At 41.9% G+C, this 121,400-nt stretch overlaps 2 protein-coding genes and 1 long non-coding RNA gene across 7 annotated transcripts; 1 reads left to right on the forward strand and 2 right to left on the reverse strand.

Annotated features, from left to right (window-relative positions):
- Positions 1 to 4,355: 4,355 nt before the first annotated feature.
- On the reverse strand, positions 4,356 to 45,489 carry ELMOD1 (ELMO domain containing 1). Of its 4 annotated transcripts, none has more exons than XM_062615363.1 (13): positions 45,034 to 45,489; positions 41,282 to 41,368; positions 29,017 to 29,111; positions 21,116 to 21,261; positions 20,936 to 20,964; positions 19,676 to 19,773; positions 17,417 to 17,546; positions 14,270 to 14,403; positions 13,031 to 13,099; positions 12,694 to 12,717; positions 10,516 to 10,566; positions 8,905 to 9,038; positions 4,356 to 5,775 (listed from the first exon to the last, which is right to left on the reverse strand). In XM_062615363.1, the coding sequence occupies exons 3-13, from the start codon at positions 29,031 to 29,033 to the stop codon at positions 5,603 to 5,605; spliced, it is 1,005 nt and encodes a 334-aa protein (XP_062471347.1). In that variant the 5' UTR covers positions 29,034 to 29,111; positions 41,282 to 41,368; positions 45,034 to 45,489; the 3' UTR covers positions 4,356 to 5,602. The 4 variants fall into 4 exon arrangements, with proteins under 4 accessions (XP_062471347.1, XP_062471346.1, XP_062471345.1 ...); XM_062615362.1 differs by having other exon boundaries at positions 41,241 to 41,368; XM_062615361.1 differs by lacking the exon at positions 41,282 to 41,368 and having other exon boundaries at positions 45,034 to 45,487.
- Positions 45,490 to 58,326: 12,837 nt separating this feature from the next.
- Positions 58,327 to 111,490, forward strand: ALKBH8 (alkB homolog 8, tRNA methyltransferase). 2 transcript variants are annotated; one of them, XM_062615354.1, is made up of 12 exons: positions 58,327 to 58,424; positions 64,593 to 64,733; positions 67,455 to 67,695; positions 69,826 to 69,957; positions 70,788 to 70,883; positions 72,261 to 72,365; positions 75,219 to 75,289; positions 96,929 to 97,035; positions 100,474 to 100,628; positions 101,431 to 101,696; positions 109,960 to 110,109; positions 110,789 to 111,490. In XM_062615354.1, exons 1-12 carry the CDS (start codon positions 58,347 to 58,349, stop codon positions 111,356 to 111,358), a joined length of 2,112 nt encoding a protein of 703 aa, XP_062471338.1. In that variant the 5' UTR covers positions 58,327 to 58,346; the 3' UTR covers positions 111,359 to 111,490. The 2 variants fall into 2 exon arrangements, with proteins under 2 accessions (XP_062471338.1, XP_062471339.1); XM_062615355.1 differs by lacking the exon at positions 58,327 to 58,424 and adding an exon at positions 58,605 to 58,676.
- Positions 111,491 to 111,533: 43 nt separating this feature from the next.
- LOC134161971 (uncharacterized) lies at positions 111,534 to 120,695 on the reverse strand. The gene is made up of 2 exons (XR_009964154.1): positions 115,950 to 120,695; positions 111,534 to 112,081 (listed from the first exon to the last, which is right to left on the reverse strand). It is a non-coding gene; the product is annotated as an uncharacterized LOC134161971 (long non-coding RNA).
- Between the last annotated feature and the right edge of the window lie 705 nt (positions 120,696 to 121,400).

A 121,400-nucleotide genomic window follows, 5' to 3' on the forward strand; every position in this document is an offset into this window, starting at 1 on the left:
AGCAGACTAACTGAGGCCTGTCTCAGGCATGGACAAAAAGTAAAATAAATTCTATTCTGCAAGACAGAGTCAGATGATTCTCTCTGGAGAGAGCCTGGTAGGAGTTTGAGAAGGCTTTAGGGGCAGAAGAACCCTATGCACTAAATTAGCAGCTGAGAAGAGCTAGAGAAGCTTTTTATTTCACATGCAGCCACATGCTCATGTCCCTTTCCACTGCCCTCGTGAAAGGTGCAAAGCAGCTGGAGGCAGCAGCCTTGAGATGGCCAAGCTTAGAGAAACCTTCCTAAAGCTGGTGCCACCATGGCCACCCACAGGCTGGGCCAGGGCAGGATCAGAGGAGAGGGCTCATCAGGTCAGCTGGTGCCTGCTCAGATCCCTGCTCCCACCATTGTTTCTTGGCTCTTTTTTGGACCACAGAGCTATGGAGAGGTGACACCCACATCCTCTGCAAAATGGCTCTGTCAAATGCATGTGACAAAGGGTGAAAGGGAGAGAAGGTGAAGGTGCAGTGAGCACAGAGACATGAGAACGAGGCAGAGCGTATGTCTGTTGGCTTAAATTCAAATCAACCAACCAATGTGATTGGAAAACTGGGAGAAAGTGAAGAGGCAGATGGAGGAGTGAGGAGGAGATGATGGCTTAGTCACAACAGCTTAAAGCAACACGTGAGAAGATCCAGAGCCAAGTCTTGCTCCCTTCCCTCGTTTCAGACTGTAAGCTCTTTGGGGAATACACCACCTTCAAATACATGTTTTTACAGCCACAGTACAGTGGAGCCCAGGTCATGGAACACAGCGACACAAGTAACAAACCCTCTGCCCTTCAGCATAGTTCATTTTGATCTAAGCTGCTGTACCCAATACCTGCTTGGAGGTTTTAGAGAGAAATCTCTTTTTTCTAATTATATTTTTATAGAGAGAACAGTTTCCTTTAGTAGAATAAGTAATGACCTGATTTTTATGTGTGCTGCTCAGAGGGGAAAGCACAAAGCCAGTCCTGATATATTCCTATGTGATCTTGTGGGAAGGCTCCTGCCTAATATTTGGCAAGCCTTACAGAAAACCTGCACTGCCACAAACTAAGGAAAACAATGAATAATTAATTTTCTGATCTGTTTCAGGATTGTTTTCTCCAAAATATCTATTTTAATAATTCATGTGATTTTTAGCTGCAACATGCTGCAGATGCAAGGGTACAGACGAGAGCCGTACTGCTTTTCTGAGTGCAGCCTGGAGGATTCATCAGTACAAAATTCCAGCTCACATTGGACCAATTCAAAGTGAGGAATGAGAGGTAAAGATGGGTGGTTAGCAAGATTCAAAGTAGAACAGTTCTCAAAAAAATCAGAGGTTATGAGAGCCATTCACAAAGGAGTCTTCCTATGATGCCAAAATGGTCATGTTGAAGGTGTCAAGCTTGTCAAGAGACAACTGGGGACAGTGGAAAGTACATACAGAGTTCCCCTACTTCCCAACAGGACCTGTGGAGTGCCTGAATTTAGCATTTATAGAACTGCCCAGGTTTACTATTTCAGGCTGTAACTGATTCCTACTTCAGTCAGATACATCCATGCGGCATAGCTGTGGATTGAGGTTTCCTCTAGAGCTTGCGCAGGAATGACTCCAATCTACAAGACCGCACTAGTGGGCAACCCTGCAGTGCTGGCTGCCCCTGTGTAAGGGTCAAAAACCTCAGGGCACATTATGACAAAAACGGGCAAGTCAGCAAATGAAATATTAAAAGCTAACCACAGCCCATGAAGGGCAGGATAAGGGAAATTATGATTCCAACTGCAAAAGGAAACCAATATGTGCATGATGAAACCAGTGATTCTCTAGGTCAGTAGCAGCAGATCTGGGTACATTAACCTGAGCATCGGCGCTCTGTTCACATGCATCCTGCTCCAACTAACACCACTTACTCAACTAGCCACATGCTGAAAATCCTGCTTGCAGCAAAGTGCTCCAGCCAGCACCGCTAAGCCACTGGCACCCAGCTGTGCCCCACAGGGCACACAGTACAGATGCAGCTGCTGTTAAAGATTGGTCTTCCATTAGCAAGGACAATGGATTAATCCTCTTTACCTTCTACACGACAGGAAATTTTCCAGTCCAGCTTAAGTGCAGCTGCAAGAAACAGCAGGAGTTACAATTCTCCAAGACAAACTGCATAAATAAGATGGACTTTGATTGCCTTTAAAAATAGTACCTAGAAATGCCACCAGCATTTCAAAAAATACCTTCCTAAAGAGCCAGTAAGAACCTCAGAAAAAATAATTCCCCCTTCTCCAAAGGCAAAAAAAGCTACAAGCCAAGAAATGACAGAAAGCTGGAGCAGCACTCACTCTCCTCCCTGCTATAATCAAAACCCGGGGCACAGATCCTGACGGTGCTCACCACCCCAGCTTCACAGATGCTGGTGCAGCAGTGAGGTTACTGAAGACAAACCAGGGCCCACCTACGTTGCTGAAGGAGCCCTAGCAACAATTTAAATTCACATTAGCTGGCATAAATAGTGCTGTGGTATGGAAAGCGACACACAGAATCTGTAATGTAGGGAAATACAGGCCACCCTTGTATAATTTTGCATATAGAACTAAAGAACCACAACACTATGTGGTCCTTTTTTCTGGCTTTAAGCAGACAAAGGTAAACATTTCCACAGTTTAAATCACATGCAACCTGCCAATATTAGGTTTTTATCAACTATATTTTTACCTGTCTGCCCAAAGCAAGACATACTCTGTATAGCATCAGTACACTATCTTGTATTTTATAAACCAAAGAGCATCTTAGACTAACAACTTGGCTGGGCTTTTGTAAAAACACCTGTGTCGAATGCCACTGTCAGCATAAATTATTTGCCTAAGAAAAGTACCTGTTAAAAAACAAAGGGCCTGAAGAGCTCCACAGACTGGGCAGGCAGCACTGGTGGCCATGCAGGGCCAGGGATGATGCTTTCCCAGCAGCAAGCATCTGGGTGGCTTCATAGGAGCCTCCAGGAGAGATCAGGTGAAGTGCAGCAATCATCACTTTGTGGAAAGCTTTTCAGAAGATCCAACCTAAGTCTCCTCTACTCTTAGACAAACCAATACCTGGACCCTGCAGTGAGTATAAATCTTGATTCTACTTTCTTGAAACACATTTTTCACTTTTTTCTTCCTTCTGTTTCTTTCATTTTCTCCTCCCTAAGGAAACCAGCATCCAGCTCCTCACAGGTCAGCTTGGAGGTTATCTTTTTTTAATGAAAGTTCAGGTTTGCACTGTGGTAAGGGGCCATTATTGAGGACGAGGGGAGTCAGTGCCAGGCAGACATTCTCCCTCGGTAGAGCACAGCCAGTTTGGCAGGTACCAGGGACACTCTGCCCCAGGTTTGACAGGGGTTTTGAAATCAAGGATGTCACAGGCCACACAGCAGAAGCATGAGTGGGCAGGAGGATAAGATCTGTAGGCACAGGCATGCAGAGGCTCCACAGGAGAGGGAATTTCACACTTAGCTTCATCAAAACCATCTCCCTGCAAGACAGGAAAAACAATCACCCAAAGCAGTGACACTACAGTGACACGATCTGACACTGAGACAGATGACATGTTCTGATTTTATTTCAAGTTGACACCTTGAGATACGGTGTAACAATTGAGAGGATCACAGCAGTAAGGAGGTAGCAGGGACCTTAATGCCTCCCTCCCTGCCAACTACATGAGCTCCAGTGCAGAGAATCAAAAATAAACCAGCATAGCCTAACAAACTGCAGAAGGTATTGAGTGGGGCAGGCAAAGAAAGTGAGAGCCTAAGACTTGAAACAATGAAAAACTGTTGCTAGAAACTGATTTTAGAAGTTTCAAGAGTGGTGCAAAGTCATACTTGATTCTGCTGATTATCAATAACCAGTTTCCAAAATCAATGGTAGTTAAGTTCAACATGCAGTTTTTATTTCTTGTGTTTAATGCAAAATATGCAGTAGTTAAAACTTCCATATTTCCAAATTAGTCAGAAGAGACTAATTATCACAACACCCCGAGAGTTTTGCTCATTAACTCCACGAGTGCAAGTTTCCAGCCCTGCAGAGAAGCCCTTATGCCCATCTTACATTTTAGCAAACAAATGAGAGGGCTTGAATGCAAGGAGCTTCCCAAGAACTTTAACTGTCCCCCATTGATCTACTTTTCACTCATAAAGTGATGGCCCAAGCCACAACTAGAAACTGTATAAAGGACATGATCTGAGGAAGTTCAGATCACTCTTCGGATCAGGGAAATATCACAAAGCTATTATAAACCCTTTTATCTCATCCGTTAAAGTAAGCCACCTTTCACCTGTATTAGTGCGTATCTCAAAAACAAAACCCACAATGCTTCAGTTTAGAATGACATATAATTTATTAATATAATTCACAAGTAGTTGGGCACTACCCAATCTCCATATGCAAGTGATTTACACAAACATATAATACTAAAATTGATTGCTTAGAAGGTAAAAAATACCATGGGTATGAAATGCCATGGTAGATGCTGTTCAATATACTACACAATCTTCATGTCAGACACTTTTACTCATTTTTTAGAAAAAAAGGCAGTTTGCCATTTTTAATTCTTTTCATAAGTAGTCTGGGAAACTCAAGTGGTTTTTCTCTAAACCTTCTAATCAATTATTTCTCCCAGTTCTTAGGAACTGAATGGACAACCAAAGCAACATTCTCAATTATCCAAAACCCCCACCCAAAAAAACCAAAAAAAATCCACACCAAAAATAAAACAGATTTTTGTTGAATTCACCAAGCATAAGGTGACCAAATCATGTTGCCTTCCAACATGCAACACAAAATACTAACCCCTGTATGTTCAAAGGAATGTGCAGGAATTTAGACCATGCTTCACCATGGTGGTGTTGGTGACAACAGCCTGATGACAGAATTTTTGGCCCCTGCCAGTATCCAGTGGTTGTGAGTGTGTTTGCAGTTCACTGTGGATGCATTAGCATTGCCAGATCATTTGGTATTCATGCAGCTGTGGAGTTTGATTACAATTCTGCATAAACTCTTCTCACTGAAACTTGTGTCTCATAAGCCTCATTAATTCTGCATTAAGCATATAATGGCTGCACGGAGAAAACTGGACTTTAATGTGTTTGCCTGCATCAATTAAGTTACGCACACTATCTTCTAGATGAGGTCCAAATAAATATTTTGCTTGAAATGCCAGTAGTTACCTTAAAACATACCAAGAAGTTAAAAAGCTTTCACAATACAAGATCCAGCTACTTAATCCACATACAAAAACACAGCTAGAGAAATACAATTCAATTGTCAATGCTGAATTATGAAGAAAGTCTAAAAAAATAGAAAACCTCTGATATCCAGACATCAATTCAGAATGTGACACTGCATAATGTGGTAATACGAGCACCCATTTAAAATGAGAAATCCCCAACGAGAGAAGCAGAAGGGGATCTAGTACGTGTGACAAAAAAAAAAAAAAAAGAGATGAATATTGCACCAAAAACATGCATACAATTGCCATGTCATTCAGTATGCTAGTGATGGTCTAAGTCATGAGCTAACACAGGAGTGAGACAGTATTTCCAAATGAAATTGAATGAGTAACTACATATTGATTAAACTTTCTGATGCAGCAAAGTGAGGGCACAGAGCCATTTCTGGGTTCTGGAGCTGTTTCAAGATTTGCTTGTGAAATTTCTCTCTGACACGATTGAACTCCATTATATCCAGCGGATCCTCTTCAATCCAGAATTTGTGGAATTCATGCATTAAGTAGCCTACAAAATAATAAAAAAGCAGAGTATGTAAAGATCACACACAAAATTATGAAGATCAAATCCTGGTCACTGAGGTCTGACACATCACAACAGTATGCAGGGACAAGACTAAACCCGTTCTGGACAAACCCCAAATGTGATGAGTATCATACATTGGCAGAACTTCTCACTACAAACACAAGAAGTCACTAGCTGTCTTGACACACAGATACATGAACTAAAATATTAAACTAATGAGTATAAAAGCAGGGAAAGATGCTGCTGATGCTGCTCCACCAGCCTTTTGTTTATATGTAAGTTCTGCCTCACAGACATTTCCTCACAGGTACATTGCTTACCCTTCACTAAAATAGAGAACATACTCATAGGTAATATAACTGTTATCATCATGTCTTTCTGTATTAACACTTCCTCCTCATGCATAATTTTACCTTGTGTGTGCATGACCTTGCTGGAAATGTTGTTTAACATTTATGCCTATGATCCTGGAAAGATGAGTGATAAGGTGATATACAGAACCACTTTGGTAAGACATTCCTGTTACAGGAAATGTGACACTCCATGGCAGCCTTGGATGCAGCGACCGTAAGATGGTCGAATTTGAGATCCTCAGGACAGTGAGAAGAGTGTGCAGCAAGCTCACTGCCCTGGACTTCAAGAGAGCAGACTTTGGCCTCTTCAGGAACCTGCTTAGTAAGGTTCCATGAGATATAGCTCTAGAGGGCAGGGGGGCCCAAGACTCTTGGTTGATATTCAAGGATCACCTGCTACAAGCTCAGGAGTGTTGCATCCCAACTAGAAGGAAGTGCAGCAGGAGGGCCAGGGGACCTCCTCGGATGGATAAGGAGCTGCTGAGGAAAATTCAAATGAAAAAAGAGGCTTATAAAAGGTGGAAGCAAGGACAGGCAGCCTGGGAAGAGTACAGGGATGTTGTCTGGGAAGCTAGGGACCAGGTTAGGACAGCCAAGGCCCAGTTAGAATTAAACTTGGCTAGGGATGTTAAGGATAACACGAAGGGATTCTACAGGTACATAGCAAATAAAAAACAGACTAGGGACAATGTAGGCCCCCTCAGGAAGCTCTTGGGAGAACTGGCTACACAGGATTTGGAGAAGGCTGAGGTTCTGAATGACTTCTTTGCCTCAGTCTTCACTGGCAAAGGCTCTGACCTCACCACCCAAGTCTTGGAAGGCAGATGCAGGGACTGTGAGAATGAAGACCTTGGGCCCACTGTAGGAGAGGATCTGGTTTGAGACCATCTTAAAAATCTGAACGTGCACAAGTCCATGGGTCCTGATGAAATCCATCTGTGGGTCCTGAAGGAGCTGGCGAATGAAGTTGCTAAGCCACTGGCCATCATATTTGAGAAATCGTGGCAGTCAGGTGAAGTTCCCGATGACTGGAAAAAGGGAAATATAACCCCCATTTTCAAGAAGGGGAAAATGGATGACCCGGGGAATTACAGACCAGTCAGTCTCACCTCTGTGCCTGGCAAAATGTTGGAGCAGATCCTCCTGGAAGGCATGCTAAGGCACATGAAAATGAACAAGGTGCTTGGTGACAGCCAGCACGGCTTCACTAAGGGGAAATCCTGCCTGACCAATTTGGTGGCCTTCTATGATGGGGCTACAGAACTTATGGACAGGGGTAGAGCAGTTGATGTCATCTACCTGGACTTGTGCAAAGCGTTTGACACTGTCCCACGCAACATCCTTGTCTCTAAATTGGAGAGACATCAATTTGATGGATGGACCACTCAGCAGATAAAGAACTGGCTGGATGGCTGCACGCAAAGAGTTGTGGTCAATGGCTCAATGTCCGGCTGGAGACCAGTAACGAGTGGTGTCCCTCAGGGATCGGTGTTGGGACTGGTCTTGTTCAACATCTTTGTCGCTGACATGGACAGTGGGATTGAGTGCGCCCTCAGCAAGTTTGCTGATGACACCAAGCTGTGTGGTTCGGTTGATACACTGGAGGGAAGGAATGCCATCCAGAGGGACCTTGACACACTTGTGAGGTGGGCTGATGCCAACCTCATGAAGTTTAACCATGCCAAGTGCAAGGTCCTACACCTGGGTCAGAGCAATCCCAGGCACAGCTACAGGTTGGGCAGAGAAGAGATTCAGAGCAGCCCTGCAGAGAAGGACTTGGGGGTGTTGGTCGATGAGAAAATGAACATGAGCCAGCTTCGATGTGCACTCAGAGCCCAGAAAGCCAACCGTATCCTGGGCTGCATCAAAAGGAGCATGACCAGCAGGTCGAAGGAGGTGATCCTGCCCCTTTACTCTGCTCTTGTGAGACCTCACCTGGAGTACTGTGTGCAGTTCTGGTGTCCTCAACATAAAAAGGACATGGAACTGTTGGAACAAGTCCAGAGGAGGGCCACGAGGATGATCAGGGGACTGGAGCAGCTCCCGTATGAAGACAGGCTGAGAAAGTTGGGGCTGTTCAGCCTGGAGAAGAGAAGGCTGTGTGGAGACCTCATAGCAGCCTTCCAGTATCTGAAGGGGGCCTATAGGGATGCTGGGGAGGGACTCTTCATTCGGGACTGTAGTGATAGGACAAGGGGTAATGAGTTAAAACTTAAACAGGGGAAGTTTAGATTGGATATAAGGAGGAAATTCTTTCCTGTTAAGGTGGTGAGGCACTGGAATGGGTTGCCCAGGGAGGCTGTGAATGCTCCATCCCTGGCAGTGTTCAAGACCCGGTTGGACGAAGCCTTGAGTGATATGGTTTAGTGTGAGGTGTCTGTGCCCATGGCAGGCGGGTTGGAACTTGATGATCTTCAGGTCCTTTCCAACCCTAACCGTTCTATGATTCTATGATTCTACCCTTAGTTTCTTGCTATTTAAAAGCACTCTAAGATGACATGAAGATCACTTGTTCAGGTACTTGGCAGGGGTTTTTTGAGTTATTTGTTGGGATTGTTTTGTTTTTTTTTTTTTTACCCCTTAGTTTGGTAGTGGAATCAATCACAACCCAGAACTTAATTCAGTCATCCTAAAGACAGAACAAGACCAGAATGACAGTCCCTGTGCTGTGTCAGGAGATTTTGATAGTATGGGTAGTACAAAAGTGTTACCAGTAGTACAGTTTATGTATTTCCCACACCCCTCCCCAGACACTTACAGAACGTCTGCTGAAAGTGCGTTAGTGTTGGTGCTTCTGGAGCAACATTGTAGAAGTGGGTCTTCAGAGCTCCACTCACAAGCAGGTTGTACGCGAGGTCTGTTATGTTAATGCCCACGATAGCGAAAGAATAGCTGTGAGATAAAGAAGCAGCAACATTTGTTGAACGTTTGTCTTATTTCATTACTCTGTAAGAAACACTGATGACTGAAACTGCAGATTTTGTGTGCTACTGAGGTGTATTAATTTTCTCCTTTGTGAGCTTTCAATGTGAGGGGGTTGGAAAACACCACATATTTATCCTGTCTGCTTTGTACACTCTAATGGCAGTGTTTCCGTTGTGAAACCTATGGTCACAGCGAAAAACAGGAGTTTCTTCACTGTGCCAGCATTTTCAGTAGAGCAGCACTGATTCATTCCTATGGAATAAGAACAAGCCCAGGCATCCCTCTGCTCACCTCTGACACAGGACAAGCACTCCACACAGTGTCTATTCTGCAGGGTGACCCATCATTTGCTATTTTAACCCATCTGCCCCGCTGGAATTCATTGCCCACAGTTAGAAACATCTGGTTTCAACAATCAGTCCTACAAAGACATGGCTAGAGAGCCTGTAAAAGAGATCCAGCTGAGTCACCTCCAATGTCTTCCTAAGAGAGAACTAGAAACACAGGCCAGAAAACAGGCAGAAACCTAAATCAGAGCATGCTGGAAACAGAAATAACAAAATCAAACTCATGAAGCAAACTCCTGTCCTGCTAAAAGATATCAACAAGGAAAGTATATTTTAGCAAAACACAACTCAGAAACTAGATGTTATTTATTTGTAAGCCTGCTGCATAAAGAACTTGACGTTCCTGGCAGTGACTATTTCCCAAGAAAACGTACAATGTCCCACACCGACATTTAGTGATAAAAGCAAACTTGTTTAGTTATTAAATGATTCCTCCCCTCCTCTAAACACAGCTGTCTTCTGCAGACTGTCCTGGGTATTTTTTCAGTTATCTCTGTCAAGCAAACCAAATATGTTCCTTTTCTTTAACCTTTGATACATTTCAGAAGGAAAAAATAATAGAAGTCCAGAAGTTAACCGCAACATGGGGCCTAATGGCAAGTTTCACAGAGAAAGTAAATATGGGCATTAAAATGTTGTATTACAGATTTTCAGATACACTCAGAAAGAACAACCAGTTCCATACTCATGAATACTGCAGCTGCACCAAACCTACTGCTTAAGAAGAAAGAAACCTAACTAATATTTCTTCCCTATTATGCCTTCCTGAAAGCAGATCAGAACCTGGCTCTGACAGTAAGAAGTGAGACTTGATCACATTACACGTTAAGAAGAGTTAAACAGGTATTCACCACTGCACTATTCATAGCATAGAGAGAAAGCTGCTCCTTTTTGGTTATTTTTCCTAATTCTTACTTTAAACTGCTTTTCCTGTAATCTTTGATGAAGGTCAAGGTGCGGTTAAGACAATACATGTCAGTATGTACACCAAAATTTCCTTTAAAATGTAACCAGGAAACACCTTTTTCCCCTCAAATATACAGCAGCATTGTTAACTGCTGGCCTTGCAGCAACTTGAAAAGGATTTTTAAACTTACCCAATTGCTTTATCAAACTTTTTCTTCTCCCATTCAGCTTTGCTCAGTTGGCTAAGGTGGGGGGGGGGGGGGGGAGAGAAAAACGATTAAAATCTGGCACTTGCCATGCAACACTGAGTGATAAATATTTTCTTTCAATTTCTTTGATATCATAACATAGACTGAACGTGGTATTCTACCTCCATTGAGATAATCACATTTAACTCTGCTTTTGACGGAATGGACTAGTACGAAAAGACTCAAAATGAGTAACTGTCTTTATGGCATTGCTGATAAACTTGTTTAATCTTTATCAAGTATGCATCTATGGCAATGCTCTCAGCAAAAGCCAGTTATTTTCTATAGTGCCCACAAAGATAATCCATTTAGATTAAGTCTGAGCTATACAGAAGTTGAAAAAATTACATTTCTTTTAACTCAAAAGATTGTTTCAGCCTTTGGTGTTTTCAAAGATATACATGGCACTCATCATTGGAGGCATGATCCACCTGAAGCAGCAAACATGAAAAATGCTCCTCTGACAGAAAGTATTTGTGTCCACTCAAATCAGAAGCCACTCAAGAGTCAAAAATAAGGATTAGTATTTCTTATTATTTGGCACAATAATGCAGAGCTTTTCAAGGACACAGAAGGTACCTCCCATAAAATTGGTTAGAAAACAGACTGATTTTAGACTAAATTTCTGCTGTTCAACAACATTTTCATTTATAGAGTTGTGTGAAGAAACCAGTCAGCTGATATCCCACTAACCAGGTTTTAATCTACTCTCATGGAGCAAGTTTAGCAGAAATCATTGCCTACATTTATCACCAGCTAAAAGCAGGCATGGAACCAACCTTAGACATGCCTGGGGGAGTTTTGCCTTGGTAAAGCAGATCAGATTTTGCAAGCTTTAGATCCGAAATTACAGACACCAATGTGTTCTTGGACTATACTTGAGCTACAATTAGTATATATTACACTAAAAACAATACCCTGACCTTCATGTAAATACACTATTTTAGAATTCTTGCTATTAAGTACCGAGGTTCATACCCATTCTGACCTGAGTGTCACCAGGTGGCATGAGTGAAGACAAAACATCACCTCCTAAATGGCTTAGCATACAAGAATACATCAGTCTTCACTCATTTCTCTAAAATCTTAACTGCCTTTGTAGGCTGTGCCATAACATCAGTTAAAAAACCCAAGCAAGCCCTGAATAATAAAGGTGTAATGTAGGATGTGGACAAGCAATACAATTCAACAGACATAGAAATTACATGGATCATGATCTCATCAGAAACTAGCATGGCTGCTAAGCAACCATACCAGGAAGAACACCACAGGCACCACCAGCAGTATCTATCTTCTACTGAATTCCCTTTCAAGGGCTAGAAATCGCACATGCTCACACAGTGCTCTAAGACAGTCCTTGGTAATCAAACATGTAAATGAAGAGCACTTGTGTGTTCCAAATGCTTTTTGTCACAGAATCAGCATTAAGAACACAACCACAAAATACTGAGGAGACTAAAGGCTTCACAGGATTCAGATGTGGACCTTCTATAGGGAAATCTAACATTACTAGCAGAAGAAAGATGCCTTTTAAGGCAAATGATTACTATGCAACTGGCTAAGAGGCATCTCCACCCCCAGTAATTAGAGAATAAGTCTCCTATTCACAAATCATTCTCAACACAAAATTTATGCCACTTGAAGGTACCGGATTTCTCAACAGTCAGGACAACAGGCTGGCCAGATTAGACCCACCACTTGTCAGGGTAGACAGAGTATGTGACTATAAATAAAGGGGCTCTTCAGCTGTCCTAATAAATCCTTGGCCTAGACTACTTTTGATTACCAAGTGAGTCACAGTGGCATGGCTTAGACTTTTTTTCCTACATGTAGAAGTCCCCCACATTTGTTCCTTAAGCCTGGTACTAAGTAAGTCTAAACCACAATGCTTTAGCTGCATCAAGCAAGGTTGATTTCATTCTTTATATATAAGTATTTCCTAAATATAAGCTCAGATGTTGCACCATCAGCTATGTTTGAGTTAACTTTAGAGAAACGAATACGGATCTCTCCATGTTGCAACAAAGACTTTCAGTTTATAACACGCCAAATTTGCTGTATGGTTTCATCTTTATTTGCATGTTGGGTCTCGTAAAAATAAGAGAAAAGAAAAAAAAATACCTTAGTTCCTTCTTAGTGACTTCCCTTCATTATGAAAAGATAAAAGAATTAAAAGAAAGGTAAATAAAAATACAAAATCACTTGAAATTAGAAGTATAAATGAAAACATTTAATACTAAGTTTAACTATTTCTAAAGGTTCAGTATATAAGTTTGCCTCTTGGACTTGATCAGTTATCATGGATAGATCATGATCATGATCAATCCAGTACTTGAAAACAGATAGCGTGTGGCAAGACCCAAGCATATGCCCAACAAAAAACACCTCCCCCCCCGCTCCAAATTCCAGCCAGGACAGTGCTCTTTCAAGTTATTTTTTTACTGGTTTCAGACATTACCTGTATTTAGGATGAAGAGAATCAGAGAGAACTTGCTGAGCTATCTCAGTGTCCCATTCAGCAAAATACCTGCAGATATACATGTTTAGGGTGAATCGCATAAGAAACACAATGAAAAAAGCGTCTTAACTTATACTGAGCTGTCCATGGTAGGACACTACATGTGTTGTGCAGTATGAGTAGCATTTAATGTGTTAAATTTATTAAGCTACTACTTAGACCCCAAAATGAAAGTGCAACCCCATGAGCGCTCAGTGAATGTGCATTACCAGAGTCCCCTTTCTATCCATCCTACAAAAAAAAAGGAAATCAGTTGCTTATTACTAGAGCATGCTGGCTTTTGAGCTCAAGAGAAAGCAGTTCAGGCTTCTGGATGTGGCAGATTCATTACGCAAGATAAGAGTCATCACAGGAGACTAAGAACTGAAATACATAGTAGTGATTCATCTCAGTTGGAAGTTCAAAGCCAGAGTCAAGAGTCCAGCTCCTCCACTGAGCTTCCCTAAACAGTGACGTACAGACAGTGGATGATTTATGCCCTTCAATCTGTAAAAGCAGAAGATATTTCTTTTTCCCCTTACAGGGGGAGGTTATTTTCCTAAATGTTTCAAAGTTATGTACAACCTGCAGTAGATAAAAGGGCTGGAGGAAATAACAGTCATTGATTGATTCCCAAATTACCAACCACACATGGTACCAACACCTGGTGTGCATGAGGCAGAAGGGAAAAGTCATGTAAACTGACTGCTTAATTTTGAGTATAGACAGAAACAGAAGCAGCAGCCTAACTACAGAAGTCTGCCATCAAGATCACATTTCCAGTGTTTTGGCCAAGAATTCAGCATGAAATTCACAAACAAGAAAGCTGAGCAGTAACACAACCCTCCCGCCTATTCACTTGCAGGGCATTTTGTTTAATGAGATCTAGACATTTGGTGAAAATATACTTTACAGTTTCTTTCTTGTGGGAATAGAATGTTAAATTACTGTGTCACAGAGAAACTAAGATTAAAAAAGGGTTTAGCAAGTGGTGCTACTGAGTTGAATTAGGAATACCAAACCAAAGGAGACCCCTTCAGGAACAGAAACCCTCCAAAAACTGGGCTAGCAAATAAATTCTGTCAGTTTTTTATCAAGTCCCTAACACTTTTATATGTTATTCCCACAGACTTGCTAAAAACCTGCAAGTAATGCTGCTTTCATGACTTCAGACACACATCGACAGAGGAACATACTTACACCAAGTTATATAAGCCCAGGAGACCCATCCCTCTAAAGTCTGTTTTAGGATCATCGCCTTGGAAACCAATTTCACACCACTGCTTTGAAATCCGAGCTTTCAATGGCGAATTGGGCTTCAAGCATTTCCACAACTAGGAAAATTACAGGTAAAACGTAATGAAACTTCCGCACATTAGTAAGGTTTCTTCATTTTAAACCAAGCTATGTTCTTATGCAACATTACTACCCCAGCAACCCAGGCATCAGCTCAAATTAAATTCCTGGAGGTGAGGAAAGTGGGGAGAAATCCCAAACCGCTATTAAGCACTGCAGACATTTCAGCCCTACAAGGCCCTTCTGACCTTACTGGCAGCTGTTGTAATGTCTCTCAGAAGAGCTTGTTTTGTTCACACCTTATGCATCAAACTAGTGTCTGCCTCCATAAGCACAAAGACAGGAATGGGCTGCAATTTGGTTGTAAATCACTGTCAGAGCTGCAGGCAATCAGCCCTCAAGTCCCTGAGGCCCTGCAGTAATCTTTTCTCCAGCATCTTTTGCAAGTCTCCAGAAGGGTTATAAATCAAGAGTGCTGATTTGGCTACCACAGTGCTGAAAAGCAAATCAGAGAACATAAAACAAAAATCCATACAAGAATAGCATGTGCCACCTCCATACTTAACTAAGGGGTGAATCATTCATTGATCTTGCATAAAGAAGAAAAAAGACAAAGTGATTTAACAAGACAGATCCTCATCTGGAATAAATCCACTTAGCTGCACTGGTCCAACAACTTTAGTGCCTAAATATCATGTTGCTAGGCACCTACAAGCAGCCTAAATTCACATATCTGATAAATACATAACTTTCTGCACATCTCATGTGCCATATCACAAACTCTCCCTTTCCAAAGTGTATTAAGAAATCAGGTTTTCTCCATAAGCTATGAGCAGGTAAGTAGGGCCTCAAGAACTACAAGCCAAGGCTTTCCCAAGGGAAGGAACTATATGCATGTTTCCCAGGTAACAAAACCCCAGAAACTGTGTTAATTTTAGCAATTCTAACTGCACTAAAAATGAAGGACCTTAGGAAGGTCAATAATTTCACTTTGTAATGACTGCATAAAGCATCATTGTTTAAACCATATTTGCTATCTTTCTCACTCATCCATTGACAATAAATGCAGTATTATTCATTAGTTCAATCACATTAACTTAATCTTTCTCTCATTCAAGTGCCCTCCTGGTAAACATGAATAAGTGATAGACATTAGGAACTTGAATTACCCATTGCAGAGATCACTTAGCAGAACACCTAGAAGGAATGAAAAGCAACTGTCCTATTCTTCCCCAGCATGGGACAGAATTAAGCCCTTGGATATATTTCCATTTGACATGAGAATTTGCAAAAGCAAAATTCCTGCTGTAAAAAAGTCCTAACACACAGGTTACACTGAAGGGAGACAGCAAAACTGATACTTTCTTCAAAATGATGAATTTTACAGCATAAACTGTACTGCTTAATCTCCCCTCAGATAAATACTCGGTTTCTATTCTGCTTTCATTCACATGCAGTTATGTTGTTAAAGCACTTGAGTGACTACACATTATCAACTGACATGAATCTCAGAAGCATCCAAGAACCAGGACCTTGCCCTCACAGGACAAGGGTGGCCAGGGAGGAGACCACAGCCAGCTCCCCTGTGCTTCTCACCTGTGATTCTGCCCTCAGACCCAAACTCTTGTTCTCTGGGCAGTGTAGATGACCAGTTTATTTAGAGATGCTTTCCTGGAGTCAAAGGCCCTCATTAAACCTGCAGACAGGTACCTGGTATTTTCAGGTACCAACGCTACAGGCTGGCGCCCGGATCTCTCACCCCCAGGACACAGGCTTCCTCACTAGGTAAATCTGTGTGTCCTTTTAGTTAAAAGCCCACTCTACCCCCAGAATTTTGTATGTTTGGCTGTACAAGGGCAGGACTTTAACAGGAGGATTCCATCTGACCCATCGTACCTGGTAGCTAGGAGCATTCCTTCAGGGGCAGCTCTGGATTTTCACTCCTAGTCGGTGAGACTCCCACCTCCCAGCAAGGAGCCAACTTTAAAGACAGCTTTCCAGACACCTACAAGAACTCTCTGACCATTTGAGGCATTTGATAGAAATAGTTACTTACATCTGTATGTGTTTATATACAAGATGCCTACTGGGATTTCTGGAAGTTACTGGAAGCCCAAGTAATAAGGTAACATTTCTAGAAGCTCCCACTGTAATTTGTGCGAAGCATTATGCTGCAAACCAGAGTGTGGGAAACAGCTTCATCATAATGCCACCAAATAGGTGATATGTTTTATAAGCCCTCTGAAAATTCTGTAAAAAGCCATTTTCCTGCAGATTACTATTCTATGTTTCTTGCCATTTTTCTTTCACTAGCTATGATGAGAAAGAGGATCAGAAGAAATAATGGAACTTACTACTAGACTTCTACCCCTTTTATTCCTTTCTCAATTCTTTTCTAATACAAGAGCTCTCTAGCTCTCCCTCTGCTTATGGCTTCAAGACTGTCTTCCTGAAAAAATACTTTCATCATCTGTTCCAGTGCAAGGCTTTCCTGAAACCATGAAGTAAAACCTAACTGGCATGGTTGTCATCACTCTGCATACATTATCTAAAGAATGGTTTCATTTTGTTTTCATTTGAAAATAGACATGGTAAATGTAAGTGCACAAGTCATCATCTCTCGCCCTTCCACCCTACGCAATGAAAGCTAGAGGGTTGCCATTGTGATACACAATATCTTCAAAAATGCAAGAAATTGAAGAAAAAAAAAAATCCAGTTAAGAGAGAAAAATACCCTTCTCACATTGAAGAAAAGAGTACTGAAGTAGGACATCAGCCTACTTTTACAGGGTTCATAGCACAGAGCTGTTATCTGCAGTAAGAGCTGGGTATCCAGTGCCTTGATATAGTCCAGCCAAAGGACCGGCATTCATCAAGCTGCCTGCTTGGCAGGGTTTACACTTACACCCAAACCAGATTAATATGCTATATAACCTTGAAACAGGTACATGATGGAGAAGGCAACAATGCCTCTTGATGTTTCACAGAGAGGCTGTTTGCAGCTGACACACACAAAAAGGGATGCCCTTTAAGTACCTCTCAAGCACCTACCTTCAGAAGCATTTCCTCATGTTGCGGATTCTCTGAGTCATATGGCTCTCTGCGAAGCTTTTCAACCTCTGCAATCAGATTTCTGTACCCCACAATCTGCAGCAGGCATGCTTGAAGAGATACTCCCAACCTCAGCAGAGGGGGAAAAAAGTAACATAATCCAGCTCAATCATACGAACAGCACTACTAGGTACCTACCAGTTTAATTCATTAATGTACATGAGTAATATTACATCTATTAATTGATAGCCCAACACTTTAATTACAACGGGAGTATTTCAGAGATCAATATTATATTAAACAAGGTTGTGAAATGCTTAGTGCCTTCCTTAGATGATAAAATTGGGGATTTTTTTTCTAAACATGCTTCCCTTTTTATACCCTACAGGTGTACAAAAAGGCTGCATTTTAAAGAAAGCTGAAAAGCCTGACAAGACTGCATGTGAAATGTTGTAGTGCCTCACTAGACCACAGATGTAATGTTTTTAACTACTCTATAAACTTGGAGTAGTTTAGAACAGAACGTGACAGGTGGTGGCAGAGCAGTTTTATCTTAAAAGAAAAAAAGTTGTATTTTTAAGTTCCAAGTTGCACAACACATACAAAGTAAGCCACATTTGCACTTTATCTAAAGCCAGTCAAATGTTCTATGCAACGTTATTCATGGCAGGGGAAAGTGGGTGGAATTAGTTTCCCCACTCTCCTTTTCGTTAAGGAATGCTCTCCTCCTTGCCAAACAGAGGAGGCAGGTGAGCTGCCGATGCCCCACACCTCCTCCCTGCCATCCCTGCGCTGGCAGTGGCAGCTCTCAGAGAACAGGAGCAGCCTGCCTGGTCTTGCGTTCAGCTCCAGGTGCTCCACCAGACAGAGGAGAGTCCAAAAACTGGGAGTATTTCAAGGACTGCCTGCACAGTTTGTGTAGGCTGCACATGTCACCTGGTTATTCTACCTACTTCATTCCACCACTAAATATACACACACATCTGCGAGACATTGATAAAGGGAAATTACTGGGGGTCTCCTCTTAAGGTCACAGCAGCCCACAGCCTTCAAGAACAGCTCAGTGCAAACACCCCTAGGATGCTAGTTCAGCTCTGCAAATATGCTACATTAACAAAAAAAAAAAATCAAAAAAAAAAATCCCTGCATTTAGATTTGCAGAAACACAAACAGCATGACACACCTCCCCGTCTTTACCACAAGAGATTTCAAGTCGCTGCTATGCAAGAGAAGGCCAGAGCTTCTGAACAGGACAGTCTGGATGCAGGTTTTCTTATGTTCAAGAGTGGGCAAGTCGATGAATTTTCCTTAATCCTGACTGAAGAAATACTGACCTGCTTTTGCTGAAATTTCTCCAGAGAACTTTAGTGTAAAATAAATGGCTCACAAGCAAAACTGCAAGGCAGATGCTTCAAGTTTAGCAGAATCACGATTAATTTAATATAAAGAACAATTTAGTGGCAAGGTGCGTTTCTGTGTATGTGGCACCACCTTGCATACCCCAGGCCCCCATTCCCCACTGCAGATGCTGCTGACCACTTAAAGAAAAGCAGCAGTCAATGTATGGGTACTCATTTTGGATTTTGTATATCAATTTCAAGTTTAGAAAGAAGAGTGAACCTCAGACTTATCACCTGAATAATGTAACACTCTACCACAAATTCCTGACCTACACCATCTTGTGCCGTATGCTAAGGGCTGAGAAATAATGCATCACAAAAGCGGTTACTCTTGCAATACACACTTGTAAATTTAATGGTTTGCTGTCAATCTCTTTAATCTCATATCAGCTACGTTGTATCATTAAAACTTGAGCTTGGATAATTAAAGGCAGTTTTAAAATTTAAAAGAGTATACTATTTATATCAGTTACAACAGAATGATTTCTTCCCTTCTCAAAAGGCCATGTACAGCCTTGCTAAGAAGCATCACAGGCACTGCCAGCACTACCTGCCTTGGTGGTATTTTATCCCTGTGGAAGTGGTCCCCATAAATCAATGCATCAACAATACACTAAGACAGCATGATTCAGGAAATCAGATAGAGACTCAGGACTTGCCTGTTACAGTCACCATAAAAGATCATTCATTTTTTTCCATCAGCTTTTTGACAAAGCTTAAGATGGAGTTTCATGCTGAGAGATGAAATTCATCTTCAAATTGTGTGCCACAACAGCTACAGAGAACTAGTTCTCCATGGACCTAGGCACCGAAGAAATCAGTAATTGCCATTTGTTTTGTAAGGAAACCATAAACTTACTGTGGATTTATATCTGGATTAATCCTTTTCAGCTCCATGATGTCATCTATCGTTTTTTCAATAGCATCAGGGTGAACACTTACTGAAGTTTGCAGCCGCTAAAAAGATTTTAAACACATGTTAATTCTTATGGAAGCTATTATCCAATAGAAGTTAACAATGGTAAATTTGATACCCAAAAGCTTCTAGATTAAGAGCCCAGAAGACTCAACTCATACACAAACCTTTCCACTCTATTCAACCTTATTAACTAGTTTCAGGCATTAGCCCTATAAGAACTCAAGTTACTTCCCATGCCCTTGTAGTCAATCGCATTTCTGTGGTGGCTGCTAGTGAAGGTGATCTGCACAGAGGCCTTTGATCAAGAAGCAAAGATCATCTCCCTGACTACACTGGAACTGCTAGCCTTCCTTTGACAGCTCTCCCAACACACTACAGTAGGACAGCAAAACATTCTTCCTTTTTCTTGCATGTCACTGCGCTTTGTAGAGATGTCCCTGGAAGTTCAGTATTCAAAAACCAACATTAAAAAATTAAAAGGTTGAACCTCCCGGTGCTTTGTCTCAAAACTACACAATTGCCTAAATGGAAGCTTTTAAATAAGATTCTGCCTTTCTGTTTGTGCTACAAATATATTTGGAAGCATTATGCTGAACTATGAGCTATGCGACACTGGTTTTGCTAATGCTGAGGTAAGCTTTTCAGCATCACTGATTCTCATGCCAATGAGAAATGAACAGCTGAATGATGCTTTGTGAGAATTTAGGATAGCATACCCAATGCTACACTAAAAGGATGAAGCAAAAGAGGCTCCTCTCCATTAACATATTTAAAATGAAAGCAAAGACAGTTGTCTCAGTTATCTAAGAGCTCCTGCCCTCAGACTCTTTTATCCCTGCTTTCCACACAAAAACCCTGAGGTGTAAAGTGTGTAAGTGGGTGACTGCAGATTACAAAAATTCTAAGACAGGATAAGGAATCAAGCTAAGAAGCCCCAAAGTATAATCACATCATCTCCACCACGGCTTGCTGCCCCCTTGAGTCATCAGTGCCATGGTGTGCCTATCCCTGGAGCACAGGACACTCTCCCTGAGTTTGCAAGATCACCTGCTGTTGTGGACACAAGACCCTCTTCAGTAGAAGACGGTTTTAATAGAAAATCTTATCAAGCCTTAAAGTGGTTTTTTTGGGCAGCAGACTGAACAAACCAAATGCACAGGACACAACAGAGAAAGGTCAATGACGAGATATTCCACTCACCTTACTTTTTGAACCTTTCAGTGATGCCTCTGTAGGAGAACAATATTTGAAAGCATCATGTCAGACAAGCTAAGTTTATATTTGATTCATTGAACAATTATTTATTTATAAGAACAAAGTCATATTTTTTTTAGAAGAGGCAGAAATGTACAAAGGCATGCAGAAGTATTTTGCAGTTACCTATTTTCATAGTTCTGGCAGCTCCAGGTTTAGTATTGTAGCAAATCCTTTGCAATTCACATTGACCAGTTAGTTTCCTGACCACAAATTTCAGGCAGCGCCACAAGCACTTGCAGTAGAAGTACAGGCATACCTGGACAAACATCCTGGCGAAAGAAGAAGCCTTGATAAGAGTTTTGAGCAGAGTTTGCTTCAACAAGGTCACCACTCAAGCAGAAGGTACTTACTTAGGCCAAATTCCCATTGCCTAAGAACATTTTTAAAGCAAAAGCAGCTTTCACACTGCAAACAGTTATTCTGGCAAGTGTTAAAAATGGTTTTTACTCTTGGCATGCACGAAGTGCCAGAACTGGAAGCACAGAATAAGTCAGCACCAGAGTTCTCAAAAAGGTGTTTCTGGAAACTCTCTGTTCCCTTAGAATAAAAGGCCAGTTCCAACTAGTTCCTAGGTCCTACTAACACTTTAGAGAAACAGGACTACATGAGAAGGAAGCATAGCTCACCCTGTTACGGCTGCTGAGGATCCAAGCAGCCACTACATCCTGGCTTAGCTTTGGCTCTTCATGCAGCTGCTCCAAGCTGAGCGGTTATCCTGATGAACAGGAATCAACGCTCAGGTGCGCAAAAGTCAAGAGTGATGATTAAGGAGACCAAAGCCCCCCTCACCTCCAGGAGAGAAGGTGTTTAAGAGCCTGTCCTGAGGACTGCCAGTTCTCCCCAAGCCAACCGTATCCTGGGCTGCATCAAAAGCAGCGTGACCAGCAGGCCGAAGGAGGTGATCCTGTCCCTTTACTCTGCTTTTGTGAGACCTCACCTGGAGTATTGTGCGCAGTTCTGGTGTCCTCAACATAAAAAGGACACGGAACTGTTGGAACAAGTCCAGAGAAGGGCCACGAGCACCTCCCATGTGAATGAAGATAGGCTGAGAAAGTTGGGGCTGTTCAGCCTGGAGAAGAGAAGGCTGCGTGGAGACCTCATAGCAGCCTTCCAGTATCTGAAGGGGGCCTATAGGGATGCTGGGGAGGGACTCTTCATTAGGGACTGTAGTGATAGGACAAGGGGTAACGGGTTAAAACTTAAACAGGGGAAGTTTAGGTTGGATATAAGGAAGAAGTTCTTTACTGTTAGGGTGGTGAGGCACTGGAATGGGTTGCCCAGGGAAGCTGTGAATGCTCCATCGCTGGCAGTGTTCAAGGCCAGGTTGGACAGAGCCTTGGGTGAGATGGTTTAGTGTGAGGTGTCCCTGCCCATGGCAGGCGGGTTGGAACTAGATGATCTTAAGGTCCTTTCCAACCCTAACTATTCTATGATTCTATAAGTTCCAAGCATCCCAGTCTGACCTCAGAACTGATCTGCTGTGAGCAGAAGGTTGGACCACAGACCTGCTGATGTTCCTCCTAGACTGAACTGTCCTGTGACCCTACAAAAGCCTCAAAGAGGCTGTGTACATGAGAAATGCTCTATTTTAAAGTTTGTTAGCATTGCAGCTGCTACCAAAGCCCACATACAGCTACCACAATTACATAACACACCCCAAAAGCAGATTTCATGGGCTACAACTTATTTAGACACAGTTTTGCTTCCTCATTTCTACAGCTATGAAGGCACAGATCGTGCTATGTTATCCAACACGTCAACCCCTATGGGGTGTACCAGGACTTGAGGTGTGTGTGGGATCTACCCAGGGTCATTGGATTCAGCACATTTCAGGAAGGCAAGTTGTGAAGACCTGACAACTTGAACATCACCATCTGGACATGGTACTGGGCAACTAGCTCTAGGTGGCCCTGTCATAGCAAGGGGAGTGGACTAAATGGCCCCCAGAGCTCCTTTCCAACTTCAAACTCTCTGTGATTATAGTCTATGATTATATTATGGGAAAACATCAATACAGCTTTGATATGTTAGCTTGCCAGTAAACAGTCAAAAATAATTGGGTCTCTAAGCCCGTGTGTATGCATATTCATCATTAGCTCATTATTTTTTCCACATACTGTTGATGTTTTCAAAGGACAGTTATTTGTTAGGAGACTCTGTATTATTCTTTTCAATGGAGTGCAGTGGTTATTCTGAAATACCGAATTCCAGATAGCTTTAATAAAGTTTGAAGACTCCATCCCTTCCTAAAAACATCTTGAAGGGCATGGTGTAGAAGCACGTTCAGGGAAGGGAAGATAAGTTAACTCTTGTTTATGTCCACATAGGAGTTTAATCTGCTTTATGTTCACTTTAGCTTAATTGTCTTTGAAGGGAGATTAAGCTAAGAGAACTAAAGTCATTTTATGTTTAAATAGAGTATCCACACAACTATTCAACATGCTTTAAAAGCATCCACTTTATCTTCACACTTTAAGTTACTTCACTTAACACTCCCAAACGCCTGCATGCAGGCAACCCCCTTGTCTTTATGCATCAGGAAGCTCTACTTAATATACAAAGTGAAACATAAAGAATGTAGAATCACTCCTACACTGGAATCAAGTTTTAGACAAGCAAAAAAGTTTCAGCTCCTGACACTGAAATATTTGGTCTGTCCCTGCAATATGTGCCAGAACACACTACTGAGAGGAGTTTGCATGTGCTTCACAGCAGCTTACGACCTTCAGTATTAAGAACAAGACCAGTTACCAGGAGGCAAGTCTGTCATCAGCTGAGCAGCCATTCTTAGTTAAGTTTCCAACAGTCAGAAGTGTAAGTCAGTCTCATATAAGGTCAACTAATGCCTTCAAACTGAAACCTTTAACAGTGGCTTGAAAAAAACCACAGGCTAACATTTGGCATTTTGGTTTTCCAACACACATTTGCTATTGACCTTCACAGATTTGACTAGTCCACCATCCCTGAATAATCCAAACACAACCTACAGCCATTCCCCAGCCTCCTCAGAGCAACCCAGGTCTGTAGTCAAGCTGAAGGTCCAGAGAAATGAATACAAGAGATTAATGCCAAACTCCACACAAAAGGTAGAGTGTGGCAAAACAAAGTTATGGGTTTTCACCATACATCTGTAATAGAAATTACAGTTGCTTTCTTTTGGCCTGCTTTATTTTCAAAGGTTAGGCCTCTATTAGTGTAACTGGGTAGAGAGCTCTTTTATGCAAAAGATGGGAGGAAAGACTCATGTCATGTTAACAGCCCATGTAAGAAGATTTCCTTTTAATGAAGAAGACTGTTCCCATAAAAACCACACAAAGTTCATGACTACAGGACTAAAACATCACAACCCATTTGATTACTCAAAGCTTTGTTTCTTACTGTATTATGTGATGTGTTTAAGTTTTGGAGTGTGTGGGGAGGTATTAGGTGCATTTAAATGATATGTTGCTGCCTTCAGACTCAATGACAGATTTGCAAATCAAAGGAGAAAAACTCTAAATGGGACAGAGCTGTGACCACATGGTTGCAACCACCTTCCCACTAAAGTTTTGCTTCAGCTGTGGTTTGCACAAAGATTAACTAATAAAAATGCATCTACTAAAAACATGTCACTAAAGCACCCAAACACTACATCTGTGATTCACTAAAATATGCTAATAAAGCAACAAACGCTAGTTTTCTACTAGGTAGCTTATAGAAGAAAGTTAGCCTTTGTCGATACCTCAATTTTCTACTACTCATCCATCTCAAGCTTACAACAGTGGAAATCTTCCATTTGCAACATGAACAGCAGGAAAAATAACACAAGCTGGTTTTCAAAGGGTTGTTCTTTATAAAATGGAATTCTTGCTTGCAGAAGTCCTGTAATAAAAGCACACTAGTGATTATAAAACTTGGCTTACATGCTAGCAGCTATGCACTTCAGTTCATGTAAGCAAAGTGGAGACACTAGCAGCTATAAAACAAAACATAGTGTACCACGCACATGAACCCACGTGGAAGTGAAGCATGAGCCACATGTCTGACTACTGTACAGTGGCAGGAACTTCTGGTTTGTTTCAGAGTCCAGTTCCAAGCCTCCTCTCCACTTAATCTCTTCTATGTCTTTATTTGTTCTGCTTGACTTTGCTATTTTCCTTAGCATAGGAGAATGTGCTTCATCAGCAGTTTGCATGGTCATATACAGCAATACTTCAGATCCTGAGGTGAGCTTTAAGAACAGAAGTATTATAGAAATGGAAGTGTTCCTGAAACTTGCACTCTATTCTTCCCCATCCCAATACAAGTTCTTCCTCCTGAATTTCTTGCAGCTGCACAACCCTACAGATTTGTGTTTGTACATGCAAAGTGCATTAAACAAGTTCATACAAACCTTTATTCAGGTACAACAAAGAAAAAAAACTCATAATAAGCTGCTGATGTGCACATCATTGTTTGCCAATCAACAGGCAGTTCCCTTGACAAGGATGCTGTATGAGTGGACACACATGCAGTCATCCTCCCGCAAGAAGTCAGGATTACTCATTCCCAGTTGTTGATGCCAAACAGTTGGGCATCAGTGCTACCCATTTGCTCCTTAGCAATATCAATACAACTCAGTGTACTTCTCCCAGTCTGGCCCACAGAAAGGGTCACTGAGCTCTGAGATCAATACTACAGAAAATTGTACTTCTTACCTGGGTTCCAAGAAAAAAAAATTAATATCAAACAAACACAGTGTTCTGAAATGAGTAAGTATTGCCTTATGGACTTGTGGAACACTACCCAGTGCTTAGAGCTACCATCACAGCTACGGAAAGGTAAAGTTTTCTTCCGTGTAACTAGCAAACATCAGTTAGGGGCTGGTATATGCATTTATTTCACCTCTCCTTCCCTGCTCCTCTCTGTTTAATCCTTTTATATCTTCTCTGCTGTATGTCACTATTTCTGGGCTCTGATTTTCTACTAAGAACAGCTTTAACAGAAAAAAAAATAGAAACAACAATATTAGGCAGTCACTACCCTGCAAGGACTATCAGGAATGCTGCAAAACCAAACAAAAACCCCATCTCTATCAGCAATAATGGGGCTCAGCAGAGGTTCTGGTGAGCTTTCTTCCACAAGGAAGGGGGTGAAGAAAAGGGGTTCTACCATTGGTAGGATCGTTTCAAAACACAGAGAAATGTAAAGCCAAAAAGAGCACAGAGTAACATTTCTGCTCCTTATGCCAGGCAGAGGAAGCACACAGCAGCAGTAAAGGTTTCCAATGTGGTCTAACATTTCTGTGAAGCTCTTTCCTGTGTAAGGTGTATTTGCCTAAACAGCAAGATGTATGCACAATGCAACATGCAGTGTTTCACTGACATGAAAGGGAGATTAACTCCTGTGCAACGTTTTGAAACTAATAAATTAGAAGGTGCTTATTCCCTCCCCCAGTAATTTCAGAACCATAGTATTTTCAGAGCTAGCAGCAAAAGGAAGAAGTACTTTGGGTAAAATGAAAACTTCAACTAGATACCCAATGCTAGTGACTGCATTTAAAACTGAGGGGAAGGGAAGAAGCAAGTAAAACTAAAAAAAAACCAAACTGTAAACCCTCCAAAATCACTAGTTTAAAAATGAAATGAAAGTCCCTGAGTCTCCTTATACATCATTTACTCTGTGTCATCATTTACTCTCCTATGTGTCCTGTTTTAGGTCCTATGGATAGGAAAGATTCTTACACAACTATTTTTCCTGAAGGACATACTGAGCTCAGAGAAGAAAGCATTACACTTCAGTATTTCCTTCCTGAAAATTCTAATTATGGCTTGAGAAGTCAAGGACACAGAAGATATAGATAACAAGCTGTGTAAATAGGTGAGTAAGCAAGTGACACTACGCTGTTAGGGGCTAATTAATTTGACTACCTCTGTTTATTTGTGCAATTTACAGCATGAACAGAAGGTCAACCAAGAAGCAATGTACTGATGAGTTTTTCTGCTAGACAAACCTGTTATCAGCTCCTTTAAAACACAAGAGATTCTTCTTCATTCTGTGCCTTTGCATGCTTGACAACTGAAATCCACCTTATTTCTCCATTTAGACATGAAAGCAAGTCAGTGTGGCAACTAAGGAAGACATAAGAGTAGTTTTTAACAGCAGCTTTCCACACTTCTCCACTTTTGGTTTTTTGCTAATTGATCTTCATTTTATCTGACGATTTTATCTGACTCCAGTAAGACAGAAATTACACTTCAAATATGATAGTGCTCATGCACTGATTTGCAGTAGATTAAAAGGTGTCAAGTTTTTAGGATTTATTGAAAAAAAAACCTAAGTATCTGCTACAGTTGGTTCTCCAAGTTGTTCTTATTTCAGATAAGTTACAGTAAAAGTGGAAGTATCACTGACAGAGTGTTTTGATTGTCTATGGCTTAATGATGGTAACGATAGGATTCAGCATTTATGGATAACAGTCAGGAAGAAGGCCAATAAGGCAGATACGGTGGGAGTCTGTTAAAAGATAAAGAGGCAGACGAAATACTTCATAAGCATGTGGAAGAAGTCTCCCAGTCACTAGCCCTTGTTCTTATGGAGGACTTCAATTTTCCAGATGTCTTCTGGAAATTCAATACAGCATATATGATGGGGGCAAGCTGTGACACCCTCTGTGACCCCAGCTGGGGGCTCCCATCCAACTCCCAGGATAGGAGAGTCCTATTTATGCAGGATTCATGGCCCAGACCCCATATGGTACCAATCTGTGACCATGGGCCAGGCTGCTGAGCAAGTCTACAGGGAGAAAGAAAGGTAAAAATTATAGTGGCAGGGCTGCTGAGATGAAAGTCATTAGCAGGATCTAAGAAGGAAGGCTCCAACATGGAATGTTACAAAACTCTAAAGGGGAAAAGCACCACAGCGATGTTACCCAGGCTAGTGGTAAACCATTCAGTCACTGGACCAGTACCAGTGGAGTTTATGGAAGACTTGTGAGTATCCAGTCCCAAGATCTGGGCCTCAGAGCCCAGTCAATCCTTTCCCTCCTGATTGGTGCCTATCAGGGTGGTGAGCACACTAACACTTAGCCTAATGGCTCATTAAATCTTAGCTGTCTTTTGTGGGTGTGGGCAAATAAATATTTGTTGTATACATTTAACCTGTGTATTTACAGAGTCCTTTTTGCAGCTTGCTCAAGATACCTGAGAAAACTGACCCAAACACCCCACAGAAATGCTTAAGCCACAGCTGGCTCGGCAGTAAAGTCATTAGAGATGATCAACCTAGAGGTGATAATGCTGATATACAATTATTTACTATAAACAGCCTAAAGAGAGAGAAAAAATATAGTGACAGATGCTCTATATAGAAGCCTATGTTTCAACTCTCTTGAAAAGGTTTTTCCCATTCAGACAGAAAATTATTTCTTAGGTTTATACACAAATTATGTTCGTTATCTCTGTTAGTTTCTAGGAGTGCTCAACTCTTTGCTGACTGTACAACAAAGAAACCATGGGCTTTCTGCACCTACAGCTGGTGCCTGCAAGTCTCTCATAGTACCTTGGTTTATAGAGAAAAAACTGCAAGTCATATAGGAGTAAGTAATAGACATTCCCCTTCAAACTGAGCAGAATTGGCTTCAAAAACATTTGCACATTTTTGTCAGCCATCTCCCCTTCTCTGCTTTCACAAATAACACTCCAAAAATACAGACAGCAGACTGCATTTTTGAATGGGAAGAATGGGAAAGAAAACCCAACCTTTTTCAAGAACTGTTGCAGGTTACGGTTTCTTCTGTTTTCCCCTGACATATCAGGCATTACTGAATTGATACATCACTGCTCCAATCCCACAAGACACCTCCCACATTATTTTCTTCTATAAAAACTGGAAATTTTAAATTAAAATAGCTTTAATTAAATAGCGAAATCTAGGTCAACAGAAAGCAATCTAGTATAAACTAGTTTACACCTTCTGTATTACTGCTAACAGTTAAAACTGTTAACTCACTGCAGCATAGAAGTAATTAGAATAATTTAACACTTGAAAAAATGCAGAACAGTTACCTCAGGAAGTGTTTCATGGTGACAGTTTGGTTTGTGTTGTTGGAGCCGTAATCTATTGATCGCTGATGACCTCTGCTTTGCAGGCGATATTAATGCTGTAAAAATAGAATTGAGATGTATTTACTAAAAGAAGAACAAAGTGGTGTTTTAGTTTGCTAAACTGCTCTTGAAACAAACATCTATGGAAATACATGGGACGGATGCTAAGAAATCTCATGTCAATAAGAACAAAGTGAAAAATCCTGGTTTGTTCACACTGCTCAGCCTGAGCACATACTTCGACCAGACTATACTACCCATGTCTTTTTTTTTCAGACAAGAAAAAAGTTTGAGTAGGCATACAAAAATAAGCAAGAATGCTTGAAGAAAAATCTACAGTTTCAAACACTTCTTGTGTTCTTCAAAAACCTGCCTGGTTCACAGCAGCTTCCAGGTGGCAGTTTCAAGAGATGTTCATTTCACTCTGCTGTTAAAAGCCCTCTGTTCTCAGAATTTACACCACCATTTGGTCTAAAAGTAGCATGGAAGCAAAGAGCTACTGAGTCCTGATCTAGCTCACTATAGGAGATGTCAGGTAATCAATTTTTCTGGTGACCTGCTTTATTAAGTGAGGTCTCACAATAGACACGGTTGATCAGGTTGTCCATCTGTTCCAAAATCTGGGGTCCTACAGTTAATTTTCACTGTGATTAACATTTAGTTCCAGTAGAGGAGGAGAAACAGGCATAATTCAGGAAAAAACATCATAAATATAGCCTTGCTCATGTACTACAGACACCAGTCACCACCTCTTTACTTTGGATTTCTAAAAGGGGGTATTCACATCCAAGTGGCATTTGAATAAGGGGCGCAGACTTCTCAGATTGCTGTACTTCATATCCTGTAAAAGGCCATAAAACATCTTTATTTGCTGCCAGAAAATAGGCTACTGCTACACAACTTCTACTGGGACAGCTTAATCCAAGACTTGAAGAGAACAGACCACACTTTCAAAGTGAACAGAAGGCCTGAAAAGCCTGAAAGCTGCATAGTTAAGAAATCATTTAAGAGACCAGTTTTTATTAGCAGTACATGCAGCATGCTCAACAGTACTTAAGGGCCTTAAAAATAAATAAAAATCTGGCCTCTTTTGTCACAAGTTTGTAAGAACCTCAAATCTATTTTTCTTTTGCGGGACTTATCAGCACTGATGGGATAAAAATCATCTTACCCTACCTTCTTCTTATAGTCTTTCCCTTTTGTAACTTGCAAGTTTTATGTTATGCTGTTGCCTGCTGTCAGCAACAGAACAAGCATTTAAGTTCAGAAAAATGCAGCTATCTTGTTGGATTACATCACATATAGCTTGCTAAAAATACATAATCCCTGAACTGTGAAAGCTTCATTCATTCATATTGTTTTTGACTGGCTGAATCATGTTGCTGTCCCCTGAATACAGCTGTAATTGCTGCTGGCTGCAGTTACACCTGCTTGCAAGGGCATAGAGATGCTAACATCAAACTCTTGTTCATTAATTAACACAGTAGGCAGGCTCCTAGCACTTCCTGCTACAGCTTTTGATAGGTCTTTGATGACAGCAAGCACAGGAAGCACAGGAGATGATAGGCAAAAACTGGAGGGGATGTAACTTGCTCCCCTTCTCCAGTCTAATAATTTGCTGTTTAAAACATACAGGTTGTGAAAGATTCTTGCAGCTGAGTCTCAGCTTTTTAACATCAATTCAAACAAAGCTTCACCACAGTATTTGACCTGTAAGGGCAGCAGTGTAAGGAACACACCAGAAGTGCCAGGAGCTGTCAAATCAACCCCTCTAAAAATGTGTGCTGGCCTCAACCTCAGGTCAGCTCCTTCTCAATGCTGATCAAGGTCCTTGCTGAAAGTGATGCTGCTTCTTTACTACTGCTATAAAGGGAAGCGAAGTTCCACTTGCCTGAACTCCAGAATTGGCTCATTCAAATGTGGCATGGTAAGAGCTTTGAATGCTCCCCCTTCAAGAACAGGTACCAGCTAGAGCCAATTATAAATTTGTTTTGAATGCTTATTAAAAGTTAGGCTGTTTCAAAAACTGTATTTTTAAGAAGTCAACATTGCTGTTCATAAACTCCTGCTTTCTTACCAGAAAGCTAAACTCAAAGGTAGGTTGTTGGCTTTGGTTGCAAAGAAAAAGCATAACTGACAAAACAAGCATGACAAATGGTTAAAAGTGCCAATTTTGGATCTCTTTAAAACCCACCCTTGAAATTACAGGAATAATTCTCCTTGCTGTCTTTATTTTAATTAAAAGAGGGCAGGAGTGAAAGTCACCATAAAAACTTTACAGCAGAAGTCCTGAAGAGACAAAAGTCAACATCAAAGCTGCCCAGCTTAGAGAGGAATAGTTCCTCCTGCAGGCTTCAACAGCTAGTGCCCTACAGCACAAGCGCAGCCAATAACGAGATCCATAGAAAGGCTGCGGTCTCAAAAGCAGTTTCCTCCACTCAAGCACAAAGCAATCAAATTCCACCTGACTTTACCAAGAAGGTTTCAAGACCTAGGGGCAAGACTTCCAGCACAAATGAAAGCACAGACTACACTGCTGTCTTGGTTCATAAAATAAATAAACTTTGCTTTAATGTCTGGCAGACAGGCTTTGTAAATGCTGCCATCTGCTATGTACAGGGATAGAAATGAATGCCATGCTCTGCAATTCTTGCAAGAATCCACTTCTGTGGATTCACACACACACACAGCAGTAAGCTATTGACATCCAAGTTAGACTGGGAAGCCAAATCAGAAGGTGAGAATCTACAGTCATCTTCAAGCAAATAGGATTGGAGGTCAGCATTCCCCATTTCCATACATCTCCATAAGTGATCGTCTGGGGGAGCTTGGTAAAGATTCTCTGTGATGAAAAGTGTTAAAAGTCTTTAAAAAGACTGTTACCACAATTCACAGCTAAGTTCAACTATTCATAAACCTGTAGAGCCACAAGACCCAATTTCTCCTGACCTTTTTTCCTCTCAAAGTATAATAGATTTCTTCTGAGGGGAGAAAAAACAACAAAAAAGAACAAAAAGAAAAAGAAAAAAGAAAAGAGAAAATTCCATACAAAATAAAGCACCACTCTATCTTACTCTTAGAAAAGCTGTTACAGCATCTCAGTGAACAAGAGCAGCTGTAGCTTTGGACAACACTTCAGTTTGTTAAAAACTTTCAGTCAGTTGTCATTAAGTGTGCTCAGAAAAAACAAACTAACAAACAAACCCAAAAACCAAACCAACCAACAAAAAACAACCAAACCAACCAACCAACCAAAAAAACCCACAATAAAAAAATCCCAAGCTTTTTGGCCAGAGAGAGGGACTTGGTTTCCAGACTCCTGTTTTCTTAAGGAAAGAGTTTCCTCATTAAGTTGATGTCTGCAGATCAGGAAGGCCTCCCAAGTCCACTTGTGGGAAAGGAAGACACGTGAGAAAATGGTTTCTACAAGTGACAGATAATCAGGGTCCTGCATGTTTGTGGGCTTGCTGACAGAAAAAGTACAACAGTTACACGATCTAGTTGAGAATCTGGCAGCAGTTTCGGATTTGGGGAGACTCAAATACAAGTTTCTGAAGACTCCCTGCACTTAGGAAATACCACTTTGCCAGAAAGTGCCAGACTTGCAGCAGGACGGCCAGAGCCAGTGGGTACCTGGTGGGGAGCAGCCCATTGGCCACAGCACTCACCCACCACCCTGAGGGGCTGAGTCTGCACTCCTACATGCTTTCATTCATGTGAACTTGCAGCTGGTTTCCTGCAGCCTAAAAAGAGTGTTCCAGCTTAAAGCTATACACACTCACATTGTCTCACTGAGGAACCTGCAAGGTACTCTCCCTGTTCTCCTTTTGTAGGTAACTTTTCAGCCTTTTTTTGATTAAGCCATGAAGCTGGGATAAGCCTAAAGACAAACGGGTTTGCCTTCATTCACCAGCTTTCATTAATCCCCTAGAAGAACACAGATCCACCACTGAAAACCTCTCAGCCCAATGTTTAAGGTTAGCTCTTTGGCATGAAAATACTCGTATTTTAAGGCTTCACATTGAGAATGATTGAGCAAGAATGCAGCTTGGATCTCCCATACACTCAAGTTTTTCAGCTTGCAGGATTTTATCCCATACCACACCACTCAGACAAGTCAACCTCCTCCTCCCTCCAACAACACACCCACGTACCCATTCACTGCCAATTGTTTCATCCAGTTTACCTTAAACCAGACAGGAACTTCCCCTCCTAAAACTAGCTGCAGCTTTTCTTGAAAGAGCAGCTGTACTACTACAGTCACATAGAACAGCAAAACCATTGCAAGATCTGTTTCAAAATACAAATTAAGCTTTCCTTAAACATTAACTGTTTTAATCCTTGTGACTATGCTCTTTTAAGTTGTATAGCAAAACATGCACCAATCTGAAAGGTTAACAGTTGCTGAAGGCTGAAAATAGTCGAGTAGGCCTTAAAAGTCACCTCTACTGAAGCAGAGGGTTTGCTTTATTGTCTTCAAGAAAGCTGCAGATACAGCTGAGTGAAAAAATTATATTATCAAATATAAATCACCATATTTGCAGAGTAAAATATAAAACCAAGGTATTTGACACCCCCCCCCCCCAATGTTTGTCTTGCAAACTAATGACTCACCTGGCATACTGCAAACATTTTTAGAAGGTTTATATTCTAATTATGGTGAAAGAATAGCCCTGCTGAAGAGACAAACCATCAACCATTAAGATGAGCAGGCAGAATATAGGACTTTGTTTATGTGGATCATTAGATTACAGTTCATCCAAACTTTCCTCCTCGCAAAAAAACGACATACGTTTGAAATAGAAAGCAGTAATTACATCAATCATCTTGAGTGTAGAGGAGGGAAAAAATCATTTATTTTTTAGGTTTTGTTGTTAAGAGTTCCAAAGTAGGCTCTTCTAAACTACCTTGATGCTGACTTCAGGTTGCAACCTTTCTTAGTAGCATCCTGGCTTGTAATCTATCCCTTATTCACCTCAAAAGTCTATGTGCATGTATTTGTGAGGGTTAACAATATTTAGCCTTACATCACCAAAAGTGCTTTGCTACACATTCCTTTTTTTTGTTGTTGTTGATGTGACAGTTAATGCTTCTCTAGCCTGAATACCAACCTGCAGTAACTAGAATTAGAAAGGGAAAGAACAGCTATACACATTGCGAAGTGTCCCCTGAGGTCCTGGTGGATAGCATGCTGGCCACAGGCCAGCAGTATGCACAGACAGCAGCATGCTAGGCTGCATAAATACAAGCAAAGCCAGTAAGCAGATTGAAGGAAAGCATTATCTTCCCCTGCTCAGCACTTTGGATCACATTTATACACAGCCTACTTTTGGGCCCAGGAATACCCAAAGGATACCAATAAACTGGACAGTGGTAAGCAGAGGCTACTGAGATGGTGGGGGAGAGGCTGGGGGAGATAGGCTTGTTCAGCCCAGGGCAGAGACAGCTTTGGGGGGACCTAACAGCACCTCCAGTGCCTTTGAGAAGGCCATCAAGAAGTCTTAGATGGACTCTTCACAGCAGTGCAGGAAGGTGAAAACCAGCAAACATAAACTTAAATATGAAAGGTTCAGCCTGGATACAAGGTGAAAATGTTTCCTTAAGAGGACAGCCAGGCAGTGGCACAGGCTGCCCAGACAGGCTGTGCAGTCTCTATGCTTTGAGGTTTCAAGCCCCAGCTTGAAAAGTCCCAAGAAGCCTGAACTCAGAGCTGATGCTGCTGTGAGCAGGAGGTTGGGCTTGAGACCCTCTGAGGTCCCTTCCCACCTTTGCTTCCCTGCTTCCCCCCAGTCACTCTTATGAGATCTCAGATACCTTGAGTTATACCCAAGTACTCTATGCAACACACAGGGTGCTATTTTACTAGTATAAGAGCTACCAGTATAGTCCTTGCTATTTTACTAGTATAAGAGCTACCAACATCTCACTAAAATCCCATATAATTTGCAGTGTTTGCCATGAAAAAAAGCTTAGCTTGAAGATGGACTAAGATTACTCTCTTAACCTCATCTCTCCCCACCTCTCCCACCTGAAAGCCTCCTCAATTTGACCATACAATTTAAGAACAGGAGTTTCTAAGAGTCCTGCCAGTATCAGTGTAACACACAAAACCCCCAAATACAAATAACTCCCCAACAGCTCTAGGACCCCAATTTGGTCAGGCGTATTCTCAACAAGTACTGTTTATCATAGAGTCATAGAATAGTTCAGGTTGGACCTTAAGATCATCAAGTTCCAACCTCCCTGCCATGGACAGGGACACCTCCCACTAAACCACGTCACCCAAGGCTCTGCCCAACCTGGCCTTGAACACTGCCAGGGATGGAACATTTACAGTTTTCTTGGGCAACCCATTCCAGTGCCTCACCACTTTTACAGTAAAGAACTTCCTCCTTATATCTAAACTTACCCTGCTTAAGTTTGAACCCGTCACCCCTTGTCCTACAAGGATTACAGCCCTAAGCAGGCTGTTCCATGGAACAGACACATACCTACTTGCATCTTCCAACTTGTATTCAAGTCCAAAGGTGGCATAAAAGTCACTAAAGGATATATTTAGAACCCAGCATAGTAATTTAAAGGTCTTCAAATCTTATTGCAAGAACAGTACTTAGACCTCTCCAACTCAGAAAACATTGTGGGAGACACCTCACTCTATTGACAGAAGGCTATCAGGAACAGGTTGCCTCAAAATGGTTTATGTGCACTTAGAAGTGGCTTCACCTAACACCAAAAGCTGCAGCCACTGGCAGGACCTACTTCAAGGAAAGATCATCAGCGGATGCCTGTTTTGTGTGAGCTCGGCTCCTCATCTCACTACAGAAGGGTATTTTCATTTCCATGTGCTTAAGACGAAGCTATATTCAACTTCAAGCATTCTATAGAAGAAAGTCTTGGAACAAAATGTCACACTTGATTGATGCAGCTAATAAGCAAGACTTGACTTCAGTCATGCTGTCACAGGTAATAAGATTTTTTCCTTTCCTAATCTCCATCACACATTGACATTTTATGTTTCTGTATTTCACTAGGAGAGTGATGAAAAGACTAGGCATGAAAGCAAACTCTCTGAATTTTAGTTCTGTGTAAAAGAGCCTGTGAGCATGAGCATACACAGCACAATTAAGTAACACAAAGACAGAGCTCTGAATAAAAGCTTAAAATCACAGCAGAGTTGGAGGGTGAGAAAGCATAAATCCCCACTTCTCCCAAGCCACAGAACAGTGTTCTAGGAGCCCCTAATTCTACAGTCCTAATTTAGCACTTCAGTCCATTACTGCCTCTTTAAAGTGGCAAATACTTCACAGATACAAGACAAACACGGAAGCATCAAGAGGGTCATAGACAGGCACACAGGACTGCATGTGGGTTCAAGAAAACTTACTTGTCAAACCTCACATGGCAGGTTACTCCTAATACCATCCAGTTAAGACTATGCACTGCAATTTCTCAGTAGACTTTTGTTCAGTGACAACCCAAAGACTGATGAAGATAACATCAGCCCAAAACTCAGCATTTGTAGAAGCATATCCACAGTTCCTTGTTGATCTCTGCCCTTTAAAAGAAAATGGCTATGGTTCTGTGTCTGATTGTTTAAAGCAAACTAAATCCTAGATATGCAATAAAGGAGATGTCCATGCATACAGATATATTTTGACTTCAGAACTGGGCAATAATCTACTTTTACCAATTTCTATTAGGTCTGCTCCATTATAATGTTGAAAGATATTGAGAATAAAATTATATGAAGTCAATTCAGGTTACCAGTGAAGACTTCACTGGGTACATTCTATTTCTAATACTAAATGTGAAATTAAAAAGCAGAGGAAGCTTTCCACACCCCAAAGTACTGTAAGCCTCTAGAAATGTAATCAGATGCTTAACTTCAAAAGGAATTAAAGCATACAAGTGTTGTCTCAGTCTATAATGTTTCCATCCTTAACAAGTTTACTCTGCTTATTGAAGAAAGTGTATTTTATCCAGAAGAGGCCCAAATAGATGATATATCAGCTAAAACCAAAGACTTGTGCTTGCAAAGAGCCTTCAACCCATAGCAACTTCTCCCCCCACCCCTGCATGCACTATAAAGAGGCATAATTTTTAGCCACTTCTCAAGAGCCACTTCTCACTTGACCACTGAATAGTTCACCCAGGAGAACAGCAGCATCATCTGGGTGGTTCATGTGTGCCTACATGGTTTTCAATGCAATGTTTCTGGCCTACTTGCTCTGTTTTCAGACACACCATACAATAGCTTGCACTGCAAGAAAATCTGTTCTAAATAAAACATCACACTTGTAGCAACATTCCTTCAAGCTTAGAATAAATCCTACAAAACTGGATGCATAAAATCCAAAGAGGCTGCCTGATTAGCTCCCAGAATAATTACTGCAGAAGCTTCCTGGAGAAAAACCAAAGTGACTAGTTCTAAAAGTGAATGACTCATGCTCTTTTCCATTCTCTTCGTAGTTTCCACCTCATTGCCTAGGTGAGAGGAGTTTAGAAGGTAAAAGGCAAAGATGAAGTAGTCGCCACCAAAATTAACCTAAGTCTAGATTTGCTTTAGAGCCCTACCAATTCCTAACACGTAGTAATTTGTGGGGAAGGAACATCATTCTATGAGTGGGTCACATGCAGATTTGCAGTGTCAAAAAAATGACACCAGAGATGCTTGCTCTGTCCTTTGCTTTACCTTTCTAACAGCCGTTATGTTTGCTTGGACCATGCAGTTAATTCAGCCATCAAACCAATACAACCACACACCAGGCATCAGCCAGAAAGCATGTAGAAATAAGGACTTTCATATTTATTTTGTTAACTGTCAAACAAAAAGACAAGGACAGTAGACATGTCAGGAGAAAGGCCAGACAAAGCTTGCAGGCTAGAGAAGCATAAAGCAATTTATTTACCCAGAAACTTGGTGAAGATCAGACACAATTCATACTCATCTAACAGAAAACTGCTGTGGTGCCCAGTTTCCCCCTCACTGCATCCAGATTACTTTGGCATGCAAGCATCAACTTTATCTCCACGACAGGCATGCAAGAGTAGGGTACATGAGAGTTTCTTCATGTCCTACTGTAATTTTACAGACACACTGTTCCCTAAGCCAGGAGTCAATAATAATGATCTCTGATGATGTTGGATGATGTTAGATGAAGCATCACATCTGTGAAACTGTGAGCATCCTATAACAAGTGTTATGCACCAGCTCTCTGCTGCCTGCAGTCCTGCAACCTACAGAGGGACCACAATAAATGAAACTTTTTATTTAATCTGCAGACAAGAGGACTAAAAATCCCATGGCAGGTTTTTCACAAGCTTTGTGGCCTAGTATTTAATCTTCAATTTGCTGCTCAGTGAGATGTTCTGCAACCCAAGAGGCAGCAAATCAGGACAGCTCCAAGTACATGACCTTGATGGAAGTTCTGGTTATGCGTTTGCTGCCCAGAACAACATGCTCAGAGTAGATTGCTCGAATTTTACCAATGTCTGGGGTGAGAAGAAGTGGAAGAAACAGTCTGTTTTCCTGTGGAAACCAAAAAGTTTTCTTAAGTTTCTGCAGTAAATACTGGAAACTCCATGCTTTGGTTAAAAGTTTTATGACTTTCTTCAGTGTAAAATTTTGAATGGTAACACAGTCAAAAATAAAAATCACTTTAGGGGTATCTTCCCAAATCTGTTGCTCAGACAGGCCTACGTACCAGCAGCTTTCAGTCTTCAACTTGGAAGAGTCACAAGTATCTTACCAAATTTTAGTTTCCATTAACATGGGTTCTGAACAACTGTAAAACTGTATCAAGACTCACTTCACCGTTCTTAGCTTAAATTAGCTTAAGCTAACTACAGGCAACACTGTGTACAGAGCACTGCTCCATAAATAGTGGAGAAAGCAAGCTAGGATGGAGTTTAAGCCAGGGACATTCCTAGCAAGGAGCAACACAAACACCCCTCTAACATGACAAAGCAAAAGGAAAACATGATGAAAAGCTGAAAAACAAAGATTAAAAGAATGGTTTGAAGGTCAATAAAGTTACACCAGGTGGCGAGCAAGACTTATGAAACACGCTTTCAGACATTGCCCAGGAACCATCCTTATGTGGTTATTGCACAAACTGGCTTTTTTTGACCAAATAGGTAAAAAGCCAGTGGCAAGGGAAACGTGAAGTGCCATGGTGCTCTCCTCCCCTCTGCCACTTCTTGCTCAATCCTACTGGGCATTTGCTTTCTTTTCATTACCTAGTCTCAGACAGAAAAGGATGCTGGCAAAGAATTGATAGCAGAAAAGTGGAGAGAGAGGAGAAGACAATGTGGGAAGAGAAGAGAAAGAGACATGAAGACCATGGGAAGCTGTTCCTATAACACCATTTCCAAGAGGGAAGAAGAGCAAAGCAGAGCAAGAATAATAAACTAGGACAGAATGATTGACAGCATTGTTGTAACACACTTATTCTTAACACAATGCAACAGTGAAAGTCTCCTTCCTTCAGCATCTCTTTCTACTTAGAATAGTGGGGCATTCATTTTTTAATGAGATAAAGGATAGGACTATAAGTGTAAGATTTAGAAAAACTTTTAAAAGAAACTAAATAAGACAAGTTGGCAGAATGCTTGCAGCAGATACAACCATAATTCATTAGCATGACCTGATCTCATCCTTGAGATAGTGCCATATCATACAGGTTACCATGTGCACACTGAGATTTTCTCCAGATTCAGTGGGTTTGTTGTTTTCAGTAGGGTTTTTCTGTTGCTGTTTGTAGTTGGTTTTTATACTGAATGGTGACCATAAGCATATCTTTCAAGCTTTAGATCTAGTCCTGAATTGTTTGATTTGCTTATGATGTTAACTAGATGTTCAAGATGCACAGAAGCAAGAGGACTCCCTTGCTCATGCTGCATCACTCAACTTCCCCTCTGGAAGAATATGTCCCCAAGTTTCAAATAATCCCTACAACATGATAAATAAGGATGATGTGGGGGTAGCAAGAAAAGCCACTCTAGCTAAAACAGCCTATGGTATAAAAAAAAACCACCAAAACACTTTTCCTTTTCACAGTGAAACCTCAATCTTGTTTGCACATAGGTGCCTAAAGACAGCAAAGATGCTGTATGAAAACAAGCCCTGAGCCAAAACATTTGTACTGTAGGTGGTCAGGACAAACAATGTTCAAAGAACATGATTATCTTAGATTCTTGGAGATGTTGTCCCCCACCAAATGGCTGGAGCAGACTGCACGGCCTTTTCTTAATCTGTGCCCAGGGTATGCCCCTTCTTCAGTATCTTCTGGGAGCATCATCACTCCTCTCCATCACTCCTCTCCCTTCCTCAAATGGTTCAGCCAGAACTCCTCTTTTCCTCCTTCAATCCATCTGTTCTCCACAGGCTGCCTTAACACTGACAGTGTGAAGGCCTAGCAAGCCCAAATTTAACAAACCCCACATTGATCTTACTGTTTCAGAGGCACAACCTGTTTGATGGCACACATCCAAGCCAATGTTGATATGGATGTGGCTTTGTGAAAGCAGAGTGGGAGAGAGAATAAGAGATTTGCTCTTATAACTGCCTCCCAGAGCGATGGAAGAAGACTACAGTTTCAATGACCACAGGACTGCTTTGTACCAAGGTGCCCAAATCTTACCATCTGAATGCCCACTGATTGTGCAAGTATTATCACTGCAGTAACAAATGGTTGCCACACCATGGGAAAAGTCTCAATACCCAAAGTATCTTGGAGGACAATGAAAGGTAGGGATGTTTGGTTTTAAATATATAAGGGGGGGGGAGGGGAAATACCACATAGATAGTGGAAAAGAAAGTCTGTTTGTTTTTAAACAAAATACCCAATATAGATGCTGCAGTAACTGCAGCATTAGCAATATCAGGTTGCAGTTAATGTGCCCCCAGAACAGTTCCTCCCATTTATTCTCAGGTGCTCCAAGGCAAAGTGAGGTGAAGAACAAAAAGGCAGGGACAACTCTGACATTTGCTTCAAAAACACAGTCTGCCTCAGCTAAAACTTAGTGTAGACATCTGTACTAAGACTAAAAATGCTGTGAAGTAATTCTAGGTACAGTAGCACCGGAGAGGGGAGCTCACAAGTACACACGGTTTCCTATTGACAGTCATGAAGACTACAGTATCCTGTACCTCCTAAATCTGCTCTAACAAGTTGTAATTTCACCTGCTCAGTCTGCTGAATGTTTTCAAATCCAGTCGTTGCACCTCCTGTATTTCTCCTATTCTCCAGGCTCCCTTGTCCATCTGTGACTGTAGCTGGCTGAACCAAAATGGAGTGCTCAGCCTGAGGATCTGCAAACAGATTAGGACATGTTAAAAACGCCATGCCCAACCACTTGGTTCCACTCAGGTACTAATCCTCCTATAAGTGCTAGAAAATATCTTCTTGAAGGATCTCTCAGCTGTAACAGATAGATTGAGAAAGCTGGGGCTGTTCAGCCTGAAGAAGAGAAGGCTGTGTGGAGACCTCATAGCAGCCTTCCAGTATTGGAAGAGGGCCTACAAGGATGCTGGAGAGGGACTCATCATTAGGGACTGTAGTGATAGGACAAGGGATAATGGGTTAAACAGGGGAAATTTAGGTTGGATATAAGGAAGAAGCTCTTTACTGTAAGGGTGGTGAGGCACTGGAATGGGTTGCTCAAAGAAGTTGTAAATGCTCCATCGTTGGCAGTGTTCAAGGCCAGGCAGGACAGTCTTGGGTGACATGGTTTAGTGTGAGGTATTCCTCCCCATGGCAGGGGGGTTGGGACTAGATGATCTTAAGGTCCTTTCCAACCCTAACTATTCTATGATTTTTCAGGGGAGTGGGATGTAGCACTCCAGAATGAACTGCCAGAAGTGTTTGAAGATAACAAACTTGATGTGGGACTCTTCATTGGTTTCATGCTTAAGTGGATGAGAACTGCTCACTCGATTACAGCTGAGAGGTACTTTTAAGAAATCAGTCTCTTTCATGCAAGACTCAGTAATTGACTGGGAGTGCTCCCACAGCAGGACTCCTAGCTTAGTTTCATTGGGAGAGTTCAGGTGTCTTGCAGCGATGCTGCTCTGAGACCTGAACCAGCACAAGGCACTGGAGAAGGTCTCCAGAACATGTGGCTGATACTCAGACTGGACACTAGCCAAATTGCAAGTGTGAACATACCCATAATTTGTTTCAAGGCAGTCAGACAAGTCAGCTCACCACTAATATGCTTGCTCTGCTCTGAAAAGGAGTGCTCAGCAGTGCCACGTACTACTGAAAAGAGACTTGAGAAGCTGCTCTGCAGCCTCTGCTGTCAGATTACCCTCTCCACCACCTGGTATGAACAAGCACAAGCAGCGTTTCCACCCCAGACTCAGGCTTGGCAAGTCCTGTGGTGCAGCACAGCTCAGCAGGCAAGCTCAGTTACTGGCTGAGTTTAGATTATGTTATGTTGATGCTGAGGATGCTAAGCCTGAACCTCTGCCCTGCACTACCACAATCATTCTCCATGTCCCTCTATATCAGTCTCATTTTTTCATTTTATTTTGTCTTACTTTATCCTTGCTTCCTGACTGGAATCTCACCACTCGGCTTCCTTCCTTATATTCCAGCAAACCCTACCCTGGGGTTTACTCTTTTTGCTTCCTTCCCAAAGCTTTCATTCAAGGAGGCTAACATTTGGACTACATCACCAAGCAAAAGAGTTCAGAAGAATGTCAAATAAAACAAGCTTTTCAACCAAGAAGGCTGAGCAGATGTTCATAAAAAAATAAATTAAAAAATAGAGTCTCATGAGCCAGAGGGCATTTAATCCAACAAGATTTGATCTCCAGGCAGCCCAGGCTTGTTCTTATTGCAATTTTCTGCTAACACTTCAAATGACCCCTTGGGAAAAAGAAAGCTTGCCTGGCTCTGAATAGCACTTGTGCCCTGTCTGTATAGCTAACCAGAATTTTTGTTAACATTGGTTACAGCTGATCACAGCTTAGCTGTAAGTACAAGCTCTCCAGACAGCTTTAAAATACAGGAACACTTAAATACTAGCAGCAGTCTTGACAAACTAGCGTTTATACAACAGTGTTTTCTCTGCTTCCATCACTGCAAGCAGCATCAAAACTCTGTTGGTGCAGGGGAGATGACAGATGACAAAATAACCCCCTAATACAACATAGTCCTGAAGTTTCCCTGCTTAAGTATAGCTTAGCTCAAGGGGCTGCAATTCCTCAGCAAGAACGACAGATCTGTTTGATCAGAGGAAATTCTTGGATCCACAAGCGTCAGAGCAGCTAATGTGATGCTGTCCCATGGCTAATAAAGCCCTGTCTCAAGAGCTGAGCAGGCAAGATTTGTAGACACCTTGTTTACATGCTTATCCCCAGTAGGTTTTTACACTAACAGAACATGTTCAGTGAAGCAGCAGGAACAGTGAACAGACACATTCTGTTAGATAATTTTCTATTGCTTAGTCCTTTCCTGGAAGTATTTTCTGCCGAGTTTCTTTGATTGATACATTCAGCATCTGATGCTGTCACATGATTTCACTCCTGAAAATCATAGGCTTCCTGCCTCTGAGCATCTACTCAGCTTGGTGATAAGTCAATTGCTACAGCAGTGTGGCTTTGCTTTGTTTCAGTGGAAATACTGCATAAAATGATATCAGAATTAAACAAGTCAAAAGATATTTCTAGATGTAACTCCACCTGTTTGGTTTGGAAATGCAGCAGTCCATATCTTCTAAGATAGTCAGAGAAAAGCAGGCTCTCCTATCAGCAAGTCTGCTCTGACCTGCACTTTGCTAAATAAACATCAGTATGCAACACCTACCAAATTACTTCACATGACAGGTCTTTTGTTATTCTCATCTTAGGGAGATGAGATGTTCTTTCTTATGCAAGCACATTCAACTGCTTCAACTATTCACATATCTACCAGTACAAAATAAGGTTCTTTTAAAATGCACAATGAAACATTTGAAACTGAAGGCAACCAATACATTTGCTGTAGTGCATGCGAATGATGCAGGATTTATGAGATGCCATTTCTTCTATTTACTTCATTTTAGGATTCATTAGGATGGGGGGAGTGGAGGGTGTCGACACGCACAACAGAGAAGAGTAAAAGCCTGAATTTACTAAAGCATGCAAGCTAAAAATTAATATTTTTCAGTTTCTAAAATGGCTCCTTTGTTTCAAACGCCTTTGTCACAAAAAAAAAAAAAAAACAAAAAAACCAGCTTGTTGTGATTTGACTGTTGACTGAATTGGGACAAAGGTGTTGTCATCCCCATCGCCAATCCGTCCAGTCTCCTCCTCTCCCCTCTCCCCCCCGCCTCCAACAATTTAGTTACTCTCTTTTTAGCCATCTTCATAGAAATGGTAAGAAAAGCAGAAACGGTGAGGACAAAGAGAAATATAAAGACCACAGACATCAATCCCAGAGTTAACTCAGGAGCAAGTGCAACTTCAACACACAATGACCGTGCAGGGGGATGAAGGGGAGGCAGAGAAGAGGAGACTGCCATGGAAAAAAAAAACAACCAAACCCAAACTCAAAACATCGCTATCATGCCCACACGCCGGTGTAACCGAGGTGCTCAGCCCTCAGGACAGCTCCCAGAGGCGGCGGGGAGAGACCAGCAGAGCCGGCGGCCCCCGGGGTAGAGCGGGCTGCCGGCGCAGGGCGTAGAGCCCGCTGCGGAGCCGCAGAGCCCAGCGCCCGCTAGCCGGCCCTGCCCGGTTACAGAGGATGGGGCGTTAAGCCCACAAACCAGCAAACTCCCTAACGGCACAAACCACCCAGCGCCCCCCAGTCTGCTCATGCCGCAAGGTCCAACCAGGCACAGCCCCGCGTTCAGAGGGGCAAAACTTCGCTCCCACCGCCGGGAGGAGGGGCGGAGGGGCTGCGCCGCGGTGCCCGCAGCCGCCTTCCGTCGCTCGGCGACCTGCGGGGCCGCGGGCAGGGCCCAACGCTGCCGCCGCCGCGCACTCACCGCTCCCCGCCGTTACATCCTCGCGGTGCGGTGCGGTACGGCACAGCGCAGCCCCGCCGCCGTCCCGGGCCACCCCTTCTAGCCGGGCGGGTGCGGCGCTGCCGCCGCGATCTGGGTCACCCAGCGCCCGGCGAAGGTGAGGAGGAGGAGAGGAGGAGGAAGGCGGTGGCGGAGCCGCCTACCGGCGAGCGCGGGGGGAGGCTGCAGCGGGGCCCAAACCCGCCCCGCGGGGAGGGGAGGGGAAGGGGACGCGGCCGGCTCCCGCGGGCGCGTTGGCTCCTTGTCTCCGTGAGGGTCCCCTGCGCAGGATGCACCTTTCTGACCTTCCCCTGCCCCAAATGAAGCCGGACTTCCGAGGCCTTCCCTCAGGTCCTCCCCACGCCTGCAGGGGAAAGGCGATACCTGTGCGCTGGAGGGCAGTCCAGCCACAGTTCAGGTCCTGCGGGAGAGCAGGGAACGTCTCTTAGGGGTTAAGGTCCCGGCTAGCCAGGGTGATGTCCAGGCAGGGAGTCAGCATCCTGCCTTCTTGTCCCATCCCACCCTCCTGTCAAAGAGATCTGCATCCTTTCTTTCCCAGCAGTATACGCCAAAGGCTTTTGATCTTCAGAGTTTAAAATCTGCTAATCAGGATCACAGGCAATGCCAATTTATCTATATGGTGCTGCTCTCCAAGATAATAACCAATGTTGTCTGAAGCATACACAGAATAATTTAAAGTTGTTCGGTGCTGTAACTTCCACCAGTAGGCAAACAGTCTGTGTTGCTGTTCATCAGTACCATCTGTCCAGAGGTGCCTTTGAAGCTGTAAGCAGGCTGTCAGGCCACACTGGCAGCCCCGCTTTGCCCAATAGTCTTGGGTTTTCAGATGTCCTTTGAAAATGCTAATTAACCTCGATTTCAAAGTGTTTTCTCTGCCTAACCTAAAAATAGTTTTCTGCGTGCTTGTTAAAGGGACATGGTTTCATTTCTTCTGAATCTCCTTTTTCAGTTATTCTGATCCTATAATCAGCGGTCACATTAAAGAAGTACAGCGAAAACACCAGGGTCACAAAGTTAAACATTTAATGACTAGACTGTCCATGTCTTACTCAAGGGAAAGCAGACTGGTACTTAATCCTCCTCCCAGCTAGAGCTATGTAGTCCTTCTTCCACTTCCTGACAGCAGCATGCCTGATGCACCTAGCTGGCAGATGCTGTCACCTGCGGAGCTGGTTGAATAGCAGGCATGGATGGGTGGACAAGTCTCAGCAGCCTCCAGCATGGCCACACCATCTATCAGCAAACACGGTCCAATGCTCAAAGAAACCCACCAAATGATGGGTATCGGACCACTGCTTTGCTACCCCATCTCTTATTTGTGTTATGCTTTGTACATTGAAGTAAGCTTTCAAGCTTAATTCCATGTACCGATGCAACTAGAAAAGCAGTTCTTCCTCCTGTCTCCAGCATTAGAGCAGTGTTTCCTATTACTATATCCCAATGATAGCCACTCCCAAGACATAGATTCTTGCTTTCAGTTCCTGTTCCTGTCAGGAACTGCTCTAGCACAAGGAGCAGTCACCACAGGTTGCTACACTTCTGAACAGCCTAAATCCAGCATTTGGGAACTTCTCAGGTGTTTCAGGAGCATAATTCAGTTGTGCTTCCCAAAATAAATTTGGGAACAGCGTTTTGTGAGACAATACATTCTTAATGATGCAAGATGCAACCTCAGCATGAAAAGCCAGATCCATGTCATGGAGGTAGCCTTACCTTCCCAGATGTCATACTCCTCATAGAATCGTGGAATGGTTTGAGTTGGGACTTTAAAGTTCATCTAGTTCCAACCTCCCTGCTATGGGCAGGAATGCCTCTTACTGTACCAGGTTGCTCAAACCTCCATCCAACCTGGCCTTGAACACTTACAGGACTGAGGCCATCCACATCTTCTCTGGTAAACCTGTTCCACAGCCTCACTACCCTCACAGTAAAGATTTTTTCCTAATAAATAATTTCTCTTGCCCACAGACATGGAGGAATTTAAACTGTAAATTAGAAAGGCTCACTGACTCTAGGTATGGCAAATTTAGGGGATCAGATCAAGGAGTCTGGAGTTTCCAAATGACCTCCTGCCCATTCTCCAGAATCATGCAGTTGTACATAGCTATCCTGGAGTCATGCAGTGCCATTTCAGACTTGACTGGATTTTTACAGTATTCTTATTATCAAATTGCAGTTTGATGTACGCATTCACTCAATGTCTGTGATGGCAGTTACCCGGATTACTATGCCTCTTATGCTCAGCATCATAGTTCTCATGGAAAGTTGAGGCAAACCAGCATTTGAAAGCTAACAGAGGCATGGATGAAAAAGCCCCCAGCTCTTTTGATTATAAGCAGTTACAGAACACTTTACTATGCTGTACTTTCCTTCTAACAGCATAATTATTTTTAATTTATAGTCAGCAGAAGAAACTGTGCATGACAGCAGATATATAGCCTGTACTTAGAAGTGGCAGTAAAAAAAGCATTAGAAGAAATAGATACAGGACCCCACTAGTTGAGCAATGTCACACTTTTCCAGCAATAGCTCATACATCCTGCTATGCCTAATAAAAAACAGCAAGGTCACCTGCATGATTAATCTAGCACTGCAGAGAAGGTGACAGAAGCAGCAAAAAATCCCAGATAGCAGCCAACATACCTAGCTCAGATATTGGTTAAAACCCAACAGTTCAAGTCCCTTGTTATTTTGGATAGAAGCTCTTGTTGCACAATTTACTGATAGAGGCAAGACTGATAAAAAGTACATGTGCATTCTTTCCCTTGGGAAGAACCTGATGTGTTTTGACACCATTCAGCACATCTCTGAGAAGACATGCCATCCAAGCATTATTAAATACACCATAAGGGCTTACACTTTAGTTAAAGGTTTTATAGTATGTTATTTCTTTGTTTTAACAAATAGCATTTTTCTTATGACAATACAGATGGTGGCAGAAGCACTTCAGATATACTTGTATTTTTTTTTACTTAAAACAGACAAGAGAAAGAATATATTTCACTTAACAATCCTAGTACTGCCAAAATAGTCTTAAAATTTGCAATAAGCATAAAGAACTTCCTTACTTTTGTTCTGCAAAATCTCTTGTACATCCAGATTACCAACCTGTTTAGGTTTTACTCAAGATGAGATCAACTATGCTCAACATAGAAGAAAACCTTCTACTTTCAACTTTCCTCACTCTCCTTGGGCATCAGGGCACCTTTTTGTCACCTGGGTGTTAGCAGGGTGTGATAAACCACTCCCTTGCCTTTAGTCTGCTAGCAATTTTCCTGATACCTGTGGATGAGCTAAAAATTTTTATGTTTTATTTCTTAATGTTTGATCTTCCAGCTCTGTTAGCCCGAGTGTGATTTAGGAGACCATAATACATTAGGCAACTGGTGACAGTGCTGTGCATTTTAAAGAAAATTGCTGTAATGGCATCATACTGCTAAGTATAACGATACTTGTGATATCAAAGGAACAATAGTGGATTAAGTACTGCTAGACCAGCTGCTGTGTTTCTTTATTACTTTGAGCTGATCGAATGTTTTTGCTTGTGGGGAAAAGCTTTGCATTAAAGAGGCTATGCCTTTCTCTTAGTTATCTATTGGAGCACATGAAGTCTGATTTCGGTTTAAATAGCTATTTGCCCTAACTCCATAGGAAAAAGCATCTCACCTCTTGTCATTCGGAAACCCATATGTTTATATGAAACTGTATAGGATCTTGGTGTTAGACCTCTGTAAGACACTGGTCATGTGGTGAAATGTATGTGGTGAAATGGAGACTTTCCAAAGCCAGTAGCAAGCAGATGACCAAAACAACGCTGCAATTAGTGAGTGTGATGGTAACTACAGCTTTTGTTCACAGAAGGATAAAGCTCAGATTACCTTAGGTGTAGAATGTCATCAAGCAAACCTCCAGCTATGTTTTCTGGAATGTGTTATATCAACCAGGTGAATGGGATGCTCATGTAAAGTTGCAGATGGGAAGACAACATTTATCTGAGCAAAGCTTGCGACTGTTCTGCACGTATGGAGTACCTTCTATATGAGAACAAGCTGAGAGAGTTGGAACCCTGGAGAAGTCTCAGGGGAGATCCTATAATAGTTTTCCAATACCTAAAAATGGTCTACAAGGAATCAGGAGATGGACGTTTTACAAGGGCATGTGGTGACAGGACAAGAGGGGATGGCTTTAAAATGAAAGAAGGAAGATTTAGATGAGATATAAGGAAGAAGTTCTTCCCTGTGAGGCCTTGGCACAGGTGCCCAGAGGAACTGTGGCTGCCCTATACCTGGCAGTGTTCCAGGCCAGGTTGCATGTGGCTTTGAGAAACCTACTCTAGTGGAAGGTGTCCCTGCCCATGGCAGGGGATTTGAAACTACATGATTTTAAGGTCCCTTACAACCCAAACAATTCTGTGATTCTATGCATTTGTGGTGTAAGTTAGTTGCTGGAAAAAAACCCAACCCTTCATTGCCAGGGGAGGAATCTGGAGTCTTGGAGGCTGCCAGTGGGAGCAGGAATCATGAGAGGTATACTAACTATAGCAAGCTTTCTAGTGAAAGGTGTCTAAAGTAAATAAATTTCCAGCTGCTGGACTTGTCCAGCAGGTCCAGCAGAACCCAACACAGTTCTTACTCCTACATCGGCATGGCCAGAAACTTACATATATCTGCCTGGAGCTTTATAGTTTACTTCTAATAAATAATTAAAAGAGTTAGAAGATTTGGAAACAGGCTGTCTGGGGGATCCATCAGAATCTAGACACGGGGTACTAAACATCTGATTTGCTTATATGTAAGAACTATCACACTTTTGAAGCCTTTCGTCTGAGGATACTCAAGTGCTAGCATGAATTAGCATCTCTGTTTGATATAGCACAACGTATGTAGGAGCCATATGTTTTTATCCTATATAATCATATCTATCCATAGTGAGAATGATCCTGAATGATGTGATTCAGTCATGGATTCCTCTCTTTAGTCTCCACACATGTTCAAGTGAGTCCTGTGCAATTGAGAGGTGAATAGGGACTTTCCTGCAGATATCCCCTCATAAAATGCATTTCTACAGTTGAGCTTCAGAATGCTGTAGAAGTGTGTCATTAAGAACCATCTTGCTGTGATAAAGAGAAGGATAGGGTGACAAAATATATTTCCAATCTCTAACTCTGTAATTTTGTTTGTTTAAGCAAACTTGTCCCCCAAAATTGATACTGTTTGCCTGCTGTGTCTGAGTATCTGAAGTACCACAATGATTTCACAATCATTGTGATATTTGAAATGGTTTCATAATCATTGTGATGCTTCAAATCTGTGTCCACACTCTACTTCAAAATATCAAACCACTGGTAATTCTTTGTTCCTAGATTAGGACAAGTATTAAATACAGAATTGTCCTAAGATAGCGTATTACATGCTCTCCTGCACTGATATTATAGCAACTAAAGCAGTCTACACACAAGCTTTATGGTAATTTCTTAAACCTTTCTCCTAGTTATTTTGTTAATTTACAATGCCACATTTTGTTTCACTTATATTCCTTTGACTGAAGATGCTGTAAAGTTTAGCAAGGGAGACAATAACAAAAGTATTTAGATGATGAGAACATGAGAGATGAAGTGTGTCAGGCTTACTCATATAGCCTTTAGAGAGTTGACAGCTAAGTGAAGCAGCCAGTATGCTCATTTAGCTTACCCATCTCTTGAAGCAAATAATTTTGCCAGAAAGGACTTTGTCTATGTATGAATTAAGAGTATTTAATGTTATAATGGTTTTCTTTAAATCCTTCTGTTTGGTATTTCTATATAGAAAGAGTAAAATAAAGTGATGTAGACATGAATTTCAAGTACTATATCCTAACACTGCCTTTTTTATCTTAATAAAAATGAAGAATATGAATATGCTGATTAACATCAGACTGTGTCCTAATCTTCTTCACTAAGATGTGTACCAACCATATTATGCCCATGTGAAAAGAGAAGATTTGCATTTGTAATAGAGTTTTGTTTTTTTTTTTCCAAACCAGTTTTGAACAAGGGGGCGGGGGGGAAAGCAATGTTGTTAAGTTTTTAATCCATTTTTATTTTCATTTATCCTCTGCCATTAATCAGATCCATACTCTGAATGCATATGCTACGTTTCATTGAAAGATTACAAACTGTTACACAAACGATGCATAAAGATTCACAACCCTTGTGAGATGGATAAATATTTATGTAAATGTCATACAGATTGGCAAACTGAGTTACGGAGAAGTGCTTACAAAAAAAATCCACTAAGTTTTGATGCTTTACATTTTTTGCCTATTCAGTTGAAAAATGTGCAACTCCTATTTTTCAGATGTGTTGAGTGTGCACGCAGAGCCAGGGAAGTCAATGAAAACTGGGTCTCAAGAGAGCAAGTGGGGTGACCCAGGTAAATGATCGTGGTTTTTTGTAGAAAATTTTAACTTATGGTTTCACAGCTCTTCCTCCAAAGAAGGTGAATCTATTGCGTGGGCAACAGGTAATGAGGCCTCCTGAGATAATGCCTGAAAGGGAGGGAAAGGGTAAGGTCCCAGTCTAAGGAGTACTTTATAATATTCTCTTCAGTCTTACTGGAGGAATTGAGGATCTCATGATGGAAATGTAACAAAAGTTTTCTGTAAACAATACCATGCTCTTAAAAATTAACTTTGCAGATTGTGTCTGAACTGCAAGCACTTTATCCTTAAAAACGTATTGATTGATAGAGCAGACAAATTCACTGCCTGATATTCCATGATTGTCCTTATGACACACTTATACCTGAAGTTATAACTGTGAGAAATGATGGTTTCCGAGGATATGCAGGAAAGCAGACTGCCTGCCTAGTGTTGAGACCAGGGAGAATCCTTGGGTAGGGTTGCATTGCTTTCTGAATGCCTACCAAATCCTAACTGTCTGTGACAGAACTAAAGTTTTGCCAGGTTAGTGGAAGATTTTGGCTGTAAGGCCAGAAAAGTGTAATATAGTTCAATCAGTAACGAAAAGAAAAATAAAATTCCTATCTTGGTGTGGAAAACAGGCATAAAGAGCAAGAAGAGAATGTAAAGTATGTGCAGGCTTTGAAGAGAATATGATAATTTTCAGCTTTTGTGCAGGGAAAACAGAAATATTTTCTTTGAATCTTTCTAACAAGATTGCCTTCAAGGCTAAACTAAACCTTGTGTTGATGGGTTCACTCTTTGGGAGGGAAATCAATATTTTGTACAGTTCTTTCAGTACTTGGTATTACTTTTCTGACACCCTGAGAAGTGTACTTGACTGGCACAAGAAGATTTCCCTAGACTTTGCCTGAATTGCAGAGAAAGAGTCAACTGGGTAGTGAAAGCAGAAGTTCCTGTTCAGGACAGAATTACCATCTGCTCTTCAAAGCGTGCATAGCTTTGGAAAGATTTAAAGGCCCAAGTCTTCAACATTGCTTATGGCCAGAGAAAATTTATAAAATTAAAACTGAGGGCAAAATAATTTTCTGCAATGTATGATTTGCTTAGTATTGGTGCATGTGGGACTTTGAAGGCTGGGGACCATTCACTGAGATATATGTGAGCAGAAAAAGCTGACAGGAGCTGCCTGGGGAGCTTTTAGTTGATCTTCATGGATATTACACTTTCCAGTAATTGTGCCCTGGGAATTTACACCTCTTAGATTCTTCCTTCATCAAATGAGGAAATTCTCTGTTGACATCTATGTGCATGTGTTGCAGGAACCTCACAAGAGTTGGTGGTACTAAAAGGTCTAAGTAATGAAAGGTCTTCAGACTTGCATCATAATTACAGTAATTTCTGTCTTGTGCCTGAGAGTTTACAGGAATATTCTAAGGAATCTCCAGGAAGGGATCAAAGATTTTGTGTTTATTGAAGCCTACAGAATTGTGCTCCTAGTTCTAGGCCAATATGGTGACCCAGCACTGCACACCCTTGCAGTGTGTCTGACGACAGACATTAAAGCTGTTCCTCCCTGCCTTTGATAACACAGGTTTGTGTTTTCATTAATAAAATCTCATGTCATAGCAGGAGTGCTCAATTTAACTAAGCTCTGCCTGATACTAAACATTCACTGACTGGATAACAAGACCTGTAGCTGTTCCAAACCCAGAACTGAAATCTGCCCTTTTTCCTTTCAGAAAGTTGTGTCATGCTAAAGAAACTTGTTTCACAAAAGAGTCTTACCTTGTAATGATGGACAGGAACCTGGCAATAATTCTGCATTTGTGCCACAGAAACAGTGTTGCCAGATCTTAGAATTTTATCATGATATCTATGCTATTTCATGTATTCCTTAAAGTTCCAGTACCCTGAGTCTAGAGATTTCAGGAAAACTTCTGCTTTTATTAAATGAAAGGGGGGGGGAATGTATTCTGAAGTCTTATGTTCATGAAAAGAAAGAAGCACGGCAGTATGAACAGAGCCTAAAGTTTAGAAATCAGAAAACATACTGATACTACTTGATGCTATAAGACTCTTGAGAATAAGATTTTTGTTTGTTAGTATTTGAAAATCCCATTGATTTTACCAGGGTCTAGATTTCTCACATCTTTTTTTTTTTTTTTTCTCTTAAGCAATGGCTAAAAAAATCTTAAAGTTGCTTTTTGGCTGTTTTTCTTTTTTTTTTAGAAAGAAATATGAAATCTAACATTGAACAGCACAAATGCAGAATCAAAGTCACATGTAGCACAGAGCCAGTTCTGCTATCCTTCTGAAGAATATAAGCCTTTGGCATTGCAGAGGTTTGTTCGGGAGAATTTTACTATCACAAGCAACAGCAGCAGCACATTTTGAATTTAGGTCAACAGATATTTGAAAAGGTCCTTAACTATTACATGTATGCTATCCTAAAGCAGTCCATCTTGTGTCTCATCAGCTAAGAGGTTTCTTCTTATTTCTGTAACAAATTGCTATCCTGAAACATACCCTATTTGTCATGATTCTTAAACTGCAGTTTCTTAAATCAAGAGATTTGATACAGAAAATCCTACTATCTTCTTGTGATTTTCTTTTAACTGGGTTTGAAAGTGATGGAAATCCAGTGTGATTGCAGTAGGCTAAAGCATGGCTTGGCTTGCTTTGGTATAAATGGGAGTAAGATTGTTTTTCCATGTATGGACCAGTAACCTCTAGTTTGTTGAAGAAAACATGAAGTTGATTCCCAGGGACTGATAAATACCTTGACTCTCCCTGGGAATAAAATAGCTATCAGGATAGTGGGTATTGTAATTTGCTCCTGGGAAAAGTCAGCAATCAGCAATATTTTATTTCTCACCCTTGAGTAAATGGGAGCATGAGACTCTGCTTTAGATGACATTTTCTGGTTATCTATTTGAAAAAAACTCCTGAAACAATAGAAACAGAGCAAAAATTTTCTGATATAAACATATTTTCCAGAGGAAAACTATAAAACCTTAATTTCATAGAATCATAGAATAGTTAGGGTTGGAAAGGACCTTAAGATCATCTAGTTCCAACCCCCCTGTCATGGGCAAGGACACCTCACACTAAACCATCTAGGACAAGGCTTCATCCAATCTGGTCTTGAACACTGGCAGGGATGGAGCATTCACAGCTTCCTTGGGCAACCCATTCCAGTGCCTCACCACCCTTACAGTAAAGAACTTCTTCCTCATATCCAATCTAAACTTCCCCTGTTTAAGTTTTAACCCATTACCCCTTGTCCTATCACTACAGTCCCTAATGAAGAGTCCCTCCCCAGCATCCCTATAGGCCCCCTTCAGATACTGGAAGGTTGCTAGGAGGTCTCCACGCAGCCTTCTCTTCTCCAGGCTGAACAGCCCCAACTTCCTCAGCCCGTCTTCATACAGGAGGTGCTCCAGTCCCCTGATCATCCTCGTGGCCCTCCTCTGGACTTGTTCCAACAGTTCCATGTCCTTTTTATGTTGAGGACACCAGAACTGCACACAATACTCCAGGTGAGGTCTCACAAGAGCAGAGTAGAGGGGCAGGATCACCTCCTTTGACCTGCTGGTCACGCTCCTTTTGATGCAGCCCAGGATACGGTTGGCTTTCTGGGCTGTGAGTGCACATTGAAGCTGGCTCATGTTCATTTTCCATCAACCAACTCCCTCAAGTCCTTCTCGGCAGGGCTGCTCTGAATCTCTTCTCTGCCCAACCTGTAGCTGTACCTGGGATTGCTCCCACCCAGGTGTAGGACCTTGCACTTGTCATGGTTAAACTTCATGAGGTTGGCATCAGCCCACCTCAACAAGCGTGTCAAGGTCCCTCTGGATGGCATTCCTTCCCTCCAGCGTATCAACCGAACCAGACAGCTTGGTGTCATCAGCAAACTTGCTGAGGGCGCACTCAATCCCACTGTCCATGTCAGCAACAAAGATGTTAAACAAGACCGGTCCCAACACCGATCCCTGAGGGACCCACTCGTTACCAGTCTCCAGCTGCACATTGAGCCACTGACCACAACTCTTTGCATGCGGCCATCCAGCCAGTTCTTTATCCACTGAGTGGTCCATCCATCAAATTGATGTCTCTCCAATTTAGAGACAAGGATGCCGTGTGGGACAGTGTCGAACGCTTTACACAAGTCCAGGTAGATGACATCAGCTGCTCTACCCCTGTCCATAAGTTCTGTAGCCCCATCATAGAAGGCCACCAAACTGGTCAGGCAGTATTTCCCCTTAGTGAAGCCATGCTGGCTGTCACCAAGCACCTTGTTGATTTTCATGTGCCTTAGCATGCCTTCCAGGAGAATCTGCTCCAAGATTTTACCAGGCACAGAGGTGAGACTGACTGGTCTGTAATTCCCTGGGTCATCCATTTTCCCCTTCTTGAAAATGGGGGTTATATTTCCCTTTTTCCAGTCGTTGGGAACTTCACCTGACTGCCATGATTTTTCAAATATGATGGCCAGTGGCTTCGCAACTTCATTTGCCAGCTCCTTCAGGACCTGTGGATGGATTTCATCAGGACCCATGGACTTGTGCACGTTCAGATTTTTAAGATGGTCTCGAACCAGATCCTCTCCTACAGTGGGCGCAAGGTCTTCATTCTCACAGTCCCTGCGTCTGCCTTCCAAGACTTGGGAATTTTAAAAACAAAATATTATCATTTTAAAAATTGCATTTTTTTTTCAGAAATATTGAGATTTCTGCCAAAGCACATATAAGGAGAGATTATATTAGTATAAAATGTATATGAATCTCCACTTCTGTGAACTATTTAGTGTGTTAGTCAGTGACAATTATCTTAACCATATGGTGATGTATTTTTACTTGTGGTCAATAAGCACTGTGGTGTCTCTGGAAGGAGTCTGTACCCATGCTATCTAGTATGAGAAGGGACTGCACAGTGCTTCAGGGCTTAAGTTATAAAGAGAATAACAGTTCTGGTTTGACCAAATAAGCTTGTGTTTAAAACCAATAACCAGCCTTTAACTGTTTTCTTTTTAATTGGTGGAATTTTCCTATATGAGAATGTTGTTTATAGAAGTAAAATCTTGCTTCATTTACAGAGGAAATGTTATTGCAATATGTATCACACATTCTTGACCATTGCTAATCATACCAAGATATTTCAAGAAACAAATCCACATCTGTTCTCCCCCCCCCAAAAGCAGTTTTCAAAAAAAAAACCCCACAGAATAAACCCAAAAGTTGACTGGTGAGCACAGGGTCAGGCAGCTGCCAGAACATCGTGGTTTGTCCTCTGAGGTGTAATGTTCCACTAAGCCTATGTTCTACTTCTCACCTACCAACAATGCATCCCAGTGGAATAAACCATACATGGACAGCCAAGAAGAAGAAGAATGGAGAGCCCACACAATCAGGGCTTTGAACCAGAACATGGGCGCTTAACAGGAACAACCTTTGGGCAGGTATTCTCCCCTTGTCAGAACAAACTGGTAATGAATCACAAACTTATTTCATTAGGATCATCCTTTCAGTAGTTTTCAGGTTTGCTGGTTTCCAAGGCTGAGGGCCTCAGAGAATCTTTCAATAAAGAGAGCAACTGTGTATGTTGCATGGCTATTCCTTACATCCATTCTATTCTAACAAAAAGATGATGCTTAGTGTTTGCAAGGTTAACAAGATCCATGCTATACTCTGACTAGGTAGGCAGCTAACAGTCACACTTTACATATGAAAAAACTTAAGCAAAATATCTGTGTTATCATAATACCTTGTCACCCCCCACATGGGTTAAACATGGAGAGTGATACAATGCCACAGGCTGTGGTAGAATGACAGAAGCATGACCACCTTTCTGACCAAACACTACCTTCACAGACTGGTGGATGTGCCCCATCAGCCTCATATCCTTAGTGTGCTTGTACCTCCCACACCTGGGATATCTGTGACCCTGGCATAGGACATAGTATGTGCTCCAAGGGAAAGAGAGAGATACTTTTTCTTCTTGGTAAGCACAGCCTTACCTAACAGCACAGATAGACTTCTCCAGAATGTGGATTTGGGATGAATTTGAGGAGCTGGCTTCTGACTACAGGTTTAAAAGCTCATCAGTCACCTCACATACCACCCACCTGAGAATCCCACATCTAATTGATCTGTAGGAAAGTTAAACACCCACAGGATGTTGGGGGATGGGGGTGTCATTTAAATAGAGGAGAAAAAAAAAAAATTAAGCTACAGTGAGAAACAGGATACTTGTCAGGTAAAGACAGAAGAAGTAGGTAAACCTGAACTTCAGTGTTTTGGATAAAGGAGAAAAGGGGCATCATATATAGCTCAATTAGTCTATGATGGCAGAGAAAAATGAAGACTTATGTGCTCTGTCTCTGATTTAAGGGATCCCTTTCTCATGCAGGGAGCCAGTGAGTTGTGGAGATGCTGCCTTTCAGTAAGGAAGGTTGCTCAGTAGCATGGGTTTACTAAGCAGAATTAGCAGGGTTGCTAGCAAGTTGAAGAGTGGCATGGGGAAATATATATGCACAACCAGAGACCTGGTCTTTGTGTGGTCTTGGCCGAGTTGACATTGTTTTGTCTTCCTCTGTCCCTAGTGTGGGGCGTACCAAAGGTTATATATGGTCAGTGCTGGCTGTGAAGGTGGCATGTCTCAGTGATGGTGCTTGGGGTGAGCACCTCAGTCTGAAGCTGTCCTTAAACCACTGCATGGATGTGATTCCCTCTGATTGTTTTTGGATCTCCTGTGCTGGAGGAGGCTCTGCCCAAATTGCTCTCAGTGAACAAATAGAGCCTGTCGGGTGGGGTTGAAACATCGCTTTTCTTCTGTTGCAGACTCAGAGGAAGGCTTTATTGGTGATAAGGAGGATGACAGGAGCTGGCTCTGCCTGGAGAGAAAAGGTGGCCGCGGAGGGAGAGCAGCTGGGCAGCACAGAGCGAGCAGAGGTAAGGAGCTGGAACACTTGCGCTAAGTGTGTCCGAGGCAGAAAAGGCCGCTTTCACGCCTGGTCACCAGGAAACCGTGGCGCCGAACATCGGTCGGTATCGGAGGCGTTTGTCTCCCTCCACCGTGAGACAGCTGAGCAGACACATACAGCCCCACCGAACCCACTGCTCGCCGGGGGGGCGGTGCCGCCGCCATGACGGAGGGGCGGAGGCGAGCGGTGTGCCCGCCCCAACATGGCTACCGCCAGTCAGGTAACGTGCAGTGGTGGCCGGAACTGGGGCTGCAGCGCCCGCCTAGACCGGCGCTCGGCTGGGGAGGGAGAACAGGAGCAGGCGAGGGCGGAGGGAGCCAAGGGTTTCTGTCCTCCCTGCCGTGCCGCCTCTGGGGGGAAGCTGAGTCCGCTGCGGCCTGGCCGCGGCCTTGTCTCTTGCCCTGACGGGCGACGTGGTGTGAAGGGGGAGAGGGCCAAGTCAGCCCCTGCGTCTTCCTCGCAGCTTTTGCAGCCTTCCCCCCCCCCCCCCCCCCCCCCCCTTACTCAGGGCAGAGCGTCACGCGCACATTCCTGCTGTGATTCCTATTACCGTGCGAACGCCCAGAGCCGTGAGTTTGAGCGGTGTCGCTGGGAGGTTTCAGTGCTGGCTGAGCGGGGGTAGGGAGGGCCGGAAGGGAGTGCTGGAGCCTTGACCAGTGTTGGAACTCCTACATCTCCATCAGGGCTTCTGGATTTCGTTTTCTCCTCTGAGTTTTGATGTCCGTGTGTATGCAGCGGCTGTGTACACTACTACTTACGGGCCTGCGGCACAGCAGCAAGCCCAAACTGAGTTTTAAGCTGCGAAGCTTCATAGCTGAGCGCGGCGCTCCCTCTGCTGACAGCTGCCGGTTAGCTCCGATGCACTTTTCGTAAGTGGCTTTTGCTGCAAATAAGGTTCTTACTGCATTAAAACTTTACATTAACAGTAGTTGTTTCAGGCCAGTTGTGTGACCTGCTGTACCCTGAGCTGCCATTGCAAGGGGAAATTCTTTCAGTGCGTTTTGAGGAGCTGTTTTGTTTGCAGTACTTGTGAAAGGGGACGATCCAGTAGTGACTAATCTGCTCCTGCGTGCTCTTTCTTCTACGGGCATGTTGGCCTTTGTAATGGGGATGTGAGATGCTGCCACACAGTTTTGCACTCTTTTCATCTGATTGTGATTCCTTGTCCTGGGTTCAGCAGTAGCAGTCATTTTGCCCCTTCTTGGTAGCTGGTGCAGTGCAATGTTTTGACTTTCAGCTCGGGAACAGAGCTGATAACAAGCGATGTTTTGGTTTGGCCAAGGACTTTGTGGGCCTCATGCTCTGCCAGGGAGGAGGGGAAGCCAGGAGGAAGCAGAGACAGGACACCTGACCCAAACTGACCAAAGAGGTATTCCATACCACAGCACGTCATGCCCAGGATGTAACTGGGAGTTAGCCGGAAGGGCTGGGGGACTGCAGGGTTGGAGGAGGTATCGGTCAGAGCTTGGTCAGGCTGGGGGGGGCGAGTTATTGGTCGGCTGGTGGTGAGATGATGTATTCTCTTCCCTTGTTAATTTCCTTTATCATTATTATCATTGGTGGTAGCAGTAGTGATTTGTGTTGTACCTTAGTTACTAAACTGTTCTTATCTCAACCCGTGGGAGTTGCATTCTTTTCGATTCTCCTCTCCGTCCCTCCGGGAGCAGGGGGAGGGCAAGAAAAGGGGGGGAAGTGAGCGAACGAATTACCTGACTGGGTTTAAACCACGACAGTTCTTTTTGGCGCCCAACGTGGGGCTCGAAGGGTTGAGATAACGACAGATCTGACCAGATTAATAGTCACTCATCACAATGACGATTTATTGGCTCTCAGAGTTCTTTCTCTTGATCTCACAGCTTCAGAATGTTGTAACTTACGTAGAGCCGGTATTTGCTGTGATAGTGTTTATCAAGTATGGGGCCTGGGCTAAGGTTCTTGTCTCACTGTGCTTTATGGCAATGGCTTGTAATACGGGCGGGCTCCAGCAGGAGGGCGGGACGGACGTGGCCGTGGACTTGTACCTGGCCGTCCGGCTGCTCTTCACCGTCCTGGCCCTCACCCTACTCTCCATCCTCGTGAGGCTGCGGGGAGCCGAGGGGCAGCGGCCCCGGGAGCCGGCGGCAGCCGAAGCGGCCCGGGAGAGCGGCCCCGGGGACCAAGCGGCGGCGGGAGCGGGGCCGGAGGCCGCGGGGGGACGGCTGCCGGTGGGGGAGGTCGGGGCGGTCGAGGAGCAGAAGGAAGGGGCTGCCGAGCAGCGGGAGAAGGCGGCGGAGGAGCCGAGCCCCGCGGAGGAGCCGAGCCCCGCGGAGGAGCCCAGCCCCGCGACGGCAGAGAGCGTTTCCCGGAAGCCGCCCGCCGAGCCCCAGGAGGATGCAGGAGACCAGGCAGCATTTCCCAGCAAGGCAGAGGAGGAAGAGCTGGACTCGGGAAAAGAGAAGCTGGCGGTGGGAGAGCCGGCAAGCACAGCAGCTACACCAGCCCCAGTGACAAGTACAGCAACTACACCAGCCCCAGTGACAATCACAGCCACATCAACTGAGAGTTCTGAAGGTTTTGAATGGCCTTTGGGTACCCTTGGGACCTGCCTGCTGATTGTGATGGGGATCAGCATGTTGGCACATATACAGAGTGTGTTCTACCCACAACCATTTTGTCTGATCTCAAAAGTTAAGCAGAGTCAGGTTTGGGTCTTATCTGGGGTTAGACGACGATGTAGGGGGACCCAGAGGTTTTCCCCAAGGCTGGACAGTCATGAGTGGCAGGGTGTGTGGGACAGTATGGGCAAGTATCTAGTCCACTGGGCCCCTCCAGTGCTTTGGAAGCATCGGAGATGGAAGGCAGCTGTATGGAGTCCCCAGCAACAAGCTGCAGAAACTGCTTATGGGGACAGTGAATTATTTTAAGCCTGGTGGGCCCATGGCACTTCAGGCCATCAGAGCAGAGATGCAACACAGAGATGGACTCGTGATCGAGGGGTGGACCTAGCAATGGACACTATTGCCCAGGTTATTCACAAGTGTGAACACTGCACACAGTCTCTCCTGCTCTGGAAGACTGTTACAAGAAATGGAGCCTGACATCATGGACCAGATGGACGCAGCAGCTTTATAGGGACTGGTCCATGCACTAAGATAAGAGTGCACCGAGATAAGAGTGATGGTATATTGAAAATGTGGGATCTGAGCATGACGTGAATGGTATGGAATAAGGGGTGGATAATGTCCTGGGTTCAGCAGTAGCAGTCATTTTGCCCCTTCTTGGTAGCTGGTGCAGTGCAATGTTTTGACTTTCAGCTCGGGAACAGAGCTGATAACAAGCGATGTTTTGGTTTGGCCAAGGACTTTGTGGGCCTCATGCTCTGCCAGGGAGGAGGGGAAGCCAGGAGGAAGCAGAGACAGGACACCTGACCCAAACTGACCAAAGAGGTATTCCATACCACAGCACGTCATGCCCAGGATGTAACTGGGAGTTAGCCGGAAGGGCTGGGGGACTGCAGGGTTGGAGGAGGTATCGGTCAGAGCTTGGTCAGGCTGGGGGGGCGAGTTATTGGTCGGCTGGTGGTGAGATGATGTATTCTCTTCCCTTGTTAATTTCCTTTATCATTATTATCATTGGTGGTAGCAGTAGTGATTTGTGTTGTACCTTAGTTACTAAACTGTTCTTATCTCAACCCGTGGGAGTTGCATTCTTTTCGATTCTCCTCTCCGTCCCTCCGGGAGCAGGGGGAGGGCAAGAAAAGGGGGGGAAGTGAGCGAACGAATTACCTGACTGGGTTTAAACCACGACATTCCTTTACTTGGAAATCAAGGTTTCTGTGCCTGCAGAATTGAGCCTCGTGTAATGGTGCAACTAACAAGGCAGAGAGTTTTGGCCTTGTTTAGATGGAAACTAAGGGAAGGTTCTGGTGTCTCAGCAATGCAAATAATGCTGTTTGAAATCCATTCAAGGGCTGAAGGCATCTGGGTGATGCTGGTAAGCATGACAGAGCATGTAGGGAAGATCTTGAGCTTCTTGAGCAGCAACTGAAAGGCCAGGCGCTGTGGGACAGGGCATCTCTGCCAGGTTTAAAGGCTGTTTAGGCAGCTGTTACACCTCATCTGTTGCTTGTTCTGTTTAGTTCAGAGGTTATGAAAAGATGGAAAGAAGTCTTTTCAGCTTCAGTTTCTGTGCTAATTTGCCAAATGCTGGGACATGACTTGTGTTTTTTTTGATTTTGGTTTGTTTTTTTTTGGCTGCAGAATGTGAGATTTTGCAAGGATGTGACTAAAGGGCTGACTAAACTCAGAGCTCCTTTCCCCTGAGGTCAGATGTTATGGGAGTGGTCTGAGACTCAGTTCAATATCCTTTTTTCTGGCTGGGTCTGTTCTGTGGAGGCTGCCTGACAGTGGTCTGACCAGTATGGGTGGTGTACATATACATAGCCTTCATGCTTTTCTGTATGAGCCAGATTTGTATGAGTCGTCTTTGGCAGCATTTATTCTGCTTCTTTTGGGAGGATTAGAATCTGTTATTTCCACAGGTGCTTTTCATACTCTGATTCCCTTTAAAGATTTTTCTCTTTTGGTGCAATTAATAGTTGTGCGTGTTGGTGATGGTAATGCTGCAGCAGTCACAGGGAATATGTACTTACAGCTCCTGTGCAGCTCTTCAATATTTTTATAACGGTTTTACTAGCTTAATTACATTTGGCTAAAAGGAAACATTTGCTAAGTTGTTCAATACAAAGTTGCATCTTTTTTTATACCTTTGCAATTTTCCAGTGGTACATTGTTATATTATGATGGTGTCTATAGGGTGGGTATTGGGAAGCAGCTGCATGGTCTTTCAAGCCAGAAGGTATGCAAGTGGGCAGTCAGAGTAGTTGACACCTTTAAATAAATACACACAGTGGTGACTGGTGTAGAGTTTGTGTAGTGTTTGTTTTTTTTTGTTCTTTGAAAAAAAAAAAAAATATTTGGGAGAAGAGAAGATAAGGTGGAAGGATTGTTGTCAGATCAATGATTATAAAAGAATTGAAAAGGACAGACAACCACAGTTGGATTGTCTAGCTGAATTACTAGGAGGATTTTTGGGGGAAAGACAAGAAGAACCCCCTAAAATATGGGTAAGGGATTATGTTATAGTGAGACAAAAAGGGAAAGTCAGAACTTAATCACATTAGTGTCTGGGAGCTTTGTCAGTGTTACGTGAGGTCTGGACTCTTCCCTTGCATCTGAAGGAAGTTGGAAGGGAGGAAAAGAAAGGCTCAAAGGGGTGTAGGAAGGTGTTATATGATCTTAGTATAGTGGTAGACCAGAAGTGACAAAAGATGCAACAAAACCTGGAGAAGGCCAGTGACTTTTGAGTAACTCACTGGCAGGTAAATGCTGTGTTGCTACTAAATTTAGTAGTTAATATATGTGCAAAGTTTTCTGTTCCTCCTAATGACAGGAAGGTGATTTGCATTTGGCCTTTGGAGGTATGCTAAATGAGGTGGGGAGCATTCCTGCTTGCTAGTTCTTGAACATCTAATTATTGAACACATTTTTCTACTATCAAAAAAAGTAGTTTTTGCCAAATGTCATATTCACTTGAAAGTGGCAATTAGGAAAAAGGAGGCAAATGAGAACAATTAATTTTCAATTCAAGCATTCGGTGAGGCATGAATAACTTGGAAGATAAGATAGTACAAAGCTCATGGCAGTTCCATGTGTATTTTTTTCTCTCATTCTGCTCTGGAGAGACTGTAGAAAGAAGGAAATGAACTGCAACTACAATGTGAAAGCAGGAGGGGCAGACAGGTTAAAACCTGCAAATGGATATAGTGATATTGTGAAGAAGAGAAAAACTAGAAAATGAAATCTAGCATCCTGCCAGTCTTTATAAAGCTTTATTTTTGGGAGGGATACTCTTAATAAGACAGTTTAATAACGCAGCCTCAGAGATGGGGAAAACTGCTGTTGACTGAGGAAGAACGTATTTTGCAGACTTGGTTTTGTCAGCCCCAAGTAAGTCATAAAGTCTATAATTTATCCAAAGTACTATTACTGTTCTAGAGGTGACATACAGGATGGGAAGACTGTTTTTCTAGAGCAGACTGAAATATTTGATTTTTCAAGCAGGACACTTACTATATGTTGTTACTTCTGCTTCCTAGATCACCAGCATGGAACTTATAACAAGCAAAGAGCATTTGAAAGTCCAGAAAATGAAGAAGAAGGTATTGAGGAAGCAGCTCAGAGCTCAGCACACATTGCTGAGACATGAGGGCATTGAGTGCTCCTCCCATGCCACACAGGTGACTGGTACTTCTGATTTTGATGGTAGTATGAAAATGCTGCTGATCTGTGTTATATTCTCATGTATGCTTTGTCTAAAATGCAAGTTCCCATCTAACATATGTTTCCTGATACTGAGGGTTTTCTGTGCCTCTGATTTCAAAGCAGAGCTGTACTTCAGCAGTTTAACATCCATGGAGAGACTTTGTTGAAATTTTGGATAAGTTTTTTGATCTGAACCAGTAATTCCTTGAGTTGGGGAGTAGGAGGAAATGTGACAAATATTACCTTGTTGACGTAGATAAACTTCTATTCTCTTTCCCTGATTTCTTTGGCTTTTAGCTTTTGTATTTTTCTTTCCTCTGTATTCTCTATCAAGTGTAATTTGTCTCATCTAAACTCCCTGTTAAAAAACATGTCTATCTTAGAAATCTTCTGTCCACATTGTTTTCTTCACCTAAATTGATTTAGGCTGTGGTTCTGTGGGAGTTGAACTGATTGACTGACTTGCAGGTGTTGAAAAGGGGCCAACATTCTCTTCCCTTGCACAAAAAGGGACAAGATGGAAAGAATTCTGCTTTCTTATGATGCTCAGTGAACTTTGACATAAGCCATTTTATTTGTTAATTAGCAGAAAAGTACTCAGCTTTTTGATTTGTTGTATTTTGCTACAGTAAAGAGTTGCAGCAGATCAGAGGGTGACCTTGAGATACTGGTGTAGCAAACAATGACAGAAACTTGCAGGCAGGAAGGGAAGAAGTCAGAGTATCATTTCCCTCCATCACGTGTGGGGAGATGTTAATGGCTTGAAACACTGTAGAGCAGTATCACTTCCTCTAGCCTTATTCACCTTCATCCTGTAAATTATCCTGCAAATTCTTCCCATTCAGATACAGAAACATCCATTAGATCTTTATACTTTTTTTGTAACAAAATTAGGCATAGTGTTCACTCAGATTTCACACCACATAGACATACGCTAAAATAACACAGTAGTCTTGCTCCTCTTTGGAGCAGGGACCGTAATCCAGGACTTGTTCCCCTTGACAACGCCATAGATACCAAATTATCCATTTAATCTATCCAAAGAGTAATTTTGAGATATAGCAAGTTCCTCATCAATGATGGAACATTTGAATAAGTGATAAATGAAACAAAAATCGTAGTTCTAGTGATAAGCATGTGTCAAGAATACAGAAAATGCTTTTGGGCTTTGTGTAAGAGTCTGATTATGTTGAAATTATTCAGCTGGGAGAAGATGATCAGTTGTTGTGGATGCTGCTGCTGTGTACTTACAGTATTTGTAGGTGAAGTACCTACAGCCAGTGAAAGCACTGGTTTGGCTCTCTGCATTTCCTCTGCACACATGGCCTCTCCATTAATAACAGTTTGGAAAATAACTAATTAATAATGTGGTCACCTTTGAAAAATGTGATCAGTAACAGCCAGCCTGATGCAGTACAAAAACCAAGTGTTAAAGGAACCATTGCAATAGGTGTAGTCATAGCAGTATTTTATTTTTTAAAATAATCCTTATCTTCAGTTTTAAACCTAATTTGCTGTATTTTAGAGAAGTGAAATTCTGTTATTTGAAACAATTGAACACTTTCCTAGCTGCCTTCAGAAAAGGTCATAGAATGTTTTGAGGCTTTAAGGAAAAGATTACCTGAAAGCTTTATGGAAAGGTGTTACATGGGATCAGAGTAAATTGTTGCTGGTTGTTTGCAGTCCCCAGAGCTCATTCCAAGCTTTGACTGCATCCTTATTTGGCCTTAAACAGGGACTTAAACTTTTTTCAACCACCGTGATTAGACTGAACAGCCAATATAGCTTGAGTAGCCAATGTTGAATAGCCAATAGCATATAGCTATTTATATGTCAAAAGAACTCGCACATTTATTTTGAAAAGGTCTGTGTATTAATCTAATGATATTTCTTGAATAATAGCCCTTAGAAACAATAAAACAGAACTTTTCAAATGTGACAAACCAGCAACAGTCCTCACAAACTGCATACTCCTTGATAATTTTGGACATAAATCACTATGATAGCATAGAATTAAGCATTTGGGCCTTGTTCATGAAGTAATCTCTGTTAACCAAGGATGGGACATAAATTCATTTTTTTTTTTTTTATAAAAACGAGGGAGCATTTTTGGTTGAGAGTCCTGGAGCAGAACTAGGTGCACTTTTTCTAGAGGCTTCTGCTTTTTTGTGGTGAGCCTGATATATGGGGGACATGAGGTTGAACTGGGAATATCAGTCCCTGTGCTTGAAAAAGGTCAGAAAGTCTTTCTTAAAAAAAAAAAAATTAATCAGTCTTCAAAGGTTTTTTTGTTTGGTTTTGTTAGTGGTAACGGGTCTCCAGAAAAAATTCCATTGTAGAAACCTCAAAAATTGTGTGTGCCAGTGTCACTGTTTGTCTGCAGTACACTTGAAGCACGTGTTCTGATTCGAAGCTGAAGTGCTTTTGTAGTAATAACCACATGCATTAATTGAGGAGGTATCTCTAACAGAGGTTGCAAGCCTTTCTGCTAGAATATGTGCTGGGCTAACAAAGGTTGCCTTAGCCTCATATACCAAGCTCATAGAACTGTAAGTATGTTGTGTGGAATAAGAGTACTCATGAGCTTAAAGTTTCTTTATAATGCTGCTCTCTTGGTGTAAAGTGTTAGTTTTAAATAAACTGATATTCATCACTAATTCGCCATGTATTTTCTTTTTAAATTCCTCTTCAATTAGAGCCTGGTTATTGCCAATGCTGGTCTTGGTAATGGGATGAGTAGACACCAACTGCTTAGGATAGTAGAAGAATATGGATTGGTGGAAACAGTCTTAATGCCACCGAGTAAGCCATATTCATTTGTGAAATATGGGACAACAGAAGAAGCAAAGAAAGCCTTTGATGCCCTTAATGGAAAAGAAGTAACACTGGAAGGCTGTGGCCAAAATATTGTTCTATATATTAATTTTGTGGAAAAAGGTATACTTTTTTTTGCTGTCCTATATATCCAACTTCCTGTGTACTGTTTCCCTTTGATTTTATTTCTTAGGCTAGTAAATGTAGCTAAAAGCACACTTTGTAAGTAGACACAGAATGAAAAACAGAATTTAAGATTCAGGACATAAAATAATCTTTGCTCTTTGTATTTCTTGATAGGATACTCTAATTTAAACTGCTTTGCTTGGAGGCAAAAGGAAAAAGGACTTAGATAGTTTCCAGACCATTTGAAACTGCACATGAGGGTTTTGTTATTAAGGAGCTAAAATGGGGCCTGGGAAATGTCTGGGCAGTTCATTGGATTTCTTGTGTGACCTTAATTTTGCAATATCTATCTTGAATCCAAGAAGGAAAGTGGGTACAATAAGATTTCTGTCCTGGTTTATTTAGGCTTTCTTTAAGGCTGACTGTAAGCAATTTAGTATAAGAATCTTTGCCCTTTCTATGAGCTCTTATAATGTCTACTGAACAGGGTTTCCGATGTTGTCTGTACATTCTGCCAGTGAATAGCTTTTTTAAGCTATTATGATAGTAAACTGTCCCTAAGTCACCAGCATTCTGTGTTCACCTAGGCATTGCAATATACTCCTCTGGATATGATTACAGATTACACTTCAGAGAAACAATCTGGTGATTTGGTAAATCAGTAAAGTTATAGAAAACTAAAATGCAGGTAGAATCCTGAAGTGACTGGGAAATTCTTATTACGGTTATTTTGATAGGAAAATCACAAGTGGTTTTGTGTTTGAATGGCATGGACTCTTACTGGTCTCATGCAGTAAAATTTTTGAAGTCCCACATGACATACTTGTCACTAAATTGGAGAGACATCAATTTGACGGATGGACCACTTGGCGGATAAAGAACTGGCTATATGGCTGCACGCAAAGAGTTGTGGTCAATGGCTCAATGTCTGGCTGGAGACCAGTAACGAGTGGTGTCCCTCAGGGATCGGTGTTGGGACCAGTCTTGTTTAACATCTTTGTTGCTGATATGGGCAGTGGGATTGAGTGCGCCCTCAGCAAGTTTGCCGATGACACCAAGCTGTGTGGTTCGGTTGATACGCTGGAGGGAAGGAATGCCATCCAGAGGGACCTCGACACGCTTGTGAGGTGGGCTGATGCCAACCTCATGAAGTTTAACCATGACAAGTGCAAGGTCCTACACCTGGGTGGGAGCAATCCCAGGTACAGCTACAGGTTGGGCAGAGAAGAGATTCAGAGCAGCCCTGCCGAGAAGGACTTGGGGGTGTTGGTTGATGAGAAAATGAACTGAGCAGGCAGTGCCCGCTTGCAGCCCAGAAAGCCAACCGTATCCTGGGCTGCATCAAAAGGAGCGTGACCAGCAGGTCGAAGGAGGTGATCCTGCCCCTCTACTCTGCTCTTGTGAGACCTCACCTGGAGTATTGTGTGCAGTTCTGGTGTCCTCAACATAAAAAGGACATGGAACTGTTGGAACAAGTCCAGAGGAGGGCCACAAGGATGATCAGGGGACTGGAGGCACCTCCCATATGAAGACAGGCTGAGAAAGTTGGGGCTGTTCAGCCTGGAGAAGAGAAGGCTGCGTGGAGACCTCATAGCAGCCTTCCAGTATCTGAAGGGGGCCTATAGGGATGCTGGGGAGGGACTCTTCATTAGGGATTGTAGTGACAGGACAAGGGGTAATGGGTTAAAACTTAAACAGGGGAAGTTTAGATTGGATATAAGGAGGAAATTCTTTCCTGTTAAGGCGGTGAGGCCCTGGAATAGGTTGCCCAGGGAGGTTGTGAATGCTCTATCTCTGGCAGTGTTCGAGACCAGATTGGCTGAAGCCTTGCGCTAGATGGTTTAGTGTGAGGTATCCCTGCCCGTGACAGGGGGGTTGGAACTAGATGATCTTAAGGTCCTTTCCAACCCTAACTATTCTATGATTCTATGAAGTGGTTTGCATGGTGCAAAACTTGGGCCTTATCCTGTTTTGTCATGCCCAAAAGGATCATTTATTTACCAAGTAAGACCCCCATGAGGGTTCCATTGCATCATTAAAGTAAATACTTTTACAGCTATACTGCAGGAAACACATGGTTTTACTTTCTCAAACAGTAACAATATTCTGTTTTTCTATACATCCTAGTTTTCTGGAATAATGCTGTTCCTACAAGCTTGCCTCCAGGCCTAATGGTCATTGAAAAGATTATTTCTCCTGAGGAAGAAAGGAGAATATTGGAATGTATTGACTGGACAGGAGGTGAAGATACTCAAAATGGTGGGTAAAACCATAGGAATCCAGGATTTCCATACTTTCATGCTGTTTTTTCTTACAGTTCGATTTATAAGAAATCAATGTATTGGCAAATGTATTGCTTCAAATCATTGTGTATTTGTTCTTAGTATTTTAGAAATTAGGTCTTTATATTGGAATTGATTAAACTCCTGGGGCAAGTGGTCCAGACTGATACTCTGGTATGGATTTACTTGAATAATGTTCCTGCATCTAAAATCAACTAAAATATTGTTTTGGTGTCTTATGCCAAGTACAATGATGTTCTGTGAAGGTTATCCGTGTAATTTATGTTCAACTGAGCAGCTGTGTCTTCTCTTAAATCAAAAAATGTCAGGCACACGCACATTCTGGATGCTTCTGTCCTTTCACTTGAGGTCTGTGGAGTTAAATCTCTCAAGTAATTTAAAAGAACAATTAATCAATAAAAAGTTTCTGTGTATGAAATGTTTTGTTCCTTGGAACACCACAAAGAGTTATATTGGCCTTAGCTAACATGTAACTTGGTGATTGGTGAAAGTGAAGGATCCTGTTGTATCCGTAGTGTGATAATCAAGTGAAAGTTCAGAGATCAGGGCAAGAATAAAGACGGATTAAACATGGCTCAAGAAAATTGATTCCTCTACTTCTTGCATATAGAAAAACACCATCAGTTTGACTTCAAACAGCAGTGAATGTGATGCCTGATGAAATATAAAAGGTAATAAGGCTTAAGAAGCATGTGCTGTGAAGGACAGTGGTCAGATAGAATAGGGAAACATAGCAAATTGCCTATACTGTTTTATGTATTTTAAATTAAGCTTGTGTTTTTACAGCCCAGAAGACTTTAAAGCATAGAAGAGTAAAACATTTTGGCTATGAGTTTCACTACGATAACAACAATGTCGATAAAGACAAACCTTTACCTGGAGGTGAGAATTTTCCTATTAAACTCATTTTGCACTGATGTTTGAACCATTATATAAAGCCTTTAAGCCTTGCTGAGATGTCAGCTTCTCATTAAAGAAGAGGTGAAATTCTAATAAAAGGAGATCCTTCACTGTATTTTAAGCACACCTTGAACAGTGCTTTTGAATGAGACGCGTTTCAAATTACCTGAAGTGCTTGAAGCTTGTTTTCCAGTCAGTTGCAGCCAGGGGTTGCTGACCTTTGTTGGGGTCCAGTGTAATGAGGCTTTTGGGATTGTGTCATTCATTTTTAGCTTTTGTTCCATAAAACAATTGTGTTACAAATTACATACTCATTTGTTTGGGAGTTATGACGTATATTGCTCTGTATATTTATCTTGACTAACTTGAAGCTTGCTGGATGCACACCAAAAAAAAAATTTCCTTTTGGACTAAAAGCAATTTGAAGAAGTTTGAATAGCTCTTGCTTAGAGTTGAGAGCTGTGAGTCAAAGAAAAGCAACTGAGTCATTTTATAGTCTTAGATTTAAAATTAGTGAAATAGGGGAGTTAAATGCCTGTAAAACTTGAAGGTGGTTAAGGTGTTGCATGTGTAATGGGATGGATGTAGCTTCTGAGAGGAGGATTCTGGTTACATTGTGGTTTTAACAGTAAAGCTATATAATCATAAAACATTGATACTTGAGCTGTTTTCTAGTCTTACAGCTGGACTATTTTATATGTGAGAAGTATAAACACTTCCTTGGGGACAAAAACCTGAAAATCAATAGCTTTATCTAAGGGCTTTGACTAACATGCTTGTGGGTGCTATCTCCAACAGAATTTTATAATGAAGTCCTCAGGTAAAATAGCAAACCAAAGATTCAGTGAAGGACTGCAGCTTTCATTCCTGTTTCAAGACCAGTTTAACCTCAGCAGATTTTCTTTTGTTGTGATATATGATCTAATTCAGTAACAGATTTTTAGGGGTAAGTTTTTAGAAAGCTCTCTGCACAGCTTCTTATTTCTGCATAATGATTTTGCTTCTTGCCTGCAACTTTTTAACTATAGTTTATGGAAACTTTGATTTAGTATGGCTTTATTTGCATAGGGATAGTGCAGTTTGCATTTGTAAGGAGTAATCTGCTTCTGAATGTGGAGGCCTTGGGGGAATAGCCTTTCTAATTGTGAGGTGTTTCTAATATATGGGACTTGCAGATCAGGCCCCCAGTTCTGATGTGTGTGCATTACAGCAAATGCAAAATGATCATTATCAAAGATGGATTTATGTATCTATAGAGCTGTTTGTACGTATCTTGTCCAGTTAGTATTTATTGTAAAAAGAAAGGATAAATGGAAAAAAGCTATCCTGTCTTGCTTATAATTTTGTTTCTGTAATTAGGTCTTCCTGAAATTTGTGACCCATTCTTGGAGAACTGCTTGAAGCAGGGATATATCAAACATAAACCTGATCAACTGACTGTAAATCAGTATGAACCTGGACAAGGTAAGTTAATTTGCCCTTCTAAAGTTTTGAGATCTTGACCTTACATTGTAATTTAACCCTGGTAGGCTGCTAAGCACCACACAGCCACTTGCTTGCTCCCCCTCATTGAGATAGGGGAGAAAATTGGAATGATAAAAGTGAGAAAACTCCTGAATTTTGATAAGCCCCCGGTTTTATTGCTGAGCATGCGATTACATGGTATGGAATACCCCTTTGGTTAGGTATCCAACCTGTGTCACCTCCTAACTTGTGCACTCCAGCTGACTGCTGGCAAGGATGCATGAGAACCAGAAAGGACCTTGATGGTCTGTAAGCACTGCTCAGCAACAACTAAAATATATCTGTATTATCAACACTGTTTTCATAATAAATCCAAAACATAGGCCATAAGCTATGTGAAGAAAATGAACTATCCCAGCCAAACCAGTACAACTTAGCTGAAGATGAGAAGAGAGTTACTAAATGTGACATGGCACAGGGACAGGATTTAAGCATGTGGTTAGTGTATTTCCTCTGTAATGAGAAATGCATTGAATAAAAACTGAAGTCTTCATACCGTTTTCTGAACCTGGGAACTTGTTTAGAAATTTTTGATACCACTGTTACAGAAATCGATGGTGTTTCAGACTCCAAGGCCATAACATGGAAATTAACCATAAAAAGATATGGGAATAAATAGTCATATTTAGTTTTCTACTCAAGTGCATTTTTTCACTCTGAACTGTTCTTGTTCCTTGTACTGTGCATACAATCTCCAGAAAACATCTCTTGCTGTTAGTACATGTGACGTAATGTTAGTATATATGACATATGGGCTCTTAAAGCATGATGCAAGCAGTGTTCCGTATCTGAGGAATAAGGAATTAGTCTATTTCTGTAGACATCTGAAGAGAAACATGCTTCTAATCACACCTCTGGGGAATGAATGATGTGCTGTTCTTTTCGTTTAGGTCAATCATCAAGGGTAAGTATCTGGCTGGCTTTTTAGAGTGGCTATCTCATTTGTCCTTAGGAAGAAGAGACAAGAGCTTTTCTTTCAGAATTAATGCCTGACAGCTAATACAGTGTCTGCCAAAGAAGGATCTGAAAAGCTGATCCTATTTGTTTATCTATGACAGTCTCTTGATACAGTCATGTACTTCTGGCTGGGACACTAGAGATTTGTTAGAATTGTAGTTTTTCATCAAGAATAGAAGCAGGGTTGGTTTCCTTTTTTTTAAAACAAAAGCCCTGTAAAACCAAAGCAAAATGTTCTTCATTAAGTGCAAATTGTTACAATATGAACGAGCACAAAGTGCAGTGAGATTAATTCCTTTAGTATCGGTGTTCTGAGCCAGATTGTCATTGGAAATTATACTTGAGATTTTAAAGATGTGACTGGGTAGTTAAGCTGTAGGGACCACAATTAAGACATATTAAATTAATTCCTATTTGAGGGCACTTGTTTTCTTTCAGGGTCAGCAATGTTTAAAGTTGTAGATTATACTTGAAAGTTACCTTCTGAATGCATAGGTGGTGTGTCTATCTGCTTCATATATGGAATATAAACTGCAGATAGGTAGGTCAGTGGGATCTTGATTGAATTCTCTTGGTAATGCTGAAGAGAGTGATCAGTATTGCACAGTGAATTGCACTGACATGCGTGTGCATCTGAAGGCAGAGTTTGCTTTATTCTGAGGCAGAGATACGAGCAAACACAAACAGATAATGGCTTTGGTTTACAAGTCTCACTGATTTTCTGTCAAATTAAATATTGACCTCATAAAATGCTTGTATTGCTTTCACTGAAACTAATGGAATAGTGAATATTTATATAGAGAGGTAAAATCTGGTGTATAATAAAGATGCTTTATAGGGCTGATACTGTTAGGAAAAATGTTTTCAGCTCAGAAATTCGATAGTGTCCAAAATGAATGTGGCTAGGATTTTAATGAGCAAGTATGACTGTTCTGGTTTGGATCGCATAGAAGTTACTCGATCTGTCTGGGCCTGCTCTGGTGTCAAAGGAAGGTGTAGCTGCAGTTCTCCCAAGGCTCACGGCTGACTCCAGTTCTCCACCATGCGGTGAGATCTCGCTGCAGCATGCTCCCTCTTCAGCACCTAGTGTTAAGATGTGTGGCACGAGCTGCAGGGGAATGGCATTTTCTTTCCAATGAGCAAATCTGAAAGAAAAATGAAAATAAAAAATTGCTGTCATTCGGGCAGTTCTCAGTTATGTGTTCACTCACACACACAAACTGATCGGGTACCCAGGGGTTAGCTGAGCAGTGGGGTGTAAAGTTCTGGGAGCTCCAAAGCGGAGACAGGGTTTCACCCTGGCAGTACCTGTGTTTGCAGTGGTGGTCCTGATTTTGAAGTCGAGAACCTTATGTCAATTATTTGCTTAGTAATAGAAGGAATATTTAGGATGACTTCTCTGTGGAGAGAATGAGGAGGAATAAATGATCATGAATAAACTAGGGCTCAAAATTACCTAACATAGCATAACATAGTGCTAAGTGCTATATTGCCTGCGAGGAGAGCATCATGATTTGTAGCTGCTCTCTGCAGCAAGAAGAGCATTTTGAGTCTTTAGAGGGTGAGGCAGGCCTTTGGGTGCCCCAAACTATCATCTAGATATTTCCACTGATGATACAGGACATTTGTATTAACTGTGTACATCTGATCTGTAGCATGTACTTCAATTAGTTGGCCTGATTTCTTTTGGAAGGCAACTCCCTTGTTCATGGTAGTTTTGTTTGTTCAGCCATTTGTTCATCCCAGTCTCCTATATGGACATCCATGAAAGCTGAGCTTGCCAGCACAGATTGCACTCTATGTCTATTATACTGACTTATTTTTTTCCTTATGCAGGAATTCCTCCTCATATTGATACACATTCTGCTTTTGAGGATGAAATAATCTCTCTCAGTTTAGGAGCTGAGGTAAGCTTAGTGTCTGTATGTGTTTTGGTGATGCTTTGCTGAGAATTTTAATTTTTACATTGTTTAATCATTGTGGTTTAAGCCCAGCTGCCACGCAGTCTCGCTTGCTCCACTCCCCCCCTTCCTCCCCCCCTCCCCAGCTCCAGAGGAATGGGGAGGAGAATCGAAAGAATGTAACTCCCATGGGTTGAGATAAGAGCAGTCCAGTAACTAAGGTATAACACAAACCACTGCTGCTGCCACCAATAATAATGGAAATAACAAGGGAAGAGAATACAACCGGTCATCACCCACCAACCGATACCCAGCCCGACCAAGCAGTGATCTAGCCCTTCCAGGTAACTGCCCCCAGTTTTACATCCTGGGCATGACATGCTGTGGTATGGAATACTTCTTTGGTTAGTTTGGGTCAGGTGTCCTGTCTCTGCTTCCTCCCAGCTTCCCCTCCTCCCTGGCAGAGCATGAGTTTCAGAAAGTCCTTGGTCAGAGTAAACATGACTTAGTAACAACTGAAAACATTGGTGTTATCAGTGCTGTTCCCAGGCTGAAAGTCAAAAGCTCAGCACTGCACCAGCTACTAAGGGGAAAAATGACTGCTACTGCTGAACCCAGGACATTAATACAAGTCAGTTTAATTTTTCCATGGTGTCTGTTCACACTTATCCAAATTTAATATAAAGCATGTATGGTAATGTGATATGCTGATTAAATAAGTAACTGCAATGAGGTGTTGTCACTGGAAGATTTGCCAGTGGTATCGGTGATACCCTCTTTTTAACCAGTTCTCCACTGACCTTCTTTAATTTTGTATTTCTCTTGAAGTGCATCACTCCTGTTTATGTTTCTACTTAGATTTTACCTTGTGTCATCCCTTGTTCCCTCTGGTCTGCATAAGTTTCCTATTGTATATCCAATATACATATTACCTGTAGAAAGTCCAGTCAAAGTCTGAGCCTGCTGAGCTAGTTGTGGTGCAGGCAAAGATAGGCTTCTATCTCATGAGCTTCTAACAAGCACAGATGATGTAGACAAAGTGTGAGAAGGGAAATGGAAGAACAGTGGACTAGCACAAAGTTTTGTACATACTAACAGCAGGGCTGAGAACAGTCTGTATATTGGTTCTTAGTGCGCTAAGTAGCGTCTAATTAGGTGCGACCCATGGTGAGGCTCCCTGTGCCCCTGCAGCACATGGAGGTCCATGGTGGAACAAATATCCACCTGCAGGCGGGGGGATGCCCAAAGGAGGCTGTGACCATGAGGGAAGCCTGTGCTGGAGCAGGCTCCTGGCAGGACCTGTGACCCTGTGGGGGACCCACGCTGGAGCTGTCTGTTCCTGAAGGACTGCACCCCATGGGAGGGACCCACAGTGCAACAAGTTTGTGAAGAACAAACTGGGAAGGGAAGGATTCACTTTCTTCTGTGGAAGGGACCGCATGCTGGAGCTGGGGAGCAGTGTGAGGAGTCCTCCCCTCAGGAAGGAGTGGCAGAAACAATGTGTAATGAACTGGCCACAACTCCCATTCTGTATCCCCTGTGTTGCTGGTAGGGAGGAGGTGGAGAATTTGGGAGTGAAGTTTTTTCTTCCCAAGAAGAAGGGAGGGGTGGGGGGGGAGGTGTTTCAGGATTTGGTTTTATTTCTCATTATGCTACTCTGATTTGATTGGCAATAAATCAAACTAATTTCTCCAAGTTAAGCCTGTTTTGCCTGTGATGGTAATTGCTGAGTGATCTCTCCCTGTCCTTACCTCAACCCATGAGCCTTTGGTTGTGTTTTCTCCCCTTTGTCCAGCTGGGGAGGGCAGTAACAGAGCAGCACTGTCACTGGCACCTGGTGTCCAGCCAGCGTCAACCCACCACAGCTTCCTGTCTTCCTATCCATTTCTTGACAGTGTCATGTACACATCTGCACGGCTTGCTTTCATTGCTGTCTTGGGATTTTGTGATGGGGGTTACAGGTATTGCTGTGTATTCCCATGGAACTGAATAACTAGAAGCTTAACAAGGCTGACAAGTTACTGCAGTGGGCAGTAAAAGTTTGACTTCTGAATCTTTCAGTAAAAAGCTATGAATTCTGTAAGAGAATGATCTAATCTGCTACTTGGTTTTTTCTGGCAGTGGTGTGTAGATGACAGACGTGTGTGTTCATGGAATTGCACCTGTATTACCGATAGCATTCTTCTGCTACAAACCAACAATTTGATTATTGCTCTTGGTTTGTTTCACTCTTCAGGCAGAGAGAAGAACATGGCTGGATATTCTGAGCATTGACAATTTTTGAATATTGAGTCTGGGCTTTGGCATCAGCTTCCTCTTTTTTGCAAGTTGTGTAGTGAATGTGGAGCTCCTGGGATTAGGGGTGAGCCTAAGAAAGAATAGCTTTTTCATTAACTTGTGGCAGTGGCACGTCTGTGTTCGTGGTCACTTGCAAATCAGGTGTCTGTGTTGCCAGTCCTTCAGCCTGACCGTGGACAAAAGCATCTACTCTAGAGTAGGAACATCTGGGATTAATTGTGGTGTACTCAGTGGCAGTAGAGTTCTTGCTACTTTTGTTTTGGAATCTCCTAACCTAGGGGCTACTTTCTCATGTGGCTTCTGCGCTTAACCTTGTCTCAGAGACAGTGTATTGTCCTCTGTTCAACTGCAGCGTTGTCTTTGAACAGTGCCAGCACCTCCGTGCTAGGGAGCAATTTCTCTACAAGAAAGGCACTAATTGATCTTCTGTGCAACTTGCCCATTTTAACTTTAATTTTTCTAATACATGCTAGCATTCAGAGCAGCACAGCAACAGTAGATGACCCCAACTTACAACTCTTCTATGCTGATCCTGTAAATAGTAAAAAAAGTTACTTTAATTTGTAAAAACTGTGGTGCTGTGATTTCACATACTCTGCCTCAGTCTGCAGCCCAAAGCTTTCTCAGCCTTTCCATTTCAATTAAAGGGCTGAGTTTGGCCCAGATGCTCTATTACCTCATTGATAAGGCACCACAGGCAGTGCGTTTCTGGATGATTATATTACAGCACACCTTTGTGATAGTCTCAGAGATGGCCAAAAGCCAAGTGATTTTAATCACTTGAGAAATACAAACCTTTCTTGGAAGTGGAGTGCCTGGAGCATTATGAAACTGTTAAAAATTGGAATGTGTACATTTCAATCAGGAAAATAGCCAGAGTTGGGTAATTTCTGAATATTTTGGGCATAGGCATTGGGCACAGTCTGTTAGATAGCTCCCAAGTTTCAGTGCCTTTTCTGGTGGGCCATTAATACACTTTTCAGCTGCACAGAATTAATTCACAGATGTAGTAAAACAAGCCAGTGGCCCATGAAATACTGTATTAATGGATTTTCTTTCTGGTACATTTACAACTCTTCGATTTCTTTTAATATGTTTTGTGCACTTAGCTCTTCATCTGATTTTTAGAATATAAAACCATTTGCAGTAATATGCAAGTTAGCTGTTTTAGGAGTGAAGCCCTCAGTAAAGCTTACCATGTGCAAAATTTACACACTGGTAATAAATAATTTGAGATGCATATACATCAACAGACTCTGATATCTGTTTCTTCTCTCTGTACTGTGCCTTTTTTTATTTACCTGAATAAATTAGGCTGCAGTGTAGTGGAAAGCACAGATAAACAAAGTTATCCTATCTTTATTCTCCTCAACAGTAAATGCATGCACTGAAATAAGAAGTGCCATAAAGAAATAACCTTGCAACCCAACTGGTTCTGCACCCTATTTGGAAGTTGGCTAACTGGACACTTCAGAGGATGAAAAGAAAGCACAATGCCTCATTAAGTTTATTTTTACACTAAGTTATAAAAAGAGCTTTTCTTTCAACTATTTGTATGTTTGTACTACCAGAATCTACAGACTCTGCTAACTAAAATGTTGCTCATGGTTTCTTGCCCTGTCGGTGGGCACTACTAGCAAGAGTTTGGTTCCCTGTTCCCTCCCATTAGGTGTTTATGCACATTGATAAGAGCCATCTTATTTGATGGCTTTTTTTGTTTGTTTGGTTTTTGTTTTTTGGTTTTGTTTTTTTTTTTCTCCTGCATTAGTACTTTGGTGGCTCATATACATCTTCTTGTTCACCAGGGCCCCCAAGGTCCTGGTAGGCAAAGCTGCTGTTTAGCTGATCAGTCCTCAGCGTGCAGTGATGCCTGGGACTTTTCACGTCCATCTGTTGATCATCATGAGGTTCCTGTCCCGTTTCTGTATTGCTGAGGGTGTGCTCTGCCCCATCATACAGGTAATTTAATGAAGATGTTAAAAAGCATTAGCCCCTGTATCAACTCCTATGGTACTCCACTGGTGGCATGTCTCCAGCTGCGGTTTGTGCCACTGTCATCTTCAGCGATACCTTGCAAGCTAAATAACGTTATTAACAATCAGTCTTTTCCTCAGTGGTGAATGAGTTTATCCAGTAACAAAGCACTTTGTACTACTTTGCCAGAGGAATAAATCTAATTTGTTTCTCCAAACTTGATTTAATTTCAAAAGGAATAGTTATTATTATGTGGCATATGTGTTCATTTTAAATATGAGCAAACAAGCTTGAGAAGAAAATAAATGCCTGATTCTTCACAACACTGCATTTATCTTGCCATCAGAAAACCTACAGCAATCTGAATTCTTACACTTGTATAAGATGAGGTGGAAATGTAGGTGTGAGATTCTGAGATTCTCCTTATTTCAGACACATGGAACAGCTTTGTCAAGAGGCACAGGGAATCCAAGTGTCTCAATTTTATCCTAGTTGATGCAGTGCATTGTTTTTTGAGGTGTTTACGAGACAGATTAAACTTGATTTGAAGGAGAAAAATCTCACTATTACTTTGTACTTCTTCCTAGCTTATAAAACCCACTAAATGGTTAGAGGGCAAAGCAGTGAGATGTCTTGCTAAGTGATGTCTTATCCCATAATGAGGGTCTTGGGCTAATCTGTTCTTTGTTTTTTTTTGACCCATTTCTTTGGCATCTCCTGGGAAACTGCAAAACAAAGTGAGACTTCCAGAGTGTCCTCTGAGCATGTAATGGCATTTTATAAATCTCCACATTTGCCCTTTATAGGTGCTGATACACTGAAAAATATTAAGGAATATCAGTTTCAGTGTTGTGCTATTGAATATGACTTTTTCTTTAATTCATAAGTTGTCATAATAGGAGAAGAAAGACAATGGGATAAACTTAGTTCAGAGTGATTTTTATTAAGCTTAATGATAAACCCTATGTCCTCCATCCATAAATTTGAATAAAGTACTGCAAAACAGTGAACAGCTTGTTCTGTTGAGAACTTTCTCTGTTTTAGTTAGGTGTTATTTTCAGTGCTTCCATTTGGTGTCTCTAAAGATATATAGTTTTACAGAATTTCATTTTAGGAGCCTGGCCAAGCTTGCAGTTGTCTCCAAAAAGCCTGTGTCAAATTTTCTTTTGCAGCTTTGCAGCAGGAGCTTGATCAATATTGAGATTTCTGCTTTTCACTTTTCCTAATTTGCCATTTTACATGCTGTCATGTAAGCCTTGATTCATTAGTGGTTTAGAAATACAGAGGCAGCTTTTCGCTAATGAGCTAAGTAGTGCTATGAGTGTGTCCAACCCATAAAACAACTTTCCCTTCCTGGATATAGACTTTACCCCCACTAAACAGCTAGTGACACACTGCAGTCTCTCCTTATCAGCTCTGCCCAGTTCCACGGCCCCATGGTAGAGGGTAAAGTGCAGTCATATTTTTCTTGAAGAGTGTGTTGTGTTGGCACCGTAGTATGATTTATGTTGTTCTGTCCTATTTTCCTAATATCCAGCTCTGATCTGGAAGCCCCAAGCTTGTAATTCTCTCCTCTACAGCTTCTGCTTCTCCTCTTTGAGTGCCTCGCTCTGATTCCTACCCCTGTGCCTTGGCCTGGCAGAAGGCGGGTGTGAACACTGAGAACTGCCGTGATGCTCAGACAAGGCCCCTGACTGAATGTCTGTGAAAGGGAAGCTGCAGGGTTTTGAGTCAGGTTTGTGGCTCAGTGTTAAACAGTGGGGCCATGTGTGGATTATCCTTGACTTCTGCCTAATTTCTGTTCCTCTGAACACATATTCATCATCCCTTAGCCTGCAGATATCAAGTGCCTTTATCTATAAAGGAAAGCTGTTACCCTCAAGCCTTGAAAGCCGAGTAGTGTTAAAATAAAAATCCACCAGACCTTTTGAAATGTGTCTGACTAGTGGTTGTCCTAGAACTGATAGAATGAGGTACGCTGCTATTACTTGTCTCTCAGGCTGATAATTGACCGTTTTTTCTGGCACTTTTGCTTCTTTTCTATTTTCAATCTTGGTTAGTAAACAAAAAGCTGTAGCTGCTATAGCAGCAGCTATTTCTGCAGTAGCTGCTTGAGAGATGTTTAAAAGTCTTTAGAAAGTCTAAATTGCACCCAGCCTTTTACATTAGCACTTCTTTCATGTCTTGTGTTAGCTCTAACAAGATAGGCAGGCACTGGATATAGTTTTGTTAACTTTGTCATTGCACTCTTATTTTCACAGTATCACAGTATGCTAGAGATTGGAAGGGACCTCGAAAGATCATCTAGTCCAATCCCCCTGCCGGAGCAGGAACACCTAGATAATGTTACACAGGAATGTGTCCAGGCGGGTTTTGAATGTCTCCAGGGAAGGAGACTCCACAACCTCCCTGGGCAGCCTGTTCCAGTGTTGTGTCACCCTCACTGAGAAGAAGTTTCTTCTCAAGTTTAAGTGGAACCTCTTGTGTTCCAGTTTGTACCCATTACCCCTTGTCCTATCATTGTTTGCCACTGAGTAGAGCCTGGCTCCATCCTCGTGACACTCCCCCTTTATATATTTATAGACACTTATAAGGTCACCCCTCAGTCTCCTCTTCTCCAAACTATAGAGACCCAGCTCCCTCAGTCTTTCCTCATAAGGGAGATGCTCCACTCCCTTAATCATCTTTGTTGCCCTTCGCTGGACTCTCTCCAGCAGCTCCCTGTCCTTCTTGAACTGAGGGGCCCAGAACTGGACACAGTATTCCAGATGGGGTCTCACCAGGGCAGAGTAGAGGGGAAGGAGGACCTCTCTTGACCTTCTAATACACCCCAGGATGCCATTGGCCTTCTTAGCCACAAGGGCACAGTGTTGGCTCATGGTCATCCTGTCGTCCACTAGGACCCTCAGATCCCTCTCCCGTACACTGCTCTCTAACAGGTCGTTCCCCAACCTATACTGGAACCTGGGGTTGTTCCTGCCCAGATGCAGGACTCTACACTTTCCCTTGTTATATTTCATCAAGTTATTCCCTGCCCAACTCTCCAGCCTGTCCAGGTCTCGCTGGATGGCAGCACAGCCTTCTGGCGTGTCAGCCACTCCTCCCAGCTTAGTGTCATCAGCAAACTTGCTGATAGTACACTCAATTCCCTCATCTAAATCGTTGATGAATATATTAAATAACACTGGTCCCAGTACTGACCCTTGAGGCACTCCACTAGTTACAGGCCTCCAACTAGACTCAGCCCCATAGACTACAACTCTCTGGCTTCTCTCCTTCAGCCAGTTCGCAGTCCACCTCACTACCTGATCATCCAGTCCACACTTCCTCAATTTAGCTGTGAGGATGCTGTGGGAGACTGTGTCAAATGCTTTGCTTACCTTAGTTGCTGATTCAGTTTAATTTACTTTCTACATTTACGGTGCTTTATTGTTCTTTTAAGGGAGGGCAGAAAGCATCTTATCTGTTTAAGGAATTACTCTGGCAGTGGCTATACCAAACTTTTTTCTGCGTCCATGCTAGAAGCATGATTGTAGTAGATGAAAAAGTAGTAACAACAATCAGTACTTAAAGAGATTGGGTTGGAAGAACCAGTAGAGCCAAACAGAAGACATTAATTTTAATGACTACAACCTAATGCTGAACTCGGAACTTTGTTCAAGTGAGTCTAGTGGGATTCTTGTAGCTCAATAGCATTCCTTTCAGATATGTAAGACACATTTCCTGAGCTGTACCTTTCTGAAAGTCATGGATTTTGAGTTCTTGAAGAGCAGTGATTGGCATGGTTTCTGTATCATTTAGTATGTGTATGCCGAATTTGGTTTGTGCCATTAAAAGTGGTATTTGTTTTTTGAGAATTACTGAAGAGCTTTCCCATGTGAAAGGTATCCTGAGTACCAAAATTTAAATGCATCAGGCTTCATAAATCTGTCCCTCCTGTTTGCATTTACTCTGTATAAATGTCCTGTGTGTTTCTCTCTCTGTCATACCTGTCATTGAGCTTGGATCGATACAAGAGCCTGTTGATGTAATTGAGCATTGAATTGTGCCCTCTGAGATAAGCAGCGAAGCCCACAGGTCTTCATGGGGATATTTATAATAGTCTGTTTTTTTTTGGGGAAAGGTTAATATACTGTTCTGGGTTTTTATTTCTATGCTGGATGTCTCTTCCCTCTTTGTGTGCAGGATTCTGTTCACATGTCAATGTGTCATACTGGTATTTCCATCTGATCACTTATTTTAACCTTTGTAAGGATCTTGAGAGCTGGCCTGTCATGTAGATGTTCAGATGGAACCTGTCCTGCAGTACCTATTCACCTCCTTCCACAGTCTTGGTTGCTTATAGGGTAACTCCTATTTTAGCCGAAGATAACAGCAAGGCACCCACTGGGTGCAACAAATGCAGGTAAACATGTGTTTCTCAAGTGCTGTAGGAATCTGCTAAATAATCTTGATTTGCACTGAAATGCTACAAGAGCATTTGGACAGAACTACCCCCAAAGAATGATACATTATTTCTCTATGAGCTGTGTAGCAGTAACTTACTGAGAAACAAGCCAGCGACAAGGAGATCCTGCCTTCTCCACTACCTTCTCAGATATTTTGGAGGAACAAAATCAAAGCTAAGCTGTGACAGAGCCTCTATCTTATTTTTGTATGTAAATAATATTTTCTTCACACCTTTCGTATTAGTGAGACATTACATTTCACAGGTGCCTCTTTTGTGTGATTTGTACCTGTGGTGAGTCTCTGAAGCCTGGCATTTACTACTGGTGGGTCAACACTGGGCAAATAGCTCTGCAAAGCTTTGTCTCCTGCCCCTATTTTGTTGGATTCATACCAGCTTTTCTTCTTCACAGAAGAAAGAATCTTGTCGTCTCCTATACCTTTCCATAAAGCTATTACCCACTATGCAAGGCCTAATAAGTCCTAAATAGGCTGGAATCCTACTTCAGTGCTGAGGAAGGAAGGTCAGCCTCTAGTTTGAGTGCTGAGGATCTCTGATTTGCCGAACATGCAGTGACTTCCTGAGGTATTTCTCCTGGGTCTGCTAGAGTGGGAAGTTGCCTCACTCCTTTCTGCACAGCAGATTTATGTTTCTTGCATGTGGTCCATTATTTTGGCTATTGAGGTGGAAGGCGGAGCTGCACCTCCTCCTGCTTTGTACCACTCTTCCCAGTCAGTTGGTTGCTCTTTAGCATTCTGTGTTTTCTTTGAGTTGTTGCTGTTGAGAAAGGAGTGTGGGAAGAATGTTCTCATTGTCTTCTCAACCTCCCTGGGCAGTTGCAGCAGCAGCACATCTGAGGTGAATATGGAAAGAGAGACAAAAGAAATTTCAATTAGGAGGAATTTGAAAGTGAAGTCTACTCAGTATCACATGGAAAAATACATAGGGTTGTTATGAAAAATGTCCTATAGGTCCAGTTAGTTTTCTCACGATCACACACAGAAGTCCTGCAGTGAGTGATACATTCTAATGTGTTTAAAGTCTGCAGTAGGGCTTACAATTTTCTGGCTGTGGTCATAGCTGCTAAATAATGAAGGAAAACTCCTGCATAATTCCTTTACCAACTTGATTCTCTTTTAACAAAACTTACTGTCTCCAGCCCATGAGCTGTTTCTGTGGTGTGCTTACCTTGTATGCTGAGGCAGTGTCATTTCATTTCCAGTTCTCAGGCATCTGGCTTTACTGTGACACACAAATACAGATACTGAATTTTTCAGTGGAAGCAAATGTACTCTCTGAAAAGGATCTTGCTATTGCTGGAGATTTCTAATTAGTTTTCATGTGGTAGGAAATACATGGATAAATAAAAATCTTAGAAAACGTTAGATCATAATGTACAGTATTGCTGTTTTTAAATGAAAACCTTTTTTTCTCTTGTTCCATTTCACTTGCCCGATGTACCCTCTCACTATGGTACATGAACTACTTTTCAATGGTGAAGAGGTGAATTAACAGTTTAAAGATGAAGTTGCTATTTATTCGTGTGTAAAACGTAATCATTATAATAATAGAAAACTAACAGAGCATTTAAATTTTCATCAGTTAATTTTTCTTTTTTTTTCTTTTTTCAGTAGAAAGCTCTGCATTATTGAGTAGTTACTAATTTTCTTTACTAATTTTTAAAAGAATTTTTGATTTCCACAACATATTTATCAGTGGAAGTTATTTTTATTCCCCGTGTTATTTTTAGAAGATCAGTACTTGATGCATGAATCCTGGCATTAACAGAAGCAGGCTGAACTCTGGGGCATTAAAAACTTGTTATCTTTAGCTGTTGCATTTCAGCTGAACTTCAGTTCTGGAATTCAATAAAGAAATCTGATTTCATTAGCTGGTGATGTCATCTCTGTTGTCTTAGGAGCCTATTTTAAGACTGTGGCAAATTTCATGTAGAAATGACAAGTCGTCATTCAATAATTATAATCACAAGTAATCTGTAAGCAAAGGAACAAGCTTAACTTGTTAAGCTCCTGCTGTTGTGTATTTTCTCTTAGCTTTCATCTGGATTTTATAATACCAATAAGTGTAGCAAATGGGGTTTGAAATCTGTCTGTATTTGTATTATCTTTACAAATCTGAACATTTTGCATACGGCAGTGTTTTATTTTTCTTTCCAGGTGTGTTGAGTTTTTCAAGGGGGGTTTCTCCACAGAGTTCTTGTTTCAGAAGAGTTGACTCTGGAAATTTTTATTGGGGAACTGGCAATTTAGAGCAGTTAAAAGCATGCTGGAGCCAGAGCTGTCAAATCTGCAATGCTGATGCACTTGACAGAAAGATTCTGATTCCAGGCAGGGGAAGAGGTGTGCTCTCAGTGGAGAAGAAAGTAGGCAAGCAGCCTGTTGGTGTACTGCAGGGGCAATGCAGGTGAAGCTCCAGTCTGCTGGGCAACAGAAGAATGGTTGGAAGGAACCAAGGGTAATGGTGCAGCTGAAAGCAGTGGAAAGTAGACACTTCAGAGTTCCTTGTGAGTTCCTCCTCTGTTGCTGTGTGCATCTCTCTGCAGTTCATGCAAGCCATTGTAAATTTAGGGCCACATGCCAAGGCCCTGGTGGAGCCCTTTTGTATAACTTTTGGCTGCCTTATGTGAAGACACTCATTGCGCTAATGGAGCAGATGGAGGGAATGAGGGAATAAAGAGATGGTATTGCCTGTGATGAAAATCAGCAGTGTTGGAATACTGCCTAGCCAAACTTCAGAATGCGGTTTTCCTTTTTTGATTTTTTTTTTTCTTTATCTGCTTTAAAATAATGCCTAGATGTCAGATACGTGGTACTTCTGTGGGGTGAAACATGGCAGTTGTGGGAATTGATAAAAGTTTTCTTCAAATGATTTTAAAGAAGTCTTTCTGTGTCATGCTCTTTTGAGTTGTACTTTATGACCCTAGGAGACATCATTAACCAAGAAGATAACTTTTGTTCATTCTTTGTTTCTCAATTGTGGTTTCTTTTTTTCCCTTCCTTTTTAATTTTTGAGAGAGTTACATGCTTTTGTCTGTTAAGGAATGATTTTTCTTTATGTATTTATGCTGTTTCTGCAAACTTGTGCCCAGATCTTTGTTCCTTAGCAGATTTCCTTTTTACAGTGAAAATGTAGAGGATTAAGAAACAGGCCATATGGTAGTTTCTATAGCAATAGATTAAAACCTGTGTTTTGTCAACTCTTGTGAGTTATGATGCAAGAATTAGTCTGGGAAGGCACAGTTTGCGTGTCTTGTATTCTGGCAGTTCTCTGTCATAGCAGTGGTTTCTGAGACAGTTGTTAGATGGAGTTGTGAGAAGGGCTTGTTGACCTTTTGTTTCAAACTGAGTAAACATGTAATTTCATTCTTTTGAATTACAGATATTCAACACTGGATTGTTTACATACTACTTTCTCAGTATGTTTAGGGCAAGATTATAGTGAAAATAGTGCAGGAAGAAGTTTTAATTAAGGCAGGACTGTTTCAAACAGAGTTGCAGCATCTGCTAAATCCATACTTGGGTGCCTTATTTCATAAGTTACTGTCAGTGGTATTCTTCCAGGATTAAGACGCTGAAATTTTAGTGTTTACAAGTAGGTGTCTACATATGCACTGCATGCCTGAGCCCCTCTGTAATGAATGGGGATTGAGTCAGTGCAGCCAAAGGGGTGTTTCAGCTAGTGCTAAACTAGACTCTAGTGTCTGGTTTCACAGGTTTCAGTTCTCTAACAGGATTTTAAAAAATATATGCCCAAATGTAGATGTTTAATCTTGAACTGAATTGACTATTCCCACCCTATGACTTATAGTTGGCTTGGATTCCTGTACTACAGCATTACAAGCAGAAAGCTGAGACCTCCAGAGGAAAGTCTGATGACCAACCCTAATGCTTGTAAAGAGCGAGAGAAGACTGTTTTCCATTGTACAGGATAATGAGCATGCAGCATGTTTTACCCTTGCCTTGAAATACCCTCAGCCTGTAAGGACTTGGGCTGTCGTTCAACAGCTGCTGGGTCTGTGCCACCCAGAATCTTAAGTGTTTCAGGTCCTCTTACGTTTCTTGTCTTCCTTTAAATGCCTGTCTCATTGCCCTATGTGTTTTATTCCATGTTTGTCAGTATTACTCAGCCAAGGCCTAGTTTGTCCTGTAACAGTTATTGTTTACGTTATGGAGGCCCTATTCAGTCCCTTACACTGTTTCTGTTATAGAAAAGTTGTAATTAAAGGTTATAACGGTTGATGACAGGATAAATAATGTTGAGGTAGGGTGTCATGGAAATATAGTTATGGCTGAAGAGAGTCCTGCTACATGTACTTGCAACCTTGGTAACATGAAAACGGCTGATTATGGTGTGTATTTCCACAGATATTTATAAATGATCAGTGATTTAAAAAGGTGATATGCTCTTTTTGAACCCCGGAGTATTTATTGACAATAACTTGAGAACTTGCAAGTTTTTAATGTGCGAAAGAATTGCAGATATGCCACAGCACTAGACACCCAGATGTGCATACCAGAATCCTGTAAATGTCATCATGCTTACATAGAAAGTTGCACAACAGCTGTGTTTCTGTTGTAAGGGCTTGTTCAGTGGTTTCTTGGTAGACATTTGACACAGCATTAATTGTGTAAATAAGGATTATTTGCTTTCAAGACATAGAGTAATACAGTAAATGCAAGTCCTAGGAGACGTATTTGAGGATGCAGAACTGCTTTCTTGTGACATCTGACCATTATATGTTGAACAGATTAAGCCTTCTGGAGGCCGTTAAGATCAGGGTGTCTGAGCCGTCTTATGCTCTTCTACTGAACTGTACTCCATTAGACAGTAAGTGATACAAAATTTTGGCAATTTCCTTTCCTTTAGAGAGGAGAATGAGGTGTGTTGTGCCCTGGTGTGGGTGGATGCAATTGCCTTTATGTCAGTGTGGTAGCACCCATGGATGTAAGGGAAGACATGACTTGAAGAATGGAAAGTACTGCAGAGGAGGCTAAGTTAATAAAATAAATGAAATAAAGACTAACAGCATTAGCCTTTCACTTTCTGTGTCCTAGAGGAGTTCGAGCTAAGAGCTAGGGAGGTAGTTTATTAAAGGATGAAAGTGGAATGTTAGTGAAATTGAATAAACTGGATGTTGTTGAGAACTACACTGAATCTTTGGATTCACAAAAGGAGATCAAGGTCATATGCTGGGGTTGGATAGCATTTTATGGAAAGGAGAAATTTATACCTGTTTTGGCAGAGAGAGGGAAGCAGTGGTAATGCAACTATTGCCTTTCACTGTAGGGATTGGAAGTCATCTGTATAGGAATCTAATATTCAGCACTGAGTTTTAACACAGGTAATGATCTGGGAAGGTGCAAAGGCCTCAGGTAATGGCCTGACATACAAAAGAAATTCATTACTTTTTTAGTTAGTAAGATCTGCCATATTTGATGGGTAGTCTTTAATGAATTGGGTTTGTTGTGTACTTTTAGTCTGCTGTTCAATCAGCAAGATTAAACAGTAACCTTGGATTTACAAAGAGGCTTTTAAATCAAAGAGTCAGCTTGAGAAGATGTATGAGTGAAGCATAAAAATTTGTAGCAGCATGGAGAGACCATGGAATAGAAACAGCAGCAGTCAGAAGTTGGTGTGATGCTGCCAGAGGTACCACCAGCATCCCAACCTCTGCCAAGGCTGGGCAGAGCAGCCACCGCATTGGACACCATAAGGAGCCAGCATCCAAGGAGTGAGGTAACTAATAACTTCTAATACCTTGGTGAACCTCAAGAATTGCACCCCAGGGTACAGGAGAGTGGTGTATATTCCATCTAGCTGGCATGCAGAGGACTGGAAGCTCCTTCATCCAATAGGAGTTAGCTTGGAAACTGCAGTAGTTTTCCTCTTTTTGTTCAGTACCTGAATCTTGTAAGCAGCATACAGACAAGAGAATTTGTATCATGAAGTCCGTGGCATATATAATAGCTAGGAGAGATACTGGTATGCTGTTCAGTGGATACACTCTCCTCCTTGGGGTTATCCAGAAAATCTAACAAGGTGAGGCCTCAGAGAGAAAAGCAAAATGCTCTCTGTATGTTGGAATGGTTTTTGTGCATTCTTATGCTAGACTTCAGGTAAAAGGAAGAAGTATAGATACTTTAAATGACACAGAAGATTTAGGAAGATAGTAATGCATTGCATGGATGGAAATTTAGTATAACTTTTGAAGAAAGAAAACCTAGGAGTATATTAAACATCTGACAAGCATCACCATAGTGCCTACATAGATAAGCAGGCTTAGCAGGGCGTGATATGTTTCTAATTCTGATATGGGGGAGGCTTGTGTATGCATTGAGAGTTGAGGTAGGCAGCACTGAAATATTTCATCATCAAGATTGTTAACTTTGCACTCGTTTTCTAAAGTATGGCTAAAGACCATGATATAGGATGTAAATATCAGCATAAGTTACGTAAGATAAATTTCCTTATTACATGGGTTATTTAGAAAAGACATTTCCATTCTCCTTTCCTGTAAAATTCAGCATTTTCTGAATTCTAAATGTTGGGATTTAGCATGGGTTTCTGTAGTGTCCTGTGTAAGCCAGCAGGCTCTTGTCTCCATGTAGAGCCCCACTGTGTTGTTCAAGCTCCATGTGTGGGCTGTAAACCTCTCAGCTATCTTTGAAGTAGACATTCTTTTTCATCTGTTTTACATGTGGGAAACTGCTGTGTAGGCTGATTATGTCTTTGCTCTCTGAAAATACAGTAAATAATGTCAGGAATACTTAATAAGCATTCCACATTGTTTTTTTTTTTTTTTTCTTAGCTTTAGAGTATGTTTCGTCCAAGTTGGTCTATTAACAGCAAGCGAAAATTGCATCAGAGACAAAGTCTGATGAAACAATGCTGTCATTGCACGCTGTGGCAGCAAAATCGTTATTGACACTGTCCTGCCAGCCCCACTGCATTACTGCCATTTTGCCTTTGGATCGTTGCTTATTTGATAGACGAGTTCTTCATCTCCATCCTCCTGCTCTTTCATGAAGTGTAGTGCCATTGTACTGAAAGGTGATGCAGACTTCTCATTTCCTGAGGGAAAGCATACTTTCTTTCCTTTTCCTTTTATACTGGATTCTTCCCTAGCTTTTGCGCTTCGCTGTATTTTATGCCAGTGTTCAGCATGTGGGTGTCCCTTTGCTTTGATATTTAGCCATCCTTGAAAGCTGTTTACTGCTTCATGTGCTCCCTTGTCATGAACACTCTCTCTTAAATAACCTGGCATCATGACAAGTAATTTAAAACCACAAGTAGGTATTAGCTGTTTGTTTCTTTTACGGGTTTTTTTGGTATGTTTAGAGACACTCTTTTTCCACAGTACTGAGAAAGAAGGTAAAAGTTGTATAAGATAAAAGCATCCTCTATTTTTGTTTTTTGAATGCAATCCCTGGTGATGTGCCATGGGCTAGCTGGAGATTTGATCTTTATTGACTCTGCTATCTGAGAGGAAAAAGAAAATGGGTAAAACTGAAAATAGTAATTGGAAATATCTCCTATGGAGCAAAACTGTCATGAAGAGATTGATTCAGCAGTGGCAGAGTTGCTTTATTGATTGTGAGTCCTTAGTAAATTAAAAAGAGGACCAAATACGTTAAACTTTTTTTGTGTGTGTGTGACAATGACAATTTAGAATGTTCTGCCTCAAGCTGGGCCATGGGAAGATTAGATTGGATATTAGGAAAAATTTCTTCACAGGGGGTGCTCAGGAGTTGAAGCAGGCTGCCCAGGGCAGTGATGGAATCACTGTCCATGGAAGTGTTCACAAACTGCATAGACGAGGCCCTTAGTGACATTGTTTAGTGGTGGACTTGGCAGTCCTGGAATAATGGTTGAACTTGATGATCTTAAAGGTCTTTTCCAACCTGGTTGATTCTATGATTCTGTGATAAACACACATACAGGTGTGTGGGAACATTATCTGCTTCATTCAGTAATAGGCTTGTCAGAGATACGAACCGAGTTCTTCCAAACCCCTTCTGAGTTAAATGTTCTTTACTGTAAGCAAAGCATAGGAGAAGTACTCTTGCTTGGGTTTTTTTTAATCATTCAAGTGCACTTGATTTAGTCATTCAAGTTCCTAGGAAAAGGAACGAAGCACACGAATTGCACTAATTGTCTTCAGATGTTCACAGTCGGTTTCTAAAATTTGATTCTCTGTCTGAATTGCAATATCAAATTTATTGCTAATACAAAAACTGTGAAACTTAGAATGATAGAATAGTTAGGGTTGGAAACGACCTTAAGATCATCTTATTCCAACCCCCTTGTCATGGCAGGGACACCTCACACTAAACCGTGTCACCCCAAGGCTCTGTCCAACCTGGCTTGAACACTGCCAGGGATAGAGCATTCACAGCTTCCCTGGGCAACCCATTCCAGTGCCTCACCACCCTAACAGGAAAGAACTTCTTCCTCATATCCAATCTAAACTTCCCCTGTTTAAGTTTTAACCCATTACCCCTTGTCCTGTCACTTCAGACCTTAATGAAGAGTCCCTCACCAGCACTCTTATAGACCCCTTTCAGATACTGGAAGGCTGCTATGAGGTCTCCACACAGCCTTCTCTTCTCCAGGCTGAACAGCCCCAACTTCCTCAGCCTGTCTTCATACGGGAGGTGCTCCAGTCCCCTGATCATCCTTGTGGCCCTTCTCTGGACTTGTTCCAACAGTTCCATGTCCTTTTTATGTTGAGGACACCAGAACTGCACACAATACTCCAGGTGAGGTCTCACAAGAGCAGAGTAGAGGGGCAGGATCACCTCCTTCGACCTGCTGGTCACGCTCCTTTTGATGCAGCCCAGGATACGGTTGGCTTTCTGGGCTGCAAGTGCACATCGAAGCTGGCTCATGTTCATTTTCTCATCAACGAACTCCCTCAAGTCCTTCTTGGCAGGGCTGCTCTGAATCTCTTCTCTGCCCAACCTGTAGCTGTGCCTGGGATTGCTCTGACCCAGGTGTAGGACCTTGCACTTGGCATGGTTAAACTTCATAAGGTTGGCATCAGCCCACCTCACAAGTGTGTCAAGGTCCCCCTGGATGGCATCCCTTCCCTCCAGCCTATCAACCAAACCACACAGCTTGGTGTCATCAGCAAACTTGCTGAGGACGCACTCAATCCCACTGTCCATATCACCTACAAAGGTACTGAACAAGACCGGTCCCAACACTGATCACTGAGGAGCACCACTCATTACTGGTCTCTGACGTGCGGATAGACTCTGCAACTCGTTAAAGTTGTAAAGTAGGTATGCTTTATTCAGCACTGAGGTGCATGGGGAATAGCTCCTCCAAAGGCTTGTGCACCTCAGCGCTGTTTCTCCTTTACATTTATCCTCTAAAGTTATGCATATGCATGAGGTTGTACAACACGCCTATACATATTCATGTCCTATTCCTGCTTTGCATTATAATGAGCTAAGTCCTTTGCGCCTGCGCAGTGCCTCCTAGTGGTCATGAGTGAAGTTCTCAAGATGAAGTAAATGAGTCTTCCTTGAGCCTGAACTTTTCACCTCTGGTCATTACACGTGCTCCCTGGAGGCTTGGTCTTTGTCCAAAGTGCAGAGCCAATTTCAGCTGGCCTAGGCATCCAAAAGATTGGAAACAAGTCACGGTCCCTACTTCTTAACAATAGCTATGTCTTTATATCTAGTTCTAGCATACACGAAGGCGTTCAAAGGATGGGAATCAAGACATGGTCCCTACTTCTTGACAATAGCTATGTCCTTATGTCTTGTCCTAGCATAATCATGAGTGAGCAATGATATTATTAAGCAAGTGTCCTGATCCGTTGTACATTGCATGATAAGCATGAGCAAGCAGTAACATTGTTAAGTAAGCGGTTTGACCTATCCCCTTGTACATTGCAAATACCATGTACATAAGCATGAGCAAGCAGTAACACTGTAAAACAAGTGGCTCAACCCTAACCCCCCTGTACATTTGTTAACCTTTTGCATCAGTCTCCAGCCGGACATTGAGCCATTGACCACAGCTCTTTGCGTGCGGCCATCCAGCCAGTTCTTTATCCACTGAGTGGTCCACCTATCAAATTGATGTCTCTGCAATTTAGAGACAAGGATGTCATGTTGGACAGTGTTGAATGCTTTCGATTTTTGACTGGTCTAATAACTGCTCATTACTTAATGTCATTGCCCATCTGCAAGTACATGAATCCTTTATTTATATTTTCCTCCCCAGAACATCAGTATTTGTCATAAGGATGAAGTTCATTTCGAGGGGGAGCAGCCACAATGTGAGATAATAATGCAGAACCTTTACCTCCACAGAAAAGCAGGGAGGAGGGACAGTGCTGGGATCCTGTGCTGGTGTGGATGAGACTTGCCAGATGTTACTTAAATAAAATTTATTATGGTGCAGAATTTGAGGTTGAAAAGCAGGAGATTATTTAGTGTATTTCTTATTGGCTTAGTGCCGCTGAAATTCAGCCAGGAGGACATGCTTTTTTGTACTATTTTCCTGCCACTTTTGCCTGAAAATCCAACTACCAAGGATAGTTTTGTGGCCTCTCATTCCCAACATGCTACTTGTTACAGTGCACTCTGAACTTCTGCTGGTTTGGATACATGGTGTTAACAGGACAGGATTTGAGGAGCATCTTCTGTGAAGAGACTCTGAGGCCGTGCAGTTGATGAAGGAAAAGGAATTGGAGATGTGTGAGGTAAAGCTGCAGAGAAGGCAGGGGAACTGGAGGAACTGTTTCCCACTGCTTCATGTAGCATCCCCAGCCTGGCGTGCCGAAATGAAAGGGAGCAAGGTCCTCATGTGGGCACTGTGGGAAAGTGGGGACTGGAAGTGTAGGGAACCTCACAGAAGTCTCCTCATTGACTCTTTGAGAAGGTGTGGTTCCTGAACAACATCTGCAAGAACAGAGCTTTGTAGCTACTACTGACCCAGAAAGAGGGACAGTAGGGTGACTGAGCTTCCAGGAAGGAATTGTTCAGTCTCATGTTCAGGTTATTCTGAAGAACCCAGTCTATATTGTCCCCTCACACTTGTCCCCTCACACTTGTCCCCCAACAGCAGTGAGCCAGGAAGGCAAAAGACAGACTGAGATATCATCTCACCCATTTCATCCAATCTCTTCACTCCCCGCTTCTTTCCTTTTCATGCTTTTTCTTTCATTATGTTCTGGTGTTGATTGGTTACCTTCTGGTTTCTTTGCGTTGCCAGATAGCTACATCTTTTTTCAGAGGCTTGCACTTAGTCGTGCCTTATGGGACAGCCTCTTCATCAGATCTGTAGAGCCACTGTATTTTCTCCTCCTTCACCCCATGCTTCTTGGAGAATACCTTGAAGAAATTGTGAAGTGCAAGGGGAAGAGTATATTAGCAAGTGGCTGCCATTCATCTATTTATGTAACTATTGAAGTGTTTCATAATCATTAATCAGAGCTTATAGGTAGGCTTTATTCCTGTTTTCCCATCTCTCTTCCCCTTTCAGCCCCACTGTTTATCACCCTCGTCATTTCTTGCCTTAAATTTAGATAGCTCAACAGGAGAAGCTGTGTCACTCTGTGTGGGTGGTATTACAGGCGTAAATAGGGTTTGTTTTTTGTTTTTTTTTTTCCCTAAAAATGTAAATGCCATTGTAGTTTGCTTCAGTGTGTGCAGCATTAAATAGTGAATGTTGGAAGTGGTAATTTTTAGTGTTTAGAAGTCTTGCTTATTCAGTCTCTGTCTTGCTGGGTTTTTGTGCTGAATCATTACACCAATGCTTTGTCTTTGTTAAAAGCATCTGTATGCAGGAGCAGAGCTGCTTAATTTATTTCAGTCTGGCATAGTATAGTAAGCCTGTTTTTAAATTGTAAACTTAGTAGGTTACAAGTCAGGTGGCAGCACTTTCATGGTGTTGATTCTCCAGTGTAGCTGGAACTGCTGACTTGAATAGGTTTTGACTAGTTTTCTTTTGTGGTAAGTCTTCTGTAACTTGCTTGGTGTGTTTATTATTTTCCACAGCGAGAGTTTCTCTCATTTGGGAAATGTGAAAGGATAACATTCCTAGCCCAAGCAGAAGCAAAATGTGGCACTGCCATCTGGGCTGTGAAATTGGAATAAAGCTGAAAGTGTTACCTTGGTATATTGCCATCGCTAGAAGCTGGGTGGCAAATAATAAAAGGATGGTCTGGTAGTTGGCATCTTAGGATCTTGGGAGACTGCATGTGCTTGCTGTGCTGCAAACCTCCAAGAATGTAGGCAGGTTGGAAATTACTTCTCTCACCCATTCCTGGTAATCTGAATGTTAAGCGTCCACACTGGGTTAGTTGTCTGAGCTCAATCTGCTGTAAATGGATGGGCATTTCCAGAGGGCATAAGGGTCACTCCACTTCATTTAGCTCTACATTTTAGACTAGGATGAGTCACTGCGGAGATGCTTGTCTCTCTGCATAGACTTAACAAAAAGCAGCTGACTGCCTTAGCCCAGGTACCTACCTTTCAGGTGTCTGAGTTACAGCAAATGAACCCTTTTTTCCTTTGATGCAGTTGCCTTTAGCTGAGGGGTAGTAATCCTTTCCTCCCTCACAGGTATATGGTACACACAGAGGTTAAACGATGCTACCGTGTACTCACAAGGAAAGTTATTACTGTAAAAAAAAAATTTAGAATTTTAATTATCTGTACACATGTATTTGTGACTGTCTCAGATTTTTTAACACAGTGCTGAAAAGGAGAGATCTTATGCATAGAAACCTAGAGATTTTTGCATCCTTAGGAAATATGTATCTGTTTCACAGCAATATTCTGATGAACATGTTAAAGAGACAAAGCTAGGATTTGTGAATGCCTGGCATGTATATGAAGCTCTGTAGGTCATGCTTGTTCATGGTGGCTGGTTTTGTTTTGTTTTAGATTGTGATGGATTTCAAACACCCTGATGGCCATACAGTGGCAATTATGCTGCCCCGATGCAGCTTATTGGTGATGGCTGGAGAATCCAGATACCTGTGGACACATGGGTATGTGTAAGAGTCCTTGCATTGCTGATAGTAGAATAGTACATGTCCTTTGCTTTGTTAATGACACTGGTTTTTAAATTGCTCTGAAAGAAATCAAGTAAAATTTTATAATAAATGTACAAATTCATTCCTCTGCTCAGGTTAAACTGAGAAAATTGGGGATTTTAGGAAGTTAATTGTCAGTCCCTGAGATGCAGTTTTCTGCTGCTGTCACAAGTAAAGTTTTGCTCAGAAATTGCTCTCACATCTGCATTGTGAAAGTACTCAATGAGTCTGAGCTGGCAAAGAATTGATTGCAGTGCAATTAACTTTACCATTTCCTTTCTTTCTTTCTTTTCAGCCCACAGCTTTTGCTGTTGGATCAGGTATGCCAAAGGCTTTAGAGAAAGGCTGCTTTAGGGACGCTTTTAATTACTGATAAGGCTGTATTGTACTGAGCATGTTTGGGTTTTTTAAAATATGTCTTGAGTCTTTGCTTATTGTAGAGTTTAAATACATGCTTTTTAAATCATGCAGCACTGGGAGCTACCTACAGTAGGAGTGCTGACATTGGCAAAAAGGCTAAAACCTTGGCAAGCTCTGTGTGTGACAGCAGTGTACTTCAGGAGAGTATAGAAACCATCATGTGGGACACAAATGCCTATGGTAAATGTTTCTTCCTTTGTTTGACCCAAGCTGTCACTGAATGCAGCAGTCAATTGGAGACACTAATTACATTCTGTGTAAATTAAACACCAAATCCTTTTATTGGCAGAAGATTTTCTGCCTTTTAATTTTGCTGGTTAATTTGTATTGTGAAGAAGGGTGAATATGAAGGCTTATACCACCTGTATATTCCCTCATTAAATGAAATACCTGTGAAAAGCAAGTGGTCCTTGTGATGTGCGTTGTTATAGATGCACAAGGCAGTGAAGTCCTTTGTTTTTTGGTATACAAGACTGAACACTGATATCAGTGTTATAAGCTACTTATTTTGTCCTGTCAAATACTTTCAGCTGCCTTTTGGAAAGGTCATTTGCAACTCTGAGAACTTGGTGCAGTTTCCACCTCATTGCTGTTGCCAGGGAAGCTGGGGGTCAGTCCCCAGCCCTGGGCATCAGGCAGCTCTGTGGGGCCAGGCTGGGATGTCAGCCTGGAGGTCAGTGAGGCAGTGGCTGTGCACAGACAGAGCTGTGGTTGGGGTTGGCCCAGCAAGACAGCCTCTGTTTAAAAGCAGCTCAAGGGAAAGAAGGGGTGGCCGTTGCTTGAGGCCCCTGGCTGTCTTCATAAGAGCTTTCTCCAAGGCCACCAACTCCGCTATTCGTAAGCTGGCCCTGGACAGCCAAACTTCCAGGAGAAGGAAAGATTCATGCAGAGCACTTGCAATACTTGCCAGCAGTTGTTCAAGTTGCGGTAGTATAACCTGCCTTCTAACAAATGGAATGAGATCATTACTTGTACCTTCAAGTGGTAGTTGTCTTTTGAGAACCAGTGACATAAACTAGAGTTAAAATGATGATCCCAGATCTTTCTACTCGTGTAAGTTCCTGTCCCAGTGCTAATCCACCTTTCCTAAAGGTAGCTTTTCTGTATGTTTTTAAAAGCAATAGTGTGTCAATATACTCAGCTGAAGTAAGCTTTCCATCATGCCGTGAGGCATCCTATTGTAATCCACAAGATTAATCATCCAGCGAGTACAATGAATTCACTTGCACACATGATGTCAGGATGTATTTAAGATCACTTGTGATGCCTTTTATCTGCTCCTCAGGAGTCCAATTAGAGAACAAAAGATTCAGTTTTGGAATTATTCTGGAGAACAGGGAACCTGCAAACTCAGTATTTGAAGTTCTGTAGAGGGAGTTTTGGGCATCCTCAGCCGATTATTTCATCATAGCTTCATTATCTGCCATGAACAAGGCAATTCTTTATTAGATCCCATACTTTCCATGGCTGACTTTGGGAGATTTCCATTCTTGGGGCTGCTCCATGTCTCCCTTTTGCACCATCTAGATGGAGCATCAATATGCTGCTCCCTGATTTCCAGACAGAAAGGACCTGCACACTTTCTCCCTGTGGCTGGGCTAGAGATCAGTTTCCCTGCAGTAGGAAAGATGGCTTACAGCAGAGTACAGGGATGCTGATCAGGCTGCAGGCTGTCTTTCAGCATTTGGATCTTTCTTTTTGGTTAAGTACAGCCACTGGGGAGCAGCTTCATGTGACCTGCAGAAAGGTTCCAGGAGAAATAAGAGAAATAAGTGCTCTGCTTTATTAAAAGATATAAAAACACTTTCACCATGCCCCAACTTCCCTTTTGGCTCAACCTGTAAGGGTTAAACTTGGCTAACCAATGTGGAAGTCGGTTTTATAGTGAGAGCCTGTCCTGTTGGGGGTCAGGTACTTTGTACCACTGAGAGGCCGGTTCCTTTGAGATGTTTTTTCTTGAGGAAACTTCAGCATTAGTCTCCTTGATGACCTAAGTTCAAGAAGTGCTTCAGTGTGACAGTAACAGCTTTGAGGTGCTGTTTCCCTGATGAGTTTTCGTTTTGTTCCAACAGTATCTACTTTTTCCCATGTGCAAGTGATGAGAAGCTACATGTGGGTGCAGCTGTTTCTCTTCTCTCATGTTGTGTTTCACACTGTACTTTGTCTTTTCCGTTTTTTCAATTTTGAGAGAGATTCATTTGTAGAGCTATTAAAAATGCCTGGGTTTGGTACTTTTATGTAAAATTTTTAATAAAATTATTTGAAACTTTTGTCACCCCAGGAAAGTTCCAAATCACTTTTGTCTCGTGAATTTTGGCCCGCAAACTGCTTTTCTGTTCCATTAAGATCCATGCCACATCCCAAAGTAGCTTAAGCACCTCTGTTCCCCGTTTGCTTGATAGATTTTGGTCAAGAAATCACTACAGCAGAGTTTGTCTCTTTAGGCATTTCAGCAAATCTCCCAGAGTGCTGCATTATTTGCATCTTCTGTTATCAGTAAATGGAAAAGACATTCTGTTGCAAAGCAGAATTCACTGGAGAGGCCTATTTGCAACAAGAAACCTCAGTCTGCTAATGTAGAGCTCGGTCAGTTCTATGCTTCTATACCCACAGCCACCATTTCTAGTAGTGTGTTTTATCTTTAGCAAGTACATATTTTTGTAGAAAACAAATATTAAAAAAAATAAGTCCTAGGAAAATAAACAGTCAAACTTTTATGGAAGGAAAGGGAGGGAGGGAAATGTAATTACTTGCAATCAAATAACACTTTAATTAACATCATTAGTTTCTGTCAGCTCCTCTTTTTTTTTCATCTGAAATTGAAGAAGTTGAAAATTGAAAATCAGCCATACATTAAATAGTGTTATAATCACACATGTCACAGTGTGTAAGCTGCCTTATAATGATGGATTGGATTTTTTTTTTCCTGATGCAAATTGAATTATTCTTTTATTTTGTGTTACTTTGTTTTAGGATTACACCCCGAAAATATGATGTCATTCAAGCATCTGAGCTTGGGCAGAAAATTGGAACAATCACTCCTGATGCTGGAGATTTAACGCTGAATCGAAGGGAAACAAGGACATCATTTACATTCAGGAAAGTGAGGAGAAGCCCTTGCAATTGCAGTAAGTGTCTTGAGGTGATTTTCAAGTCAAAATTGTTATTTATTGCCAATATGTAAGCATTTTATTAGCTAACCGGTTTATCCCTTTGGGTAGTTTTGGCAGTCGTGGTAGCCATTCCTGAGCAGCTCGAGGTTAGGCATACTGTATCATTGGAGTTGTTTGCGTCTGTGTGATTGCTCTATATAGGAAGGCATTTGGCTTGCTCCAGAGCTGGGCAAGTAACCTGGTATCTTGCATTTCTGTGGGGACCTCAAGTTCTGCAATAATGCAACAGAATAGAAATAGCTACTATTCTTCATGTTCCAGTCAGTTTCAGTTGGTTTTATGTGAAGAGGACTTCAATTTTGTGAAATTAAGTACATTAAAGAAGGAGAAGCAGTCAGATCTACAGTGATAGAGCCATGTAAGTGCTTTAGGGCAGGACAGAATGTAGGAGATAGGTCTCTCAATGATTACATGGAATTGAAGTCCATTTGTGCCCTCAGAAGAGAATTTCAGAGGCTGAATTGCAGCAATGTCATGATCTTTGTTATTACAGGCACCATACATAAACCTTGTTAATGTAGCGGGATGATTGATCACTGCAAATAGCCTGTGGTATATGTGGGCAGGCTGCTTGTTCTAAAGAAATCAAACACTTATGCAGTTCAACCTGCATTTAAATTTTTAAAAGGTAAAGGAGGAATGAAGCATTTCTTGCATTTTAATGTTTCACTTTTAATTTTATTTTGCTAAATAAGTTTAATCAACAAGGAATCACTTTAACCAAGTATTTTTTTTGTGTATCTGTTGCTATATCTAGTTTACCCATCTGTTTGTGACAGCCAGAAAGGACTGCAAAGCCAGGTACAACCTTCGTTTCCTCACAATGAGATGGAGGCCTCTAAGCTGGAGCAAGAATATGTACACAAGGTGTATGAAGAGATAGCCACACACTTCAGCAGTACTAGGCATAGCCCGTGGCCCCAAATTGTAGAGTTTCTCAGGTCCCTACCAAAAGGCTCAATAGTGGCTGATGTTGGTTGTGGCAATGGGAAGTATCTAGGCATCAACGAGGACTTATACATGGTACGTAGTAGCTACTATCCTTTGTTTACATTGGTACTAGTGTTTATTCCATCATGCATTTGTAGCATGTTGGAGCTTCACTTGTGGGAAGAGTGCCAGGAACAGAAAGCTGTTTCCTAACCCAAGATCAATTACCAGTTGTGTTAGGTTTTCACATCCATTCACTATGTGCATTACCCTTCTTTTTTCAAAACCACTTTTGCTTTGCAGATCAAGGTATGTTAATTTAAAAAAAAAAAAGTAATGGGTGTTCTGGATTGAAAATTTGTAATGGATGCTTTAGCCTTTTATGTTGTTGTTGTTTAAACTTATTACAAGGGAAAATGGATGAACAGTTTGAATGCTTCCAACTAGTTTTTCACTTGACTGGTGGGTGAGAAATGCAATGTACATGTCCCTGAAATCTCCAGAAGCACTACTTTTCATATATCCTCTTCAGTTGCCTTCTGTCTGGTGGTGAGGCTCATCTGTGAATGATGTTGTGTTTGGCTGTCCCACCTCTGACTCTGTGTGTAGGCCCAGTAAATACAACAACATAAAATTCATGGAGGATTCTCAACTTCAGCGTGGATTTGTGGCCTTTCTCTCACTTTCTTCACTTTTAGACAGTTCTGATGTCATTCTTGCTGATGTTGCTATCACATTCACTGCCTCAGTTTGTACTTAGAGCAGTTTTACTTCTTTCCTATCAGAGAGGTAGGAAGCATGTGCAAATATGAACCAAGAGATAGTTTTTATTGCAAATATTTCAAAGAATTTTTTGCAAGGATCAAACTTCCCAATTTTTTTATTTTTTTTTTTTTTTTTTTTACCCAAAATACCTCTGAGAGGTTTGCGTTATGGTATCTGCTCTCCCCAGTCTTTCACATTCTTGTACTGTGAAACACTTTGAAATCCACCAGGCTTGAAAACTTCTGTGTAAGGCAAAACTCATTATTAATAATAAAAGTCAGACTTGTTTGTCTGTCTCAGGAATTTCTGTCCTGCTGTTTATATTCCACTATAAACCATAAGTTTTATATGGCTAATACAGCCTTGTCCGTATTAGTAATGGATTTATTTCCATTACTCTTATAAGCTAGAACAAAATCAACTGATATTATAAGTAGGCATGCTGATGCCTGGCTGCTGTAGCCTGAGTATAATTATTAATGTTCAGTACATTCTTTCACTCATTTCTTCTGTAAGAAAAATCAGCAAACCTAACTAGAGAGGAGAAATGTTTATCACGGTACCATGAAGGTTACCAGGTCCTAGAATGAATTTAGTAAAATGCTGTTATGTAGGTTTGTGGTAGGTTTTTAAGGTGAAATCTGCAAGATGTTGTGTTCAGAAATCACCAGCACCAGTCTGTTTTGGGAGCCCACTGTTAACCAGCTAAAGGAAAGAAAGATCTACTGGCAGTCAGAGGAAAAGCAGCTCCTCTCCTCTGTTACTTTAGGAGTTACCTCATTTCATAGGTACCTGCAGGAGAAATCCAAAACGTGAAAAGTAACAGTGAAAGGGAGTAAACTTGAAGAAGCAGTTGAGGCAGTTTTAAAAACAGGATCTGGGAATAGCTTCATTCAGTTGGCCTTCCTTGATGTTTATTTCCTGCTGGTGACAGTGAGTTGTTCTTAGTTGGAGCTAGAGTCTAGACATTGCATTTGCTTGTTTTCATCTGCAAGCCAGCACCGAGTCTCAGGAGGATGGATGCGACTCCTTCTTTTTACTATATTTATTTTTATGTGTCAGCCAAAGCGTGGTTAAAGAAGAGTGCATCTGTATTGTTGTTACAGATATTTTAAGCTTTTGACAAGGTATCTCAAGAAGGGGACTGTGTTATTTCCATTTACTGTGGGCTGTGCATAGACCTGAGGGTGAGGGGTTACAGAACAAGCTTTGTATATTAGGTAAACTGATGGGATAAGAGTAGTTTTCCCTAGAAGCAGGGTGTTGGTTTCCTCCCTCATTTACTCTTCTTTACTTGGGGGCATAAAATCCAGGGAGAAATTTAAGTACTGCAGCCTTTCCCTCACAGCAGTTGCTGTGGCTCTTGGTAAATTTTTATGCACAGTGCACTGGAGCTCTTAGCCTGGGCACCGCTGGGAAAGAAGCAATAAAGCAGGGCTGTGAAATTAGGAGTTATTTAGGGGTGGGAAGAGCACTGTTGGTATAGCTATGTAGCTCTGTGTGTTTTGACTCAGAAATACTGAAAACTTGAGGCATGTACTTCCTGGAGGCAAGCAATGTGCTCTAAAGGCTACTATACTTTTTTAGATAGGATACTTTAAGCAGCAGCACTAATGATAGTAGATCAAAGCTAAGGTAGCTCGTTTGATGGTTTTCATCTTCAGGCAGTGTCTGAAAATGTCTCCACTGTGGCCTATACTATTGTATTTGCTTCAGTTTCTTTGGATGATTACACATAGCCTGATCTACTTGAGTATTGTTGTGTGACAATGAAATGCACGTTAAGTCCATCTATGCTCAATGAAAATGACAGCACTGTAATGGCTGCATTTATCTGACACAGTGAAAGAGCAGCAATTTCATGACAAATTCAGATTGAGTGAGGATGGTATCAAAGTCTGATGTAATTAGGACAAAGACTGGAGAAAGATTGAATTTAATAAAGTTTCAGATTACTTTTTCTTTTTTTCTGTCATATCCAGCTGTTTTATTATTTGAGTGAATGCAAAAGAGAAAAATGGTTTTGTGGTTGCTTTTATACAATCCCATTCCCATCCAACCACATTTGGGAAATTTTTTTAACACTTTATTTAAGTTATTTTATACTTAAGTGAATTTAAGTGATTAATATTCATATCTATAAGCAAGGCTTTTACGGAATGGTAAGGTTCAGCCTTATCGATCCCCTGATCACCACAAGGGTTTCATTCCCAAGGCAGTTGACGTCATTTCAATATATCTCATCAATTTTTATGAGCTTTAGGTCTGTCTCCCAGTTTCCAGCCTTCAGGTAGGTGTGGTGATGTGTAAATCCCCACAGGAACATTCAGCACCCTTACAGAGCCAGGGTGTGAGTGAAGGACATTGAAGCCTTCCAGTTTTGTGGTTTACGTTTGTAATTGAACTTGTAGACTGGTGGGAAATCCAGTTACAACTTAAAATGCCATTGGGTAGGTATTTTTTCTTTTATCTATATAAAGAAATTACTCTTTGTTGTCAGAGTACTGATGCTAGGAATAAAAGTGATGGCGTTGCAGGAACCAAAATGGTTTGCTTTAATACAGACATTTCTGTCTGTAATGTGTGTCATTTGATGGTAATCAGTAATGTAGCTTGTATTTCACATGACCTTGTAAGACACCCTTTTGCTGTGAGATATGCATCTTTGTTTTCTGCATTATTGTACTAAACTGGGATCCACTGGAACTGTATGCAGGTTTGATTGTGTCAGGGTGTGGGGAAGAGGGAAGGTGAATATTTGCTGTAGTGTGGTTGCACAGTGTTGGGGGTTTTAGTGTCACTGGGTCCCTGTTGACTGAGAGCAGATTCCTATCCAAAGGACTTAGTAGTAGTGAGTAAAAAGCAGGAAGGACAAAACTATTTGGTAAAGGTACACCTGGAGCAAGTTCACTTGCTCTTAGGGATCAGAGGGCAAAGCAGAACCTTTCCTGCCCTTTTCTCTCAATAAATTGGAGCTGTTAAAATGATGGAAGATGTGGAAAAATTGCTCAGAAGGAACTGGGCAACAGCAGCAAAAAACCAGAATGAACACTGAATTGCTCAGCTTTGTTCTGATGCTTTATTATTGAGAAATGAACTTCAGGTTTTAGCCATAGCAGTTCCACAGGCGCCCTGACTGTATGCAATTGCAAAGCAAAATACTACGTGAAAGGAATGCTAAAGGCCTGACTCAGACCAACTGGAGCAAGCAGATTCGTTTGTCTTGCTGTGGCTGTGCTGGTGTCTCTTTTTCTACGTATATCTGTGTTTGCTGGAATGTAATTTGATTCCTTAAGGCTCTCATGCTATTAGTTATAGCTGAGGTGTTTCTCCAGGGAGCCACAGAATTCCATTTGGTGGCTGGATTTCAGAATTAAATGTCGTTTTCTTCATCAGTTTCTAATGTGCTGAATCAATCAAGTTTCCAGATACTTAAATGAACTAATTCTACAAGATAGAGTTAGTTATAATGAGATAATGTAGGGAAAAAAATATATCATGGTGGGCAGCACTGACCTTTTTAAGGTCTTTTATTTAATCTTGCAAAAGGATTTAGCTCTTGCAGATCTGCAGCACCATTACAAAGCAAACTATTTGGTGCCTTTTGCCCCCTAATGATCTATTCCAAACCACTGCATGAGAGAGATTGTATGAAACTTAGTTTAGCTACTCCTGGATGAAATGGTGGAGGTGAAAGTGCCTGGGAATGCAAAGGAGCAGGATGGGGTATCTGCTTGCGTTATCCCATTCTCAGGAAGTCAGTATAGAGCTGCTACAAACTCAAACCACAGGTGCTATGTTTGTTTCTCCCTTCCCTTATCCTCTTTGTATCTTGGTCTTTTTTGATGCTTGTTAATCTAAAGGTTTGTGTTACCCACCACCCTAAGGAGGGAGTGCTGTATGCCAGGATGACGACATGCTTTTGCCTTTTCTGTAAGTTTTGTGTTTGATGGGGTTACAGATGCAGAGTGACAGGCCTCCATACTAGTACAGATTTCCTGACTTAAAAGTTGATACAAGAGTTGGGTGTAGTAAGTGTTTACCCAGGTACATTTTTAACAGGGGTTTCAGGCACTGACTTTCATTGTAAGTGGATTTTGAGCCCCAGTACCAGTGGCCACTCTGGAGCTCCTGTAAGCCATTATCCACATCACAAAAAAGCAGCGAAGAGAGGGATGGAGGTACTCCCCAAAAAGGCAGGGATGTGGGAATGGCTGCCTGGAGTAAATTACAAGAAACATGGGAAGCCACCCCCCTTTGGGGAAATACTAAAAGGTGTAGAGCAAGTTAATGGGGAGGTGGACCCGCTAAAAAGTAGATTCAGCTGAATAATAAACAGTGCTATTTGAGATACACGTAAGAAATCAGGGGGGTTGAACAAGGAATTTGATTTGGAAAACTGAGATAAGGAAAACAGGTATAATTATATATAATTTGGAAAATAGGTATAAGGAATGATTGAGAGGACTCACAGATAGTAAGAAACAGGGAACCTTAAAATGTATGGCTGACCAGGAGATGGTACTTGATTCTGTTGGTTTTGGACAATGAACTGACAAAAATTGTCTACCTTCCTCCACTCTTCAGCACTATCCTGTGCTGAGCATCAACATCAGAGTTACAAACTGGCAAAAATTAAAGCATTTCAGTTGTATTTTGAGATTAAAAAAATAAAGTTTTGATTACATGTTTAATTAGATAAAAATAAGTCTGTTCTAAATTAAAAAAGTCCCTTGAACTGTTTTCTGTAAATGAAGCTTCATCACATCAGAGCTTCTGTGAGCTTCAGAATGCAGAAATCAGTAGCAGTTGTAAAAAGCTGAGTTTAGGGTCTATGCCCCAGTTTTTGCGTACTCGTAAGAATCACAGGCTTATTTTCCAGCTGTAAGTTGGCACTGCACCACCAAAGTTAGCTGCTTTGTTCTAGTTTGTTTTCTAAGTGACTGAAACCAATGTATTTTGTGTTTTAATGAATGCATGTTTCTTGTAAACTAGAAAATACAGGAATGTGGTGATAATTCTTTTAAAATATTCAGAGATAATTCTAGTGAGGATGTTACATTGGCTTAGCTTCAGCACCAGGCAGATCTGCAGTGACTCCTTGTGTTTAGCACTTATGCATATATGCATAGCACCTATTATGATGTTTACATTAAAACTATGTTAAGTTTTAGCCTAATATGCCTATTTTAGAGCAGCTGAGTGTTCAAAGTAATCCATTTTAAGATCACCATTTTCATCATGAAACAGAATCTTTTTGCTTTGGATGCAGCATCACTTTAATAAGTCTGACAATACAAGTAAGCCTGACTTTGTAATTATTTGATATAATTCAGATGCAAATGAGGAGCTCACATTCTGGCAGCCATGCCTTTGTTCTCATTCTCAGTTCACTGGATTTCATCAACATACAGTGTAGTCCTTTTCATGGTCATTTTGGGAGGGGATAATTGAGTTCCCTTACCCAGCCTGTTTTTACTATAGATGCACAGGGCCAAAGCAATTCTTTGTGGGAAAGCTTGTTGTCAGCGGAAGTTGCAGGTATTCCTCTGCCTTGTGCCAGCAGTGATTTCGGTCCTTTGAGTTTTATTAAATACTGAATGCTAATGTCTTAATTGCCGAAGTAGTTGAAGGCACTGGTAATGAGGTGTGGAATCTCTACATGCAAGTTGTCACCTAAATCCCATTCCATGATAAGAGTAATTAAAAGATGCCTCAGTTGGCTTCCAGTGTGAAATGACATGGATTTATGTTTTCTTCCAAGTAAACAAGAGTATCCTTTTTTTAATTCATAAATGACACTGCTTGCTCAGTGCTTCAGTAAACACAGAGAAGCCAAGGAATAAATGGGAAGAAGGCAATGCTAGGATTGATCTTACCAGGTGTGTTTAATGCTAATTGGCAGGACAATATGTGCATATTCATAGTACTGCTTTTGTGGAGGATTATCTTGGATTGTCAGGTTGGCGTTTTCACAACTGTTTCATTTACTTTGGACCAGAAGTCAGGGACCTGACTAGAAAGCAGCTCACCTGGAAGGTTTCAGGAGATATGACTGGAACAGAATCCTGGTTCTCTTCAAAACTGTGATGGAAGACTAAAAGCTAAAATGATTTGGACTGGTAACATGAAAAGTTATAATGGAAAATAAACATATTTTCATTAATTATTGCAAACCAGAATTTTTATTTTAGTAGTACTGTTGTCCCTCCTGGCTTGATTTACCAGAGCAAGTTGGAATCATAGAACCATAGAATAGTTAGGGTTGGAAAGGACCTTGAGATCATCTAGTTCCAACACCCCTGCCACGGGCAGGGACACCTCATACTAAACCATGCCACCCAAGGCTCTGTCCAACCTGGCCTTGAACATCACCAGGGATGGAGCATTCACAACTTCCCTGAGCAAGCCATTCCAGTGCCTCACCACCATTACAGTAAAGAATTTCTTCCTCATATCCAGTCTAAACTTCCCCTGTTTTAAGTTTTAACCCGTTACCCCTTGTCCTATCACTACAGTCCCTAATGAAGAGTCCCTCACAGCATCCTTGTAGGCCCCCTTCAGATACTGGAAGGATGTTATGAAGTTGTTTGCTATTCTTCTTGCCCTAAGTATTCTGTGTCAAATGCAGTAAACATTGTCATCAGTAAATATTTAGGATTCTGAATCTGTTTTCTGCTGTCTGCCTGTTGCTGATCATTGAAAACAAAAATAAATTTAATATTCTCATGCAAGCCGAGTTCAGTATACATCTCGTTAGCAGGGCTTTCGTTTGAGTATTCATTGTGTGTGATGGGAATGAAAATGAGGGTGGTATGTACCCCACTCTTTGTCCAGTTTGGATGTAGTGGATTTATGCAAGCATGTAAAAAAACTTTCTCACCATCTTTGAACTGGACACTGTCCAGGTTCGGGGGGGGGGGGGGGGGGGAGGAATGTTTTATGAGGTGTTCTGGAGAGGTTTCTAGGGGTCACTTGTCTGCGGCTGTACAGAACCTCAGAAAATGATACTGTGCTTATGTCTTTGTGGGTTGTGATATTGAGGCAAACAGGGCTGTACCTGAGCAATTCTTTACTTATACTGAAATGGTGAAACTGTGCCACATACTGTAGTGATGTCACCAAAGTCATCAGATTGTCCTTTGAAGTTGCACATACAGCTTTTGTGAATTCAGTATTTGGCTGTTTCAGATGTTGTCAGGTTACAAAGGGCAACTGGAAGGAAAAGAAAATGCTGGCTTTAGGTCACCTCTTGTTTTGCTGGTTTCAGGATACCTTAAGAGACAGCTTTGAGAAGTTGGGTTGAAACCTGTTTTGTCTTAAGCTGGTTCAAAATCAGGGTGCTCCAACGAGCTAATACCCAGTCTGCCACCTTTGTTTTAAAGCATCAGGGTTTTTACTTTTTGCCCACACCTGGGAATTATATATGCCTCTTAAAGGCATTTTCTCACACTTGCTCGTTTTTATTTTAAACTGTGTTACGTCAGTAGGAGACTGTGATGACTCCATTACTGTAAGCATCAAGTGAAAATCATTTTCCAGTCTTGTAATTATCCTCTTACGAAAAGCCTAATGAAACAGTTTGTTATAGGTTGGCTGTGACCGCAGCAAAAACCTGGTGGATATTTGTGGAGAGAAAAATCTGGAGGCTTTTGTCTGTGATGCACTGTTGGTGCCAATGCGCAGTGGTTCTTGTGACGCCTGCATCTCGATTGCTGTAATCCACCATTTCTCAACAGCGGTAAGTCACTCCTCTCTGTGCTCCGTTGTACTGCTGTATGGCTGTGCGCATCTACCAGTTCTACTAAAAACTGCTGGTTTGGGCTGATGAAAGCAAAAGGGAGGAACAAAATGAGGAGAAATCAAAGGTTTGCATTTGGTATAAGCAGTTGTCAGAGCAGAGTTACACTGCTGTGCTGCGCTGCTGCTTCTTAAGACTTCACATTCTTCTTTTGCTTGGCAGATGCCCTTTGATCTAGGTGTTTGTGTTTTATTTTCATCTGCTCACAATTAATGTCACTAGAGAAGGGGGCTCTGCTTTGACAATCAGAGGTATGTTCTTCCCAGCTCAGATTTTAAGCAGATCTCATATGTGTTTTTTTTTTCCTCTGCCTTCATTGCCCATCTTCAAACAAATGGGACAGTGCTCACTAGTCTGCTATATCTCTGGGCTGTGTAAGCTTCTCCTGGCAGGAGCTGTTCCATTGTAACAAGCTTCTAGACTATGGAGTTCTAGCCTTGTGTTTAGGAAGATGGCCTGGCTTGCTCCTCATGATGGATTATGCTATGAATTAAAATGTACAGTGGAAAAAAGTTCCTCTAATTTTTATTATATCTTGGGGAGGACAGTAAGGAGAAGTTGCTGCCATTCTGTTCTGTCTTTTACATACTAGCTTCATACTTATGCTTTTCCTTTGTAGGAGAGGAGACTGGCTACTATCCGTGAACTAGCCCGGCTTCTGAGACCTGGTGGAACAGCACTCATTTACGTCTGGGCAATGGAACAAGAATACAAAAACCAGAAGTCTAAATACCTTAAGGAAAAGAATGGTAGTAAAGACAAAGAGGATGAAATTAACACTGGCAGGGCCCAGAGACCACTCAGTGATCAGCTCCCTGATAGCAGCAGTCAAGACTCAGTGTGTTCTGGCCGACTCCTTAGTGACCTGAAGGACAAAGGCCATGATGCAAAGCCCATAGCAGACTCCGCACTGCCCATTCACACTAATCGAACCTCCTTTCACTCTCAGGATTTGCTGGTTCCCTGGCACCTGAAAGGTGGCTCAAAAAAGAAAGGGGAAAGCATGGATACAGGGTTGTTTCCAGTTGGCTCCAAGGAATCACAAGAACTCAGCCCTGTTTTCCACCGCTATTACCATGTGTTCTGTGAAGGAGAACTGGAAGCAGTGTGCAGATCCCTGGACTGTGTGAGGGTTCAAAGGAGTTACTATGATCAGGGAAACTGGTGTGTGGTTCTAGAAAAGTTGTAGCCTGTGGTGTTTCTTCCACTCTATGTGGTGTTTTGTTTGGTTTTTACCATGTAAAAGGTATTTTTAATGCAGGCTGCAGCTATTACCTCTTTTAAAATAGCAGAATAAAGATTGTTTATTGACTTAATTACAGTAACTGGTACTATGTGCATGTTAAATAATGGCCGAACTCAGGTACCTCCTCTGCAGAGTATTTATTTTACTTACGTGAATTACAGTGAAGAGGATTAAGTGGGAAAATACCTGCTGTGGAAATCAATAAGGCCAGGGTTGAGCTTCTGAAAGACAGAGGGCCTGCCTTTCTCTTCTTTTGCTCCAGTTGAATGAACGAATGGCATGTGAAGCAGTTCAGCTGAAGAGTCAAAACGCTGCCTGAAGTTATATCCTGCCTGTTTTGGTGGGGGTCACAGCTCTCTTTCAGTTTGGAATTTACTCTTTTGGTTGTGGTAGTAGTGATTTCCACAAGGGGAACAGGAAAGTTGTTGGGGACACCAGAGCCCTTTTTCTCTTCCTTGACCTTGAAGCACCCACAACTCATGCTGTCACTCCCCAGATTTCTCTAGCTCTTCACTGTAGTGTTGATAGCTCCTTTGAGGTGTGAGGCTGCCCAGCTGAAACACCCTGACCAGCTCTGCTGAACACCTGCTCTCCTGTGAGTACAGGGCTCTCTGTGCCTGTAGCACCAGAGCTCATGGGATGCCAGGGGTGTCAGCACAGATGTCCCTGGAGAAAAACGGAAAAGATTAAAGTGAAGGCAATGTTGATGCAAATTTTCTGCAGGGTAGTGTCAACCCTGGAATGTCGGCAGTGGAGCAAGTGGTATTTATTGTACTTCAGAAGAACAAAGAGCTGGAGTAGAGGGGAACTGATGCTGGGCTGGTTGACTCATAGTGGCCATTTCTGCCACTGCCTGCAATGACCAGCACAATTTAACACAGCTCCTGTGCTATCAAAGGAGTGTGCCCCCTTCAATGGACTTCCAGAATCAAAGTATAATGGACTGGCTTTGGTGCCTCTGGAACCCAGCACTGCTGGGCTATGCCCTCATTGCCTTTTTCATTGATAATTGCCCATAGTTACAGCAATATCTGTGGTATAGGCAGGTCACTGCTGCTGTAACTTATGGCATCTAAACAAGTCCCCATCCTGAATCATGTGGGGACTTGGAGGACAGCTGAATGCACTTGGCCTTCTGCCTGCCTCAGACTTGCAGGTTGGAGGCAGCTGTGCTGGCACATGGCTCCCAGTCACCATTCCTATTTCACCCCGTCCCAGGCAGCCCAGATGGATTTCAGCAGGTCCTGGTTCTGGAAGGAGGTTCTGGTATGGAGAACACCGGCTTTGGGCAATGTTGATGTGTGGGTTGAATTTGCGATATGTAACTGAACCAAAAGGGGTTTTCCTTGCATTCTTAAGAGCTGTGAGCAAGGGACTGGTCCAGGAGTGTGTCAGCTCTTCAGAGACATTAGGAGAATTTGAAAGAACTCTGACATTCTCCAAGGCCTGGAAATGTTATGAACTATTTCTTTGATTGAAGTCAAAGGATGCTCAGAGAGGAATCAAGTGGTGAAGCAGAAAATTACACGGGAGGACAGAAGGTAGACGTTAACAAAATCTATTGCAGAAGTTTATTGAGGACCTCATTACAACACTGAATTACCTGCCACCACAGCTGCCCTCTGCAGTACTCATCCCTTTTACCTCCTGGAAGTGTAATGAGCTGAAACTCTTTAAGGTCAACAATTGGATTTAAATGTTACAGGTTTCACACTGTGGTGGTTTTTGTCATAATTATGTTCCTTTTTGGCCTTACTTAAATAACAAATGTGCTTAAATGGTTATTCACTTGCAATATAGAAGATAAAGGGAAAGCAGAGTTCTGTGTGCCATTTCCTGTGCTATGAATGCCAGTGCCTCTCCTGTGCCAGTTTTCCTTGTGTCCCCATCATCCCCAAAGTGCCTTAGTGCACCCAGGATGGGGAGGTGGGAATTTTTGCTCTGGTCCAAATATGACCCATGGTTTAGTGCTGGACACATGCAGGCAAACATCTGATGGCATGCCAGAGGTGGCTCTTTGGAGGTCACTGCCTCTAAATCCCAGCCTCCTATTCCAGGGACCACTACGCCACTGTACTTGACCCTCCATCAGACAGATGCATTGAATTGAACTGCCCTGACAAAACAAGTGCTTCAGGGCATTTGTGGGCTTAAAGCCAGGTATAAACCAATGCAATTTGTTGTCCTGGGGGCAGGCAAAAAATTAAACCTACAAAGCACTGAGGGCTTCTCTTAACTTCATAGAGGTCCTTCAGGCTGACGCTCTGGTGCAGCGTTGCCAGTGACAAAACTCCTGAGACCTCAGAGGGGCTGGATTTCCCTGAAAGTGCTCAAGTTCAGCTTAGCAGGGAGAGGCTTAGGACAGCAGATGGCGAGGGACAAAACAATGTGTTGCTTTGTTGAGTGAGAGCCTCAAAAAGCTGTGTGGAGACCACAGGCTCTCTTCAGAAAGCTTGGAGGACTGGTCTTGGAAGAGTGAGCAAAGATGAACTCTTGTACTGCTCCTCAAGGCTGTATGAAGTCACCATAGAGGAGAACGCAGTAGGAAAGGCAATATTCCCTGTTCTGGGAAGTCTCCAACAGTTTTAATATGATGGAAGAATTCTTGATAGATTTATATGTCAGTCCTAGATCAAAGCATCAGAATCTACTTAAGAACCTATTCCTGGTGAAGCTTCCAAGTGATCATTCCAAGTCTTTACCGAGCAACAGAAGTCTCAAGTTTGATCCTTGCCTGGGTTTTTTTTTTTTTCCTATTTAGTGTTTGTTTTTTTTTGTTTGGGTTTTGTTTTTTTTTTTTTTTCCCCAGAACTGTTTCTCTATTTTTAGTGATTTTTTTTGAGATCTTTATGTGCACAACATCTGTGATGAAACATTTGTGTGTGGTTTTAGTGAAGTTCTGCACATGGAAAAAAGTAATATCCATGTGCAAAAAACAATACAAAAAGCTTTAAACTTTCATTTTAAGTAAATTCTTTGTTTCATAGAACAGTTAGGGTTGGAAAGGACCTTAAGATCATCTAGTTCCAACCCCCCTGCCATGGGCAGGGACACCTCACACTAAACCATGTCGCCAAAGGCTCTGTCCAACCTGGCTGTGAACATCACCAGGGATGGAGCATTCACAGCTTCCTTGGGTAACCCATTCCAGTGCCTCAACCACCTCACAGTAAAGAACTTCTTCCTTGTATCCAACCTGAACTTCCCGTTTTAGTTTGATCCCATTACCCCTTGTCCTTGTCCTATATCTACAGGTTATCAAACATAAAAATAAAAAGGCAGTACAGAAAGATCCCATCCCAAGTACTGTCCCTTAAGGCAAGCCAAGCTTCATCCTCTGGACTGGCTGGTTAGTTTGTTTTTTCCCATTTTATGTGAATCTGGGAGGGGTCTCAATGTGCAGCCTGCAATTTTCCCATGTTACTGGGGTCCGTATTTCTGCAAATTCCAAAATGGATTGGGTTAACTCACCTGCCTTGTCTTCTGTATGCTTTAATAGTACATACTATCTTGCCTCCTTACTTCTGCCCTTTGCAGTGATGCAGTGAGTAGCTACTGCCTATCCCACAGCTGGATGACTCCTTGCTCCCCTCGTATGTACCCGTTTCCTTCTGCCTTATTTTGTACATTTTCTGTGGCATGTGCTCTTCGTGTTTGTGTAGTGCGAGTGCAGCTGGCTGCTCCTCTCTGCTTGCATTTCACACACGGTTTGGTTCCTCAGGCGTGTTCCTCACTGGCGAAGGCAGACTGAGATGTGTCTTCTCTTAAGCCACAGATCTCTCTCTCAGCTATGCTGAAAACTCCATTTGAGATGTCTGCATGGGGAAAAATTCCATGAGACAGGTGGTTTGTAGGAGGAAAGAGGTCTGAGACAGATGAGACTGCCCAAGCTCAAGGTTCTTCAATGGATCCATGCAGATATGTACTGAGGGTCCAGATAGCAGGAGGTGGTATCTGACCCCCTCCCAAGCTTTGCTTTGCCTAATCTCACCATATTTTCTACAAGTATATTGGCATGTTTATAATAAGTTTTTTAAGAAGTGACAGCTGAATTATAAACCATCAAGATAGAGAATTCACACATTGCTGCATTAGCAAACAGCATTCCAGTTTCTTTCTTCTGGAAAAGCTATTGCATGGTAGGATGCAGGATGGTATGTATAGCAGGATGAAGACGTAGCAAGATGTGCAGTTCAGAAGAATCTGCCAGGTATTCAGCCTTTAATTCTGCAGACCATCAGCCTGCTTTTAGCAGAGAAAGCAATTAATCTGTACAGGAGAAGCAGAATTTAGGTCAAGGTCTTTTATCCCTATTTATGGTCTCAGTGGTTTGAGAAGTACAGGAACAAACTGTCTAGAGCTGAGCAATTCATCCTCATCTTGGAGACATTGCATACCTATTTAGAGGGGCAGTATTTTAGTGAGGGTTTGACAAACAGATCGGTAGACTGATGCCAATGCACAGAGAAGCCAGTGGTACTTCATGTTGAAAGTAATGGATCTCTTGGGAAGAGTGACACTATTTATACTGCACCTGCATAATGTGTCCAAACCGGGCCTGGCTACTCATACAGGGTGCTCATCTGCAGCCTGAACAGAGCAAGGTGTCTCACATCTGTTCATGCTATGACTGGTTCATGATTTGATCAAGGTATCTCTGAGCCTCCAGGAGCTGAAAAAGCAGAGAGATTGTAAGAATATGTTATACAGAAGAACTTGGTGAATAGAAACTATGGCATGCTATCAGTAGAGCATGACGGCAGAGGGTGGAGACTAACAGTGATTGGTTAAATGGCATGATCCCAGTGGTAACAATTAAAGTAAATGTCTGTCAGAAATACTGAATATAGGTAAGAAAAACAGCATTTAGTCTGAGTGAAAGGAAGCTGCTGGTGTGTGTACAGGATGAAGAGAACCTCTGAAAGTCAGCTGTATAGGTAAATCTTTCCTTAGCAGAGCTCAGACATACGCTATATAAATGGCAATAAGCATGTCTGGGGAGCTGTGTGCCAGAAATTAATGTCATGCAGCTGTCACTGCATACAGAAAATGTTCTGATTTGTACAAAGTGTTCCCCTGATGGACGTGGAGCTGTTGGAGCAAGTCCAGAGGAAGCCACAAAGATGATCAGAGATTGGAGCATTTCTGCTATGAAGACAGGTTGAGAGAGATGGGCTTGTTTGGCCTGGAGAAGAGGTGGCTTCTGTACTTAAAGGGGCAGACAAGATCTGGAGAGGGACTTTTTACAAAGGCATGTAGTGACAGGACAAGGGGGATGGATTTAAACTGACAGAGGGAAGATTTACATTAGATATGAGGAAGAAATTCTTCCCTGTGAGAGTGGTGAGACACTAGCACAAGATGCCCAGAGAAGCTGTGGCTGCCCCATCCCTGGCAGTGTTCAAGGCCAGGTTGGACGGGGCTTGGAGCAACCTGGTCTAGTGAAAGGTGTCCCTGCCCATGGCAGGGGGCTAGAACTAGATGAGCTTTAGAGTCCCTTCCAACCCAAACCATTCTCTGATGGTAATCCATCCCAAGCATTATGAGAGATTTAAAGTAATAATATTTCCGTATGTTACAAGATTTTCAGATTTAACAGAATCTGGATGAGTTTCAGTCTCAGAATTCCAGTTCAGATATGTTATGCCTGTAAATATCACAGAAAAAATTTCCATTTGCAAAGAAAAGAGTAAAGATTTGTCTAGAAATACTAAAGAAGATTAATAGTTACTGTCTCCAGTGTGCTTTGTTTTGTGCATACTTTTTGCTGCTGCAGTTGAGGATTTCTTGTCACTATCACTTTCTGTGTGTCACTATAGTTTTCTATAATTTATTGGGGAGAAAAGAGGGAAAGACATTTCATTCATCATTGCAAATCTCTTTCATGTGTGCTAATGTGCTTTATATGAAGTGATTACACTGATGACAGCAGCATTTGGACCCTAATGTATTATGCAAATAACTTGCCCTGCATTAACTGATGTGTGTCCTCCTGGGGCAGAACTGGAATTGAATGGCTTTGTCCAAACTGTTCTGAAAGTGCACACCTGACATCTCACGTGTCCACAAATGAATGATGTTCCTTCTCTCGCTTGCCTCCTCACCAGATACTTGCTACAGAGATGCCTGTTGAATGCAGACAGCTTCTTCCAGTGCCTAATACTGCTCTCATTGACAAACCAGATACAGATTTCTAGACTAAGACATATCATCTAACTTGAAAAGTTATTGATGTTGAAGCCCAGGTCAGCAGCAAAATATTCAGTACATCTCCTATCAGACAGTTGCAAAATTAAGACTTATTCTTAGCCAAGGTTTTGAAGCCTCATCTCCACTGACTTTCATTTTACCTTTGAGAATGTAATCTGTTCTTGTTTTGAAATCTTGTCCCCCCCTTGCTCCTGTGAAGCTTTTCCTCCCTGAGCTTCCTGCATTTCTAATCACTTTGTGTACATCCTTGAGTGAGCCTGCCTTCCTGCTTGGCCTGCTCCCCTCCTTTTCCATCCCCTTCCCCACCTTTTTATCCCTCTTTCCCTTTTTGTCTCCTTTTTCCCTTCCCTCCTCCCAGTATACTCCATAAGGTCTTCCATTGTTTCTCTCTTCTTAACTTGATGTAGTCTCATCCACAAACGCAAAACTAATTCTCATTGGTATGCAGACAAGCTGCAGTCTTCTAACACAACAATCAATGATACCAATGTATTTATTCTTAGTTATGTCTTTGTCTGACATTCCTACTGAAATCTCAATTGAAAGGGGAACTACCGAACCAAAGCGTAAGACAGTAGAATAATTTAGTGTGAAATATATATTTTTGTAAATGATTTTGTGCTCTTCATGTGATATCTTGTTCAGAATTTGGAACAAAATTGACATTGTGATTCTGAAGCCTAGACAGAGTTTAGACATTATTAACATTAAAAACAGCTCAGAGTCTGTTGCTGAGCCATCCTTTCTCCTCAGCTCGTTCATCTTTGATGCCTTGTGCACAGCAGAAGATGGAGAGGTACGTTTCTCACCACACTGAACTGCTTACACATCAGACCTTAAGTTAGACTTCTTATACTCTTAGATGAGTTCAAAGTATAAACTTTCAGCCAAGGAACTGCTACAGCATTCATCTCAGGGAGACACAGTCTTTACAGTATGCTGCAGTTCTCGTCAGTGATCATTCAAGTTGCAATCTGACAACAACTAAAGCTTTGTTAGAACAATTACAGTGAATCCTGCACTCCTGCTATTGGAAGGCAAATCTTGCCTTCAGTTTTCCATTTTGAAAGCTCCTCAGCTTTTCACACTGCCTTATTCTTCTAGTTAAAGATGGCAATTATGAGAAATAGGGGTTGTTCATTCTTTTTTTTTTTTGTCCTTGTCTCTTGCTTAGTTTCCAGAAGTGATTTGCACAGTGCATAGTCTTGGTGTGTTCTTTTGGTCTCTCTAAGCCTAGCAACGCAGAACTGCTATTTTTCTTTTTTTTCCAAATCAATCTTCTGTGCACAACATCCTTTTCTGAGGCCTTGTTTGTGTGTGCTGTCCATCTTTGCACCTTCATGATTGCTTCCTCTCTCTGGCCTCATGCCCTCTAAACTCACCTGCATCGTATTTCCTGACATACCAACACTGAAATAATCCCTTGATTCACAAGTAATGCCATGCCTAAGTTCCTTGAAAATCCTAGCACTTTGTATTTCCCATTCAAATAGCCTCTTCAGATTATTTGCTCCTCCCTGCAGGACATTATATCTGTGCAGTCTTTTGCATACCTGCATCTTTTTACTTCTAACCATCTCCTTTTATAGAACTTCTTTAATCAAGCACTGGCTTTTAAAAGGATATTGGCCATCCTGGGAAGGGCTCTGTGTGAAGGAATTATGTGAGATGTGAACCCTGGGTCCTTGAAGGACAGGCCATCTTATCACCAGGTCTGCACTCCTCTGGGCGGTGGATTACTCACAAGCCTCAATACTGTCCAAATACTGCTCACTTTTTGGATGAGCCTTTGAACCCTCTCTCTGTCTTAAGTATCCACAGAGGAGCAAGCATGACCAAAGACCTGACTTCCACAGAACATAAAGGAATTACTCTATGAATTTAACAACTGAGCTTTAAGTCTACACAGATTTTCTAGGATCAGTTCTTGGTTCCTGAAAAATAAGTTCTTTTTATGTATCTCAGGCTGGGAAATTTTGACATAAAGCCCTTTAGTAAATAGCCTGACTGGTAACTAACCTTATGCTGTTTTTAATTTAGCAGAAAAGCTTGTTTCTAGCATGATCCTTTTCTTGAAGGGGTCTTGCCCTTCAAGAAAGTATAATTTATTTGAGGAATGCTCCCTATCTCATCTTTTTATTGCTACTCTGATGATTTTTGCTCAGGAAATTCACTTCACATCTCACTTTCCTTATTCTGCATCCCATATTCTGAGGAAGGATCAGAAGATATTTTATTTGCAGCTCATCTCACCACACCACCAGAATGAGAGGATATATGTCACCTGAGCCAAATGTCTGGCTCCCTGTCTTCCTTCATATTGCTGCCTCTCAAATCTTGAAGTTAAATTACTGCAAAGACAGTGGAAACTAGTATCCATATTCAGAACACAGGAAGTATTTTTGAGTCCTCCAACCAGTCTGGTATTGTTTTTAATTAACAAGAAATGAATTAGACTCTCCTCCAGTATCAGCATTCTGTGCTCTGGCCTTTGTGAACTGGGATTTGCAGAGAGCTGCACACAGAGCAGTAAAAGGCATCTGGCTCTGGTAGGTGGTCTGGTTTAAGACCTCTGGCACTGGCAAGAGAGAGCTGTCGCCTGCAAGAATCCTGCCCCTGGGCTAGACTTGGTGTCACATGTACCAGAGGAAAACCGTCATAATATTTCGTGTTCTGCTTACTCACAAAGTAATATGATCTCCTTCTGGTCTAGATTAATTTAAGCCTCAGACAAACAACGTTTCTAAGGGAGTCAGAGCATCACATTGTCTGTATTCAATTAAAATTAAATGGAAAAAGACTGAAACGCATACTAAGATATTCCTAGCCCATATCACCTTATTCTGCATTGCAAACATGTTCAGTGAAAGCAGTGATTTAGGACGCCATTCATTAAAAGCGAACCTGGCCTCGCATGAATGGTTCTTATGTCAGTGAATAGGAGGCATATTTTTTGAGCATGGGGTTGAGTTTTGTTTCTTGGTCTTACAGAAAATCTCTCTAATTCTTCTTTCTGAGGCAGCGCTGTTAACAATGCACTTAAAAAAAAGCATGTTTATTTATTGTGCACATTTCTCAGGCTGTATGTGGCAAAGATGTAAATTAGAAGCTGATCTGCAATGAAACACATTTGCACCAATCCCTTTTAATGAATCAGTGTTGATTATGAAGATTTATCTTATTTGTATGTTTTGAGTTAGAGGAATTACTGTGATTAGTCTCTTTCTGTTGCTATCTTGCAGGTTAAATAAACATAATTCTGCAGTCTATGGCACTGCTCCTGTTTGCTTGCATTTGTGTTGCAAAACCTGAAAGACATGGAGTCAAGCTTGCAGGCCACAGCTGTGCTATTATACTTCACCTGTGGAGTCAAACGGGGACTGTTGCAGCAGCTTCCTTTAGTTTGCTGGGTGCTGCCTATGTGAGCGTGCATTGGACTGAGCAACAGCAGGAGACAAGGGCAAAAGACAGCCCCAAGGTCTCTGGAGCAGCCAAAGGCTGTGGTTTCTCTGTACAGTGTCTGTAATTTCATCTTAAGGTATTGCTGCTCTTGTAAATAATGGACTGATACAACTACCTGTGGGACTAGGCTACAGCGTGCTTCTGGAAGTGACCTACCTTTAAAAAGCAAAACTATGCTTTAATCTCACCAAAAGCAAACACTGCAAACATTAAAACCAAAAGCAACATACTGCACTACATTGAAGCTCTGCCCAAGACTGTTTATTACTGCATTCATCTGATGCATAAGGACTGACAAAGCCCCAGAGTTTTA

Source organism: Pezoporus occidentalis, unplaced genomic scaffold (genome assembly GCF_034315485.1).
Source record: "Pezoporus occidentalis ecotype Australia unplaced genomic scaffold, CSIRO_AGI_Poc_V1 ctg18, whole genome shotgun sequence".
Taxonomy (NCBI): domain Eukaryota; kingdom Metazoa; phylum Chordata; class Aves; order Psittaciformes; family Psittacidae; genus Pezoporus; species Pezoporus occidentalis.

What these genes read in the sequence shown, in the direction of transcription:
- ELMOD1 (XM_062615363.1), bottom strand. An exon ending in TGCCAGAACTATGAAAATAG is followed by an intron (nt 20,965 to 21,115) that starts GTAACTGCAAAA and finishes GTTCTCCTACAG; the next exon opens with AGGCATCACTGAAAGGTTCA. An exon ending in GCACTTTCAGCAGACGTTCT is followed by an intron (nt 5,776 to 8,904) that starts GTAAGTGTCTGG and finishes ATTATTTTGTAG; the next exon opens with GCTACTTAATGCATGAATTC.
- ALKBH8 (XM_062615354.1), top strand. Translation starts at nt 58,347, where the DNA reads ATGACAGGAGCTGGCTCTGCCTGGAGAGAAAAGGTGGCCGCGGAGGGA. An exon ending in GCTCCTCCCATGCCACACAG is followed by an intron (nt 64,734 to 67,454) that starts GTGACTGGTACT and finishes CTCTTCAATTAG; the next exon opens with AGCCTGGTTATTGCCAATGC. An exon ending in GAGAAGCCCTTGCAATTGCA is followed by an intron (nt 100,629 to 101,430) that starts GTAAGTGTCTTG and finishes TGCTATATCTAG; the next exon opens with TTTACCCATCTGTTTGTGAC.